General features: G+C 38.3%; 1 protein-coding gene, 1 non-coding gene and 1 pseudogene across 7 annotated transcripts; 2 read left to right on the top strand and 1 right to left on the bottom strand.

Annotated features, from left to right (window-relative positions):
• Positions 1 to 17,266: 17,266 nt before the first annotated feature.
• Positions 17,267 to 135,965, top strand: LOC105732478 (kelch-like protein 2). Of its 6 annotated transcripts, XR_001111000.3 has the most exons (16): positions 17,526 to 17,612; positions 29,505 to 29,630; positions 41,300 to 41,406; positions 51,649 to 51,770; positions 75,251 to 75,413; positions 107,477 to 107,586; positions 110,582 to 110,698; positions 112,464 to 112,613; positions 118,887 to 119,004; positions 123,285 to 123,482; positions 123,896 to 123,997; positions 125,612 to 125,740; positions 126,394 to 126,534; positions 130,418 to 130,561; positions 134,146 to 134,209; positions 134,844 to 135,965. XR_001111000.3 is itself a non-coding variant. In XM_012474564.3 (15 exons), the coding sequence occupies exons 1-15, from the start codon at positions 17,587 to 17,589 to the stop codon at positions 134,870 to 134,872; spliced, it is 1,782 nt and encodes a 593-aa protein (XP_012329987.1). In that variant the 5' UTR covers positions 17,267 to 17,586; the 3' UTR covers positions 134,873 to 135,965. The 6 variants fall into 6 exon arrangements, 5 of the variants coding, with proteins under 5 accessions (XP_012329987.1, XP_064239823.1, XP_064239824.1 ...); XM_012474564.3 differs by lacking the exon at positions 134,146 to 134,209 and having other exon boundaries at positions 17,267 to 17,612; XM_064383753.1 differs by lacking the exon at positions 134,844 to 135,965 and having other exon boundaries at positions 134,146 to 134,790.
• On the top strand, positions 65,067 to 65,197 carry LOC135277903 (U4 spliceosomal RNA; annotated as a pseudogene).
• On the bottom strand, positions 106,574 to 106,755 carry LOC135277883 (U2 spliceosomal RNA). Its single transcript, XR_010345458.1, has one exon. It is a non-coding gene; the product is annotated as a U2 spliceosomal RNA (small nuclear RNA).
• Positions 135,966 to 138,844: the final 2,879 nt, after the last annotated feature.

Genomic DNA, 138,844 nt, shown 5'->3' with positions numbered 1-138,844 from the left:
ACTTGTTTCACATTAATGAACCAGACAGCTCTGTCTAGAGAGCCTATTGCTTTTTTTTTAAAATTAAGTTTCTTGATCTCAAAAGCATATATTTTATTGCTAAAAAGTGATTGCAGAAAACTGTATGGAGTAAAAAGGGCGAGTGTTCCAATCCTTTGCCATCCTGTCATTGAACCCTTTCACTAGAGGTCACCGATGATAACATCCTGACCTTCAGAGATTCAGACAGATTACATCACTGCCAATGTTTGAAAAAAAAAAATCTTAGATTCAAAATAATTCTGTCTGCATGCCTTCCAATAGTTCACTTTACAGTTTTGATGAAACTCTGGTCAGGTACTATAAAGGATATGAAAGTTATTACTCCTAGTACATCCTGTGTGTGGTACAGACTGTCAAACGTACACCTTATATTATTCTTCATACATCCTGGATTCCTGGGGAGAGGGTGTATGATGTGGGCGTGTTTCGTGTGCTTGATATCTATAAATATACTCAGAGGCTGCTCAAAGCTGCTCACTGTTATTTCAGCACATTCACTATTCCCGGTTTTTACATACACCCGCACCCTCACAAAAAAGGAGTAAAACTGAATTTATTTCTGCTATCATGACCATGATTCCAGATAAATTGCTACAAAACTAGTCATCATTTTCTAGGTGTACCTCACCCCAAAGAGGCAAAATTAACTTCTCATTTTTCAGCAGCAATGTGTAGAACACTCTGTTTCTAATCATTTTCTTGACCTCCTTCAGGGCTGACTTCTGAGATACTGACTTCTATTTATGCCACTACCTGCCTTCTGCAGTTTGACTCAGGGATCATCTTCTTTTAGCTCGTGACTCTGACTCCATTTTTCCAATGAAGCTTTTCCCTTTTCTTTCTCCAGGAATTGCAACCCACAAGTCTTCCACCCACTGCTGCCTGTACCTTCCCCTTGCAGTATGCACTTATCTGGATGATGGGACCTTGACAGTGTTCGTGGTCCATCATGATCTGCCCCTATTCACCCAGCTGGTCTCACCTCCCACGGCTTTCTCATATGTAACATAGTAGTTAGGAGCGTAGATTCAGGAGCCAGCGTCTGGGTTCAAATCTTGGCTTTGTTTCTTATGAGTTATGAGTTACTTAACACCGTATGAACTTCATTTCCTTATCTGGAAAATGGGGATCTTTGTTCAGTTACCACATCACAGGGTTTTTATAAAGACAGTAAGTGGACTGTTGAAATAAAATGGCAACCCCAATGAATCATGCCCCCCTGAAACTACACTCTGTGAAGTCCCCTTTGACATTGATTTTGTTTTGGCCATGTAGCCTGCTTTGGCACAAGCAGATATTTGATATGGGTTTGCAAGTTGAGTTTTGTACTCATTGGCTTACTATGTTTTGGAACTCAACCACCACCTGAAAAAGCTTAGAGTAGCCTGTTGGATTCTGAGAGATGCTTGTCTCAACTGACTCCATTCCCCCAAGTCAACTGAGACATGTGAGGGGTGCATCTGGGACTAGCCAGGCCCAGCTAACTTGCCAAGTGATTGCAAATACATGAGTAATTCCAGCTATTATATGGAGCAAAAAGATGGACTTTACCAGCTCAAATTGCCAACTCACAGAATCTTGAGCTAATAAATGGTGATGGAGTCACTAAGTTTTGGAGTGATTTGTTAACCGATAGAAAGACAAGTGAGTTTTTACTTGGCACAGGCAAAGTATTTAGAAAAGTGTCTGACACATGGTATGTCAGTAATTGTTTATCATTTATCATTAGCTTGAGTCATAGGGGTCATCCTGGAAACTCTGGAATAGGCTGAGCCTTCTTATGCTTCCATGCCTTTGCATATGATTGGTTTCAAAAATGCATTCACTGACTGCCTACCTCCTACTTGTCCCTCAAGAAGGGGGGATATTTAAAATATTTAACAATTAGTATGGATGGGTACCATTAATCAGAATCAGGTGTGTACCACCTGAATGTCAGGTCTGCCTTCAAGACTCAGATGAAGCATCACCACCATCTGTCACCTGGGTTATTGTAATACCTCATCAGATTTCTCTGCTTCTCTTCTTATATCTCTCCATCCTCACCCCGTAGTTTGCTCTAAACATGGTTGTCCTTTTTCAGAGGAAATGATCCTTTAAAAATATGTCAGATCATATCACTATGCAGAGAATCAAAGCTGCAATGGTTCTTTGGTTCACTCAGAGTAAAATCTAAGGTCCTTGCAATGGTTCACAAGTCCTGCCACATCTGAGTCTTCTACTTCTGTCCCTTACCTCTCTGATTTTCTTTCCTTCCTTCACTCTGCTCCAGCCACACTGGCCTTCTTGTTCTTTCTCAAAAATCCTACCTTAGAGATTTTGTTCTAGCTGTTATTTCTGCTTGAAATGCTCATCCTAAAAGAACAGACTTGCCTAACTACTTTACCTTTTCCAAGTCTTTGCTTAAATACTTCTCAATGAAACCTAAATCGACTATTAATCTGCAACCTGCTCCCTAATGCTACCCTACACTCTCACTCCTCCTTTTACTCTTGTCACCTTCTGTATTAGTCAGGGACCCCCCAGAGAAGCAGAACCAGAAGGAGATACATATATATATATATATATATATATATATATATATATATATATATATATGAATATATATACACAGAAGGATGTGTGTGTGTGTGTGAGTGTGTGTATACATATAGCCTTGCAAGGAACTGGCTTATGCAACTGTGGGGGCTGGCTAGGCAAACCAAGATCTGCAGGGCAGGCTGTCAGAAAAAAAACAGACTGAACTCCTAAGCGCAAGCGAAGGCTGCAGTCCATAGGCAGAATTATCTGTTCTTTTTTTTTTTTTTAGGGAAACCACAGTTCTACTTGTAAGTTCTTTCACCTGACTGGATCAGGCCTATCTGGATTACCTAGGATAATAGTCACAGCAACACCTACATTGGTGTTTGATTGAATAACTAAGGACTATAGCTTGGCCAATTGGCACATAAAATTGGCCATCATATCTTCTAATATACTACATAATTTTCTAATTTCTTATGTCTATCATCTTTCTCCTTCACTAAAATATAAGTTCCATGAGTACTGGGGATGTTTTTGTTTGCTGGTACATTTCATAGTAAATATTCAATCGACGTTTGTTGAATTAAATAAAACATTACATCCCCAGGAAGTCTTTTCTGACTACCCGCTGTCCCCAAAATAGACACCTGCCTACCCTAAGTTAGGCCACTCTTCTTTCTACCTCCTAGTTAGCTAAATCCATCCACTTTAATTAGACTAATCTAACCTCATTTCAAGAGATTAAGTAAAGCACCAGAAATAACTAAGCATCTTATGGTTTTATTAATTTAACTTACTTATCTCTTTGCTCCCATTAGCCTCCTGTTTTGCCTCTATTCCTTTAGATTTCTTCTACTTCTTTCTTCTATTCTACTTCGAATCATTGGGAAAAATAAAAAGGAGGATGTATTACAATGAAATTTATAAAAAGAAGCTTTACACTAAAGGCAGTGTTGAGTTGTTTGATGTCTCCACCTGCAGAAACAGTCTTTCAATTTAACAGCATGCCTCTATTTTACCAGCACTTATTAAGCACCAAATATGTCAGACATTGTATAAAGTACTGAGACCACAGAAATGAAAATCATGATCACTGCCTTCAACTTCGGTATAATCTTTAGTAATCACTAATTATCATATATTATCAATCATACAATTATTAATCTTATCAATTATTTACTATTCATTAATTAAGCCTTTATTAATTATTAGTTCATTATTAGTATACACAATGTTTGATACTTAAATTGGCTGTCGACATTGAAAAATTAGGCTGGGTGGGGTGGCTCATTCCTGTAATCCCAGCACTTTGGGAGGTCGAGGCTGGTGGATCACCTAAGGTCAGGAGTTCGAGACCAGCCTGGTTTCACATGGTGAAACCCCATCTCTACTAAAAATACAAAAATTAGCTGGGTGTGGTGGTGGGTGCCTGTAAACTACTTGGGAGGTTGAGGCAGGAGAATTGCTTGAACACAGGAGGCGGAGGTTGCAGTGAGCTGAAATTACACCATTGTACTCTAGCCTGGGTGACAAGAGGGAAACTTCATCTCAAAAAAAATTAAAATATTAGAATATTTTAGATAAAAATAAGAACTTCTAGCTTACCTTGAAATATGAAAAGATGTAACAAAATGGCCTGCGTTTTTACATAGCATAAGCAGCTCAGATTTGAGTCATGAGGTCTCCATTTCTAATTCACCATATTCACTACTATTATGTATTGCTTCTCAACAGTAAGGTCAGATATCAGTTGCTATTTATCACCTTATACCTGGACTGGTTAGTTATTTAGCTACTCTCCTGGCCTCCTGCATGCATTTGGTTTGTGGATCCCTGGTCTAGTGTGTTGTATTTGATAATAACTGAACACTTTTTAACTCTGTAAAATAATTCTGTTTCTATGATATAATTTGATGTTCACAATAAATCTAAGACAAATCTAAACCACTCTAATTTTGCATTACCTTGTGTAAAAAAAGTGGCTCCAATTTTTATACAAGGTAATGCAAAATTGGAGTGGTTAATTTACTGATTTGGAGTGTAGTGGTGGTTCTAGAATTTACATGTCCTCATTAGCTACCTTAAGTCTAAAGAGTATTGCAGAGGGATCTCACTCCCTTCCTCACTTCCTCACTACAAGATTTTAGACTGAAATATGTCCAAGATTGGGAGGGGCAGAAAAATAAACACAAAGTTAAATTTGGATTTTTTGTTTGTTTATTTGTTTGAGACAGAGTCTCAGTCTGTCTCCCAGGCTGGAGTGCAATGGCACCATCTCTGCTCACTGCAACCTCCACCTCCCGGGTTCCAGCAGTTCTCCCGTGTTCCAGCGATTCTCCCGTGTTCCAGCAATTTTCCCTCCTCAGCCTCCTGAGTAGCTGGGACTACAGGCGCCCACCACCATACCTGGATAATAGTTTGTATTTTTAGTAGAGACGGGGTTTCACCATGTTAGCCAGGATAGTCTTGATCTCCTGACCCTGTTATCTGCCCGCCTCAGCCTCCCAAAGTGCTGGGATTACAGGTGTGAGCTACCGCTTCAGGCTAAATTTGGAATTTTAACTACTACTTAAGACTGCGTTGTGGCTTTTTAGGATTAAGTGGCTGAAGGACGTTTCATTATCTGAGAGTCATGGGCCGGTTCAATATTTCTTCTTAGGATAGAAAAAGATCACACCAATGAATACATGTGTAAAGGGACAATGGAAGCAAAAATTGAATTTTTCTATGCAATCAAAATGTGTCATATTTATTCAGCTTACCAATTACACACAAGGTGAACACATACCACACACACAGATACTTTTTTTCTTTTACATATATAGGCTCATACTATATACAGTATTTTTTGTTGTTGTTGTTCTTAAGACAGGGTCTCACTCTGCCATCAGGGCTGGTGTGCAGTGACATGATTACGGCTAGTTGCAGCCTGGATCTCCCTGGGCTCATGTGATCTTCCTACGTCAGCCTCCTGAGTAGCTGGGACTACAGGTGCATGGTACCACACCTGGCTAATATTTGTATTTTTTATAGAGACAAGGTTTCATCAAGTTGCCCAGGCTGGTAGTATTTTCTAACTTGCTTTTTCCTTTCAACAATATGTCATCTTTTTATGACATTAAGTATTCTTATACTGTATCAGTTTTAGTGGTCCCATAGTAGTTTACTATACGGTGGTTTTATAAAATTTATCCAGTAACCTGTGGGTCAATTTGGGTTTCCAATGTATTATTATATAAATAAGTTGCACTAAATATTCTTGTAGCTGACTCATGTACATCTCTGAATATTTCTTCTTCTCCTTCTTTTTTTTCTTTGGGATGGAGTCTCACTCTGTTGCCCAGGCTAGCATGCAGTGGGGTCATCTCAGCTCACTGCCACCTCCAACTCCCAGTTTAAAGCGATACTATTGCCTCCACCTCCCAAACAGCTGGGATCACAGGCATGTGCCACCATGCCTGGCTGATTTTTGTATTTTTAATAGAGATAGGGTTTTACCATGTTGGCCGGCTGGTCTTGAACTCCTGGCCTCAAGTGATCCTCCTGCCTTGGCCTCCCAAAGTGCTGGGATTATAGGCATGAGCCACCGTGTCTGGCCATATGATTACTTCTTTAGGATAAATTCCTAGAAGTGGAATTGGTGTGTCACAGGATACATCTATTTTAAAAATTTTGATGTACATGTAATGACTCCTTAATCAATGCCCTTCTTTCCTAAATCTCCTAACTCCTAACTAGGTCTGACTACTTCAGTCAGATAAATCTCACTAAAATCATACTTGAATATTGTACTCCCTTGTTAAAAAGCCTCAGTGGTTTCTAGCTTATTAGATAAATTTAAGAGCTATGGGGAGGCCCTGGGAAAATATCTTGTCTTAACCTCTTCAATCTCACTTACTGCTCTTCAATTCCAGTTAGGGTTGACCTATAATTTCTGCCAGGTCCAACATTTCTATTTTGTTTTTCTTCCCTACATGAGGAAGTTGCTCCCTTTTCTCCTCTGCTAATCTGAATCCTGTATGTTCCCTGAAGTCCAGATCAAAATATGCCTCTTCCAGAAACTGTTTCTGGAATAATCCCACCCCCAAATTATATTTGCAACCATAAATCATATTCCTCTGTAATTTTAGTATGTATATACTAAAATGTCTTCAGGGTGGGCAAGCTGTTTCTGGGCAGGTTATATTTTGAATCTGCCTCCACAGCAAACATACTGCTAAGTTCTGAATCTTGAAAAGTACCGTAAAATTGTACAATGAGGGCTGGGTACAGTGGCTCACGCCTGTAATCCCAGCACTTTGGGAAGCCAACGCGGGTGATTCATGAGGTCAGGAGTTAGAGATCAGCCTGGCCAACATGGTGAAGCCCTGTCTCCACGAAAAACACAAAAAATTAGCCAGGCATGGTGGCGGGTGCCCATAATCCCAGCCACTCTGGAGGCTGAGACAGGAGAATTGTTTGAACCCAGAGGCAGAGGTTGCAGTGAGCCGAGATCACGCCACTGCACTTTAGCCTGGATGACAGCGTGAGTCTCCGTCTCAAAAAAAAAAAAAAATTGTACAATGAGTTACTGAAGAAAGTTTTTGAATATTCTCTGAATGCCTTTAAAATTGGTTATACACCAGTTTGAAATTAGGTAAATGGACTAAATGAGTTTTCAAAGAGACTTCAGCCATATTTTTCTAAGAGTATAAATAATTTTCAGCTGGCCCCATGGAAGATACCTTCACTTCCCAGCCAGGCACGTTGGCTCACGCCTATAATCCCAGAACTTTGGGAGGCTGAGGCGGGCAGATCACCTGAGGGCAGGAGTTTAAGACCAGCCTGATCCAACATGATGAAACTTCATTTATGCTAAAAATTCAAAAATTAGCCAGGTATGGTGGCAGGCACCTGTAATCTCAGCTACTCGGGAGACTGAGGCAGGAGAATTGCTTGAATTTGGGAGTTGGAGGTTGTAGTGAGCTGAGATTGCACAACTGCACTCCAGCCTGGGTAACACAGCAAGACTCTGTCTCAAAAAAAAAAAAAAAAAAGAAAGATATCTCCACTTACTCACAAAAATTATTTGGTATAAATCTCTCAAAGATTATTTAATCACCACAATTACCACAGCAGTTGTTGGTGGTCACATGATGGATGTTGAAAACCACATAAGTGAGGTTCCATTGTATAAAGATATTTTTATTCGTAGCTTATGATATAAAACTGAACCAATGAATTTTAAAATTATCCTAGATACTGAACATTAAGACAAACTGATTCATTTAAAATACATAAATTACTTTCATTTCACCCACCCCAAAGTATGGTACTTCACTGTTCCAAAAATACTACACATTCAAATAAACTGTAATTATGAACACATATAGCTTCCCACAGTTAGAACTTTAAAAATGAATTGTGCCAAATAAAATGCATGTTGTTGCAATATTTAAATATGCTTTAAAGTAAATCATTATTATAAGTAGGTATGTAATTACTACGGCTTTAGGAAGGTTTAACTGGGAACTAAAACACAAAAGAATGCAATTTCTAGAGCATTTGACCAAAATACAATGAATAGATACCCACCATAACTCAGCTCTCTAATCCCTCATTCCAGGTCTTCCTAGACAAGTTAATTGGAATGAAAAATGATAGATAGAAAAAGTAAAAATTGTAACAAAAGATAAGAAAAAATACAAATAGAGAATCTAGAAATATTAAGAACTTCAGGCAATGTAAAATCCATTTTTTTAAAAAAACTAATCTTTACTAAAGGAACAGTGGCTTTGAATCTTTCTCCCTAAGGATTAGATCAAAAATAAGATTTCCAAAAGAGCGAGTGTGTTTTGGTTAGAATGGAGGAGGAAGTCGTCTGTGGCACTAAGATGCAATGCAGTACCCACCTGGCACTGTACTATTTAACCTAATGCATTAGTCAACCTTCTAATGTTCACATTTTTTCCTAAAATTTGTATCCTTTTAACTCCTGGATGTACTGGCAACTGGCAGCTGAGCTCTCCCTGCCTGGGTCTCCCACAGCTACAGCAAATTGGCAGTAAGCCTTCCTTAGCAGCTGCTAATGAGCTGAAGGTACCTACAGCATGATTCCACTTATGTGAAACAAATACAAACCCACCTATTTCTATGTGTACCACATATGTATATGACTACATAGAAAAATGTTTGAAAAGATACACTTAAAACTGTTAACATGTGCTACTTCCGTTGAGGAGATTATGGGAAGGATCAATGAGAACTTTCATTTTATGGTTTGAATTTTTACTATAAGAATGTAATCATTTTCTTCCCAGTGGGGGAAAAAAAAGAATGTAATCATGTATTATTTGCTTTAAATTATTTTAAAAATTAGCAATCAAGAAAGCAGCACTGGGACACCAGCCAATGCCCAGAGCAATGTGAAGAACAATGCAGTTGGCCACAGAAAGCTGCATTACCAGTTTCTTCAGGGGCCAGTAACTTTATGAGAGTGAGTCTATCTTTGTACCAGGTGCCCTTGATCTGGTTAAGCTACAGCTTCCTGCTGGACATTTTACTGGGATATCTCGAGGTTACTGCAAACTCTGTAGGCCTAAAACCACACACATCATCACCATCTAACCCATGTGACTTTCTTATTTTTACCAGCTTTATCATCGTATTTTCAGGCTACTTCGTCTTCCTTGCCCCCCCATATCAAATTAGTCACTGAGTCATGTTTATTCCACCATTGCCATTTGGCTTCTTTTCATTTATGCCAAAGTACACTACACTGCTTCATGCTTTTATCACACCAGGGATAAACTTTTGAGATGAAGTCTCATTCTGTTGCCAAGGCTGGAGTGCAGTGGCACCATATCAGCTCACTGCAACCTCTGCTTCTCAGGCTCAAGCGATTCTTATACTTCAGCCTCCTGAGTAGCTGGGATTACAGGTGTGTGCCACCACACCAGGCAAATTTTTCTATGTTTTAGTAGAGACAGGGTTTTACCATGTTGGCCAGGCTGGTCTTGAAATCTTGGCCTCAAGTGATCCGCCCACCTCAGCCTCCCAAATTGCTGAGATTATAGGCCTGAGCCACTGTACCCGGCCCGCAGATAAACTCTTGTAATAGTTTCCCAACTAATTTTCCTGTTTCCAATCTCTCCCAGCTGTCATTAATTTTGTAAAGCAATGCCAGATTAAAAATCTTACAAGTAGAATTTGTTTATTCTACAACCTGGACACACACACACACATTCCTCCAATAATTGTCTGCTTACTCCACATAAAGCCTGAAAGGATTTATGGAATCTGATCTTAACATGAACAGCTTAGCTTTATTTCTTAATTCCATTCTTGTGATCATTTGCCTGAAAACCTCCTTTACTATCCACTGAACATATTCTCTTTTCCCACTATGTACTTTTCTCTTTCTCAAGTGCTCAAGTCAGAGTTTATCTTACTTGTGAAGACTCTGTTGTCTAGTATTTTTGTTTAATTCATTTAATTTTATTTCATTAAAAAAAATTTTTTTTAGATGGAGTCTCACTCTGTCGCCCAGGCTGGAGTGCAGTGGCATCATCTGGCATCATCTTGGCACACTACCACCTCTACCTCCTGGCTCAAGCTATTCTCCTGCCTCAGCCTCCCAAGTAGCTGGGATTACAGGTGTTCAACATTATGCCTGGCTATATATTTAATAGATACGGAGTTTCACCATGTTGGCCAGGCTGGTCTCGAACTCTTGACTTCAGGTGATCTGTCTGCCTCAACCTCCCAAAGTGCTGGGATTACAGGTGTGAGCCACTGCACCCAGCCTAGTTTATTTAGTTTTTAGAGACAGAGTCTGGCTCTGTCACCCAGGCTAGAGTGCAGTGGCACAATCATAGCTCACTACAGTCTTGAACTCCTGGGTTCAAGCAATCCTCCCACCTCAGACTCACAAAGTGCTGGGATGATTAATTTTATTTAAAATTTGGATTTATTTTTATGACTGAAGTTAATTACAAGAATCTTAAGGGGAGAATCCTTGTCCTAAGTTTCATATTACTCCTAACTACTGCGCCAGACTGACTCATCTATAATAGTGTAATCATCAAAGAGGGCATTCAATAAATTTGTGGGCTGATTGACTGATTGAAATCAAATAAACTTTCTCTGTGTCTTCTTTATTTCTGGGGACCATTGTTTATATGCTTCCAAAAGTAAAAAAGAATAAATTTGATAGATTGATGTAGTATTTATCTATTAAAATACACATTGCCTGAATTTTGAGTTGGAATACGTGTTCCTGGAGGTAAATATTTTAGTTGGTGCCAGTTCATTCATTCAACAGTATTTGTTGAATACGTGCCAGGTGTTTTGCTAGGTCCTGGAGATACAGCAGCTCATGCCTTCACAGAGCTTACGTTCCAAAGGAGAGAACAGACAATACATGAAATAAATAAGTAAAACACAGAGTTGGTCAAATTGTGTTAAGTGCTCGGGGAAAAAACAAATCAGAAAAGAAGTTTAGGGAGTGTTGAGGGTGCAGGGGGAGTGCTAGTTGCAATTTAAAATAGGGTGGTCGGTATTTTCTGTATGTGACATAGAAAAAAAGTTGATATACATATCAACTTTTTTTCTAAATGTAACACCATCAAGATTGGCTTGAATCAGTTTGCCTCAGAAAATATGACTTGGAATATTTTTCTCATGATTTAATTTTAGTTGGCTTTTAACAAAGACTTCAAAATGGCAGCTCAAGTTCATTTTTAGTTCAATGAAGAATAGTTCTCATACATATGCAGCCTGGATTTAATTCTATTTCTTGGGTTGGATTATTACCAAGATCTTAACAAGGAAAACGAAGAAATATGGATGCCTCAGGAATTGACTAACCACTTATATCCTGCATTAAACATGCTTCTCTGCATCCAGAAGCTGACTAGTACCAGATTAAGAACTAGAAAGGATTTCTTGGCAAAGGACCCTTTCTTGCAAAAATAATTCCAAGACTTGGGCTGAGCTCAAATTTTATGATTTATGTGGAAATTCAAGACTTATCTTTTTATATTACCATGTGAACAATTTAAACAAATAACACAAACTCTCTGAGGTATGGTCTCAAAAGGTCTAGAGTTTAAGAATAATATTTTTTTATCTCCTATCCTCTGCATTGTCCCTTATCAAAGTAAAGCATTCATTTCACAGTGTTATTCAGTAATACCTCTATTAATGAAAGACACATTTAAACATCACAACTTGTAAATAATTTTGTGATTAAAATAATATAGATGACATTGGAACGCATTCTAGGACGGAGAATAGGAGTAGGGTATAAAGATATTATTTAGCTCAAATAATACAAGTGTGGGGTTACCCCATGTCTAAAAGCCATTTGTTTTAAAGTGTAGTTCACTAATCATTCTGTTGGCTGATGTCCGATCATTTCTAAGTTTTGATTAGGGATGGAGAGAGGACACTGGAGAGCTGTAGGTGACGTGAAAGGTGAGAGAAGTATTGATGCTAACATGAAAAAAGAGAACAAAATGGGAAAAATGAGAACGCCAAAATAAACTTATTTCACAGTTTTGTTTAGGGTCTGTGGTATTAACAGTCAGCTGTAACGGACAGGCAGAAGCTGTAGGGAGAAGTTTTTGTTTATGTGCTGATGCATAATTTGAGATAGAATGACAACAAGCTAATAATGCTTTGCATAATTTATCAAGAATTTTTACATGCTTTTTCTTCCCCCCAGCATTGCTGACTGTGTAGAAAGATGTTCAGTCCTAGATAATTCTATAATGAGGTATTACATCACCAGACTACATAAATAGATACCATAAAGCTATATACAAGTAAAAATAGATTAAGTAAATTTCCTTTTCTTAAAAAAGCACAGAGAAACTGCTTACCTGATATACATTAGTGTGAAATCTATTTTTGGATACTTCCTGTACCAGTTCCAACAGATTTTCAATTAAACTTTGCAGCAAACAATTTGCATTCATTTCTCCAGGAAGCTCAGATAGGATAATGGGGAGGTGTGCTGTGTTGGAAGTAAAGTTGATATATTAAAGACTACAAAAACAGGGAGGCAAGCATTTGAAGAGTAAATTGGATTCATGGAAACAAAGGACTCCATCAATTAAAGATTTTCTATTCATCTGGAGCACAAGACTCATATCACCCCACTTAACACCACAAAGCTTGTAATAAATATTTTAATGTATTGACAAATCCACTTGCTAAACAGCAAAGTATCACAAGAACATTTTGAAATGCTTCACAATGTATTATGCATAAGTTTCTTCTAAATCAAAATATTAAAAGCAAAACCCCTAATTTAAAATTAGTAAAGCAACTTAAACTAAGTCTTTAGGATAGAAAATGAGACTTTTTAGAAGGCCTTTATCTTCTTTAGTATCTAATTTTGAATGAGTGAATCTTTTTGTACTTGCCATCTTTGCACTGGAAGGAATTACAAATATAGCATCTAACAGTTTTATATTCTTCAGTGAAGTTAAGTCTTTTCTTTACAGGAGTAATTCTCAGCTCCCAGATTCTTGCCATGAGATGTGTTTGTGCCTGCCATGTCATGCCATTAGTTCTATTGCAACATCTGATTTCAGCTCAATCTAAGAGATTTTTGCCACCAGGTACTGTCATGGACTTGTTCATCTGCATGTTTCCATTTTCTTTACAAGTGATACATTTCTATTACTTACATTAGCTTTAGATTAGGATTAATAATATGGTTAAGGAATTGTTCTATTTCAACAGTATAGCAGACAGATGGACTTTTGTAAGATCTCATCCCTCTGCCAAGGGTGTAAAGGGCTCAGCTAAAGAATGATGAAAATGTGGGTGGAGGTAATAACCTAAGCAAGGGGAGGCGAACACCATTGCATGTTCAGTCAGTCCTTACGTCAAGGGAAATGAAAAAGAGAAGACTTTGGTGGCCTAGGATAGCTGCTCCTAATCCTTAGTGTCCTTTACTCGAGAAGATAGTGAAACTGAGAGTCAAAGGAAGAAGTATTAAAAAATTTCTTCCCCACTGTAGCGTTGGATTTGGGCTCAGCCTGTCAAGCATTTTTGTTTACTTTCTCTTGTGAATGGAGAGACAAGGTTAAAGGTGGGGGCTATAACTGGCTGAGGTTACTTGGCCACATAAAGATGAAAATGGAAACGTTGGCCTTGTAAATTGCTGCTGATCTTAGGCAGGTCTGCTTATGTCTGAAAGCCAAGAGTTCTGTCACTGGGTTTTCAGAAAACATCAAAGACTCAATGTGGATTAATATTTTCAAATTGCTTTAAGATCTTTAGTGGAGATAATGGATTAAATGTTAGCCTGATCTAGATTTCAGGGTCTGGGTTCTGCTCTTCCTCTTCTCTGCAGGCAATGGGGTCTGGAGCACAGATATGGATTAAGATTGTCGACTGTCTTCATATCTACTTGATGTGATCACACTGGGAGACTAGAGCTTGTGATGTGACATTTAACTCCAAGTAAGGCTGAATTGTATGTGGGTAATGTACTTTCTCAGTCTACTTGTGAAGCCTACAAATGGGGGTGGTTGTGAAAGAAGAAAGGTTTGGGTTGACATTTAGCATGCTAGATGAGTTGGACCCCTTAAGCAGAGAGTTATGATAGACAAAACCAACCCAGAGGAGGGTGTGAGAGGGGCTATGGTTTGAAGATATGTGCCGATTTGTCAGATGAACACATCTTAATTTTTTAGTATTTATTTGTACACATATTTTGGGTGGGAAGATACAAAAGCAATAGAAAAGTCCACCTCCAACCCCCCCACCCCCTGCCTCAAAAGAGTTCCTGAAATGGCTGATGAGTCAGTCCTACTCACGGAGCTTGCATGCAGAAGGAAGTCAGGTCAAAGGTTTGGTAAAACCTAAGTTAGTATCTCCGCTCTAGGACCTAACCCAGTTCCTAGCTGAGTCAGGTAAGACTGATGGCCACAGAAATTTACAGAAATAATAACAGCAACTAACATTTATTAAGTGCTTCCATTATACATTTATGTGCTATATACTTTACATAAATTATTTCATTTAATTCTTAAAACGACTTTGTAAAGTAGAAAGTTTTATTATGGCTCTGAACAGAACTATCATACAGAGGAGTTAGCTCATGCTAAAGCATACTAAGGTTTTTAAATTTTTTTCCTGGAACCTTTAACTAGGCTACCAAGACACTTTCCTTGGATCTCTTTCTATTTCCCTGGCTGTTCCTTTACCATCTCCCTTGCTGAGTCCTCTTCCTCTTCTTTTTTAATGTTGGAGTGCCCCAGGACTTACTTCTTGTTCTACTTCTTTTCTGTAGCTACATAATCTAGTTGATCTCAATACCATCTGTATGCTAACAACTTCCAAATTTATATCTACCCCAGATACATATATCTAATTGTCGACACCTATCTTCACATGAATGTTTAATAGATATCTCAAACTTACTATATCTAAATCAGAGTTTACAAATAAAATCTTCGTCCCGCACCCCCATATTCCTTTCTTCTCTATCTCCTCAATCCCCGCAAAGGGCAACTCCATTCTCCCCAGAACTCTGAACAAAACCCTTAGGACCATCTTTCTTTTATACCCTAATCTATCAGCTGTTCCTGTGTTCTTTACCTTCTAAATAGAGTCAGAATCTGACCATGTCTCTCAATCACTCGGACTCTAATCCAGGCCATCCTTACTTTTCATTCCAGCTAAGCTCATCTTCTTGCTTGCTCTCTTGCCTCCCTACTCATGTTGCCCACACAGCAAACAGTCACCTTTAGAAAAAAAAAAAAAACAACTTTGTATTATGAACTTTTATTTATTTTGAGATGGAGTCTTGCTCTGTCGCCCAGGCTGCAGTGCAGTGGTGTGATTTCAGCTCACTGCCACCTCCACCTCCTGGGTTCAAGCGATTCTCCTGCCTCGGCCTCCTGAGTAGCTGGGATTACAGGCGCCCACCATCACGCAGGGCTAATTTTTGTATTTTTAGTAGAGACAGGATTTTGCCATGTTGGCCAGGCTGGTCTTGAACTCCTGACCCCAGGTGATCTGCCCGTCTCTGCCTTCCAAAAAGTGCTGGGATTACAGGCGAGAGCCACTGCACCCAGCCTATTATGAACTTTTAAAACATATACATAAACACACATAAATGATGATCACACCCCCATCACAAATTAACATTTTGGCCGGGCGCGGTGGCTCATGCCTATAATCTCAGCACTTTGGGAGGCCGAGGCGGGTGGATCAGGAGGTCAAGAGATCGAGACCATCCTGGTCAACATGGTTAAACCCCGTCTCTACTAAAAATACAAAAATTAGCTGGGCATGACACGCCTGTAGTCCCGGCTACGCGGGAGGCTGAGGCAGGAGCATTGCTTGAACCTAGAAGGCGGAGGTTGCGGTGAGCCGAGATTGCGCCATTGCACTCCAGCCTGGGTTACAAGAGCGAAACTCCGTCTCAAAGAGAAAAAATAATAAAAAAAAATAACATTTTATAAATCTTCATCTATTCACTTCTCTCTACTTTTCCTGGGATATTTTCAAACAAATCACAGAAAAGTCATCCTTTTAATGATCAGATCAACCTACTCACCACTTTCTAATTGCTTCTCATTTAGTAAAAGCCAAGTCCTTTATCATGGCCTACAAGGCCTGGGTGATCAGTGATTATTCCCCGCCACACCCATTCCTGCCGCTGTCTTCCTGACTTCACTCTGCTTCATTAGAGGGTCTTCCACCCTCGCGGCCCCAGCCAGCATCATCTGGAGAGCTTGTTAAAGCACAGGCTGCCGGGCCCCACTCCCAGAGTTTCTGGTTCAGTAGGTCTAAAGTGGAACTGGAGAATTCATAGCTCTAACAAGTTCGCAGGTGCTACTGCTTCCAGCGGGCATACTTGGAGAACCACCAGCTGCATTGTTCTCCCTCCGGTTCCTCAACAAGGCAGGCAGGATCTTGCTTAGCAGCCTCCACGCTGCTCTTCCCTCTGCCCTGGGCATTTTTTGCATTACTCAAAGCCCACGTTATTCCATCTCTGTTTAACTCACACCTTTTGAGAGGCCTTCACTGACCACTCCTTCTAAAATCTCTTCCCCTCTCCTCATTCTCATGTTCCTTGTTGGCAAGCATCGCTTGTTTCTGTCACCCCGTCTAGATGGACAGCTCCACAAACAGAGTCTTGGTTTTACTGTCGCATCCCCAGCACTAAAACCTTGCCTAGCAGGTGCTCACTTCACTTGTCCAAGGAATGGATGGCATACTGGAGGGAGAGCCAGCTTCTTGCTTGGGACACTGGACAGGCAAATCATTTCTTCTCGCCTCAGTTCCACCATCTGTAAGGGCACTGATTGGTCATGCCTACCCTTCTCATCTCCCTGGGTATAGGCTCAAATGAAAAGAATAACGTGTACAGACGCCCGCGAAGCAGAGCACTAAGTGGATACCGAGCGTTATTACGCCGTGCGTTCGGCCGCCCTTTTTCTGGACGGAGAACCCCCTCCGCTCCCATTTTCCAGCGCCCCCGTCCCGGTGATCCACAGACCCGCTGTGGGCGGCCGCCGCCCGCGTCCCGGCCTGCGGGCCCGCGTCTGGGCACGCCCGCCCCGCTCCCGGCTGGCGCCCGCCCGCCTCCAAAAGCAGCAGCGGCAGCAGCGGCAGCAGCAGCAGCAGCAGCAGCAGGAGGAAGAGGAGGCGCCGAAGGAGGGGTCCTCGGCCGCCGCGGGAGGCCGCATAGCCATCCCGTCACGGCGTCAGCGCCGGCCGGGGCCGAACCCGGAAGTGGCCGAGTCCGCGCGCCCGCCCGTCCCGCCGCCGCCGCCGCCGCCCCGCACTCGGGCGAGCGCGGGAGCCGCGCAGTAGACGGAGCGCGCCCGGCCGAGCGGGCCATGGCCGCGGGGGCCGCCGCCGCAGGTGGTGGCGCCCGGTGAGGCGAGCGCGGCGCCCCCTCCGGGGCGGATGGAACGTGGCTTGGCGGGCGGGCAGTGCCGGCGTCCGCGGCTGGAATGGTGCTGGCGGCGGCGGTCGGTGCCTGCGTTCTGAAGCCCGAGAGGAGCCACAATGGAGACGCCGCCGCTGCCTCCCGCGTGAGTGAGCTGGCGGGCGGGCGGGCTGTGCCGCTGCGGATAAGCGCGCCGCTGCGGCGCGTGTCGCCGGTCGCGGGCGCAGCTTGGGGTACGGCCGCCCGGAGCCGCCGGGGCCGGCGGGAGGTGAGAGATGCGGGGCGTGACGAGGCGCGGTGCCCGCAGTCCTGAGCGGACGCGGACGGAAACTCACCTTCGCCAGGCGGTGACTTAAAACGCTGCCCAGGATTTCTAGGGAAGGGTCTTCCCCATGCCAGGCGGATAGAAGATTTGGGGTGGGGCTGCGCATGGGGGACCCTGCTGGTCCTGTGTGTACCTCCCTGAAATGCATGGGCAGCTGGTGCCCAGCTTGCCCACCCCTTTCTAGGGGATCAAGCTAGGATGCACGGAGTCCGTTGAAAAAAGGAAACTGGAAAGTACCAGTCGTCCACTGTCTAAATGAATTGATCTTAGGTTGCTTGATTCCCCGAATTTCTAACAAAATTAATATCTGAGGAGCTTTTACAGCACTCTAAAATGAGCGGCGGCTGTTCAGGGCATGTGACCTCTTTTACCTGGCACGCAGAACGTTTTATCCAGAAATCAGAGCATCTTGTTTCCTTAGTACCTCGGGCAAATTAGTAGCGTATCGACCTGCCAGGCACAGGTGTCTTTTTTCTTTGGTACCCAAGTACATTCAAGATCACTGGCAACAGAATTATTTTCTAGAAATAATAGCTGAAACATGTAGAAGACGTTATTGCATTATTCAGAACAAGTTTTTTTTTTTTCTTTTTTTAATTTTAGTTTTTAGTTTTAAAAACATCTTGGTAAAAGTGGACTGTAAATACCCAGGAGTTTTGAAAATTTCAATTGTGGTTCCCTCTTCTCTTGGGAAGGAATAAGAGTCCTTTGAATCTGACTTTTTAAACTAGATACAAAAACCTAATCCTGAAGAATGGTGTACCTTTTCATGAGAGCTTATTTATGGAGGCTTGTCGTTCTCCGGTTAGATTTGGCAAGCTTCAACTCCATGGCACTTGTACCGCACCAGCCTCTTGTGGTTATTTGGCAGAATTCCAGCCAAAATAATAATGTTTGGCTTGGGTTGAATAATTTTTTGATGTTCAGCCCTTTTGGGAGAGCTAATGGGATTCTGGAACGACAGTTTCTAAAGGTGTGTTTCAGAATGTTTAGCTTGAGTGGAACAGGTCTTGGAAATGTAGGGGTAGATGATAAGACTCGTGGATTGGCCCTCTTGGGCTGACAGAAGCAAGGGCTTAGCCGCCTCTCGATAGCTGTGACTTTGAGGGCTCTGAGATTTAGTCATGTTCTTCAGCAGGCTGGAGGAAGGCACTTGAACCCCTAGGAAATATGATGGTGGATGGTTAACATCAGCAGAATGAACACATGGGGGTCTGCCCAGGCTCAGAAGCACTTGAGGCAGGATATGCTAGCTGTATTTAGACAACACATGGTATATAATATGTAACATGTAGGTATGTTATCTGTAGTAAACCTGCCTTCTATATATCAGTTCTTGCAGTTCCTTTTTACTTTTGGAACAGAAAGAACTAAAGGAAAGAACAAGGGAATCTTAGAACGCAGGTGAAAGGAAGGATGTGGAAAAGCAGGCAGGCTCTGGTGGAAGGGGATAGAGACACAGATTATTTAAATTGAAATAATAAGAAATGAAATTGATGTATGCATGCAAACACTGATAAACTGACTCTAGAGTAGATCAGCTAATCGTAATTTTGATGACCAGCACCATTTTTTTGGTATTGAGATTCCATCAATAGTGCTGGAACAATGAGAGGCTGAGATATAATGGAAAACCTGGAATGCCAGCATGGATGAAAGAATTGTTAAAACTCCTTTCAATCATGGGTGGCTAAAGTTGGTGAGACTTTTCCATTGGTTCTATTTAATTATAAATACAAATGGGTTTTTATTTTCATTTGATTCTATCCAGGATTAACCCTAATTCTAAAACTCATTGTTTGCCTTTCTGTGGATCAGAATTCGTTTTTTTCCTTGCCACCCCTTGGCCTGTTTGCCTCCACTCCCGTTAACATCCCTCCACCATGGATCACATGTGCTAGATTTGAGACATGCAGGCAGTATCTTTAGGAAGGAACTTTACTGGGCCTCACTGCCAGAGCTGGGCGAGGACAGAGGCCAGTGGAAACTATTAGGAAGACTCAGCTTTTCATAAAGTTAGATTTTTAGCCTGAGCTTTAAGGCAAAGAAAGATGTTTGACCTGGACTTAAAGTACCTTAGATGGTGTGGTTGGAAGCAGGGCCCCAGATTATCTTTGGGTTAAGTGTCTGTTTATTAATTCATTCAATCTGCAAATGTTTGAATGCCTGTCTCTGCCTGACACTGTGCATGGTGCTTTTGCTTATGCTTCTCTTTTAACATCAAGATTTACATTGCTCTCAGATCCCACCTCGTACTCCATTGGCCTGTTGGCACATTGTCTTGGAGGGATATCAGGCATCTGTACCCACCTTCCTGCTTCCTTCAGGATGGACTTCTTGGAATTAGCTTTTGATCTCTTGTGCTTTTTCTGTTCCTTGCCTCCAACTTCTCATCTTTTTTAATTCTCATATAATTAAAAAGTGTCATTGGACTATATATTTCTGCATATTGTTTTTTGCAACCTTGAGTCTATGTGGCATTTAGATTCTGTTGCATTTTGGGGTTTGGGTGATATTGAGACTGTGTTACATTTGCTTCTGCTCAAACCTTAAAGATGTGTAACTGAAAAATTAGATGTAGATTAGTAAAGGAATTTCAGATGGTAAACTGAGATGTGCGAAAGGAAATGTAAATTGACCAGCCCTGACCTCAGGAATGTATTTTACAGTCTGACTTTTATAGTTATTTGTGTAAAGATTTTTACAGTAAGTTGAAGGAAGACTGAGGTATAGGCCTGAGTGCATTCCTTCGATCTTCTCTTACTGATCAGTTTTCTTAGCACTTGTTTTCTTTACTGACTCCATTTTCACAAGTTGGCTTACTCTCTATAAGCCTTGATTTTTTTGCTTTTCTTTAACAAAACAAAGCAAACGTCCCTCAGATATAACCATACCCTTTTTTCGGTTGATGATTCCACATCACTTAGAGATTTGTCATCAGAGGTGTTCATGCATAGGCAGACAAACAACTTGTTGACCGTGTTCTAAGGCATTTAGGCAGCAGAAGATTGGTTGGATTAGAGCAGAGGTTCTCACATTTTTGAATTTCACTGACCTGTAAAATTAAAAAAAAAATTGAAGTCTAGCAGAGAATTGCTGAGTTTTTTGTTTTGCCAAGTAAAATAATTATCTATGAAACAACAATGATCAACTATCACCATCTTTTTATGACAGAAAAAAACATTTTAACATCCTTCTTCAAACATAAGGAAGGATGTAATCTGACTAAACTTTTTAAATTAAAAAAATTTAGCTTTATGAAAACTTATTACATTTTCCTCATTTTGTCATAGAGCAGTAAAAAGTTCAATGAAGCCTGACATTTGCAGTCCACTGAACCAGATGATCTTTATTGTTCTTTCTAAGATTCAATTGCTATGAATTTGGAACCTTGCTATGGGTTACCCCAGTATTCATTTGTTTGTCTGTTGTAGTGCATTGGTGTGTATTCTTATTTTTGTTTAATTAAATGTACATTGGACATCTCTCATATCACAGGCGAATCTCCCCAGTGATAAAGATGTTTAAAATATTTAGGAGTAATAATGGCACACAAGTTAATGGTGAAGAAGACGTGGATCAATGTGTGTTGAAGGAAGTGTTGCATATAGGGACAACTTTTGAGGTGCATCTGGGAACTTGAGAATTGAATTCTGGAAATGGGTAGCATTTATGTAGTAGTTTAAAAAATTTCTGATACTGGGAAATCACTCTACCTACTCCCCGCAAAATGCCCCAAACTTTTGTTTCTGATGCACATGGTAGGTATTCAATAAATATTAGTAAATGTGCTTTTCTGAAGATGACTGTAAATTTACTCATCTATGGCTGTTACGGATTTACACTAGGAGTACTTATGAAAACCTCTGAACTTCTTTCTTAAGATCAGGCAGGTTTTTTCAAGATGATCCAGAGAAGGAAATACACTTTCAATTGCATTTCTGTAGTGCTCTACCAAATCCAAATGTATTTACTGTTTATAATGAGGCAGTCTGAGATTTTAATTTATATTTATTGAGTGCCTACTATGGCCAAATTTTGGGGATTTCTCAGAAAACAAAGTTCCTTTTCCTATGATTGAAACTAATAGCAAGCAAATATGTAATATTGTTAGTAGTAAGTTCAATAAATAAAAACGAAGCAGAATAAAAGGGTAGAGAATAATAAGAATAATAGTTCAACTAGGATCAGTGTGTCTTTGACAAGGTGATATTTTAGCACAATCCAGAGGGGGAATGGCATTCCAGGTAGAATAGCAAGCACAAAGGCATTCTTGAATTCTTCTCCTGATGAGATAATTGCTGCAGTGAGTGGGTCAGTATAGTTTTTGTGTGTTATGCACTGTACTTTCTTACATTTCAGATATTGGCATTCGCTAAAATATTCCTTTGATCAGTTCCATTCTCTGATTTTACCTTGAAAAACAATCCCTGCATTTTATGACAGCACCTTTTCTTGTTTTCCTTCTCTGGTTTTTAGGTTGCTAAATGTTATTTGCATACTTTATAACTTTATCTCAATCTTGTCAACAATATTATAGTGGTAGGTGTCTTATTTGTCAGCTGAAAAAGTAGAGTTTAAGTTACTTTCTCAAGCTCATCAAGTATTAGAAAAACTGGGATTCTAATCTCGCTGTTGAATCACTTTTTTCTGTCTTGCATAGCTTCTCTTCTGTCACTGTTTGCGGGCAGTATTTCCTTGCAGAAGTAGGCCTCGGCCAGTTCTTTTCAATCAACTGTTAATCTCTAAGTTATAGCTCCATTTATATCTTAAGTCTGGGCTTTAGGTCTGTGCTTTGGTGTGGAATTTTGAACTTCTCACGTCTCTACTCTTAGCTAATACCTCTAAACTCAACATATCCAAAACTGATGTTTGTTCACAAACTGACTTCTTTTTATAACATTTCCACTTATTCAATGGGATAACCATTCTTCTGGTCCCTGATGACCAAAACGTTGGAATAGTCTTTGATTTCTCTCTCTTTTTTCATCTCCCACATCTTATCAGTCCCTAGGAACTGCAGTCCTGGTTTCAAGTGTCCATTCTGGCTGCTACTTTTCTGATGAATGGATTTCATTACTTGATACCTGAATTTTTTCACTGGTCTCCTGTTGAGCTCTGTGTATTCTCTCCTCACTCTTCAGTCCACATGCTGTTTTAACTGTCCCAACATCTTAGTCATGTGAAGTGACTTATCAAAACCAGAGACTCAGGCAGGCACAGCCTTCCATCATTTTATCTTATCTTATATGTCCAATATCATCATGTGCTTCCTCCAAGGTCCCATTGGAGCTTTGTCTCCTTCACAGAGTCTTTCCTCTTTACTCCAACTCATTCCAGCTCATCGTTAACATTTCTATAGTGTTGGTCACTGCACCTGTGTACTGACTTGTTCCATTCCTTGGTGGTTTCCCATGTATCTTCCCATTTAGATGGTAACTGGAGGAAGATCTCAGTTCAGCCTTTGTAATGTTTCTTACCCTTCTTAGTACAAGGTATGCAGTGGGCATCTAGGGAGCACTTAAAACAAATAATTTATTAGCTTTGGTCATTTTGAGTATTGCTATTAACTGAATTGAATATTATAATTAAAAATGAAGGCCCATAAGAGCCACAAAAATATATCTGCATATTCAGTTTAGCTCCTAAACTCAATTTTCTTCTAAATTTTGTTTATATTCATATAGTGCCTAGTGCCTATACAGCTACCTGAGATAAGATATTATTTTTGGCTTTCATATTACATTTCACATCAGACATATTTGTGAAATAAATTTTATGAGTAGTCTGAAGCCCAGAGAGGCTAAGTGACTAATCCAAGGTTGCTTGGTTAGTACTTGGCACAGACAGAACTACAATTTAGGGCTTCCTTCTGATTCTGGTCCTCACCTAGTACCTCTTCATTCAAGTGCTAGAAAATATATCCCAGTCAACTGAATTGCCGAGTCATATTGCTGCCCCCTTACCAATCAAGTGATGGCAATACTAGGAAGAGGGGCAAAAGAAACGTCAGAAATATAAGTGATAAAAGAAATGGAAATGTTTGAAATGTATCATCAACCTCCTTTTCCCTATTTTAGCACCTCACAAATATCCCACTCTGACAATGCTTTGTTAGTTGTTTACCAAGTTTTCCTTAGGAGATTGATCTTGCATAAGACATGCTTTTACCCTAGTCCTTTTCCTGGTAATAGTTGCTGTCAGGGACAAAAAGTGCCTGATTGTGTTCTGTTTGTCATGTAGGTGGGAGGGAAAGAGGGAGAGAAAGCTGAGTTGAACTGAAGCAGAGCTTTTTACAGCTCTATTGTTCTACTATCAGAGAGCAATTATACTCCAACTTCCATCAACCTCTCCACCTCAGACATCCCAACCTCCTCCTCCTGCCAGTGCTTCCCCACATGCTTAACATAAAGCCGCACAACCGAGTTCTGCAGGGAGAAAAAGGGTGCTGTTTAATACCTCCCTCTGCCTTTCAGTGAGTTCGGGCTCTGGTTTTTAACTGTTAATATATTTTAGTAAAGTTTGACAATTCAGACTTTTCTAGATGTTTCCTTTTCAGCTCTAGAAAATTGGAAAAATAATTTTTAACAATACATCTGTATTTAAAGTATTCAGTGTCATTATTATGATATTGTCTGAAAGGTATTCTATGACTTGATGCAGGATCGGAAGTTTCTTTTTCTTGGATAAACAAGTAATAGAAAAAAATAGAAGTTTTTATCTCACAAGATGCTGCATATTCAGTTCTAAGGGTCTACATACTGAAGAACTAATCCAAGTTCTTACCTGTCAATAGGGCAGATGTTAACATTTTTAAGAAGCTGTATTTATTTGGTAATATGAACATACATTTGTAGATTAGTTAATCTACTGGTTCCATACCTAATAAAACTTTAAATTCCAGACACTTGAAGAAAATTTGCAGTGTGTCTCTTTGCCTTAGCTAACTGAAAAAATTGAAATCACAACCCTCCCATAGACCCAAATGTGTTTCCAGTTGAGAATGTCCTCTACCTTCACAGCCTCTAAGTAATATAGTGGTTATTTGTTTGAAGGATGTGAGAATATTTTGTTGAAAAACTATAGAATGACATAACAAATTTTAGTTAAAATATTAGTTATGGTTGACTCTCTACTTCTGATATCCTGGATTTGTGTATGAGGGCAATGCTAATAAGATGCCTACTTCTGAATGCAAATGTAGCTGGGAATACAGAAGAGAAATAGAAGAAATAATATAAAGTAGTGGAGAAACCTCAAAACAGTACAGCATGGATGTTGACTTTGAAAACAACAGCTGCTGACGCGAACTTGGCAGATAATTGTGAGTAATGGTGGGTGACTCATTGCAAGCAGGGGAGTCTTGCAGCTTTTGAGGTGAACAGTGAGAGGGGAAAACAGTGATGGTGGCCACCCAAGGGCCAAGTATTTATGTCCTAAATGTGAAAATGTCTTTGGTCCCCTGCTAAACTTTGCAGCTGCATCATTCATGTGAATTATTGCTTTTTTTTCCTACCAGAAAACTCTAGAAATATAAACAATCCGTATTTTCTAAAGTATTTAATCTGTGATGATTCTGGGGTGGGAGATAAGTTGGTGGTGGGGCATGTTATATGACTTGTGTTATTATTATTGTTTTTAAAAATCATGCGTTGCTGCCTTTACCCTTTTCTTTTTTACCCCTGGAGATGCCATCATATACATATACCTAATTCTAAAAAGGGCTTGTCTGACTCTTCATATGAGAAGGGGTGATTATTTGTGGCTTGCAAAAACTGCTTGGGTGATTCTGATCTTTCTCTTTCACTCTACTGAAAACCATTATTCCAAAGCCAATAATAAATATCTAATGAAATTATACCTCATTTCTGTGGTGTTCTCAGAATTGTTAGAGTAGGTTTAAACCTTTGCCTGGTTTGGAAATCTTGACTATTTGAGGGAGATGCCATGTTAGAGTCTTTATTTTCTTCCTCTCTGGGAATTCAGCTGTCATCAATAGTGTATTCTTAGGCAGAGTTAGAAAGTCACCTCATCTGAGAAGCCAACCTTTTTCAAAGCTGGGAATTTGCAGAAGTTAGTCACTGAAGGAAGGCTTTAGGATATCTATTACAAAACATAGCAGTACACTGAGATTCAAACCCTGCGAAACCAACTATTTTTAGAGTATGTGTTGATAACAGTAGGCTATTGGATAATTGCAAGACTACTTGAGGACTGTAACAGTTGAGGAAAGACTTAAAGGTGAAAGGAACTTGAAAAAAATACCTTTGTCACATATTTTAAAGAAGACAGTTTTCAGAATTGGAAGTTTTTTCTGGAAAAGGCTGCACTTTGCTTCAGAAGGGAAGCAGGGCAAAGGTGTAATTCTGGATTTAATGTGGTACAACCTGAAGGGCAAAACCTTTACCTGTCACTTAACCTCTCACTTAACTGGTTGTTCCTAGTATATGTACGTTTCTCTCATCTATAGTTTTAGACATTATGCATCGTTTTCTGTTCTGCTTCTGAATGAGAAGCCACCTAACACAAAGCCACATAGAGGGAGTGGAAAATTATGGAAAGGGCATTAGTTTTGAAAATAGACGTGTGCAGAAGGGGTGATGTATTTGTAAGAGGCTCTCAATACAGAGAACACTTAAGAAAATTCAGCATTTTTTCTTATTCCTTTAAGCCTTTGAATAAAGTCTTCTTTGTAGAGTTCCTGTAGTACATCAGAAAAAGCAGGAGCTGAAAATAGGTTTAAGAGAGCACCAATATGGGCATTGATTGTTGTATGGCAGCTGTCTTAAAGTGAATTCTCCAATGCAGGGATTTTTAATTCCTAAGTTCTTAAGCAAATATAAACACTCCTGATTCTTAAACAATGACATTCTTTTTTGGGGCAGAGTTCCTTTTGCTTCTACTTTCAGCATTGAAAAATTCTTTTATGATAGTTTTGCTAATCCTCAGCATACCATTCTTCCTTTGTGTCACCTTCTAAATTATTAAACTGGAAGCAGATATAGAAGAAGTGTTACCTTGCTATAGTATATGGACATTCAGTGTTACATGGTCAGGAAGTTTGCATGGGTTGCATATATCTATGCAGTTTCCCCTTTCCCTGGTTTCCTATGTAAGTAGAATGAGAGTATCTGTCTTAAACTATAAAGTGTTTCCTCAGTCCTCTCCCTCTAGATGTGAATGTTCTTCCTTCTTTTTGGCTTCTAGGCTTACCGATGCTTTTCCTTTCTTCGACTAGGTGTAACTAATTCTTCACACATACACCTTCAAGAGGCCTTAGGGAGTGGAGTGGCACCTCCTTATTTTCCCACTCCAGCTGTCGGCTTTCCCTCTGGAGGCAGAGTCTTGTGCTCCTTCATTTGTTAGGCCCCTTGAAAAGTCTCAAGTGGTGAGGAAGTAAAACTGATGTTCACTTGTAGTAGGCAAGCCCTCAGAGAGTCAGGTGCTTCAACTAGTGCTGATGCTGGGGCTTAGGGTTTGGTTAATTTTAGAGGTTATCTTAATGTTGAGTACCTGTTTTGTGACATCATGTACCATTCATGTAACCAATGATTCCCACATTTCTGCTTCCAGCTAAACTTTTCTCTTCAACTCTAGACTCCAGTATTTATCTGATGATTTGATGCCTTCACTTGGATGTTTGATATTTCAAAACTAGTATGTATAAAAACAGCTCTTGATCTTCCTATCTCAAACAGTTTCCACCTGCAGCCTTCCCCTGCCCAATGAACAGAAACTCAGTCCTTCCTCTTGTTCGGGCCAAAAGACTTGGAATCATTCTGACTTTCCTTGACATGTCATATGGTTGTGTCAACATATCTTGTTGGCTGTGTCTTCAGAATGTCCAGAACCCAGCCAGTTTTCATCACCTCCGCTGCTGCTACCCTCCCTAAGCCACAGTCATCTCTTACTGGGTTACTGTAATATCCTTTTAAATAGCTGCCCCCTCTTAACTTTTGACCTGTGTAGACTGTTCTCAACCAGCAGCCAAAGTGGTCTTTGGAAAACCTATGTTGGATTGTGTCACTCCTTTGCAGTGTCTCCCTATTTCACTCAAAGTAAAAGGCCTTTGGATGTCCTAAAAGGCCCTACATGATCTGCACTCCCTTCCCCTGCTCGGTCCCAGCCTTTTGCTCAAGCTGCATGGGTCACAGTTTCTGGAACATACCAGGCCCATATTGGCCTTTGCTGTAGGTATTACTTCCAACTGGATGTTCCCACACCCTCTAGTCTTTTGTTCAAATCTCAGTTCTCAACTAGGCCTTCCCTGAGCACCCTATTTACTGCAGATTACACCCCTCCACCATCCCCACATTTCTCACTCTCTTACCTTGCCCTGCTTTTTCTATTTCCATAACACCAGTTTCTAACATGCTGGTTGCTTCCCTGACTTGTGTTGTTTTCCCCTTTCCCCCACCAGACTCCAAGCTCTGTGAGGAGAGGGGTCTTTGTTTTATTCACTGATGTATTGCAGGTGCCTTAAGAATAGTGCTTGGTACATGGTTGGCACTAAAAAAAAAATTGCTGAATGAATTAATGAACGATAATGTTTAAAAATGAATCATCCTTTTAGAAACGGATCAGGAAAGGAAGAGAAGTGCAGCAATTAATAATGATGTTTGCTTGTTCTTTGATATATATACAAGTATGATATTTTTAGATTTCATTTTTTAAGCCTGATTAAAAAATTGGTGCCCTGATTTTTTGTAATAGCTTCATTGAGGTATAATTTACATACCATAAATCCACCTATTATAATTGTGCAATCCAATGATTTTTATTAAATTTATAAAGTTTTATAACCATTACTTCAAAAATTTCTCTTGTGTCTATTAATTTGCAGTTAATTCTCTGCCCCCCTCGTTGTGGGACCCTGATTTTTTTGGTTGATTTTTTGGTCCTAAGTCTTGAAAGAATAATTCATGTATCAATGCTAGTATAGCCTTGTGTGCTTAAAAATGTAACTAAATATTCATTGTTCAATGTAGGAAATGGTACTGAAACATTAGTGAAAAGAACAAGATGGAGAATCAGACTGGCTGTACTCTTACCCAGCCCTACTATTTACCAAGTTACTCAGACTATTCTCTTCATCTGTTAAATGGGGATAATAATAGTAATTTGCTCAGAGAGTTGTTGTGAGGATTAGCCAAATAATGAAAGTAAACTACTCAGCACAGTGGCTGCCATATGGTAAATACTCAATAACTTTTAACTAACATGACTAATCTCTTGTGAGTGTAGGTCCAAAATCTATGGAGTAAATATATCCTGGCAGGTGGAGAGCAAAATTTAAGTCAGATTCTCAGTTTCTGAAGTTTGTGTAAAATGTGATCCTGTTCTGTCTTGGTTTGTTAATAACGTGACTATAAAAGGTTGTAAAAGCAAGTTAATTTCCAATGGAGATGATCGTTTCTCAACAGTTTTATTTGGAGATATCTGCTAAACCACTTTTACTGAATATTCTGTGTTCATCTTTGACAGAACTTTGACACCGGGGTGGTAATTATGAACTTTTTAATCGAAACCATAGCATCCATCAGAAAGTGTTCTGCATTGTCTTAACCTTACATTGGGATATTCTGTCCTAAGACTTCCTCTACATAAGTAAGGGAAGGAGACATTCATTGTATCTCTTGTAGCTTGATAAGCTGAACTAAATGATCTTTAATAAGATCTTTTTCTGTTTTTGTTCTTTTATTTTATGTACAGATGCACAAAGCAGGGTCATCAGAAGCCTCTCGATTCAAAAGATGATAATACCGAAAAACACTGCCCAGTGACAGTGAATCCTTGGCATATGAAGAAAGCTTTTAAAGTCATGAACGAATTAAGAAGGTATCATGATACTAATGTACATGCAACCATTGGTTTCTTTATTTTTCAGTCATTTGTAGTGAATATATAATCCACTTTCCATTGTTGCTTTGCCTGGTATAGGGAACATTAAAAGTTTTTTCTGCAAGTTTTTTAAAGGAAGAGAGCAAATAATTTATCAGAAGTATGGATGGTGTGGGGCTCCTCTATCACTGTGGTAGCCACTTAGCCACATACAGCTAGTCTGATGAGATAGTTTGGAGGTAAAAAATACACAGGTGATTTCTAAATACAAAAAAGAGAAATGTAAAATATTTTGTTAATATTTTTAAATATATTGATTCCATGTAGAAATGGTAATATACTAGATATTTTATATTAAAAAGAATATAGTAGGCCAGGCACAGTGGCTCATGCCTATAATCCCAGCACTTTGAGAGACTGAGGCAGGAGGATCACTTGAGCTCAGGAGTTTGAGAGCAGCCTGGGCAACACAGTGAGACCCTGTCCCTATTTTCTTTTTTTAAAGTTAAAAAAAAGAGAATGTATTATTGAAATTAGTTTCTTTTGTTTCTTTTTACTTTTTTAATGTGATTACTACAAAATTGTGACTTATATTTCTATCGGATAGTGCTGGTCTAGGGCTTCTAATTTACCATTGCAAAGAATGTGCAAAGAAACTTTTAGACAGAGAAAAATGTAACCATTTTTTGGTGGGAATGGTTGTAGTTTTGGGGGGTAGTGACCTGCCTATTGCTGAGGTAATCCTCAAGTGTACCTAGAATCACTGCAACTTTTAAGTAGTATTAAAAGTTGATTGAAAAATGAGTAGCTTTTTCTTTTTAAATTAAAAGCCTAACGTATGTATTAATCATCTTGGTTTTATTTTCTTAGCACTTTATTAAAGATCCGCTTTTCTCCACCATTCCCTTTGTGAAAGTGCTCTACGTGTATCTATCTGAAATGCTGAAAGCCTGGCTAAGAAGGGATTAAACCTTCCCTTAATCTTTCTGTGCTTCCTAACAGCTCTCCCTTTTAGGCCCATCATTTGTTTGTTTCTTCTTTAATTAAATTAGTGATTCAATAAATATTTATCTGCTAGGTACTGTAGGTACAATGGTGAGGAAGAACAAATATGGTTGCCACCTTCGTGGGCCTTATGACTCACTGCAGGATGCAGGCATTCATCAAAGAGTCACAAAAATAATATATTCTAATGACAGTAAGTGCTGCAGAGGAGGGCTGCTCGTGCCAGGAAGGTGGGTAACAGTGGTCAGGAAAGGCTTTCTTGAGAAGACGGGAATAATTATGCTGATATCTAGAAGGAAAAGAAGATGAGGGGATAAAATCAGGATCAGAGTAGGGAGAGAGAGAACAGTGTTCCAGGAATGGGGAAAGCTGTGCCACATCTTAGGGTAGGAAGGAGCTGGCCTCACTGGAGGAACTGACACTGTTGCTGCAGTGCATGTGGCTGTGGAATCACACAGGAGAGGCAGCTGAGTTGGCGGGAGGGGCCATTGGACTGAGGTCCAGAAATTTTGGTCTTGATCAAAAGTTGCCTTGAGAGGAAGCTATTGGAGAGTTTTAAGCAGGAATGTGACCTGATCAGATGTATATTTTGAACACATTGGCTGCTGGGTGGAGAATGGATTGGAGAGCGATAAGAGACAGTTAAACTGAATATTGGATCATTTGATTTGCTTTCTGGTACCGCTTTGACAACATTTTCAAAATGTGGGTTTTCATTTATTCTTTGGGAGAATATATAGCTGGGATAATCCAGCAAGTCTGAGGGTGCTGTTACAGGTTTTTAATCCTGTTTTGACAGTAGTTATTAGAATGTAAAATGCATTGGTTACTAAGTGGAACTGCAAGAAAAGTAAGAAAAATAGTCTGGTTATTTTAAGACTGGGATCTTTAATGGCTCTATTTTCTCTTTGAGAAGGCTAAAAAGACTGACTTTTAATAGGACTGTTCAGATGTTCTTTTTCCCCACTCCTGTGGGTGGGGCAGGGGTAGCCTTGGCTTTCTGCTTGTGTTAATGTGAGTGGGTCTCTGTTGACCTGGGCATGACTCACTAAACTGCAGGGAAAGTAATACTTAGGTGCTCCTTCCCTTGAGGTGAACGACCTGAGTTTTGGGACAGACTCTCTGGTCTCAGGCCAAATGTTTTACTTCTTTGAGCCTTACCATAAAATGAGAGGAATGGACAGGATGGTGTCTAAGGTTCAGTGCTGCTCTGACATTCTCTCAGCCTATGAGACTTTTTTTCCTGCTTACCTGCAAGCCCTGTGGTGTCCTCGCCTGGTCCCAGGATTATTTAGCTCCAGTCTTCATTCAGCTGTTTGCCCCTTTTTGGATGTGAACTCTATTAACTGTGAAATAGTACCTTCTTGTTCTTTGTGTGGCACCCTTTCAGAAGCTAGTATGTCACTGGGCTGGTAGTTGAGGTTGATTTTCAGAACAAAGAATGACCTTTGAGTGGCCAGAGTGTTGGCTGCTGGGTGTTGGCTGCTGGGTCTATAATCTGTTTTTCTTTAAACCTGATTGTTTTAAGGAAAGCGCCAACCAACGGTATTTTTAAAAGTGGACTGTCTTTGAGGTTCATCAGACCTTTTTAAAAATATCATTCTCTTCCACTGTTAAATCTTAGAGCCATTTTGGGTAATTCTTAAAAACAAAAATCTCTGAAGAGGCCTATTCCTTATACAGCTGAAAATCATTAATTATTTCCTGTCATTTCGTCAACTTCCTGTTGCCAGAAAGGGTAGCTGAGAGTGGTTTCCTGACTTCTGGGAAAGGAGAACTTCCTTGTTCTCACCACTTTGCCCTTGGGCTCTAGCCTCAAAGTGGTAGAACAACGGCTGTGCACTGGAGAACGTTAATGTGAACCTTTGACTGATGGAAGCAAAATTTTAGGAGTAAAAGTCACTTTCAATTGTGGTTGATGTAAGATGTGGTTGTGGGAATGGGGGTAGGAAGACAGTTCTGTAAAGTTGAAGTTACAGAATTAAAATTGTTTGATAGAAAAATAAATAAATAAATAAATACTTTGTCACTGTAATGTTTATAGTATCCTAATAAACTTAATTTCTTCTGTGAATGGCTTACATATTGTTAATGACTGAGAACATTCTTATTCAATGTTAGCTTAATAAAGATCATGATAAGTAACAAAGTTAAAAAAAAAAAAAGAAAAAGTGCATGACATTTTATTGTTTTCTTAAACTAATTGTTTTTAGATAGGAGGCCCAGAGACCTAGCTTTATATCCCAGCCTGGTAAAAGCTTGAATATCTTAAAACTATCTGGTTTAAAAACCCTGCAGTCACATGTAAACAATGTATTCAACGAGTATTTGTGAGCACCTAATCAGCTAATATGCCTGAAAGGCTACGTGGGAGAAAAATCAGTATCAGACTTGGCCCATGCCCTTTGAGTGTCTAGAATGACATACAGAGAAGAAGATGAGGCAGTGAAAAAGTGTGCAAATCGTGGGTGCCCAAAAAGATTCTCATGGGAAAATTGACACAGCTCACAGAGGTGGGCTTCAGTTAGGCCCTGATGGGAATGCAGCAGGATTCACTGAGGGGATGGAGTGGGAAGGTCTTTCCTGCGATGATTAATTACACAAGCCATGGAGGGAATAAACATCATCTGCTGGATAAAGTGAATCAAGGGTTCATCCTGGGGAGTCTTTGCAGAAAAGGTTAGGAAGCAAGAGAAGGGCAGAATTGTGGCAGGCTTAAACAGTATGATGAATTTGGACTTAATCCTCTGGGCAGTGGGATTCACAGAAGCCTTTTGAGAAACAGAGTATTATGCTAAGATTAATGATGTTAGAGTTGTAAAAAGATGGCTTTTAGGTCAGCAATGCATCACTGGTGGGAAATTCAGCTCTTAACTCTAAATTTCCCAAGCGTGGATGGGTGAAATTTTTCAAAACACCAACATTTTTGAAATCAACTCAATAGATCTTCACAGAGTGCTTATAATGTACAACACACCGTATTAGATCTATGGACGGGACAGAGAAGCAGACTGTACCCCAGATAAGTTTTTTTTTTTTTTTTGAGACAGTCTCATTCTGCCACCCAGGCTGGAATGCAGTGGTGCATTATCAGCTCACTGCAACCTCCACCTCCTGGGTTCAAGTGATTTTTCTGCCTCAGCCTCCCAAGTAGCTGGGATTACAGGTGAGAGCCACCACACCCAGCTAATTTTCTGTATTGTTAGTAGAGACAGGGTTTTGCCATGTTGGCCAGGCTGGCCCAGGTAAGTTTTATTGACAAAATTAGATTGCTAGCTTTTGGAGATGACCAAAGAGTATCGAAAGGTAGCATTTTGTCTTTAAAATAAATTAAAAAAAAAAAAGAAAACTACTGTTTCTTAGGATATAGGATAAGACTGTACTTGAGCTTTAACTATTTCAATGAGTATTAGTGGTGGAGGCACAACGTATTAGCTTTATTTACAAGAAACAAGTCTGATTCTTAATATTTAGGAGTTGAAAGTGTTCAGTGAGGATGAATCATACGAAGCAATTCAAATGTTCACCTTTATATCCTGCATAATCCATAAATATTGAGTTGTTCATTCATAACAGCAGTTCTTAACATTCCACAAGCTGTCCAAGCAAAATAACCTGACATGCCCTCTTAAAGGAGTGATTATTGTGTTTTCCCTCCAGCATTTTAGACATCATGGACCTATATCACTACTAGGATTAGATTATCTGTTGTGTATCCATGAAAAATTTGATTTGTGGCTGTTGAGTTGTGGCTGAATTGTTACATGTGACTGCAGGGTTTTAAAACCAGGTAATTTTAAGATATTCAAGCTTTTACCAGGCTGTGGCTATTGTATGAATTCATACTTTGTTACTTAGATGGCAAGTGAATTAAACTGAACTTTTCTTCATAGCTTGCTTTATGTATGTATGTATATATGTATGTATTTTTATTTTGAGACTGAGTGTCACTCTGTCACCCAGGGTGGAGTGCAGTGTCTTGATATTGGCTCATTGTAACCTCTGCCTCCCAGGTTCAAGTGGTTCTCATGCCTCAGCTTCCCAAGTAGCTGGGATTACAGGCACATGCCACCATGCCTGGATATTTTTTTTTGTATTTTTAGTAGAGACGGGGTTTCACCATATTGGCCAAGTTGATCTCAAACTCCTGACTTGAAGTGATCCACCCGTCTTGGCCACTCAAAGTGCTGGGACTACAGGCGTGAGCCACTGTGCCCAGCCTCTTCATAGTTTTATAGAACCATTTTAAAAAAGGATTTTAAGAAATTACATGGGGTGTGAATGTTTTTTATTGCTCTAACGTTATGTATTTTTCTGAAAACATCATCAGGTTCTTTTGTTTTTGTGTTGCACTAAGTAGAATATAAGACATTCCTTGAAGGACAGAGTAGTTGGGAAGAACCCTCACATCCAAAGCAGACTTGCTTATTTGAGAAAGTTTGATACATTTTGAAACCTACAGCCTCAATTTAACTGGTAATATTCTACAGTACTTTGGAAGCATTCTTGATTGATTTCTTTTTAAGTGGTGTTTATTGAACATGGATAGAATCATTAAACATTGCACACAATGTGAAGAATGGATAGTAGTGAATGAATTTACTAAACCGATCTCCTTTTCTTCTTCCCTTTCTCTGTGGTGCCGAATACCCACCGCATGTGAGATACTGTGCTGCTGCAGAGATGCTTTCAGCATCACCTCTTAGCTTAAAAAAATCAGAGTTTACTTTGGCTATTTTCTTTTAGATTATTATAGTTAAGACTATCTACTCATGATTTATTTCACCAAGTTAAAAAAAAACTTAATAAGGAAGTTTGTACATATTTTATATTTTCTTTTCTTTTCTTTTTTTTTTTTTTGAGACGGAGTCTCGCTCTATCACCCAGGCTGGAGTGCAGTGGCACGACCTCAGGTCGCCGCCACCTCCACCTCCCAGGTTCAAGTGATTCTCCTGCCTCAGCCTCTTGAGTAGCTGGAATTACAGGCACCTGCCACTATGCCCAGCTAATTTTTTTTTTTTTTTTGTATTTTTAATAGAGACAGGGTTTCACCATGTTGGCCAGGCTGATTTTGAACTCTTGACCTCAAGTGATCCCCCTGCCTCGGCCTCCCAAAGTGTTAGGATTACAGGCGTGAGCTACCGCGCCTAGCCCATATTTTATATTTTCTACTAATATGATCAAGCTTTTCTCCCACACGTTCAGAAACTCACCTCTGCATACTGTTTTCCCTCTGAAATCCTTTTACATTCTCATCTCTCTACTCTGCCTTCTCCCCACTCTTCTTTCCCTGTCCCAAATATCTTCTTTCACCTTACTTCTAATTATTTTTATCTTTTCCTTCTCTCAAATGTGACCCACTCGCTGTTCTTGCAAGTCCTCAAGTCTGAAGGCTTCCCTTCCCTGCCGACGTTCACTGATGTGCTTTCCCCAGTGTCATTTGTGGCTCTGTTTTACCGTTTTTTACTCTTATTTTGCTCTCTTGATCCTATCTGAAAACAGATAGATTTCTCTATTCTGGGACCCTTGACTAGTTTAAAGCGTTACCTAAATCATTGACTAAAGTAGGTTTTCCTATGATTTTCCAAGCTGACTGTCAGCCTCTTCCTGCTTTGTGTTTGAACATCTCAGCAGGTATAAATCTGTTGAGGGGTTGTGCTTCTTTTCAGGACTCTTACAGTGGTGGTGCATCTTAAACTCACTGTCTAGATTTTCCCTCTGCTTAACTGCTGCAAAATTCAAAGATGCTACCTACCACCATGGGTTTAAGAAGAAAAAGACAGCAGTGACCCTTGCTATGTGTTCTCTGTTTTTTTTTTGTTTTTTTTTTTTTAAATAGAGGTGGGGTCTCACTGTGTTGTCCATGCTGGTCTCAAACTCCTGGCCCCAGACTCTCTGCCTGCCTTGGCCTCCCAAAGTGCTGGGATTACAGACATGAGCCACCACACCTGGCTGACCCTTCTTAGGAGTTCTGTTGCTCTTTGAGGTTAGTGACATTTTAGCTAGTATGCCTTGTCTATTAAATAACTATGTCAATTAAATGTCAGTTATGGGAGGTTTGGTTAAATATGACTAGTTTAAATCTGTAGTCAGGAAACCTTTTACCTCAAACAACTTGCCTCCCTGTCCCACCTCCCTAAGCACCGAGTAGTAACTCTTGGGGTGATACAGCCGTGTCCTGAGCAGCAGTGCCACATCTGGCTCACCTTCCGCTTCCTGACCAGTTTTCATTTCCTTGGCTTCTCACCTCCTCTCTCCTTTCTTTTTATGTCTTGCTCTTACATCTTTGTTCCAGTGCCTGATGCTGGTCATCTGGTACTCACTTTGGATACCTTCCTAGGCTCTGGTTTATATTTGCCCTGGGGACTCAGGCTCACAACTCATCTCACTAGCCCAGCTGCTCAGGTGTTATTCTAGTTCTGCGCCATGTGCCAGGAAGTGCTTCTAGGTTTTCCTAGGCACCTGAAGAAGAAAGGTAGATAGATGCCAAGTGTCTCCTCACTGTCCCCACTTTTACTAGAAAGTAATTCTTGTTTCATATGACTACTAATTATTTTTGATGTCTCAAAGCCTGATGGCACATTTTACTTTAAAAAAATTTTAAATTTCTGTGAGTACATAGTAGATATATATTTATGGGGTACCTGAGATATTTTGATACAGGTATACAATGTATAATAATCTTGTGAGAGTAAATGGGGTATCCATCACTTCAAGCATTTATCCTTGGTGTTATTAACAATCCATTTATACTCTTTTAGTTATTTTTAAATGTATCATTAAATTATTATTGACTACAGTCCCTGTTGTGAGGCATATTTTACTTTTAAGAAGATAGGCACTGTGCATTTTAAAAGCAGTGACAGGTTTTTAATTCATTCATTTTATATCGGAAAACCCAAGGATGTCTTAATATGTTCAGGAATGTTTCATGTTTTTTCAAAGCAGTTTTTTTTCTGTCCTGAGAAGGACCAATTTTCATGATATAATTTTTTTTTAGGAAATGGAGTGCCTTTCTTTATTCTGTGCTATTTGAATTTTACATTAAGCCTATCTAACTCCTGTTCTTTTCCCTTTAGGTTTGAGCTTAGAAGCCACTTCATTCTGAAGCTTTCCCATAAGGTTGGGCCTAGCCTTTCCTGTGCATTTCCAAATACCCCATACTTGCCCCATCTTAATAATTGTGGGTTCATTTTATAATCACTTATTTCCTTGGCTCTCTCACATGGCTGTAGACTTCATACTGTCATGGCTTTTATCTTGTTTATTGTGGTAAGCTCACATAGTGCTTGATGAATGAATGAATAAATGCAAATTTTGCTAAATAACAACTTTATTTATTCCATTATTTTGAAGGCTTTCTTTTCCTACAGTTTATTCCCTCACTAGATTTCAAGTAATAAGAACATAAACTCAGAAATTCACTATGGAAGACTTTGCATATGGGCTGCTAAAACAAGTTTTTCTTATTTTTAGTGCCAGACTTTTCATTCATAGCTCTCTCACTCAAAAGTCATTCAACTTCTTGTAAGCATGCAAATTTGGAAAGAGGTAAGGGCCAGACTCAATGTACACGTACTGATACACACTCATTGTATACTCAGTGACACAAACTAGTAGGAGTTGGTCGGATCTCTCATCTCTGAATGCTGTTTTAAAATAATGTTATTACTGAAGACAGATAAAAAATTGAATGCTAAAACTAGGCATGTCCTTAATTTGTAAAGTGGCTCTGAGACCTAACCCAGGATGTGGCTGCATAATATTTTAGCAGTGTTTTAACCTTATTAGTTATCTAACATCAATTAATAAGCCAGTAAGGCCAAGTTAATTATGTAAGTGACAGCCAGCAGGTATTATGTTAGAAATTTGGATTAATGAATAATTGTAATTGAAGCCAAATGTAATTAATGGTGTGATTTTTTAAGGTGTTCAAGTGTAATTCCACTTCGGTTCCATATAAAGCACTAGGAGGGATTACTGACAAAAGGAAAACAGGCATAAAGATGCACTTGACTCGTGTTTGAGTTGTGTTCAAATCCCCAGGTCACAAAGGAGACACCTGCATTGCTTCATTCTAGAGAGACCATGCATGCTCTGCTGACCCTGCTCACCTCCCTCCAGAGTTTCTTTGCTCCTGTCTTTCTCTCTCGCCACTCTCTTGGCCCACAGTTGCACATTCTGCTTTACTGCTTCAGGTCTCCATGTAATAGTACATACTGTTATCTTTGGGATTCTTTTGCTCCTTCTTGATCCAACTAACTCTTACTTGTTTTTAGAACTCAGCTTAAGGTCAATAGCTGCAGGAAGCCCTTTCTGACCCCCAGTCTGATTTGAATGCGTTCCCCGCCCGCCCCACTTTCCATAACATCTTTATTATGGTGCTTTCCACTTTATTCTATAATTTTTCTGTTGCCAGTCTTTTTCTGCTGGTCTTCTTAACAGCAGAGATGGTCTTGCAGTACTTTGTTGAATGAATGAACAAACGTTTTAAAAAAGTATTGTGTAGATGTAGTGCTAAAAACCCACTAAAATTGGGCCTTTTATTAGCTATATATAGAACTTAAAATTATTTTTTAGTATACAGGATGTCAAAAAATAAATTGTTGTTATTTATAATTTATTACTTCTCTTTCCTGTTTTATTCAAACTTTAACAGATCTTAAAACCGTATAGCTTTAGGTTTTGTGTAGTGGAGGCTCTGGAGTCAGCCTGTGGATTTGAAACCTGGCATTGCCATTAGTTGGAGAACTTTAACCTTGGTTTCCCCAGCTATAAATTTGGGGATAAAAATAATACCTTGTAACATTGTGGTGGGCACTAAATGAAATAATACATGCAGGTAAAATTCTTGCATAGTACCTTCCTGAAAACACTACTGACACCACTGACTTTTCCCACCCTAGTTATGTGTGAACCCATAGAATGCATAGAATTGCAGAACGGTTTTATATTCTCAGAGCAGATGGTAGACTTTGTCAGGGCTCCACAATAATCTGGAGGAATTATAAATTAGTGACACAGTGCCACCTTTTATGACTCGATATGAGACCTGCCTTATGTCTCATACAGCATCATGTGCCATTAAACTGGTAACGCACGAGCCATGCTATAATCTAAATGGCATAGCAAACTCATTGGCAATGAGGCCCTGGGATGCAGTCATCACTAATGCTGAGGTACTCTTTTTTTTTTTCCTTCCATTTCTCCTAAACTGGAAGGAGAATATTTACCAGTAGTCTCCAGAAAGTTTGGGCATGAACTTTATGGGAATAAGTTTGTAAGCAGTATGGACAGGTAGAAAACTTCATGGACTTGGTCAAGCTCATGGAAAATGTTGTTTATAAGCTACTAGAAAATTACGGAAGCAGGCAGGCCACCCTTGTAGGAAATATAGAACAGTGGAGGAGGGTGCCAAGTGTGACCTGCATGCGCCATGCACATAGACATAAATTCAGTGCTTGGTTATGTGAGGTGTAGAAGGGACGTTTGCTTTCACCACACCCATTTCAATCATTCATGATATGACTACTGGCAAGGCAGGTTTTAGGCTTTGGAGCCTTCTTGCTTGTTGTGGAATAAGCATCAGCACTGTTTTCTGTTAAAAATATTCTGTGACATTCTTACTTACCTGGAGAGTATGATCTGGCACCACATATTAAATGTCAAAAATGCTTATCACATGTTTTTGGGTGAATTACAATGGATGTTTTAAAATTAGAAATATAATAATTATGGTTGCTAAATAATGGTTTGTTTTGAGGTAACAAAATGCTTTTTTTGGAAACAGAGTCTTACTTTGTCACCCAGGCTGGAGTGCGGTGGTGCAATATTGGCTGACTGCAACCCCCGCCTCCCAGGTTCAAGTGATTCTTCTGCCTCAGCCTCCTGAGTAGCTGGGATTACAGGTGTGGGCTACCATGCCTGGCTAATTTTTATATTTTTAATAGAGCCTGGCTTTTGCCATATTGGCCAGGTTGGTGTCGAACTTCTGGCTTCAAATGATCTACCTACCTTGGCCTCACAAAGTATTGGGATTACAGGCATGAGCCACTGCACTTGGCCAAAATGCTTTTTAACTTTAGATATAGTATTTTCTGGCCTTGAAGTATGAGATATTTTGCACTGGTAAAATGTTATGACTAAGTTAAGCTTCAAATTCCCAAAGCCTTTTAAGCAGCAGGTATCATTGGATATAATTTTACCATTGCTTGATGAACTAGGGTCTTTTAGAATATTTTTATTTTTTTTGTTGGGGCAGTATTTGACCCAATTGAGTTTTCAGCATGTGTTTATTTCTTCATCTTCATGTCAGACTGCCACCTGCCGCTTCTGCTGCTACTTCTTATTCAGACAACTTCTTTCGCAGTCCACTGATGGTTTGCTGTCAGTAATTGCCTTTAGGTTGAGAAATCAGTAATCAAATTTAGGAAGATTTTTGTGTTAAACAAAGGCAAGATTCTGAACGAGGGCATGTTGGGCCTTTATCACAGCTATTTTCTGTGTACTTCATGTTTAGGGATCGTGTCCCAAAGGATGGCTGCCTTTTAAGTTAGTCTCAACTTGATGAGAGTGGGCTTTACTGTAGTATTTTTGCATAGGATGTTCAATACATTCATTGTTGATATTATTTAAATTTTTTCTCTCTGCTTTTTACACAGTCAAAATTTGCTATGCGATGTCACAATTGTGGCAGAAGACATGGAAATCTCTGCTCATAGAGTGGTGCTGGCCGCCTGTAGTCCTTATTTTCATGCCATGTTTACAGGTATGAAATACTTTAGTTATGGGCATTTTAAAAAATGTATTCAGATCTGAGCTTTTCTTACCACGTTTTCTTTTGTTATTAACATTTTACTTTTACGAAATGAAGAATTATAATGGAAGAAAATGTTCTTGCTTTGTTCCAAATTCCTCCTTGTCTTTGTTTTTCATTGTTGGGGATCAATAAGCCTATACATATGTACACTCACAATTTTACGCTTAGCTTTCTCCCTGTAAGTTAAACTTATGTATATTAGTTCTTGCCATTTATAATAGCTTTTTGGCACTTTGTTATTTTGACAAAAGAAAATTTTACATTTTAAAAAGTGATTTTCACATTTGTTTCATCTAGTCTTACATTGAACAAAAAGATATTTATTTAATATCCTTCATTTGGAAATATAAGACAATAGAGTGGTTTATTTACAAGGTTAGATTTTACTTTGGCAACTGTGAAAATATATGGAATGATTTTAGTACTTCTGGAAAAGAAGTAATTTATGTCTGTCACACTTGAACCCTTTACCCTCATTCTTTTTAAAAATATACTGTACAAAGAAATTGAAGTTTTTATGTGTTACATCAGTGAGCTTATAATCTTAGGGTATTGGTATGCCGAATAAAAAATACAAATAAAAATGTAGTTATACCAAAAAGCAAACATACAAAGCTCTTCTTACTTTAAAAACTCTTAAGTATTTCTGGTGCTACCATTTTACTAGATACTTCAAGGAATGCAAAAACAATGTGAACATGCTTCCTTCCCCAAAAGCTTCCTGTATAACTGGAGAGATGGGTGTGTACCCTTTAATAGGTAACAGTGTATGGAAGATCTGAGTATCCACAGTAGTGATGAGACGTTGAGGACCATGATGGGCAGCACTGAGAGAAGGGTCTCTGACATATCCCCAGACCTGATGGATTAAGGGGTTTACACAGATGAAGATGAGTATAGAAGGTCAGATAGAGAAAATGGACTGAGTGAAAACTTTCTGTGTGTCTTGGGAGTAGCTGGGCGACCAGAGGCCCCTTCAGTTTACAGTGTTTTATGATCTTGCTGTTCCAGAACAGAGTTAAATCATAAGGAATGAAGAAGGATAGCAGGTGTTCTGTGAGCCAAGTTGAGGAGGTAGTTTTGGAGGGTAGCCTTTCAGTTGAGGTCGATCTGCAGTCAATACCCATTAAGTGAATAGTCAGATTTTTATGTCTTCGGGTTCACTTTAGTCTTCTTGATTTACATCTTATTTATTACTCCTGGACACTTTTTTCTTTTTTTTTTTTTCTTGAGATGGAGTTTCACTCTCTTGGCAGGCTGGAGTGCAGTGGTGTGTTCTCGGCTCACTGCAACCTCTGCCTCCTGAGTAGCTGGGACTACAGGCACACCACCATGCCCAGCTAATTTTTGTATTTTTAGTAGAGATGGGGTTTTACCATGTTGGCCAGGATGGTCTCAATCTCTTGACCTCATAATCCTCCCATCTCGGCCTCCCAAAGTGCTGGGATTATAGGCGTGAGCCCCGGGGCCCAGCTCCTGGACACTTTTCTAGAGAGAGAGTCTCTAAGGCTTGTAAGAGAAGGATTCGATCTGGAATGTGTTGGCCTTCTTTAGGATTTCTTTTGTAAAGTGCTGTTCCCCCCTTGGGGGCCCTCCTTCAGGTGACACTGCTGTTGCCACTTACTTGTTGGAACTACTGGGTCTTTGGAAAACTTGATCAATCTGTGCTTCAGTTTCCCCATTTGGAAATGGAAATCATGATATTACCCACATCCTAGAGTTTGTGTAAAGATTAAATGAAATCATATGTGTGAATTTCTTAGCACTTGATACATAGAAAATGCTGTTAATTTTGGCAGCAATTACTATGGTCATCATCACTACTCTTTTTTATTCTACATTCCTGAATTTCTTAATATTCTATACAAGACTGGAAGGCTTTAAGCTAGGCTCTTTTTTGGATAAATGTTTTATTCTCTACAAAGTGACAACAGTAGAGTGATTAACTTATACCTGTAAGATCAATGTTAGTTTCCTTTCCCCTCAAAAGGCTTTGGAGACTTAGTGTCTTCACGTTCCTTGGGCCTTAGACATTCAGAGGAACGGATGCTAGGTAGAGACAGGAGAGCTTATTATGTCTTTAGCTCTCTTTTTTGTTTGCTTTATCATCTAAACTGCATTTTGGTTTCCCTCTTTTGTTTTGGTCTAATGGGTCTCTATGCTTCATGATTTAGCTGACATATGATTTATGAATATGTGAGCTTTGCCTAATGAAGGGAATGAGGCCCTGCAGACGTTCTGATTCTACAAGTATTTCTAGTGTATCGCAGCTAACTGGTAGGTAGGTGCTTTTGTAGTTCAACTGGTTTCTGCCTGAGAATACATTACCTTCTGTGCTTGGTCAAATTTTAGATGGCTGTGTGCTAGCTAATACAGCCATCTAAAATAGGATGAAAATAGGAATACTATTTTAATATCTGGCACATATACAAAATGTGAATTGAGTACCTAACTTGTATTTTCTTTACTAGTTTATTGAGGCATATTTTATGTATCATGAAATTTACCCATTTCAGGGCTGGATGCAGTGGCTTACATCTATAATCCCAGCATTTTGGGAGGCTGAGGCAGGTGGATTGCTTGAGCTCAGGAGTTCAAGACCAGCTTGGGCAACATGATGAAACTGCATCTCTATCAAAGTATAAAAAATTAGCTTAGTGTGGTGGCACTAGCCTGTAATCTCAGCTACTTAGGAGGCTGAAGTGGGAGGATCATTTGAGTTTGGGAGGTAGAGATTGCAGTGAGCCAAGATAGCACCACTGCACTTCAGCCTGGATCACAGAATGAGAAAAAAAATTACCCATATTAAGTGCACAACTCACTAATTTTTAGTAAGTTTACTGACTTATGCTGCCATCACCGTAAATCAGTGTTCTCACACAATGTTTTTGAGGTTCATCCATATCATAGATATTTCAAAGGAAGGTTTGCTTCTTCTTATTGCTAAATAGTATTCCTTGTGGACAGACCGCTTTTGACTTTCCATTTACCAGTTGATGGATGTTTTTGTGTTGTTTCAATTTTTGGCTATTATGAATAATACTGCTATGAACATTCATGTGCAGTTCTTTGTGTGGACATGTATTTTTATTTCTCTTGGGAGTAGATATCTAGGAGTGTAATTGCCGGCTCACATGGTAAATTTATACTTTAAAAATTCTGCTAAGCTGTTTTTCCAAAGTTACTGCACCGTTTTACATTTCTGCTGGCAATGAATGAAACTTCCTGTTTTTCTACATTTTTGCCAACACTTGCTACTGCTTTTTAAAAAGTTATAGCCCTTCCAGTGGGTGTTGAAGTAGCATATTATTGTAGTTTTAATTTGCATTTTCCTAATGACCAATGATGTTGAGCATCTTTCTATGGGCTTATTATTTAGGCTAAACTTTTAGGGTTTTTCACCAGTAGATGCTATTTTACTTTCTGGCAATCTTTGTACTTTGTATTTTTTCTACTTTTGAATCTACTGTTTAGCCAACAAGTTGGCAGAGATTAGATAAAAAAGATAAAGGCAGGGTGCAGTGGCTCATGCCTGTAATCCTAGCACTTTGGGAGGGAGAGGTGGCAGAATTGCCTGAGCCCATGAGTTCTAAACCAGTCTGGGAAAAACAGGGAGACCTCATCTCTAAAAAGATTTTTTTAAAAACTTACTGATCATGGTTGCATGTGCCTGTATTGTCAGTCCCAGCTACTTGAGAGGCTGAGGCAGGAGGATTGCTTGAGCCCAGGAAGCAGAGGTTGCATTGAGCTGAGATCGTGCCACTGCCCTCCACCTGGGCAAGAGAGTGAGAATGAGACCCTATCTCCAAAAAGGAAAAAAAAAGACATGGAGATTGGGTCTAGGTAGTTTAGTGTATGTATACCCATTTAAGTATTTGCCAGAGTATGGTATTTTATTTCTTTGTTTTCATGGTCTGAAGCCCTGTTAAGCCTTTTTTTTTGGTAAAAACTGTAGTGAGGCTAACAAGTAGACCTTTGGATGCTTTCATTCCACCAAACATCATGTACATTTTCATTCTCTTGCTCAGGGACAGGGAGTTGCCCTACTCTTTTGTTTTCCTGTGACTATCTAGGAAATGGGTAATATGCAGAGGTTTTTTTTGGCTCTATTAATCTCATAAACTGTAGATGAAGTTTTCATTTAAATGATATCACTTAAGAAATAATTATGTTACTCATCATAGTTCCAAGTATTTGAGTAAAGAAGGGAAGTGAAAAGTAATTTGTGATGTAGTCACAGGGTTTTACTTTGTGAAGTATGGGCCTATTTAGAGCAAGGCCAGGTTGTTTATTACTTAGAAAGAACATACCAAATTGGGTTCTTGTGTTTTTAGATTACTTGTTGGTTACAAATGTGACATTTAGAAAGCTGTTTGCTTAACAAATACTTGTGAGATTTATTTGTGCTGCAGGCTAACATTTCTGAAATCTGGTGGGAAGTACTGAATACTGAATTTTTATTCTTAGCCTTTTTTTGGTGTACTTTTTGATTTCTTTTGTCGTATTGAACATGATTCAGTAAAATAAATTAGAATAGGAAAAGACAGATTATTGTTTGAGTGATTAAGAAGTGAGATTTTAAATAGCTGTATACATGGTTATGTTTGTCTAAGATTCATGCTTTTATTCATCAAGGAATATTTATTGAGCATCTTCTCTGCTAGGCATTGTCCTAGGCTTTGGGGCTTATAGTGATGAATAAAACAAGTAAGTTTCTGTTCTCATGATTCTAGTTAGGAAGAAGAAGAAAGCTTAGACAGTAAGTAAACACACAAAGAAAAGATAATTTCTGGTATTGATGATGGCTCTGAAAATAATTAAATAGAATGGTACACAAAGAACTTAAGTTGGAATATTTTAGGCTGCTTATAACAGAAAACTTCACTCATACTGGTTTAAATAGTAAGAAAGTAGGCTGGGCACCAGACATGATTGGATCTATAGCTTGAGAATTTCATCAAGAATCTTCTTCCTTCTGTCTCTCTACTCTGCTATCTTCAATAAAAATATCCTATGGTTTGTTCCCCTCCTAAATGAAAGATACCTACAAGAGTGGACCCAACATCTCAAGGAAGGAGGACTCTCTTTTAGGAGCTAAGAATCCTTTCTCAGAAGTTACCCAAACCAGACCAAAACTGGCAGGGCAATACATTTACCATGATGGCATTAGATTAGCTGTAGAACTGGAGAGTTACATACTCTGACCACCGTAGAGAGTGGCTGTTGGGGCACCCAGGTCAGCTTGCCAAAAAATGCCTGTATGTCAGTAACTGCTCTGTAACCCACGAACAAAAGGGTGGTACTGATTAGAGTAGATGACAAGTGAAACTTGCAAAGTAGGAATAAAAGTTATTAAATGTAGCTATAACTTTGTTATTTATTTTTTAGGATTTCAGCATAGTCAGAGTTTCTGTATTACACTTTTATGGTTTTTTTTCCAGATTTTTCATGTGCTAAATAACTGAAATTAGAATCCTAGAATTTTTTAAATGAAATGAATTTTAGTGTTTGTCTTTTTAAACCTATTCACTTTTTATGTATTCATTGGATAAATTCATTTCACATCATCCATTGATGAGTGAAGTTACCAATTTATGTAGGACTTCAGGAGTCCTGATTAAAGGTCCTTGAGTTGGAATATTTTTTTCTTTTGAGATGGAGATTCACTCTTTCGCCAGGCTGGAGTGCAATCTCACCTCACTGCAACCTCCGCCTCCTGGGTTCCAGTGGTTCTTCTGCCTCAGTCTCCTAAGTAGCTGGGACTACAGGCATGTAAGATGGAAATGTTTTTAGCCATTTATATGTTTTTACACTTTTGAGATTTGGAGGACTTCCTTTCTTTTCTCAATAAAAGTAGATATGAGACTGGGTGCAGTGGCTCATGCCTATAATCCCAGCACTTTGGGAGGCCAAGGCGGAAGAATCATTTGAGACCATGAGTTTGAGACCATGATGTTCAGTAAATGTTTGTTGAGTGAAATCCTTTATAACTAGAATATCCATGTTTAAGACTAATTTTAAAGTGCCATTAATTATGTTAAGTAAAAATGCTGTATTTTATTTTTATTTATTTATTTTTTTGAGACAGAGTCTTGTTCTGTCACCCAGGCTAGAGTGCAGTGGCACGATCTTGGCTCTCTGTAACCTCCACCTCCTGGGTTCATGCAATTCTCCTGCCTCAGCATCCCAAGTAGCTGAGATTACAGGCACATACCAGCATGCCTGGCTAATTTTTGTATTTTTAGTAGAGACAGGGTTTTGCCGCATTGGCCAGGCTGGTTTCAAACTCCTAACATCAAATGATCTGCCCATCTCAGCCTCCCAGAGTGCTGGAATTACAGGAGTGAGCCATTGCGTCCAGCCAAAATGCTACATTTTAAATTGGCACTTGCTTTACATTTTATTCATCTAGTCATTTACTTATCCAACCAGTATTTATTGGGTATCTACTATATGTCAGGCATATTATGCAGAGATAAGAAACATTTCATCCCAGTTCTTAGGGAGCTTAAGAATTCAAAGGACGACTAGGTAAAGAGTTGATTATGACAGAGTGGATTTGCTTGAGGTACCCCACTGTACCTAGAGTGAGACCATTAATCCAGCCTTCGGTCACCAACAGATAAGGCCACCTAGAGAGGTTCCAGTGTAGATTAGCCTGGGAAATGAGAGGTGGGGCGACAGAGAGGACGATGCTCAACAGCAGCATCAGGGTAAGACATTGCTTGGTGTCTATAGAAAACAATGAACAGCTTCTTATTAATGTATTTCAAGTTTGGAAATGGCGGTGGGAGAGAGAGAGAGAGAGAAGGCTAGACAGTGAATCAAGGGCTAGACATATGTGCTTGGACTGGGAGAAACCAAAGGATTTTTGAGCTTCATGGTCAGATTTGTGGAGTCAATACTGGAGGCAGGAAAATAATTAGGAGGTTGCTACGTTGGTGTTAGCAAGAGATTATAGGACCCCCAATGGCAAGAACGTGAGACGATTTATTTGAGATCTATCCAAGGTTAACTCTGCAAGTTTTGGTGAACTGTGGGATTGGTGGGTAAGGAAGAGGAGAGAGTCAAGGATGACTCTCACTTAGGTTTTTAACAAAGGCTTTGTGTGGATAGCGTAATGCAGTTTCAGAGTTCTTTTATAGCTTCAGAGTTACGTGATCAAAACATAGACAAGAAACTCTACTCTCTAGAGAGACTATGGGAAGTTACAAATGGTAAGGATAAACTATGTACAGTATCATTGGATAGACTAGCTTTTTTTCTGTTTGTTTTAAATGGGACAGAGTCTTGCTATATTTCCTAGGTTAGTCTTGAACTCCTGGGCTCAGGCGATCCTCCTGCTTCAGTCTCCCTAGGAGCTGGGATTACAGGAGTGAGCCACAGCACCAGACTCTCATTGGATAGTTTTTAAAATGCATTATCAAACATAAATCTCACAAAGCCATACTGTTCAAAGATTTCCTCTAAAAACACAGCAAAGGGCAATAACTAAGGTAATATGTAACAACTGGAGTTAGATATAAATAACTTTTACAGTTCTCTTTAGTATGTGCTTTGATTCATAGTAATCAGAATTTTTTTTTTTTTTGAGACGGAGTTTCGCTCTTGTTACCCAGGCTGGAGCGCAATGGCGCGACCTCGGCTCACCGCAACCTCCGCCTCCTGGGTTCAGGCAATTCTCCTGCCTCAGCCTCCTGAGTAGCTGGGATTACAGGCACGCGCCACCATGCCCAGCTAATTTTTTGTATTAGTAGAGACAGGGTTTCACCATGTTGACCAGGATGGTCTCGATCTCTTGACCTCGTGATCCACCCGCCTCGGCCTCCCAAAGTGCTGGGATTACAGGCTTGAGCCACCGCGCCCAGCCAGTAATTAGAATTTTTAAACCATTAATGCAGTCATGGCAAGTTTTTTTCCTTACTGTTTTTGTAAAATAAAACAGATTAAAACGTTTTCAAAACAGTATAATTGAGATTGAATTTATTGGAAGCAAATACAGTTTTCTGGGGAGAAAAATCTTAAAAATGACACATAAATATTTGAACTAACAAAATGCATCTTATTGGCATAGGACTAATTATTTTTCAGTGATACATGTAAATTAAAGTCCCACTTTGTTTTGTATAAGCTAAGTCACGCCTGACTGAGTACCGGCTGCATGACTTTGTGCTCATGTTACCCCAGGCCCTGAAGGGCTTTGCATGTTATTGGGGCCCTCTAGATGAATTGGTTATGGCCTTTGTCTAAAGTCCAAGTGGGAATCACCAGAATGTCTTAACTTTTGGCACAAAAGAGTCTTCAGATTATACAAACCCCAGCTAGCCACAGGATCCAGCAGGAATAGGATAGGGGAAGGCTCCTTATATGCGGATGAAGACTTATTTTTCTGTATTCCTTGACCTTCCTTTTTCCCGCTTTCTGCAAGCAGAGGAAAAAATTTGCTGTAGCAACAGACGTATAACTCAGTCCTCTTTTTTTCCTGCTATGTAGGTGTAGGTACATCTTTCTCGTTAACTCTCCTAATACAAAGAGGTATTTTTCTTCCTGGGAAGTAGCAGGGTAGTTTTTGATCTATTTTAGCCCTGAGGTGAACAGCTTCTTTCTGAGATCTTGTCAGAGAGAATCTCCAGGGAAGCACAGAGTTAAATGTACACCACCATTGTTATTTCTCTCCTCCCAGGGTTTGTGTTTACAAAGGGATTTTGTGTAATTATGATTTTCCATAGACTCTTCTGATAGTTTGTGGTCGCTGACAGTGCATTGTATCTGAAAAAGAAGTGAGCTTTCAAGAAATCTTGAGGCCATGTTATTTTTTAACAGTAGATGCTAGGTTAAAGTGAAGGTGATAAATGGTGGCATGTTCTCATGCTTCTTTTATTTTTAAAACCTAGTGAATTCTAGAGCCGAATCTTTTTTTCCCATGGCCTTCAGCATTACTCTTGGACTGCCCTTTTTTTTTTCTTTTTTTATTTTAAGAAGGAGTTTTGCTCATATTGCCCAGGCTGGAGTACACTGGCAAGATCTCAGTTCACTGCAACTTCCACTTCCTGGGTTCAAGCAATTCTTTTGCCTCAGCCTCCCGAGTAGCTGGGATTACAGGCATGTGCCACCACGCCTGGCTAATTTTTGTATTTTTGGTAGAGATGGGGTCTCTCCGTGTTGGTCAGGCTGATCTCGAACTCCTGACCGCAGGTGATCGGCCCACCTTGGCCTCCTGAAGTGCTGGGATTACAGGTGTGAGCCACCACCTGGGCGGACTGCCTTTTTAATTGAATTCCTCCCTACCCCCATTCAGTTGCTTGTGTCTCCTTGCATCATAGTATGTGATCCACACCTAGGTGCTTAAACCTACCTCCTATTCTCCCAAGTCTCTTTGGCTTAGGGACCATCTCTTCTCTTTTCTCCTTCCCTATTTCTTTCCACAAGTGGGTATTAGGAAGGAAGTCTTGTACTGTTTTTTTTAGCTGGCAGTTTTGTAGAAGGATACCTGGTTTTATTAATAAAGCTGGTATGGAAATCACTTCAGCGTGCAGTTGCTGCAGATGACAAACAGGAACTGAACCTGAGCTAGAAGATATCTGTAACAAGCTTTGTTACTGACTAACTCACATGTGATTCCTCTTTTGCCTTGCATTCCCTCCACATCATAAGTGATTTGTTTTCTCATTGTCTCCTACATGAGGGTTGTGACCTCTCACTGAGGGTGGAGCCTCTGTGTCTGTGCAGTCCATGCATGCCCCAACAGGCATCTGTGTGTTTGTTGAAGGAGTAATGCTAACCAGGTGGGTCCTTTTCAGCAGACATTCATTGCCATTAGCCAAAGGCAGTAATGTGGTTACTCTTCTAGTTGTGGCTAGAAATCCGTAAAGACAACAAATGCCCAAAAGCAGGAACAGCCTCAGTTACTGATCCTACAGCCGCAAGAATAGTTTATGCAGCTGGACATACGGCACATTCCTTGTTGTGATAACGATTTTCAGGTACAAGTAGGTAACAAAAGTACATTTTATGATTTGCTCAGATAAGCTTTTGGAAGAGAAAGGGGAGTGTTTTCAGCCTGCAAAAAGTGGCTGATTATGCTGCCTGTTGAGTACAGTGAGGGGCAAGAAGATGTATCTATCTGTATTGGCACTAGAACTTCCACAGCAGTGTCTCGTGTAACATCCCTCTTGTTCTTTTGTGTTTTAGGTGAGATGAGTGAAAGCCGAGCAAAGAGAGTTAGAATAAAAGAGGTAGATGGCTGGACCCTGAGGATGCTAATTGATTATGTTTACACTGCAGAAATTCAGGTTACAGAAGAAAATGTACAGGTAAGAGTAAATACTTTACACCATTTAGCTCTTTATGCGTACAGTTTTTTAAATAAAAAAAAAGCGTACCCACACAGTATACATTTTGCACCAAAATAATAGGATTCATTGTTAAAATTGTATCTCTAAAAAATATTTGGAATGATTACATCTTTTTAGTAATGTTTTTGAGTTCAGTATCTTTTATATTCTTTAAATTCTAAGATACACATCCTTTAGTCCTCTGAAAGATGCTTGTTCTTTCATGGAAACAGTGTCATATTCTTTTATAACTGTTGATTGATGCTGCCCACAATTTTTCTTTATTCTTTTGAAGGGTATAGTCTACAAAGAATGTTTTTGACTGCCAATATTCTTTATTTCTCTCTCTCTCTCTCTCTCTTTTTTTTTTTTTTTAAGATACGTGATCTTGCTCTGTCACTTAGGGTGGAGTGCAGTGGCATGATTATGGATCATGCAACCTTGACCTCCCAGGCGCAAGTAATCCTCCAGCCACAGCCTCCCAAGTAGCTGGGACTACAAGCGTGTGCCACTACGCCCAGCCAATTTTCTTAATTTTTGTAGAGAGGTCTCACTATGTTGCCCAGGCTGATCTCACACTCCTAGGCTCAAGTGATCCACCCTCCTTAGTCTCCCAGAGTGTTGGGATTATAGGTTTGAACCACCATATGCCCAGTCTATTCTTTCTTTTACTATTTGAGCATCCTCTTTAAGTGATTCTGGAGTTTAGCTAAAAGTTGACATTGCGTCTTATTTTCTATAAAGAACAAATGTTTTATGTGTGTTACATAAATGTTTAAATAATACAGGTGGATGTGAGTAAAAGGTGAAAATCCCTCTTTAAAAAAACTGCCCTTCTCTTTGAACCTACCCCAGTCCACATACATTGATTTGCTCTTCTTCCCTAGAGGGTCACTCTTCTTCCCTAGAGGGTAGCTTCCGTTATCTACCGTAAATCCCTTCAGACCATTTTCCATGCATTGATTCACACAAACATGTACACACAATTTTTTTACATAAGAAATACTATACTTGTTCTGAAACTTGCTTTTTGAACTGAACAGTGTCTTAGAGGTCTTCACACATTAATATTTATGGATCTAACTCATGGTAATCAGCTATATGTATGTATGATTTTTCACCTTTATAAAAACAGTGCAATCTGTGGACATTTTTATATTTGCATCCCAAAATTTTATAAGCTGGATTCCTCTAAATGGAATTGGTGAATCAAAGAGTGAGTATATATTAATTTTTTGATAGCAATGCCAAAGTGCCATATGAAAATGTGTGTTTATTTATATTCCTTCCAACAGGGACACTGTGTTTTGAGGACAACAAAAATAACTAGGACTAAATTCTTAGGAAGTAATCTTTACATTCTACTTGTACAAATAGGAAATTGTGGGCCCAATCTTTATCTCTTCTAACTAGTTGAAATATGCTACAAAATGAATTCAGAGACTGAAATCTTTGTACTTTAACTTGTTAAGACGTGCTATCGATTGTTCCATGTGAAATATGGGCAGTAGTAAGGCTTCCTGGTCATCTTTCCCAGATGGCCTCATTAGCCTTTGCTTGGAAGTTCCAGTTATGAGGTAAGGCATTTGAAAAACCTTGGTCAGTATTGGGGTTGTTTCTCAATGTGTGTATCAGATGCTAGAAGAACATTATTTTAACGTGGGAGAAAGTATTTGGTATATGTCATGAGGTCACTGTACTAATACGTCATCTTATTCTGGTCTTTTAGGTATGTTTAGACTATTTGTTAATTCTGGGGCATTATTTTCAACAGGAGTTTATCTTGGTTTCTTTTGTTCATTCTCTTTATTCATTTTAGAGCGTGGACCTCATTATGCCCTTATAGTTGACTTTCAACAAATGAATTACAGATTTCTTTGATTCACATAAGGGGCACATGGGAGAAAATTGAGAAAAAATCATTTAGGTCTTAGAGACTAAACTGTGTGAATTCAGCCCTGAATGCTGTTTGTAGTAGTTGTGGTGGTGGGGACATTGGCCTATTAGGAACTAGGAGAATGCCTCTCACGTTTCTTTTAATAACTATCATATTCTAGTCCTGAAATATTAGTCATCACAGACAGCCTTTCAGAAAACTTCTGCCATGCTAATTTGCCTCTTGGGTATATTACTTAGCTTTTAGAATATGCAGGAACACATTCTAAGAGATACATTTGGCAGACTTATTAAATGCTTAACATTTGTATAGTTTTTGTTTGTTTGTTTTCAAGAGTGGGAGGGATGTCTCTTTAGCATAGGGGTATCCTGGTATGTAAAGCTTTCTTTTATTTTCCATTGAAAAATATTTGTTTTGGAAAAGGCAGTTTAGAAATAAATTTGATTAAAATTAGCTACTTTTTCGATAACAGGTGTTTTTCAATGAAATATAAAATAAGACTATATATATCAAGATACACCAAACTCTTCTATTTTTTTTTTGGTCTATCTATACTTTGTTGAATCTTTCTTGTAAAGTACTGTCCACCTTAAAGAAGCAGTATGGTGGAGGTGTCTAGTGTTATTCATGTTAAGCTGAAGTTTTAAGTGGCCCTAACTGCAAACCATGCTCTGAGTTTATATGCCCTGAAGCTGCTGACAGTGGGAACAGAACTTTGAATTCATGTTTCTTGTTGGTGGTATATTTTTCTCACTAGACCTAGACTCAAATCTTTCCAGGTGACCTCTCTTTTGTAAGTTTCTGTTTTAGCAATAAAGTACAATCTTGGGCTAGAAAGTATCTTTGGGATTGCACGATTTGATGTAGAATCATTGTGCCATAGAACGCTGAGGTACAGCCTTTTGTTGGCAGTCAGTTGGTGACAGAACAGGGCTATAATCCTGGTTTCCCAGATTCCTAAGGTAGGGTCTCTTCCGTGATACCATATGGTATCCTTATTACACTAATTTTAAGCAATATAATAGATATTTGAGGTGAAGGTTGTTAACCTGGAGTCAGAATGAGGGCATGAGTAATTTAAAAAATTAACTCCAAAGAAGAGACTACTGTTATTATAGTCCCTTCTGATTTATACAAGCAGTAGGGCTTTAATTCTTGTCCATTCCAGATTTCCCAGTTTTTTGTGTGTTTGCCTGTGCTGCTGCTGTTGTTTCTTTGTTTGTTTAGGTTTTCAAACTTTGGTTTCAAGTTTGGATACTTGGTTTTATTTATGGCAAAGTTGGGGGATAATTTGAGCTAAATGAATTTACAGGGTTTTTTTTAAAGGGAGATAAAAGGAGAACCAGTATTTTACCTATGACTACACTTGTAATTCAGCTTTTTTTGTTGTTGTTGCTGTTGGGTGAATTAAAATTTAACTTGTGTCCAGAGCTTCAAAGTAAACTTTATGAACTGTGTAAATCTAGGAAATAGAGAAAATACAGCCCAAGGCTATTGAAAAGTACGCTCTTAGACATTTGGTGGTTATGGGCACCTTTGAGAATCTGATGAGAAACTGTGGACCCTTTCCTCAGGAAAGGGCACATTAGCTTATCTACACAAAGTTTTGCATACATTTTCAATACACTTTCAGATAATTTGTGTACCTTACTGCTTGCCCCACCTCCTACTTTTAAGAATACTTGGCTTTATTTTTAAATTTTTAAATCTTTTTATTTTATTGAGACAGAGTCTTGCTCTGTTGCCCCAGGCTATCGTACAGTGGCATGATCTTGGCTAACTGCAACCTCCGCTTCCTAGGTTCAAACAGTTCTCCCACCTCAGCCTCCCAAGTAGCTGGGACTACAGTCACGCACCACCATGCCCAGCTAATTTTTGTATTTTTAGTAGAGATGGGGTTTCCCCATGTTGGCCAGACTAGTCTTGAACTCCTGACCTCAAGCAATCTGCCCACCTTGGCCTCCCCAAGTGCTGGGATTATAGGTATGAGCCACTGCTCTCAGCCAAGAATACTTGGCTTTAGATATAAAAAATGTAAATATGTAAGTGTGTGTGTGTTTTTGTCTGTGTGTGTGTATGTGTGTGTGTATAAAGGATTTTCACATGGGTATATCTCCAGCTATATGCTAGGCATTTTACATGTACCTCATTTGATATTTTTGCCTCCATATAAGGTAGATATTACCCTAATCTTGTGATTGAAGACATAGGCTTAAGAAGTTTAACTAATTTGTTCAACATCACATGGCAGCTATTAAATTGTCATTAACTAGTATTGCTTATAAAGAATTTATAAATTCAAAAATGTAAATGTCTTTATAACTGAAATTTTTTTTCATGATCCAAAAATTATTCAAAATATATGTGACATCATTAGATATATCAGTTAATACTTTTGGAGAATCCTAAAGGATCTTGAATTTCTTAAAGCATTTACTTCATTGCTAAATTTGTAGTTTTGTTATATGAGTTTGACTGCTCAGCTTTTGGGTATTTGGTTGGGTTGCTAAAAGAAGGTAAGGGTTTTTCACTTGACGTAAGTGTTGAAACAAAGGTGATGATGTTAATAAACAGTGCCCATGAAAGTAACTGCTCTCATTCCTAAACTGATATTGTGAGTATTCATTTACAGATTCTATGTTATAACTTTGTCATCTAGAAGAAATTGAGAAACATCTGATCATTTTGATTGGATGGGTTTTTAAAAGTTCATGAAACATGTGTTGGATGAATTGGAATTATTTGAGACAGTAAAATAAAACAATTTAAATGAGAGTTTTTCAAGGGATATCTAAAATCAATTATTACTAATAGACTAAATGTTTAACACAATTTCAGTATAGTAGAAAATTCAACATAGTGTGTCCATTTTATTGGTGGCGTAGGGCAGGTTGTTTTTATTTTGCTTCACACCAGAGCTACTAGGAGTATGCTGTATAGACAGTGTTTTACTCTGCATGTTCCCAAAAGAGGGACATCACACGGGGGGCTGACATGGTACCAGGCCTGTTGACATAGTTGAAAAGGTTTTAAGTTGGCTTAATCATTAAAATGCCTGTCAAAGTAGAGAAATCACCAAAACAGAATACATGTGTACCCTAAATATTTTAACCTGAAACATGTAGTTTTAGAATTGTATGCCAATCTTTGTTTGTAAAACTACGTATGATCAGTTGTTTTGAGAGCCTCATGTCCTTTTTTGCAAAAACTACACCGTAATCATGCACCAACTATAATTTTCAGGCTTTTTTTTTTATTTTAGTGCAGCAAGAAATGAGATACTTGAAAAGAAATCTCAGTGCAAAATCTTCTTTGAATTATACAGTTTCTCTTTCATTCCTCCCATGTCTAATTGGATTGAAAACATTTAATTTTTTTTCCAGTAACACATTGATCAAGCCACTCCAAAGCAGCCAACTTAGTTTTCGTAGAAAGAGCTCTTTTTACATTCATATTTCATTGAATTCATTTACCTAAATTATGTAGTTTCAATAAGTGCAAGTGTCATAAACAGATGTGGGAGCAAATCCAACATGTATGAGTTGGTAAAATGCATCCCAGCTGGAGGAACAGACATGTGCAAGCACAGTAGAGTGTTCTTACTGATGGCATGGAGAGAGTTGGTTCATCAGCTGAGTAGGTAAAGTGGAGGTTGGTGAAGAGTGCTTTTGCTGTGTGTATGTCTATATTGTGTGGAAAAACATTTAAATGAAATTCCCATTAGGTGGAGATTTGGTTCTAAAAATGGATGTTTAAGACAACCTATCAGTTAAACAGACATTGATGGAGTATCTGATAAGTACTCAGTCCTGGTGCTACAAAAAAAAATGAACAGGGAAAAATGCCTAATAAATGAGTATATACTTAGACTGGGTTTGGATCTTGGCTTTGCTATTTAAATGCCATGTGATCTTGTCCAAGTTGCTTAACCTCTCTGACCCTTATTTCGTTGTGTATAAAAGGTGGATAATGCAATTCTTTCTTATCTAAGAGCTGTGGAACATCAGTCATTAGATAACTTGTTTTCGTAGAAGTGAAATGTGCTGGGATGTCACTAAAAGCCCGATTGACATTGGGACTTGAGCCAGAGATGAATGGGGCTAGGAGTAGGAGTACTGACCTGAGGGAACAAGCACTCAACGAGTATTTTTTTGTGTGTGTGGTTTTTTTTTTGTTATTGTTGTTTTTGTTTTGTTTATGGCATTTTTAAAAAGTAAATTTTAAACTGAGGGTAGGCTAGGCATCAGTGGCTCATGCCTGTAATCCCAGCACTTTGGGAGGGAGGCCAAAGGGGGCAGATCACCTGAGCTCAGGAGTTCAAGACCAGCCTGCCCAACATAGTGAAACTCATCTCTACCAAAAATACAAAAATTAGCCAGGTGAGGTGGTACGCACTTGTGGTCTCAGCTACTTGGGAGGCTGAGGCAGGAGAATCACTTGAACCAGGTGAGTAGACATTGCAGTGAACCAAGATTGTGCCACTGCACTCCAGCCTGGTCAGCAGAGTGAGATTCCATCTCAAAATAGCAACAACAAAAAACTGAGGGTAGCTTGCAATCCAAACTGAAATGTTTAGATGTGAGTTACAAATTCAGATCTGAATGCAGTGCTGCAGAGATCCTGGCAACAGGACTTTCGTGGTATTGGTAGTGGTGATGGCATCTACTATCAGGCTGACAGCAGTGCCTTTATCCAGGAAGAGCTGCCCTGGGTGAACACTCAATCCTGCAGCTCTTAAGTTTCTGGCTTGTCTAGAAAGAGACTTGGTAAGGGCTGAGCAATTGTAACGACCGCAACCAAGTAAGTTTGAGATTGTGGAGGGTCTGTATTCCCATAGGAAACTGGGTAGCAAACCCAGGATCTGGGGCTTGTTATGTGGGGCATTAGGACTCACACTGTGGTTTGGCAAGTATGAGGGTACTTGGGGAGCACACCACATTTAGGGCAGCAAGATTAACGCCAGTTTGTAAACACTGATTAGGTGCCCAGTAAGCTTTGTGCTATCGGTCAGGATTAGTTTAGGATTGAATTGAACTATACTTGGAAGATGTAAGAATTTTAAGATCTGTAGCTGGATCAGGCCAGATCAGGTAAGGATGAAGAGCCACTTTACTGCTTTGTATACATGGCTTGCCCTTTCCCTTCCTTATATCTAAGCTGTTGAGCTTGCCTCTTTTTTTCACTGCTTGCCTCTTTTTTTCACCAATACCAAAAGGTGTGGTATTGATCCTGATGAATTCCATCTTTCAGTCAATAGTTTATTAAATATTTATGGGGTATCTGTTCTGTGCCAGACACTGTTCCAGCCATTGGCATTACAATGTCCAGCAGGACAGATGAGGTCCTTATCTTGAAAGGCTTTACATTGTAGAGGAGGGATAGGGACGAGACAAATAATATACCCACAGATGGAGAAACAGGTGAATTTTACATTATCATTCTCTGGGGAGGAGTCATTTGAGCAGAGACATGAGCGAAGAGAAGGGAGTGATATAAAAGTAACATTCCTAGCAGAAAGAGCAAAGGACATGAGATGCAAATAAACTTGGCATGTTTTATAGGCCAGAAAGAAAAGGATGATTATTATTTGAGCAGAGTAAAATGAGAGAGTGGAGAAGATGAGATTAGAAAGGTCGATAGGGCCAGATAAAGCAGGGTTTGTAGACTATGATAAGGAGTTTTGATTTTGTTCCAGTTGTAGTTTGGGCAGAGAATTTATTTTTTAGATAGATTGTTCCCCTTTCCCATCTGCTGTGTGGAGGTTGAACTGTGGGGGCAGTAGAAGAAGTTGGAGGCCCTTTAGATACATGTTGGGATAGGCTAAGTGAGAGACTGGTTGCTTGGACCTGGGTTGTTGGCCTGAGATAGTGAACAATAGATTTGGGAGATATTTGGAGGTAGGGCCAATGCAATTTACTAATGGATTTGCATGATGGGATGGAGGAAGAATGATCAAGAATGGCTCCTGAGTTTTTGGCCCGAGCAACTGGGTAGATTATGGTGCTGTTGTCTGAGATGGTGAAGACATGGAATGGGGACACATTTTTGGGGTGTTAGGAATTGTTGGTTCTATTTTGGTTAACTTTTACCAGTTGGACTTATAAGTGGAGATGCTGAGTAGGTTGGTTCTGTGATGGGAGGGGTCAGGTTGGAGAGGTAGATTTGGCATATTGGTGGCATATTGAAGTGGATTAGGTTGCTTTGAGAGGTAGTGTAGATAGAGAAAGCAAGCAAGCCAAAGACATACTCTGGGGCATTCCAGATTTTAGATGAGCAGATGAGGGAGATGGAGTAGCTGGTGACATAAGAGGAAAACCAAGTGTGTGTGGTGTGACAGAATGCTAGTTCTAGAGAAGAAAGTGCTTCAAGGAGAAGGTGTTTGGTTGTGTCAGATGTTCCTGATAGGTCAGGAAAGTGAATTGAGCCTTATCAGTGTAGGTGCCTGAGACAGTCTCATTTTATGCCTATTAATCTGGTGTCTGATTAGTGTTTATTTTACTCAGAAATGTTCCAATGTGGATGATAAATTATATGGTCACACTGGTCATTAGTGACCTTGGAAAAAGCTGTTTAGATGTGATGATAAGAATGAAAACTGGTTTGGAGTTGACTGAGAATAAGTGGACTCAGTACAGACAGTTCCTTCAATACTTTTTGCTATGAATGGGGAGAGAATGTGCTGGCTGAAGGGGATGATGAATTTAAGGGTGTTGTTTTGTTTCATTTTGTTTTTTGATGGGTAATATTTTAAGGCATGTTTATATGTTAATTAGAATAACCTAGTAGAAAAGTGAAAGTTGATGTGACAAAGGGGAGAAAGAAAGAAGGGGTATAATTGCAAAAGTGAGTGAGATTGGCATCTGAAACAAAATGAAGGGGTTTATCTTAGATGGGAGCAGGAAAACTTCTCCGATTGTTAACCAGGGGGAAGGCAGACTGTGTTGTCAGATACAAGTTAGTGGCTTGGATGGTGGAAAGGTAGGTATTTTATCAGCTTGTATATAATTATAAAGGCTGTGGCAGGTAATCAGACAAAAGGAAAATGACGAAAAGGGATGCTGGAGATTAGAGCTAAAGATGTTAAATCCTTGTCTTGTAAAGGATGAAGGTGAATTTACTAGTGAAGTGTAGTCGAATCGTCAGGCCATGTTGGGTGATTTGCAGTCATAAATATCAGGTAGAATGGTTGTATGTTTTTCTTCAGCCACGTTAAACCACTTATACTTAGGTATAAAGATGATGAATGTGTTAGTTAGCTATTGCCACAAAAATGCCACAGAACAAAGTAGCCAAAGCTCAGTGGCTTAATAAAAAATCATTTATAGATTTGCAGATTGGCTGAGGATCAGCTAATCCAGGCTGAGGTTGACTGGGAGATTGGCTTTACTCCATGTTTTAAAAATTATTCTGGAGTAAGAAAGTCTAGAACAAGACTACATGAGTGGGTAGTTGAGAAAGAGTGGAGGAGGAAGAGGTAGTTGGAACTCAGGAAACTGAGATGTTCTATTTGGATATTTATGTTATCAAAAATTGTCAGAAATTGTGGTGGAGAGAATGGTGATTTAGGTTTTAAAAATTCTCTCTCTCTTGTGTGTTTGAATTGTGAGCATGGAGACAGCACTCTGGGGTGATTATAGTACCATACTAAATCTTTGATTTAGAACCACCTGTACCATCTTGGTATATTAGAGGAAGTTGGCCAGGAAAAAAAAAGTCATCTGTAAATGAGTAGGAGTGACTGAGGTGTTGTTAGATAGTCCCAACAAGGAAGGTGAGAGGATATGTGCTTCCAAGGATCGGAGGTTTTTGGAGAAAGGAGAAAGGAAGTAGCACTGTGGAGCTGCATCTCCAGGCCTTATAGCAGCATTTTTGGTTTTCACGTGTGGATGGTGATCAACTAATGAGTCAAGAAATAAACTTAGTAGGTCATTAATAGCATTTAAGAGAAAAATTAGAGGCAAGAGTAGGAAATGCTATTCAAGCCTAAAGTCTATTTCAGAAAATAGCAGATGCTAGCAAGTCTGCATGTTTTGTGAAACTTTGAGTTCTAGATTGTGAGGTAAAAAGTCTTACTATGTAGTGTGGTCAAAAGAATTGGAAAATTTAGCTGTAAGTTACTGGAGTGTGAGAATGAAAAGTTTCATAAATAACAGAGATGTGACTGAATATATGTTATTATGCATAAATACAGTGATTTCTATGTTATTTGTGTATATATTTTATTTTTCTAGACTTTATTTTTAGCATGCCTTTCTAACATGGAAATACCCAATAGATGATTGATAGATGTTGACTGCTTGGATACCAGGAAGACATAGGTACTCAGTGGTAATCCAGAAAGCGTGCTTTGTTTTCTACGCTGGCTCATGGTGCAGCTCCTGGAACAGGGTACAGAGATTCAGATGGACCTGCTTGAGATGGTGAGCAACGAAGGTGATGTCACAACGGGGGTTAGACATTGCTTGTCCAGTCTATTTCTTGGCTTTGCAGGTCTAGAAACTATTTTGTTAGCTCCTTCAGAATTGACCAGACTTTTGGTAAATAACTCAGACTAGCCAAAATCACAACACTAATACATGTACCATAATGATCTTAAACTGATTTTCAGTGAGGTAACAGGTACTATGTTTATCCATGTGTGTCATTCCCAGGATCTAGGTACCTAAATGATAGAATTAGTAATCAGAGTGTCATTTGATGAGCAGGGAATCACAAGGAAAGGCAATTTACTTCAAAGGGATAACAGAGCATCCTATTAAACTGGCATTCCACTGCAAAACATACCTTTCTAGTGATTTGAGTATTGATTACATACTGTGAAATCCAGTATCTCCTTACCTTTCATGGTACTGGGAAAACTCTGACAAATAATTGCTCTTGGGAGAACCCATTTCTGAATTTTTTGTAATCTAGTAGTTGTAGTTTTCTGTCTCTAAGCACTTGAGAATGTGCTAAACTCCACTATACGTAGTGGTTCATTGACTCAGAGATTCTCAACTAGAGGGCAGAGGGCCCTGATATTTTTATTCTTTTTTTTCTTTTATTGCATTTTAGGTTTTGGGGTACATGTGAAAAACATGCAAGGTTGTTGCATAGGTGCATACTTGGCAGTGTGATTTGCTGCCTTCTTCCCCTTCGCCTATATGTGGCATTTCTCCCCATGCTATCTCTCCCCGACTCCCCACCCCCTGCTGTCCCCCGATATTTTTATTCTTATTTATCTCCTTATGGAGTTTGAATAATGTGGACCATTTTAAACCTCATGTTAAAAATAATTTCTTCTGACAGGGATTATAACTACATATTCGATTATGTTTTGAGCTTAGTTGCAATCATGTTTCAGACCCACTTCCTCAACACTGCCCTCCATCCATTTTGAGTGGATGAGGATGACCATGTTTCATTTGCAGCCACACATTTAGATGTTGCGAAGTAGCAAGGAGTTCTGTAGAAAGTTCATCTTCAAGATGAACAGAAACATCTACTGAGCAGATTTTCAAAATGTTGTTAATGACTTCGCAAGATAAAATCATTTAAATTACACATATAACGCTGGATATTTACATTAATGTGAAACAACTCAGAACATAAGAAGAAGCCCTTAGGCTGACTCTCTGCTGGTAAACTTCATGGGCCAGTGGATTTTGGCTAATTATTGTATTGAAATTCAGAGCTCAAATCTTGAATTTATTACTGATTTCAAGAATGGCCTTGAGTAAGATATTAACCTTTCTGTTTCTCAGCTATTAAATGAGGCCAATAATGCTTTGCCACTGCATTGAGATGGTGTAAAAATATACCAGTTAAAGCTTGCAAAAATATCTAAATGCTCTATAAGTGTTGAGCAGAAATAAGAGATGGGCAGCAATAAAAGACTTGAGACCAAGAAAAAGAATAACTCATTAAAATTATTTGGGATCATTGGGTAGAAAACGGCTCATATGACTTTTCCTTCCCTCTTTATATTTGTGAATCGGGACAGACTAAAAATGTCCCTAATTTGCTATAGAGTTCTTTCTCTGTTTTGCATTTGAGTTGGCGTGGAGACAACACTCAGGTGATTGTAGTACCATGCTAAATCTTTGATTTAGAATCACCTGTTCCATTGGTTTAACATGTAGTGACTGGAGAAAACGTTATGTATCTCCCAGCAGTATCTGTGGAAGGCTTATTGCTTTTCCATTCGGTTTTCTTTCTCTTATGAGATAGAAGTCCTTTGTGAGTAATAGGGTTTGGCAGATGATGTACTTGGAAAACACAAGTTAAAACTTAAAAAAAAAAAAAAATACATAAATTCCTGAATCAAACCTTCAGGATTAATGATTGTTTATGATATAACCATGGGAACTTATTTAATTTCTAGTACCTAGAAGTCTGTTACATTGGTATTTTATCACTTTACCTGGTTAGTACTAATTTTTTATTATCCAGAGACAAAAGTTTTAATTTACCATTTCAGTTTTGATGTGAATTGTATTTTATTATATTTTAAGTCTGAATTTGGTAATCCTCATAATTTTAAACAAAATATTAGACCAAGTAGAACATCCATTCTCTAGTCTAGTTATTTTTATTCAATAAAAATATAGAATAAACAAAAGTGTATTATTTAAAATTTAATATGGAAACGCCATTAAGGTCAGCTAGTTTAAGAAAACCTATAAACCTTATTATAAGAGCATCTTATAAAACTAAATGGATATGAAACTCAAAGTGCTTTTTTAAAAATTTATTATTTAGAGCAAGGCTAGGTACTCTAGAAGCGTTAGTAATTGAGTTACTTGTGGCTTTGTATTATTAAAATATATAGTCCTTGAAGATGTCTCCACGGTTGAATCATTTTGAGATTCATGGTTTAAGTAGTTTCATGTGGTATATAAAAGGCATTTATCTTGATGAACAAAAAATGACTCCATCCTGATTATGACTGAGCATCTTATAATAGTGTCTTAGTAATTTGAACTAGAATGAGAAAAACAGAAATAAATTAAAGCCCTTGTTAGAAATAAATCCAGTTCAAAGTGAATTTTTTTTTCTTGATTTGTGATGTTTGGAGGTATGGAGGCTGTGTGTGGGATAGCACAGTTGTGTCAGGCTGGTTGTCAGAGTTCAGGGTACATCTCTCCAATCCAGTCCAGCTGGTCACAGTCTAGTGTTGTTAAATTCTGTGTGGTTCTGGCATGTTTGGTTAGAGACCAGCCAAAGGTTTTATAAACCCTAGCATTATTGACATACAGTTTTTAAAAATATTATTACCTCTTGGACCTTAATATTTTAATCTCATTATTAGGTTAGTAAAATTAATGTGCTTCTGGTATTATGGTTTAAGTGTATTGTGCCTTTTCTTAGGATATATAATTTATGAAAACTTTATTTCTAGCTTTGTGCAGTGGCAGTATCATAGCGAATGAGGTTTATCCGAGGCACGATTATTGCTAATTGAAAGCTTTATTTCTTGTGAAAATAGAATATAGCTATATCACTAACACTTATGCACAAGCTACTGTTTTAAAATAAGTTTATCAATGCTAGTGTAGAAATTTGGTCACGTAAGTGCATTTTTGGGGGGTTGCTTCTTCTTTTGGATTCTATCAGGTAGGATTATTATTTTCCATTTGAAAATTTATTTGATGGCTTATAAATCCTGTCCATTGACCTCTGGTTAATCTGTTAGTATGGATTTAAAGTACAGTTATCTATCCCTCAGTATCCATGGGAGGTTGGTTTCATGACTTCCCTTGGGTACCAAAATCCAAGCATGCTCTAGTCCCTGACATAAAGTGGCATAGTATTAATATTTACATATAACCCCTGCACATCTTCTTGTATACTTTTTTGTTTTTTGAGATGAAATCTCGCTCTGTCACCCAGGCTGCAATGCAGTGGTACAATCTCAGCTCACTGCAACCTCTGCCTCCTGGGTTCAGACAATTCTCTTGTCCCAGCCTTCCGAGTGCCTGGGATTACAGGTGCCCATCACCATGCCCAGCTGCTTTTTGTATTTTTAGTAGAGTCAGGGTTTCACTGTATTGGCCAGGCTGGTCTTGAACTCCTGACCTCAGGTCATCCACCACCCTTGGCTTCCCAAGGTGTGGGATACAGATGTGAGCCACTAAACTCAGCCCTCCTGTATACTTTAAATCATCTCTAGTTTATGTACTATACCTAATACAGTGTAAATGCTGTGTAAATAATCGTTAATATGGCATCGTTTAGAACATGACGAGAAAAAAATTGTACATACTCAATACAGACGCTCTATTTTTCCTGAATATTTTTGATCTGAGGTTGGTTGAATCCACAGATGACGGAACCCACAGATATGGAGGGTTGACTGTACTTGATTTGTTTTTCCCCTAGTGGGATATAATTTACATACCATAGATCTTAACTGTATAGTTTGCTAAGTTTTAACAAATGTACACACCTATTAACCCACACCCAAATCAAAGTATTGAGCATTTACAGCCTCAAGTCTCTTCCCAATAAATCTTCCACTCCCTTGCCAGGCAACCCCTGATGCGATTTCTGTTATAATAGATTAGTTTTGCCTGTTCTTGAACGTTATGTAAATAGAATCATACAGAATCTATTTTTTTAAGGCTGACTTCTTCCTCATAACATATCTGTGAGAGTCATCTATGCTGTTGTGTACCTCAGGAGTCATCCCTGTTTATTGATGAGTATTGCATTGTAAGCGTTTACTACAGTTTAGCATGTTAATGGATATGTGTCTCTGACTAGAGACAGGATGGGATCCACATCCAGTGCTGCCAACTGTAGGGGTGAAGGATGCAAGGGCAGGAGCCAAGCTGTCATTAAAAAGACCAGTAGAATACTTTCTATACTGTGTCCACTCTGTGTTAAAAATACTTGGTGTAGAAATGTTTAGTAGTTTGTTCTGTTTGTGTCATGTTAACATTGTTTTATTTTCTAAGTTTTCTCAGATCAGAGGAGCTTGTTGTCTATTAAGTTTTTCTAATATGATGATAAGTTAAAGCTGTGTGCCAAGTCCGTGTAATTTTATAATAGGATTGTTTGTTATAGCAAATACTTTAGAAATAGTAGTTATTTTTAAAGCCATTATTGGTCTTTATTATTACTGATTATAACATTTCATCATATGGATTTACCATAATTTACCTTAATTGTTGCCATCTTGTTAGATCTTTAGTTCTGTTTTTCTTTTTTTTTTTTTCCTACTCTTATAAGTAATGCTAAAGTAAAAGTCACATACATATTTTGTTCCATTTTTTTGAACTTTTTCTTGGGGTAGATTTTTGGAAACATAATTCTAGGGTCAAATGTTCTAAATGTTTATTTTTTTTTGGTATCTATTGATCAATGCTGCTTGTTTGTTTTCTAAGAGCTGATTAGTTTACAGTAACAGCAAAAATATGCTAAGGGCCAAGGCTTACTATACTTTAGTTTGAAATATATATTGCCTGAAAACATTTTGTTGTTTGAATTGGGAGGTGCTAGAAAGAAAAGTAAAAACATTTAGTATCATAGTTATAAAATGCTCTCTGATTGTTTTATATTGATTTGATAACTAATGAGGCATCAAATACATTTCTCATTGTTGTATGCTATGTTCCTTCTTTTGCAAATTTTCCCGGATTACATCTTTTATATTGAGAATATTTGATCCAAAAAGGAATCTACCTATATTGTGAATGATCTGGGATAAAACATCATCTTATGAGGGAGAGAGTAAATCTTGCTATTCCACCATCATGGGGTTGAATGTTAAATCCAAGAAAAAAAGCCTTGAGTCAGAGCTGATGTGCTGCATTGTCATTGCCATGCATTGTGTTAAATGGTTAACCGACATTTAATTTTTCAACAACCCTGAAAGGTAGGTGGTGTCTTCATTATTCATTTGGGCCACTGTCAAATAAATTGGACTTTTAAGAGAAACCTTGGGTTAAAAGCAGTGGAAGTAGCAACTGAAAAAAGGATAGTGTAGAGAGAGATGGCTTTCAGTCTGCCTGAGACCGCACTGCCCCCAAATTTCTTCTCTCCAAACTACCTTTGCTTTTCAACTTCATTAATTATAACATTGGAAATTCCACCAATTGCAGTTGTATTCTGCTTAAGAGTCTACCTCTCTTAAAATCATAAAAGCCCCTAGAAGGGATTTATTCTGGAAGATCTTGTGTTATTAGCCATTAATATGAGCTAATAGCAAGACAGGTTTTTGTTTTTGTTTTTTAAACTGCCAGGCATGGGAAGTGTGGGGAGGAGGCAGGCGAAGTTGCATATGGGGTGCAGGAAAGAAGGAGGAAGAAAGTTTCCTTCCTCTTTCTGAGATGTAGGGGGCTGGTCCAGTGCGGAGTTTTGACATAGGAAATGTTTGTCCTTGGCATCCTGCCATCTCTTTATTCACACTTCTACATCTCAAAACCCCACGCCTTGGCCGCAAGACCCAGTGCTCTGCTATGTGCACCCAACCGTGGCTCTCCACTCAGATCTGCTTTTCTTCATCACTAAGTGTTTCATCTTCTAAACACATCAACCTTGCCTGCCTCCTCCCCCGACTTCTCCCTAAGCTCCACCTCGTGGGATAGCTGCAGCCAGCAGAGTCAAAAACAACAGCAACAACAAAAGCTGTCTTTTCATGCTTGCATGTTTTCTTAGATATCTAGAAGTTTTATATATGAAGCAACGGGACCCCTTGCTAGTCTCTTCCTAATAAACAAACTGCTAATGGCTCAGGATTTAAAAGACATACCACATAAATTATTTCCCCCTGTGGAATAAATGCCCAAGCTGAAAATAAACTAAAGATCCTAATAACCAAGCAGAAGGAGTATACTTGTCTAAGCGAAACATCTTATATGTAATTTGGCTTGTCAAACAATGTGAGGTAGGATGAAAGCATCTTACTTTAAAATGTGCAGCTGGTGTGAGAGTGTCACACGGATGCTCATTGTTTGGCTAGGGTGTCTTCCGTTTCTCTTGCTCTATGTGTCTTGACTAATCAGTAGTGGATTATCCCCCCCAATTCTTTGTTCATTGCAGAAGGCATCTCCACAGTATAAAATGTACAGCCTTTTATTTGTCTCCATTTGTTGGAAATCAGCATATCCAAATAAAAAAGTTTTTTTTTTCCTATTTTACAAAATGACAGCATTTTAAGTTACATTTATTTAATCAGAGGGCTCATGTCCTTCTACTTCATGTTTGTCCAAACACTTAAAGCTGTTGTTGTTCACACAAACAGGAAGAGTAATGTGTAGAGCCTGTTTACTGTTCTACAAAACACTGGCTTGATAATCAAAGGCCTTTCAGACTTAGAACGTGCCAAAGTGAGGCAATCTCAACTGACTGGTGGGTAATAGTTCCTAGAGAATCCACAGTCCATATATAGCTCCCCTTAATTCTTGCTGTATTTGCTAGCATTGTAGAGATCCAGAAAGACATTCCTTTACTTGCTTTTCCCTTTCTTTTAAATAATATTTGACCATTTAAATGGTGCATAGAAAACACACATTTAACAAATACATAAAAATAAATAGAAAACATTCATACCACACCTAATCAGAGAAACCCTATTAACAATTGAGGTATAGCCCTCTAGTGCTGTCTGTTGTTATGTACACATGTGTTTACCCAAAAAAGGGGTCATACTGCATATTCTTTTGGAAACTAGCTTTTTATACTAAATGTATTAGAAACATTTTTCTAAGTCATTAAATATTTGTCTACTATATCTCTTTTAAGAGCTGCAAAATATTCAGTTTTATTGATATTATAGAATTGACTTCATTTTTCTCTTGTTATTGGACATTCTTTTCATTTTTTTATATTTTAAATAGCACTATAATTAATAGTCCTATAGCTAAAACTATACACATTCACAGTTTGTTCCATTGTGTAATATAACAGCTTGGGGTTCTTCTGGAAGTGATCCCAAGGAGCCACGGTCGGTAGATGGAGAACTTGAACTGGAAATGAAGGAAAACCAGTTCATAGGTGCAGTACAGATCTGGCCATTGCTACATGTGACAGGACCTTTAAAAGCCTTATTAAATGTGTCTCAGAACTGTCTTCTAGGAGAGTACAAGGGGGAAGCATTTCTGTTCCTTTGATCTATTCTCTGCTAGTCGAGAGTGGTCCCACAGCATTATTTCCCACATGCTTCCAGATTGTGTGGGTATGATCCCAGTGCATCACTGAAGTCCTAGGATGAGAAGCCAGAGAGAGGTATGGCTGGGGGCTGCGGTGAGGCCTGATTACATTATATCTTCAGAAAGGTGATCAAAGCCTGCTTGGGCCTGGTTGCTGCGGTGGTGGCCTAAGCAGGTAAGGCAGAGAGGATTTGTAGTAGGCTACAAGAAGTGTCTGGTACACATAGATTCCTGGAAACAGAGTCTGTAATTTTGTCTCAAAGAACATGTAGAATTATATCTCTTAAAATACAGATACACATGAGTTTCATAAAATTATCTTCTGGTTGATTCATTTATGAGGTACATATTCTTCTAAGACCTGAGGATATGACAGAGAGTAAAACAGACACGATCCTACTGTCACAGAGCTTTTTGCAGGGAAAGAGACAATAAACATGGGAACAAATACATAAGATCAGTGCTGACAGCAGTAGGTGCTGTGAAGCAAATGAAATGAAGCAGTACTGTTAGTAGTGACTTGAAAGGGACTGAGCCCTTGGTAAGAGCACCAGCGTTCTCATGATTTAGATGGCACACAGATGAATTCAGAATGAAGAGACTCTGGGTTGATGGAATAGAACTAAAGGAGAAAGATGTAGGAAGGAGGGGTGAGGGCCTCTTTACATTCACTGTCTGCTTTACATTTTTCCTAGAGGCAGATGTACCCAAGAGAGATATTTTGGCTTTTGGAGTGTGGCCTTCCTTCAGTATATACTATATTGAATTTAATCACTCTTAGATTCTTAGAAAATATCATTAACATTCAAAATATATAGCAAATTATAATTGCTTCATCTTTGATGTTTTGGAATATACTTCAGGATCATAGAGTACCTTAGGGTTATTTTTAATCAGTCTCAGGGTTAATACTATGCATCACAAATAGATGGAGATTTTCCATTAGAGGGTGGCTGGGGGTTTATTGTATCAATGAAATTCTACTTCATATAAGAAGCTGCACTGTTCATCTGCTCCTTTGCTTTAGAGAGCTCAGAAAATACAGTTTCAAAGACATAAATTTATTCATTGGTCCTTTTAGTTACAATGCCCAAGATATTTTTGTGACCTAAATAGCAAATTAAGAATTCACCTCTTTACATTGCTAGGTGTTTCTTACATTTGTTACCAGTAGTACAATTTATCCACTTCAGTAGAAAATAAGCCATGGGATTATGATAGCTCCAGATTAAAAGCACATTCTTCTTTTTCAGTGATATGTTAAACCACAGAATCAGAATTATATTAGATATTGAAAGATTAGAATATTGGGCCGGGTGTGGTGGCTCAAGCCTGTAACCCCAGCACTTTGGGAGGCCGAGGCGGGTGGATCACGAGGTCAAGAGATCGAGACCATCCTGGCCACCAAGCCCGGCCTGAACCTATATTCTTTTTTTTTTTTTTTTTTTTTTTTTTTTTGAGGCGGAGTTTCGCTCTTGATACCCAGGCTGGAGTGCAATGGCGCGATCTCGGCTCACCACAACCTCCGCCTCCTGGGTTCAGGCAATTCTCCTGCCTCAGCCTCCTGAGTAGCTGGGATTACAGGCACGCGCCACCGGGCCCAGCTAATTTTTTGTATTAGTAGAGACGGGGTTTCACCACGTTGACCAGGATGGTCTCGATCTCTTGACCTCGTGATCCACCCGCCTTGGCCTCCCAAAGTGCTGGGATTACAGGCTTGAGCCACCGCGCCCGGCCTGAACCTATATTCTTAACTATTAATCGAAGAAGTTAATCTGTATGTCATCTAAAATCATTATGCACATTTGGTTAGTACTGCTTTCATAGCAGGTGTGTGACCTTGAGCAAGTTACCCAACTTCTCCTACCCTCCGTATTCACTTGTGTAGAATAGATATATTATTGCCTGACAAGTGTTTAGCACAGTGCCTGCTGTAGTAATTACTCAGTAAATGGAAGCAACTGCAAGAATGCATTGTTGAACTGATTGTTTTCTTTATTATTCTTGATGAAAAGGACAGTATTGGAGGTTTAGAAATTATACAAATACTTTCATTCTGCACCTAAACTTGGGTTTGAAGGTATTAGAACAGTAGACCAAAGAGTTGACCAATGTGATTATATCCCTAGTTTTCCATGACTGACTGTATGACTTGGTCAAGCCATTTAACCCTTTTAGGGTGTGGTTTCTTCATCACACAAATTAGGAAGTTTGATTTGATTTGATCTCAAGACATTCAGCTTGCAGGGTGCCAACTGTCTTGAGTGGTTCTGATCATGGGATGTGGTTCATCTAAAGTCATAGCATTTTTAATTTTGTTTTGTTTTAAGTGGCTATTTGACACACAAATAAGCTAGGAGTTGATGTGGCTCCAGCTGTTCTCCTGTTTTCATTATGAGTGACTGATGGTCACCAGGCGTCTTGTTAGCAAGCTGGGTCAATTAGTAATTGCTTTTGAAGCTGTATATAATTAATTACATAATTATGAGCTATTGAAGTTTAGTCCTAGTAAAACTGCATCATAAAACCAAGGCAATTTCAAAAGATTTACTGACAAAGAAAAATATGGATAAACTTTTTATACATTTGACTCACATTTATTTTATATAATATATATTTGTCAAGCATGGAACCACTTATCACTGCCATCAGTAAAAATTATATGTGCATATAATCCAGCCACATGGACCATTGTTGAAATAACTTTTATATTTTTAATTAGATGACTTGTTATACCCCTTCCAGATAGGAGAATCTATAATTTTATGAATTTCGGTCTTCTAATAAGGTAGAGCTGGCTTTGTAATGATTAAGTTGAACTCAGTAAAGCAAAATAAAATTTAAGAAGCCTGTTACAAATATATATATAAGTGTGGGTGTATATGTTAACATAATATACTGATGACTGATTTTCTTTTTACTCAAGAATATATTTTAGAAATTCTCTCATTTATATAGTTTCTTCTTTCTTTTGAATGACTGCAATAGAATAGATGATTACCATTATTTAACCAATCTCCTTCTGATGGACATTGAGGCTTTTTTCTAACTTCTGTTACCCACGATAATGCTGTAATGATTATCTTGCACATGTGAGATTTTGTGCGTAAGTTAGCATATCTGTAGGTTAAATTTCTGGGTCAGAGTATATATGCATTTGTAATTTTGAATTTGAAATAAACAAATTGTTTTCATGGAGGTTGAACCAATATGTACTCCTGCCAACAGTGTGTAAGTGAGCCTGTTTTCTGCCCAACCACTTTTTCCTCATCTTTCTGTGTGACCAAACAATTTAAATAGTACACTGTTTCCTCTAGGAATATGCTAATTAGAGGGGTGATCATACTGTGGTGCAGATTTCATAGAGATTGAATATTACACTGAAGACCACCTTCTAAACTATATGTATTTGCTGAATTAAATGACTGTACTGTTAAGCATCTTGGAATGCACTTTATGTTGCTTCAAAGAGCAATTACACTGACTTAGAAAAACCTACAATTTGAATATTATCAACAAATTAAAGCCTTCTGTGGATATTCATTCTCATAATAAAACCTACTATACATATCATGCAAAAGTTTGGCTATAATGTTATTTATACTTTCTTTTCTTTTTTTATTTTTTTTGAGACGGAGTCTCGCGCTGTCACCCAGGCCAGAGTGCAGTGGCGTGATCTCGGCTCACTGTGACCTCTGCCTCCTGGGTTCAAGTGATTATCCTTCCTCAGCCTCGTGAGTAACTGAGACTACAGGTGTGCACCACCATGCCCGGCTAATTTCTGTATTTTTAGTAGAGACGGATTTCACCATGTTGGCCGGGCTGGTCTCAAACTCCTGACCTCAAGTGATCTGCCTGCCTTGGCTTTCCCAAAGTGCTGGGATTAACATGAGCCACCATGCTTGACCTGTTTTTTTTAATCTTCCTTTCAGAAGGAAAAGGCCTTATGTCTAGATAATGTTTCTATTTTTTCTTGAGCCTTAAGGTTCAGGAGTTAAAGCTTCTTTGCTTCCTTTAAGAAAATGAGAAGTTTGTTACGGAGAGATATGAATGATGTCTTTCTTTTCTATGTTTAGGACTTACCACATAGATTTAGGAAAGTCATAACATATAGTCGTAAACCACTGCTATTTGGGCTGCAGTGTGGCATATATGAAAGTCAGTTTCTGAAGAACTTAGGTCTTTTTTATGCTAATATGATCATTTCTAAAATTTACCATTGTTCTAATAGTTGAAGGTGTTTTGTGGAGTTTGTTTGGCTTTCATAAAGGATCACCAGATATTCAATAACTTTTTTTTTGAAGTTTTTCCTCCTTAATTTGACTTTCAAATATGGTCCTTTATATAGCACTGTAATAATTCACTTACAAGGAAAAATGTTTCTATTATTGACTTTCTTGAAAAGCACTTGTAGTGTTGGATGTAGTATTTATATTGAGGATAGTGGCTCAATCCCACAGAATAACCTATAATTAATATAAAATTGCTTGGCATTATTCAAATGAAAATACAAATTAAAAAGTTATTAGATAATCACCTATTACATTTTCCTTGTTAGCACATATATTGCATTCTAGAGAAACTGTCTGCTTATAGGTAGAGACTGTTGTTGAATTTTAAATTGTTTTACCCCCTAAGGAAAGCAGTTGTATGTTACTGAAACAGTGGAAAAACAGGCCTTCAGCAAAATGAGGCTTTGATGTGGTATGGATTACTCTGTGGCCACCCCTTTCCCCCAAATCACTGAAACTCATGATTGCTTGAGCTAAGAGAACAAAACCATTTTTATTGAATTATAGCACCCCCTAGCATCCTAATTTATGTTTTTATGTTTTGTTTTGTTTTGTTTTTTTGAGATAGGGTCTCACTCTTTCACCCAGGATGGAATGCTGTAGGGTGATCACAGCTTACTGCAGAGTCGACCTCCCTGGGCTCAAGTAACTGGCACTACAGGTGCATGCCACCACATCAGGCTAATTTTTGTATTTTTTGTAGAGATGAGGTCTCGCTATGTTGCCCAGGCATGTCTCAAACTCCTGAACCCAAGCAATCTTCCTGTCTTGGCCTCCCAAAGTGCTGGGATTACAGGTGTGAGTTACCATGCCCAACCAATAATTTGTGTTTTAAGAAGTCAAAGCAACAATTTGTTTATGCTTATAAAACAAACCATTAATCTAACAAGATCTGATATCTCGTATTCTTCGGACCAAGGAGAAGAGACCTTTGAAAGATTCCATGGAAATTATGAAGAATGTGAAGAGTCATCATTGTTTTTGAAAATAATTGTTACTTTTGGTTTATGTGGAATATGGGGGTATCGACGCAGATTATAAACTATGACTGAACCTCTTGTGCCCTCTTGTAGAAGTGGTCAAATAGACAGTGTTTTTCCAGCCAATTTTCTAAGAGTATTGATGTGTGTGTTGCAGGTACTTCTTCCAGCAGCTGGTCTCTTACAGTTACAGGATGTGAAGAAGACCTGCTGTGAATTTTTGGAATCCCAGCTTCACCCTGTCAACTGCTTAGGAATCCGGGCTTTTGCTGATATGCATGCATGTACCGACCTTCTAAACAAGGCCAACACCTATGCAGGCAAGTGGAGTAGACCTCAACTGAATTGGGGAGGAAACTGGAACTCTTGATTTTTGATATGATTCCACAGTGGTCTCTGGAAAGTCATGTCATATATCTGGATCTGGGCTTTATAAAAATACACTTAAAATCTTATAATGGTAACACTGTATAATTGAAGCATACTCATAAAATTCTGAACTTAAAAAACAAGCAACTATACATTGGGATTGGGCCTGAATAATAGAAGAGCTAGATTTTTTTGTTTTTGTTTTTTTGTATTTTTTTTTAGGCAGAATCTTGCTCTGTCACCCAGGCTGGAGTGTGGTGGTGCAGTCTTGGTTCATTGTAACTCTGCCTTTAGGGTTCAAGAAGAATAGCTGTGTGTATTTTTCTCTCAAATTGTTAAATGAATAGACATATGAGAAAGTGTATGCATGTGAAATTGTTATTTTAGCTCTGACTTTTACATTCTTTTTTTTTGCATCTATGAATACAATTTTGTGGCTTAAAAAATCTTCAAAGCAGTGAAATATAGATATGTTTGGTGGAGTAGAAAAGTAGACCACCAATAGAAGCAGCCCACTCCTTGCATGCTGGTTCCATGGCCTACTGCTGGCATCTCCCTGTGGTGGAGGGAGGGCCTGTTGCTGTTTTCAAGGAGCCCTCACTTTAGCTGCTTTCGGGCCCTTCAGGACCCTCATCTCTGCAGTTGGGGAGGGAAGATTGTTATAGCTTTGGATGTACATAAAGGTCACAAATGTAATCTGTATTTTGTTGAGTTTATAAGCACTTAAAGATATGTATTAAGAGTGATTATTAGGATATTTATTTTCTTTTTTTAGTTTCTTTGTGCTTTTATTTAATTGTTAAATTCTTTTTTTTATTTCAATAGCTTTAGGAGTACAAATGGTTTTTGGTTACATAGATGAATTGTATAGTCACGAAGTCTGGGATTTTAGTGTACTTGTCACCTGAGTAGTAGACATTGTTCCCTAATTGGTAGTTTTTCATCCTTCACCGTCCTCCCAACCTCCTCACTTCTGAGACTTCCATGTCCATTATACCACTCTGTCTGCCTTTGCATACTGATAACTTAGCTCCCACTTATAAGTGTGAACATATAGTATTTGGTTTTCCATTCCTGAGTTACTTCACTTAGAATAATGCCCTCCTTTTCCCTCCAAGTTGCTGCAAAAGAAATTATTTCTCTCTTTTTATGGCAGAATAGTATTCTATCTCATATATACACACACACACACATGTGTATACACATATGTATATATGTATATCTAAATATACATGTATGTATGTGTGCATATATACATATGTGTGTATATATGTGTGTGTATATATATAACATTTTCTTTATCCACTCATTGGCTGTTGGGCACTTAGGTTGGTTCTGTGTCTTTGTAATTGTGAATTGCACTGTGATAAACATACACATTCAGGTGTCTTTTTGATATAATGGTTTCTTTTCCTTTGGGTAGATACTGGTAGAAGTTACAATCCACCAACTGCCTGCAAGATTCTGCTTTGCATCTATGAGACTCAATAGGAATAGTTCCTATGGAAGCTTCTATGTTCACTGCTCCTTTAATAGGCTCTAGAACTGCAACCTCCCCCAGCCTTCAAATGCAAGAGCCCTTTGTCTAAACTCTGTTTCAGTGTGCTTACTTTGAGGAGTAAGGAAGCTTTTGGTACATAGATCTAGGTAAGGGTATATACATGTGCATATGTATGTGTGTCTCTGCAGAGAGCATTGGAGAGTAGTAGTCCTAGAATCCCTATTTCATTTACCAAATAAATAATGGTTCAAAGTGGTTAGTTGAAAAAACAAAAACACAGTTCTTCACTAAAGCACATTAGTTTCAATAAATTTAGACTTTATTGATTTCTGTGGGGTGGCCTGATGGCCTAACTGCCCTTTAGAAAATTATTTCGTGAAAATATGTGATCTGAGTTCTAGGAAGCTGATTTACAGATGAGCTTTTAGAACACAACCCTTCTGTAAGTTGGGGAATGCCTGTAATGTGTAACAATGTTCATGCAGCCTTTTTGAGTAGAATGAAGCATGTTATGAAAAACCAAAGATGAGTATCAATTTATTAATGTATTCCAATGCAACCAATTCTGTTCAATTAAGTAGAAAATATTACTTCTAAATTCAGACTCCATTAACTGCTAGACTTAATGCACCTGCTATAAGTGACTTCTATTAGGAAAACCAAGAAGGCTTTTGTATTTTTAGGTATTTTTTGCTGCATGAAACAATCACTGTTCAACATTATATCTTATATCTTATATCTGGGCTGCAGTTGTCTCTATAGTGCTTGGTAAATGTTACTGGCTGCTAATGATAGGAGGAGGGTCAGTGCCTGGGGAGAGAATGAAGAAAGTTGGATTAATACACAGGATATCCAGACATAGTTCATATGCTGTACTGGAGCTCTTAGTTTTGCTTGTATCAGAAGCAACTCATTTACTGTGTTTTTAGGGGATCATTAAATTTTTTAAATCTTTCTCTTATTTAAAATCTTAAATTTATTTAGTATACTACAAAATATAAAAAATTTTCCACCAGAATTAGAACACCTCTATATCTTAGTTTATAGTGTTCTCCTTTGTAATTATGCCAAGAATTTTTCATGAAAAATTAGTCACTTTCAACAAAATTATAAAGAAACTTCGATTCTTCATTTTTAATGCACTATATTTTGCATCCGAATCTATCTTTAAAGGATGTTCTGCTTTTATACCATGCTTCTGAATCTTGTATTTGCTTGAGTTTCTTAGGTTTTAGGTAACATTTTAAAACATCTTTCATTATGAAAAATTGCAAGCACATACAAGAATAGAATAGTTCTTTTCATCCAACTTCAATAGTTGTCAACTCAGGGACAATTTGGTTTTAATTATAATGCTCATTACTCCCCTTCCCTTTTTTTATATGCAAACATTTTACTGAAGTCTAATGTACATATAGAAAAGTGCACAAATCCACAAATCATGTCTACAGCTTGAGGAATTTTATACATCCTCTTGTATTATCTTGAAGCAATTGTCATGCTTTACCTATGTATTTCATCCTTATATTTTAAACAAATGCCATTACAAAGACCTTGCTTGTATAATGAAGCAATTTCCCTATCTTTGATGTATTGATAACTAGTTGCAACAAACTTTCCAAAATAATCCAGAATAATACTACAAAACAATTTGATATGGTTTGGCTGTGTCCCCACCAGATCTCGTCTTGAATTCCTTTGTGTGGTGGGAAGGACCTGGTAGGAGGTAGTTGAATCATGGGGGCAGGTCTTTCTTGTGCCGTTCTTGTGATAGTAAGTCTCATAAGATCTGATGGTTTTAAAAATGGGAGTTTCCCTGCACAAGCTCTCTCTCTTTGCCTGCTGCCATCCATGTAAGACGTGACTTGTTCCTCCTTGCCTTCCACCGTCATTGTGAGGCTTTCCCAGCCACGTGGAATTGTAAGTCCATTAAACCTCTTTCTTTTATAAATTGTCTAGTTTTGGGTATGTCTTTATAAGCAGCATGAAAACAGACTAATACACAGTTGTTCTTCATAGTGAAACTATCTGATTGCTGTGGATGTTTTAAGCAAATAGGAGGTGGGGAGATAAGGAGTCCATGTAGTAAGATGTCTACAGCTCCTTTTCTATCATAAACAAATAATTGTTTTTTAGATGATTTGTCTTTAAGTACTCTATTTGTCCAGAAAATTTACCCAAACCTTCAAATTACTTTCAAGTCAAATCATATAGCATGTGAAAAACTCCAAGAAGGTTATGGGACACAGTGGCAGTAAAGTTAATATTTTTCTTTTTCTTTTCCCTATCATAGGCAGTACGACCTGTACAGGCTTTTCTAGGTAGGAAAGAAAAGGAGGAAGAGAAGAAATAAATAGCAATAGAAGACTCAATACATACATACATACATACATATATACATGGAAAGCAGAAGGGAGGAGAAAGAGAGGCTGAGGAAGAAAAGGATGGGTAAGGAGAGAAAGCCTGCAGGACCTCAGGGTACTGTCTGGTCCATGGTGTGACTGCATATAAGGGCACTCTCTATCCTTTGAAAACTCTCCAGAGATTTTGGACTTAAGAACTGCTTCATTTCTTTCTCTTGCCCATTGGAAACAAGCTTTCTAGAATTCATTATAATTAAATTGTGCAGGTATATTGAGAGAATTACAGTGTTCCATGGCGATCTCTTCTGTGAACTCATGCTTATTTTTAATAACATCAGCATCTTTAGGGAAAGTAAAAATGTGAATAACCAAATGGGTAGGTTAGAGAATGAGAGTAGGGGAGGACGTAGAATCCACGCTGCTCACCCTGAGATGATCTCGTGGCTTCAACAGCGTGATGCTGGCAGTTACAGCCTGTCACACTGACCGCACTGCTTCTCCAAGGCACAGAGTGACAGCTTAGTGTGAGCAGACCACCCAGGTTAAATGGCCTGCCTGCTGAGGCATGGTGTTCTGGACTATGGTCATCCTTATGTTCTTGAAGGATTTTTTTTTTTTTTTTTAGCTTAAAAAGCTGTATGAAATTATTTTTTGTATCGTATCTTAAAATGAAGTTTTTCTCAGTTAACCCCAAGTATACTGACTTATTCAGAGAGTGCTAGTTTCTGGACTCTTCTCATGTTTTTTGGGTGGTATCTATATTTTAACCATTTCTCAAATCATTAGCACCTTCTTTTTTAAGCATTTTTTGGCAGGCCAAAAATATAGAGAAGAAAAAAATTGAACTCATCAGTTTAGATGCATATTAATAGTTCTAGCAAAAGACTCTTTGGAAATTGGGTTTTAATTATAACTTGAAATATGAATTTTATTCAGTATTCTTTGTTGATAGCCAAGCACATTTAAGGGAAAAAAAATGTTTCAGATTTTTAGTCATTCCTATACCTCACCACTTCCCATACTGAAAATTTGAGAAACTACTTAATTCTAGTTCTAACTGATCTTTGGGGAAGTTTGTGGTATCATTTCCTTTTTCTTTTTTAAAATAGAGATGGGCTTTTGCTGTGTTGCCCAGACTATTCTCAAACTCCTGGCCTTAAAGCAGTCCTCTTGCCTTGGCCTCCCAGAATCAGGATTACAGACGTGAGTTACCACACCCAGCCTAACAGTATCATTTTTAAGCTAGGACTGTAGCTGAAATTCTGGGCTTGGTAAGCACTCAGCATTCCTCAGTAACAGGACTACCTGTGGAGAAGTCCTCCAGAGTCAGGCATAGTGGCCCACGCCTGTAATCCTAGCACTTGGGAGGCTGAGATGGGCAAATTGCTTGAGGCTAGTAGTTCAAGACCAGCCTGGCCAACATGGTGAAACCCTGTCTCCACTAAAAATACAAAAAATAAATAAATTAGCCAGGCATGGTGGTGTATGCCTGTAGTCCTAGCCACTCGAGAGGCTGAGGCATGAGAATTGCTTAAACCCAGGAGGCAGGGGTTGCAGTGAGCTGAGATCGCACCACTGCACTCCAGCCTGGGTGATGGAGTGACTCCATCTCAAAAAAAAAAAAAAAGTCCTTCAGTCACTGATGTGCTTTCATTTTATTTTCCATTCCCTTGCTACTTTACCCTGGCTGTTCAGGCACCCCTCACTGTCCTGTCCAGTAGACACATAAAATGATCAAACTTTTTTATATGCCCAAATATTTTCATGTGTGTCCCCTCTGTCTTTGTCATAAATGAAACTTTGCCTTTCCCCCAAAACTGTATGTCATGGGCAGACTTCTCAAAGGGATTGCTCCCCACAGCTCACTGGGTACCCGGGTAGAAGGGTACCACTTCCAGACCATTGCTCTCTTGCTGCCACCAGTCTCACTTCTTTACCGGCTGGCTGGCAGGCTACTGCATTCTCTCTGCAGCTCATTTTTCTCTTTTGGCCTCTAGGCATACTGCTGTCTTTTACACTGAGATTATCTTTCCCTGTGTATTTTATTTCTCCTGCCATCAACGCCTTCAGAATCTATACTGTTGGCTCACGTGAGACTCCTTCTTCATAGTTCCTTGTGATCATGATCTTCCCTCCACAAACCCATTCTTCACCTTAGACTACAGTTCCAGGATCTGTTGGACCTTTCTGGTATTTAGAACTCTGAGGCCTCCACCTTTATGTGCACTATATGTGTGCCTTCTCATTCTCTTGTATTTCTTCATAAATCTGTGCTCTCTGGTCCTTATTCTTCTAGCTAACTCGGCTGTTCAGCCTAGATCCAGTAGTCAGTCATTTCAAAGCTACTCTCTTTGTGTATCTGGCATTGTCCACACTGTTGTGGGTGATAGATAACAGGCTCAATACAATTTAACCCTTGTTTATAATCTAACTTTATAGTCCAGTAACTATAAACTTACACCCCGACTGTATTCGGAATATGCCTTATTCTCTGTAAAACCAGTGTTTGTAACATTTTCTTCTACAGAAAATTTACTTCAGTCATTTGCCCACCTTTCTACAATTTAGGCTAGGAATCACTGCTTGGAATAAACATCAGAATAAGCTCATGATTTGAATGCTGCCCTCTTGAAAGAAATTTGTGTTGAGTGAGTGATTTTAATAATGGTATTACTAGCCTTAGCAATGGGATATGCATACCAAAGAATAGATTCTGATTATTCAAGGCTCTACTCCAATGCTAATTTACTGATACAGAAGATTCTTCCTTTGGAGAACTGTGAAAGCACTTGATATGCAGCACTTTTTAGCTAAAGTCATGCCAACTCAAATGACACTTCTTAAAAGAGTTAATCATTTGTATATTCATGCATTCATTATGATCCTCTTTATTCCTTAGTAAATTATATGCAGTCTCTGCTGTGCTTTGCTGACAGTTTTTTTTTTTTTTTTTTTAGCTCACACGAGTTAACTGTATTCAGGTTCATGAAAACTGCCTTATGTTAATAGAACAGATGGAGATGTATATGATTTTTATCTCCTAAAGATTAATAGTGTTGAAAGTCAAAGAATCATGGAGTATTAATGTTGTAGCAAATCTTAGCTATCTAGTCTAACACTTCAATTTTATTAATTAAGAAAATGAAGACCAGAGATATTTCTATTTTCCCAAAACACTTTTATCTATTAGGGATGAGCTGCTTGTGGATCTAGGATACTATTGTTATTCCTACTCTTACCCTCATTTCTCAAATGAGATTCTGCATTGAGTATAGAGGAATTATGGAGACCCGTCACAGCATTTAATTTTGTTCAAAAAGGTGCTTAGTGTTTCGAAAGCAAATACAAAGGGAACTTTGTGTCTTATTACAGGTTACAAAAGAGAAAAAGTAACACTTGGGACTTATATTGTTGATTTTATTACACTTATTTGGGATGAGAATCCTAGCCTGATGATCTCTCTTGACCTGGTATGGCAAATTCTATGGACTGTCTTTCATTTCATGATTAGCTTATTTTATTTGCTGGAGGGAAACAAACAGAAAAGTTTAGTTACTCTAGAGAGTGAGGGAGAATCATTACATATATATGGAAGGATGAATATGTATATTGTACATTATATGTGTATAGTTTATGTGTTTAATGTATATAGCATACTGATTCTTTACTACTCGAAATTGTGCCCTATTGCAGTTATGGTATTTGTTCAGAGAGAAGAAACTGATAATTAAATGTTAATATAACTATGTTGGGCTTTATTCAGTGGCCAGTGGTGACCTACTGAAGGCAAATCACTGTCACGAACTATGATCCATAAACAGAATGACCTGTCAATATATGGGTGAAAGGTTTGGAGGCAGTAATTGAGGTTGGTAATAGGGTTAGAACTAGGGTAATTAAGATAGGTGAATGAAGCAAGATCATAGATACGGGAACTAACTCTGAGTATAAGTAGAGGAAACAGATTAAACTCTGATATGAGTTGGTCTTTTAGCATTACATTTTAGGTAAATTCTTTGTGGGTACATTTTAGTGTGTGCATATTTATTGCCAGTGTGCAGTAGCTGCTGATTTTTACTATACCTTACTGAGATACGGTAGGCTGAAAAAGAATTTGTTCACTGAAAAGGAAGAATTTTTCACTTTGGCTGTGTTGTGTTAGGCTTATATTAACCAAAGTAATGCAAAGATATTAGGGTTTTAGTTGATGGTATATTCAATGGAAATCAATTATGTAATCGTGTCCAGAAAGGTGTAAGGTGATTAACCCATTCTATTCTGTCCAGATCCAACCATAGCTATGAAATTTAGTTTATTTTTAGGTTGAGTGTTTTTAGAGAGATTGATGCAGTAGAGCCCTGAATTTATAGCCAGGGTGATGCTGAAGACTCCAAATCATGTTGTGCAAGGAGTGGTTGAAGGACTTAGGACTATACAGACCATAGAAGGATAATTTGGGAAAATATAATGCTCTTTGTAAGATTTTGAGGAATTTCATAAGAGACAGATTAATCTTGTTCTGTTTATTGTGGTAGGCAGAATTATCAGTGTTACAAAATAAGAGTGAAAAAGATTTTAGAGTAACTCACAGAAGAACTTCTAATAGTGTTTGTGTTAGTCCGTTTCCATGCTGCCAATAAAGACATACCCGAGACTGGGCAATTTACAAAAGAAAGAACTTTATTGAATTTACAGTTCCACATGGCTGGGGAGGCCTCATAATCATGGTGGAAGGCAAGGAAGAGAAAAGTCACATCTTATGTGGATGGCAACAGGCAAAGAGAGCTTGTGCATGGAAGCTCTTGTTTTTAAAACCATCAGGTCTCGTGAGAGCCGTTCACTGTCATGAGAACAGCATGGGAAAGACCCATCCCCATAATTCATTCATCTTCCACTGGGTCGCTCTCACAACACATGGGAGTTATGGGAGCTACAAGATGAGATTTGGGTGGAGACACAGAACCAAACCATGTCATTCCACCTCTGGCGCCTCCCAAATCTCATATGTTCACATTTCAAAACCAGTTATGCCTTCCCAACAGTCCCCCAACGTCTTAACTCATTTCAGCATTAACTCAAAAGTCTACATTCCAAAGTCTCATCCGAGACAAGTCAAGTCCCTTTCGCCTATGAGTCTGTAAAATCAAAAGCAAGTTAGTTACTTCCTAGGTACAATGGGGATACAAGCTTGGGTAAATATAATCATTCCAAATGGGAGAAATTGGCCAAAACAAAGGGGCTACAGGTGCCATGCAAGTCTGAAATCCAGTGGGGCAGTCAAACCTTAAAGCTCCACAGTGATCTCCTTTGACTCCATGTCTCACATCCAGGTCACACTGATGCAAGAGCTAGGTTCCCATAGTCTTGGGAAGCTCCGCCCCTGTGGCTTTACAGGGTACAACCTCCCTCTTGGCTGCCTTCATGGGCTGGCATTGAGTGTCTGTGGCTCTTCCAGGTACACAGTGCAAGCTGTCAGTGGATCTACCGTGCTGAGATCTGGAGGATGGTGGCTGTTTTCTCACAGCTCTCCTAGGCAGTACCCCAGTAGGGAATTTGTGTAGGAGCTCTGACCCCACATTTCCCTTCTACACTGCCATAGCAGAGGTTCTCCATGAGGACCCTGCCCCTGCAGCAAACTTCTGCCTGGTCACCCAGGCATTTTCATACATCTTCTGAAATCCAGATGGAGGTTCCCAAACCTCAATTCTTGACTTCTGTGTACTGGCAGGCTCAACACCATGTGGAAACTGCCAAGGCTTGAGACTTGCACCCTGAGAAGCCACGGCCTGAGCTCTGTGTTGGCCTCTTTCAGCCACAGCTGGAGTGGCTGGGATGCAGGCCCTAAGTCCCTAGGCTGCACACAGCATGGGGATCCTGGGCCTAGCCCACAAAACCACTTTTTCTTAGTAGGCCTCTGGGCCTGTGATGGAAGGGGCTGCTGCAAAGATCTCTGACATGCCCTGGAGACATTTTCCCCATTGTCTTGGTGATTAACATTCTGCTCCTTGTTAATTATGCAAATTTCTGCAGCCAGCTTAAATTTCTCCTCAGAAAATGGGATTTCCTTTTCTATGGCATTGTCAGGCTGCAAATTTTTCAAACTTTAATGCTCTGTTTCCCTTTTGAAACTGAATGCCTTTAACAGCACCCAAGTCACTTCTTGAATGCTTTGCTGCTTAGAAATTTCTTTCACCAGATTCCCTAAATCATCTTTCTCAAGTTCAAAGTTCCACAAATCTCTAGGGCAGGGGCAAAATGCTGCGAGGCTCTTTGCTACTACATAACAAGAGTCACCTTTGCTCCAGTTCCCAACAAGTTCTTCATCTCCATATGACACCACTTCAGCCTGGATTTCATTGTCCATATCATTATCAGCATTTTTGTCAAAGCCATTTAACAAGTCTCTAGGGAGTTCCAAACTTTCCCACATTTTTCTGTCTTCTTCTGAGTCTTCTAAACTGGTCCAACCTCTGCCTGTTACCCAGTTCCAAAGTGGCTTGCATGTTTCTGGGTATTTTTTCAGAAGCACCCCACTCTGCTGCTACCAATGAATTTATTAGTTCATTTTCATGCTGCTGATAAAGACATACCCAAGACTGGGTAATTTACAAAAGAAAGAGGTTTATTGGACTTACAGTTCCACATGGCTGGGGAGGCCTCACAATCATGGTGGAAGACAAGGAAAAGGAAGTCACATCTTACATGGATGGCAGCAGGCAAAGAGAGCTTGTGCAAGGAAACTCCCATTTTTAGAACCATCAGATCTTGTGAGATTCATTCACTATCATGAGAACAGCATGGGAAAGACCCGCCCCATAATTCAGTCATCTTCCACTGGACCCCTCCCACAACACATGGGAATTATGGGAGCTACAAGATGAGAGTAGGCTGGGGACACAGAGCCAAACCTTATCAGTGTTCAAAGATGATATGCTGTCTTGCTATTTCTGGATGTGTGCAAAATGTAGCCAGATAACCATTTATTGTGAAAAAAAATTTTTTTTTTTTTTTGAGATGGAGTTTCGCTCTTGTTACCCAGGCTGGAGTGCAATGGTGCGATCTCGGCTCACCACAACCTCTGCCTCCTGGGTTCAGGCAATTCTCCTGCCTCAGCCTCCTGAGTAGCTGGGATTACAGGCACGCACCACCATGCCCAGCTAATTTTTTGTATTTTTAGTAGAGACGGGGTTTCACCATGTTAACCAGGATGGTCTCGATCTCTTGACCTCGTGATCCACCCGCCTTGGCCTCCCAAAGTGCTGGGATTACAGGCGTGAGCCACCACGCCCGGCCTTATTGTGAAAATTTTTGAGGTTACGCATACATATTATAAAAGCTGTGTCAGGTGACCTTTCAGATCCTTTATACCATTAAATCTTATGATTTTTATGGCATTACAGAAAAAGAACTAACAGGGTTTATGAAACAATTCACATTAGGGATTAAAAAAGAGTGGGATGACAAGGGAATGGGGTAGTTATTTAATGGATATAGAATTTCATATTTGCAAGATGAAAATGTTAGATCTTTTTCATAAGTGTGAATATACCTTTTTTTTTTTTTGAGACAGAGTTTCACTCTTGTTGCCCAGGCTGGAGTGCAGTGGTGCAATCTTGGCTCACTGCACCCTCCGCCTCTCAGGTTCAAGTGATCCTCCTGCCTCAGCCTCCCGAGTAGCTGGAATTACAGGCATGCACCACCACGCCTGGCTAATTTGTTGTATTTTTAATAGAGATGGGGTTTCATCATGTTGGCCAGGCTGATCTCAAACTCCCAAACTCAGGTGATCCACCCACCTCAGCCTCCCAAAGTGCTGGGATTACAGGTGTGAGCCACCCACCCCCCAGTGTAAATATACTTAACACTATTAAACTGTATGCTTAAAAATGGTTAAGGTGGTAAATTTTATTAGTTTTACCACGAAATAAAAGAGAGGGAGGGAGGCAAAAATGACTGTGGCTAAGACTTCAGTCAGCTTTGGGATCAGAGTAGAGCCGTTAAGACACAAAGGGAACATGGGAGGTTCAGCAGGTGTCTGGAGGAAGGCACTGAAACTGTTTGAAATGTAGGTATAGCTTCATCTTGTTTGCTTGAGGAAGAGCCAGAAGTGACATGCAGTATCAGTTTAAATGTTCTCAGATTGGGCAAGATATTTAACAGTAGCCACAGTCAACTAGGCCAGAGGAAGAACTTGATTTATTTTGAGAGGAATATCAACAGACATAGTCAGAGAATCCTTATCAAGTATCAGGCCAAAGAGTGAAGCAAACCATCAGTGGAAAAATGCACAATGATGAAAAGTCAGACCATAGAGCTCAAAACAGGCCAAGGTAAGTGGCCCAAGGTAGTAATTAATGTGAGGGTTTTTAGAGGACTGCTAGTGTGTGATACTGGTTTCATGGTGTGTGGGTGACTCTGACTTGTTTAAAAGAGCCATGACGATTAGATCATATTCGTGTAGAGACTAACAGAGATTCAAACATTGGGGTTTCAGGGAGAGATTGGATCTGGGAGCAACAATATTAGGGTAATAAAGATAACTGGGGATTGTAATGTAGATGAGATAGTTAAAACAGAACTAGTGGAGAATCAAAAGGGGCTTAAGGCAGGCAGGACTGTAGGTAATACCTAGTTTTAGGGAGATGAAGCAGGCAGATTGAATGATCAGAAAGGTAGAAAAATATGTAGAATCCTAACCAGTAGAGAGGGTCATTAAGGTTAAAATCAGCAGAGAGATTGAGAAGGACTGATACCAAGAAAAAGACTTCCAAAGAACTACTTCAAGGTGAAATTGAGCCAGAGGCTATGTCATAATATAAAGATGTGAGCATGCATCAGCATGCAGAGGCTTCAGTATTAAGATCTGTTCTTGAGAAGTCTGGTGTGAGGCTGACAAGGTAGGGCAGTGGCAGAGGTAGCGATGGTAAACCAGTGATCTTTCTTTTTTAGGATAGCAGTTATTTGTCCACTGAAGTCAAGACAATGACATGCATTGACTGTCTATAGCAACACTTTCTTTCTCAATAGGGAAGGAAAATAGTTGGGTCTAGTTGCTTGTTTTGTTTTTGTTTTTTAATTTACATCACCAGTGTTTTCACATGATTATAAACTTTTAATAAAATTTGTGATTAAAAAAACATATAACATGAAATTTATCAACTTAACCATTTTAAGTGTTCCATTCAGTAATGTAATGTGTAAGTATTTGTTTTGTTGTGAAACAGATCTCCAGAACATCTTCATTTTGCAAAACTGAAACCCTGTACCTTTTAAGCAACTCTTTTCCATTTTCTACTAGTCCCTGGCAAGTTATTATGCTTCCTGTTTCTATAAATTTGGCTCCTCTAGATACCTCATATTAGTAGAATCATACAGTGTTTTTTAGTTTTGTGACTGACTCGCTACACTTGGCATAATGCTGTCAAGCTTCATCCATGTTGTATCATGTGACAGGATTTCCTTCCTTTTTAAGGAATGGTATGTATATATGTATGTATATTGTATGTATATACCAATTGCATTTATCCATTCATTCGTCAGTGGATACCTGCTTCTGCCTTTTGGCTATTGTGAGTCATGCTTCTGTGAACATGGGTGTGCAAATATGTCTTCAAGACCCTGCTTTTCATTCTTTTGGATGTATACCCAGAAGTGGGATTGCTGAATCATGCGGTAGTTCTACTTTTAATTTTTTGAGTAACCTCCATGCTGTTTTTCATAATAGTTGCATTATTTTATAATCATACCAACAGTGCCTGAGATTTCTAGTTTCTTCACATCTTTGCCAGCAATTGTTGTTTTCTGGTTTATTTGTTTGTTTTGTAGTAGCCACCCTAATGGGTGTGAGGTAATATCTCATTGTGGTTTTGTATTTTCTCTGATGATTAATGTTGAACATTTATTCATATGCTTATTGGCAATTTGTATATCATCTTTGGAGAAATGTCTATTCCAGTCCTTTGCTCATTTTAAATTGGGTTATTTGATTTTTGTTGTTGAGTTGAAGATATTTTTATATTCTGGATATTCACTCTTTGTCAGATACCCAACTTGCAAGTATTTTCTTTTCTTCCATAGGCTGCCTTTTCATTTTGTTTACTGTGTCCTTTGATGCACTAAACTTTTAACTTTGATGTAGTTGCATTTGTCTGTTTTTACTTTTGTTGCATGAGCTTTTGGTGTCATTTCCAAGAAGTCATTGACAAATCCAGTGTCATGAAGTTTTCCTCTGTGTTTACTTCTAGGAATTTTATAGTTTTGAGTCTTATATTTAGATCCTTAGTTCATTTTGAATTAATTTTTGTGAATGGTGTATATGATCCACCTTCATTCTTTTCCATGTGGATATCTAGTTTTCCCAGCACCATTTGTTGAAGAGACTGTTCTTTTCCCATTGAGTGGTCTTGGCACTCTTGTCGAAGATCATTTTTCCATATACATGAGGACTTAAAAGTATTTGAAAGGAATACATTGAAAGAATCTTTCACCGTTGTTCCTCATTTGTCTCCTCCATAAAGATAATCACTGTTATTAGTGTCGCAGTTTTGTTTTGTTTTCTTGCATGGAGAGGTTAAGTAATCCATTCACATGGTTCATATAACAGACTATCCACTGAAAAAATGTGTTCCCACATCTGTCCTACTTCCTTTTTAAGCTGAGACTATTTCCTAAAGCTTTTTTCATATTATGAGCTTCCTTGTTCATTTTTACAAATGCAGAATATTCCATTGTGTGGAATAATTTTTGTATGTCTACTGATTAACTCTTTTCTGTAATTATTAAAAGCAGTGCTACAGTGAATAACTCAGAGTGTGTCATTTCATGAGTGGTCAAGTATATTTGTAGGATGAGATTTCAAAATTGCTCTCTGTAGAGCATGTGCTAATTTATACTCCCACCAACAGTATGAAATAGCATACTGTTTCATAATAGAGTTGTTGCTTTTTTTTTTTTTAACTTTGATCTTAGTGGTTTTGTGGTTTGAGGCCAGGGAAGAAATGTTCATATTATATTATTTTTCTTAGTACTAGTGGTAATACAAGAGCATTTAATGTCATGAACTAAGCACCAGAGAGACTAATAGTGATTTGCATCAAGAAGATGTAAAATAACAGGTGAGCTGCGCTAGCCTTTTTGCCTTTCTTCCTATAGAATTTTTTCATGCATGCCTTAGAGTGACTTTGTCAGTCACCTAGTCCTTCCTGACTGCGTGAAGTATTGGGTCCTTAGGAAGTGTGTTATAGATTGCCTATCCGTTAATGCTGTAGAACACTTGAAGAAATATACAGTTAATATAAATAGAAGAAAGGCAGGCCTTAAAGTAAACTAATTTACTCCACATGTTGCCAAATAGTGCCCTTCATATTTAGTAATGCTCCGTATCTATTAACCACATCCTTTCCAAAGAAAGCTCATAAGAGTGTAAACATTAGATAACAATACTGAAAGATTTTTTTAAGGAAGAGGGATTGTTCCAATAGAAAATAGAAAGTATTTGAGAATTGGAAATATTTAAAAACATGTATATGTTCACAATGAAAGTTAGTTTTAATTTGAACATTTCCTCTTTACTTTTCCTTAAGACTATTTTTTTTCTTTCTTTCTTCCTTTTTTCTTTTTCTTTTTTCTTTTTTTTTTTGGTAATTGGTGAGGGGGTGGTGTTGGTTTGAGTGACAGCTGTGTTATGGTTTTGCCAATACCGTTGTAATAGTTGACTATTTTCCTTGCCCTCTTAACCTTCTTTGATACACTTGGAATGATTACACAATGAATTTAGATCCCAGACTTGGTTTTGGATAGAGCTTACTAATGCTCTTCTACATTTATGTAATTGCTGACTTTTAAAAAATCACCAAGTTGGTTGTTTAGCAAGTTCATTTTTTCTGATCAGTGAAGCAGAGACTATGAGAATATGTAGTCACAGTATGGGAAAAGTTACATTCTCTCAGTTATGTTTGTTACCACTGGAGAGTTCTTTCCCCTCATGAAAAGAATAAGGAAGCCAGCAATCTCTTGCTTTGATTCAGATTTAAAATGTACAGAAGAAGCTTCACTCAAAATCACTGTAGACATAAATTTGGAGGTGAAAATATTTTTATAATGGGTGGAAAGAGGTTTATGTTAGCTTCTTTTTTGTTCAGTGGCTACTGTGTTTTCTGTTTGAATTTCCAAGTTGGTATACATAAATGTTTTTAAATTTATATGCTGTTTGCCAGATTGTCATTAAAATGAATTTATTTCTCAATATTTTTGAACTCTTTTGTATTTTGTTTTTTTTGAGACAGGGTCTCACTCTGTTGCTGAGGCAGGAGTGTAGTGACACAGCCGTGGTTCACTGCAGACTTAACCTCCTGGGCACAGGTGATCCTCCTACCTCAGTCACCCAAGTAGCTGGGACTACAGACACGCACCACCATGCTCAGCTAATTTTTTGTAGAGACGGTGTTTTGCTATGTTGCCCAGGCTGGTCTTGAACTCTTGGACTCAAGTGATCCACACCCCTCAGCCTCCCAAGCTGCTGGGTTTATAGATGTGAGCCATTGCACCCAGCCTACTTTGGAACTCTTAATATAAAGAATCTTTTTTTTTTTTTTTTAAATATGTTCAGTCTTTACAAAGCAAATTCAATTATTGAAAAAGTTTTTCCTTTTTTCCTAGTGTATAAAGAAAACTTTCTTAGCGTATATATTTTTTTATATATAAACTTCCGGTAAAGTCAGGATTTAGCAGGATTATATTTTAGATATAGAAAGTACTTTTGCAATTAATCATGATGGCTTTTTAATATCTATAATCCGACTGGGAGCAGTGGCTCATGCCTGTAATCCCAGCACTTTGGGAGGCTGAGCCTGGCAGTTAACCTGAGGTCAAGAGTTCAAGACCAGCCTGGCCAATATAGTGAAACCTCCTCTCTATTAAAAATACAAAAATTAGCCAGGTGAGGTGGCAGGCACCTGTAATGCCAGCTACTTGGAAGGATGAGTCAGGAGAATTGCTTGAACCCAGAGGGTGGAGTTTGTTGTGAGCCTAGATTGCACCACTCACTCCAACTTGGGTGATGGAGTGAGACCATGTCTCAAAAAAAAAAAAAAATCTGTAATCCTAAATTCTATAAATCATTCTTTCATACTAGGTTTTGAAGTACCATTGTGCTATAAGGGTATCTCTTCAAAGTGGATATTTAAGTTTAATGTTTAGTTTGCATTTTTAAAAAATATCAACATGGCTATTTTTTCTAGTTTGACTTTTGATCAATTACAAATTCAATCACAAGTTTGTCATTCATATTACTCTTTGTTAGTGCATTCTTTTTTAACTACTAGACTTTATTTTTAAAGGAGTTTTAGATTACAGAAGTATAGTTCTGTGTACCCCCTTACTCCCATCTGCCTCACCCACAGTTTCCCTTGTTGGCATCTTACCTTAGTATGGCATGTTTGTTACAATTAATGAGCTAATATTGATACATTACTATTAACTAGAATCTGTCCTTTATAGTAAGGTTCACTCTTTGTGTTGTATATACTATAGGTTTTGACAAATATATGATGATATTTATCCACCATTATAGAATAGTTTCATTGCCCCAAAACACGCCTGTTCATCTCTCCCTTTCTTTCTGCAGCAGACCGCTGATAACACTGGTCTTTTTACTGTTTACATAATTTTGCCTTTTCCAGATGTCATGTAGTTGGAATCGTATAGATGTGGTCTTTTCAGATTGACTTCCTTCACTTAGCAATGTGCATTTAAGGTTTTTCCACATATTTTCACGATTTAACAATTCATTTCTTTTAATCACAGAATACTATTTGATTGTATGATTGTACCACAGTTTATCAGTTCACCAATTGAAGGACATCTTGGTTGCCTCAAGGTTTTAGCAATTATAAATAAAGCTGCTTGAGCTTAAAACCTAGGTGACAGGTTGATAGGTGCAGCAAACCACCTTGGCACACGTTTACCTGTCCAACAAACCTGCACATGTATCCTGGAACTTAAAAAGTTGGAAAAATACAAAAATGGAAATAAAAAATAAAGCTGCTATAAATATTTGTGTGCAGGTTTTTGTGTGGCCATAGGTTTTCAGTTTATTTGAGTAAATACCAAGGATGCTGAATTTTATAGTAAGACTATATTTGATTTTGGAAGGAACTGCCAAACTGATTTCCCACCAACAGTGAATGAGAGTTCCTGCCATTCCACATTCTTGTCAGCATTGGTGTTGTCAGTGTTTTGGAATTTAACTTTTCCAATAGGTATGTAAATGGTGTCTCATTGATGTTTTAGTATGCAGTTCTCTAATGACATATTATATTGAGCATCTTTCCGTGTATTTATTTGCCATCTATATATGTCTTCTTTGGTGAAGTGTCCATTGAGATCTTTTTGCTCATTGTTTAGTTGAGTTGTTTATTTTCTTCTTGTTGAACTTTAAGTGTTCTTTTTATATTTTACATAACAGTCCTTTATCAGATATGTGTTTTGCAAAGATATTCCCCCAGTCTGTGGCTTTTCTTTTAATTTTTTAAGAGTGTCCTTTGCAGAGCAGAAATTATTAATTCTAATGAAATCCAACTTATCCATTTTATTTTTCATGGATAATACTTTTGATGTTGTATCTAAAAAGTTATCACCATACCCAAGGTTAGTTAAATTTTCTTCTGTGTTATCTTCTAGACGCTAAGTTTTGTGTTTTACATTTAAGTCTCTGATCCACTTTGAGTTAATTTTTGTGAGTGGTGTGGTCTATGTAGATTTTTTTGCATATGGATGTTCAGTTGTTACAACATCATTTGTTGAAAAGACTGTTCTTTCTCTATTGAATTGCCTTGGCTTCTTTGTCAGAGATCAGTTGAGTGTGTTTTTTTGGGGTCTATTGCTGGGCTGTCTATTCTGTTGCATTGATCTACAGTCATCCCTTGGTATGTACATCTGTGGGGTATTGGTTCTAGGACCTCCAACAGGTACCAAAATCCACAGGTTCTCCAGTCCCTTATATAAAATGATATAGAATTTGCATACAACCTACACATATCCTCCCATATACTTTATTATATTTTATTTTTATTGTACTTTAAGTTCTGGGATACATGTGCAGAGCATACAGGATTGTTGCATAGGTACCTACATGGCAAGATGGTTTGCTGCCTTCCTCCCCCATCACCTATATCTGGTATTTCTCCCCATGTTGTCCCTCCCCACCCTCCCTATCCCCCGCTATCCCTCCCCTAGTCCCCCCACAACTGACCGCAGTGTGTGATGCTCCCTTCCCTGTGTCCACATGTTGTAATTGTTCAACACCCGCCTGTGAGTGATGTGGTGTTTGATTTTCTATTCCTGTCAGTTTGCTGAGAATGATGGTTTCCAGATTCATCCATGTCCTTATGAAGGACATGAACTCATTGTTTTTTATGGCTACATAGTATTCCATGGTGTGTATGTGCCACATTTTCTTTATCCAGTCTATTGTCGATGGACATTTGGGTTGGTTCCAGGTCTTTGCTATTGTAAACAGTGCTGCAGTGAATATAACGTGTGCATGTGTCTTTATAATAGAACAATTTATGATTCATTGGATATATACCCAGTAATGGGATTGCTGGGTCAAATGGTATTTCTATTTCTAGGTCCTTGAGGAATCGCCACACTGTCTTCCACAATGGTTGCACTAATTTGCATTCCTTCCAACAGTGTAAAAGTGTTCCTGTTTCTCCACATCCTCTCCAGCATCTGTTGTCTCTAGATTTTTTAATGATTGCCATTCTTACTGGTGTGAGATGGTATCTCAATGTGGTTTTGATTTGCATTTCTCTAATGACCAGTGATGATGAGCATTTTTTCATATGTTTGTTGGCCTCATAGATGTCTTCTTTTGTAAAGTGTCTGTTCATATCCTTCGCCCACTTTTGAATAGACTTGTTTGGTTTTTTCATGTAAATCTGTTTTAGTTCTTTTTAGATTCTGGATATTAGCCCTTTGTCAGATGGGTAGACTGCAAAAATTTTTTCCCATTCTGTTGGTTGCTGGTTCACTTTAATGATTGTTTCCTTTGCTGTACAGAAGCTCTGGAGTTTAATTAGATCCCATTTGTCTGTTTTGGCTTTTGTTGCCATTGGTTTTGGTGTTTTAGCCACAAAGTCCTTGCCTATGCCTATATCCTGAATGGTTTTGCCTAGGTTTTCTTATAGGGTTTTTATGGTGTTAGGTCTTATTTAGATCTTTAATCCATCTGGAGTTAATTTTAGTGTAAGGTGTCAGGAAGGGGTCCAGTTTCTGCTTTCTGCACATGGCTAGCCAGTTTTCCAATACCGTTTATTAAACAGGGAATCCTTTCCCCATTGCTTGTTTTTGTCAGGTTTGTCAAAGATCAGATGATTGTAGATGTGTGCTGTTGCTTCTGAGACCTCTGTTCTGTTCCATTGGTCTATGTCTCTGTTTTGGTACCAGTACCATGCTGTTTTGATTACTGTGGCCTTATAGTATAGTTTGAAGTCAGGCAGTGTGATGCCTCCAGCTTTTTGCTTAGGATTGTTTTGGCTATGCGGGCTCTCTTTTAGTTCTATATGAAGTTTGAAGTGGTTTATTCCAGTTCTGTGAAGAAGTCATTGGTAGCTTGATGGAGATAGTGTTGAATCTATAAATTACTTTGGGCAATATGGCCATTTTCACGATGTCGAGTCTTCTCAACCGTGAGCGTGGAATGTTTTTCCATCTGTATCCTCTCTTATTTCACTGAGCAGTGGTTTGTAGTTCTCCTTGAAGAGGTCCTTTACGTGCTTTGTTAGTTGTATTCCTAGGTATTGTATTCTCTTTGTAGCAATTATGAATGGGAGTTCACTTTTGATTTGGCTCTCTGTCTGTTACTGGTGTATAGAAATGCTTTGATTTCTGCACATTAATTTTGTATCCTGAGACTTTGCTGAATTTGCTTATCAGTTTCAGGAGATTTTGGGCTGAGACGATGGGGTCTTCTAAATAGACAATCATGTCATCTGCAAATAGAGACAATTTGGCTTCCTCTTTTCCTAATTGAATATCCTTTATTTCTTTTTCTTGCCTGATTGCTGTGACCAGAACTTCCAATACTATATTGAATAGGAGTGGTGAGAGAGGACATCCTTGTCTTGTGCCAGGTTTCAAAGGGAATGCTTCCAGTTTTTGCCCATTCAGTATGATATTGGCTGTGGGTTTGTCATAAATAGCTTTTATTATTTTGTGTTATGTTCCATCGATACCTAGTTTATTAAGGGTTTTTAGCATAAAGGGCTGTTGAATTTTGTCAAAGACCTTCTCTGTATCTATTGAGATAATCATATGGTTTTTGTTTTTGGTTCTGTTTATGTGATGGATTATGTGTATACACCTGCATATGTTGAACCAGCCTTGCATCTCCAGGATGAAGCCTACTTGGTCATGATGAATAAGCTTTTTGATTTGCTGTTGCATTCTGTTTGCCAGTATTTTATTGAAGATTTTTGTGTCGATGTTCATCACGGATATTGGCCTAAAGTTTTCTTTTTCAGTTGTCTCTCTCCCCGGTTTTGGTATTAGGATGATGTTGGTCTCATAAAATGATATGGGAAGGATTCCCTCTTTTTGTATTGTTTGGAATAGTTTCAGAAGGAATGGTACCAGCTCCTCTTTGTACATCTGGTAGAATTCGGCTGTAAACGCGTCTGGACCTGGGCTTTTTTTAGTTGGTAGGCTATTAATTGCTGCCTCCACTTCAGCCCTTGTTATTGGTCTATTCTGGGTTTCACCTTCTTCCTGGTTTAGTCTTGGGAGAGTGCAAGTGTCCAGGAATTTATCCATTTCTTCCAGATTTACTGGTTTGTGTGCATACAGTTGTTTGTAGTAATCTCTGATGGTAGTTTATATTTCTGTGGAATTGGTGGTGATGTCCCCTTTATCGTTTTGTATTGCATCTATTTGATTCTGTTCTCTTTTCTTTTTTATTAGTCTGGCTAGCAGTCTATCTATATTGTTGATCTTTTCAAAAAACCAGCTCCTGGATTTGTTGATTTTTTTTTGAAGGTTTTTTTTGTGTCTCTATCTCCTTCAGTTCTGCTCTGATCTTAGTTATTTCCTGTATTCTGCTAGCTTTTGAATTTTTTTGATCTTGCTCCTCTAGCTCCTTCAATTTTGATGATAGGGTGTTGATTTTAGACCTTTCCTTGCTCCTCATGTGGGCATTTATTGCTATGAATTTCCCTCTAGACACTGCTTTAAATGTGTCCCAGAGGTTCTGGTATGTTGTGTCTTTGTTCTCATTGGTTTCGAAGAACATCTTTATTTTTGCCTTCATTTCATTGTTTATTCAGTTGAGATTCAGGAGCCAGTTGTTCATTTTCCATGAGGTTGTATGGTTTTGAGTTTGTTTCTTAATCCTGAGTTCTAATTTGATTGCACTGTGGTCTGAGAGACTGTTATGATTTCCGTTCTTTTGCATTTGCTGAGGAATGATTTACTTCCAATTATGTGGTCGATTTTAGAGTAAGTGTGATGTGGTACTGAGAAGAATGTATATTCTATGGATTTGGGGTTAAGAGTTCTGTAAATGTCTATTAAGTTCGCTTGGTCCAGCTCTGCATTCAAGTCGTGGATTTCCTTGTTGACTTTCTGTCTCATTGATCTGTCCAATATTGACAGAGGAGTGTTAAAGTCTCCCATTGTTATTGTGTGGGAATCTAAGTCTCTTGGTGTAGGTCATTAAGGACTTGCTTTATGTATCTGGGTGCTCCTGCATTGGGTGCATATATATTTAGGATAGTTAGTTCTTGTTGCATTGATCCTTTTATGATTATGTAATACCCTTCTTTATCTCTTTTGATCTTTGTTGGCTTAAAGTCCATTTTATCAGAAACTAGGATTGCCACCCCTGCTTTTTTCTGCTCTTCATTTACTTGGTAAATCTTCTTCCATCCCTTTATTTTGAGTCTATATGTGTCTTTGCACGTGAGATGGGTCTCCTGAATACAGCACACTGATGGTTCTTGGCTTTTTATCCAATTGACCTATCTGTGTCTTTTGATTGGGGCATTTACCCCATTTACATTTAATATTTATATTGTTATGTGTCAATTTGATTCTGCCATTTTATTACTGGTTGGTTGTTTTGCCCTTTGGTTGGCGTAATATCTTCATTACGTCTTTGGTCTTTACCATTTGGTTCTTTTTTTGCAGTGGCTGATACTGGTTTTTCCTTTCTGTGTTTAGTGCTTTCCTCAGAAGCTCTTGTAGGGCAGGTCTGATAATGACAAAATCTCTCAGCAATTGCTTGTCCATAAAGGATTTTATTTCTCCATCACTTATGAAGCTTAGTTTGGCTGGATGTGAAATTCTGGGTAAGAGATAAGCCATTACCCAGTTGCCCAGTTGCCCAGGCTGGAGTGCAGCGGTGTGATCCTAGCTCACTGCAGCCTCAAACTCCTCTGCTCAGGCAATCCTCCTGCTTCAGCCTCCCAAGTAGCTGGGACTACAGGTGTGCACTACTGTGCCTGGCTAATTTTTAAATTTTTTGTAGAGACAGGGTCTCTTTTTGTTGCCCAGGCTAGTTTTGAACTCTTGGCTTCAAGTAATTCTCCTGCCCCAGCCTCTCAACATGCTGGGATTACAGGTGTGATCCACTATGCTCGGCTTCCCCTATACTTTAAATAGATTATTTATAATACCTAATATAGTATATGTGCTATGTAAATAGTTGTTTCGTTACTGTATTTTTTTTCGAATCTTTTTTATTTGAGATTAGTTGAACCTGCAGATGTAGAACTTGTGGATATGGAGGTCCAACTGTATTTGTCATTTTCATCTTCAATTTCATATTTATTTCAGTGAAATACCTTGCTTGGTCAAGTCTGAGTTTCAAACAATTGTGTGTCAAAAATTTTTGAGTTTCAAAAACTTTTGTAAATACAAACATTTTAGAGCTGCTTATTATTTTTATGGTTATCTTGTGGTGAACTTCTTTTTTTTTTTTTGAGACAGAATCTTACTCTGTTGCCCATACTGGGATGCAGTGGCATGATCTCAGCTCACTGCAATGTCTGCCTCCCAGGTTCAAGCAGTCCTCCTGCCTCAGCGTCCCAAGTAGCTGGGAGTACAGGTGTGCACCACCATGCCAAGCTACCTTTGTATTTTTTTTTTTTTTAATTGCATTTTAGGTTTTGGGGTACATGTGAAAAACATGCAAGGTTGTTGCATAGGTGCATACGTGGCAGTATGATTTGCTGCCTCCCTCCCCTTCACCTATATCTGGCATTTCTCCCCATGCTGTCCCTCCCCAACTCCCCATCCCCCCGCTATCCCCCCTCCCCCCCAACAGACCCCCGTGTATAGTGCTCCCCTCCCTGTGTCCATGTGTTCTCCTTGTTCAACACCCGCCTATGAGTGAGAACATGTGGTGTTTGATTTTGTGTTCTTGTGTCAGTTTGCTGAGAATGATGTTTTCCAGGTTCATCCATGTCCCTATGAAGGATGAGAACTCCTCGTTTTTAATGGCTGCATAATATTCCATGGTGTATATGTGCCACATTTTTCCTGTCCAGTCTATCATCGATGGGCATTTGGGCTGGTTCCAGGTCTTTGCTATTGTAAACTGTGCTGCAATGAACATTCGTGTGCATGTGTCCTTATAGTAGAACGATTTATAATCCTTTGGATATATGCCCAGTAATGGGATTGCTGGGTCAAATGGAATTTCTATTTCTAGGTCCTTGAGGAATCGCCACACTGTTTTCCACAGTGGTTGAACTAATTTACACTCCCACCAACAGTGTAAAAGTGTTCCTATTTCTCCACATCCTCTCCAGCATCTGTTGTCTCCAGATTTTTTAATGATCGCCATTCTAACTGGCGTGAGATGGTATCTCAATGTAGTTTTGATTTGCATTTCTCTAATGACCAGTGATGATGAGCATTTTTTCATATGTTTGTTGGCCTCATGTATGTCTTCTTTTGTAAAGTATCTGTTCATATCCTTCGCCCATTTTTGAATGGGCTTGTTTGTTTTTTTCTTGTAAATCTTTTTTAGTTCATTGTAAATTCTGGATATCAGCCCTTTGTCAAGACGGGTAGGCTGCAAAAATTTTTTCCCATTCTGTTGGTTGCCGATTCACTCTATTGACTGTTTCTTTTGCCGTGCAAAAGCTGTGGAGTTTGATAAGGTCCCATTTGTCTATTTTGGCTTTTGTTGCCAATGCTTTTGGTGTTTTGGTCATAAAGTCCTTGCCTACGCCTATGTCCTGAATGGTTTTGCCTAGGTTTCCTTCTAGTGTTTTTATGGTGTTACGTCTTATGTTTAAGTCTTTAATCCATCTGGAGTCAATTTTAGTGTAAGGTGTCAGGAAGGGGTTGAGTTTCTGCTTTCTGCATATGGCTAGCCAGTTTTCCCAACACCACTTATTGAACAGGGAATCCTTTCCCCATTGCTTGTTTTTTTCAGGTTTGTCAAAGATCAGGTGGTTGTAGATATGTTGTGTCGCCTCTGATGCCTCTGTTCTGTTCCATTGGTCTATATCTCTGTTTTGGTACCAGTACCATGCTGTTTTGATTACTGTAGCCTTGTAGTAGAGTTTGATGTCCGGTAGTGTGATGCCTCCCGCTTTTTTCTTTTCGCTTAGAATTGACTTGGCTATGCGGGCTCTCTTTTGGTTCCATATGAAGTTTAAGGTGGTTTTTTCCAGTTCTGTGAGGAAGGTCATTGGTAGCTTGATGGGGATAGCATTGAATCTGTAAATTACTTTGGGCAGTATGGCCATTTTCACGATATTAATTCTTCCTAACCATGAACATGGAATGTTTCTCCATCTGTTTGTATCCTCTCTTATTTCGTTGAGCAGTGATTTGTAGTTCTCCTTGAAGAGGTCCTTTACGTTCCTTGTTAGTTGTATTCCTAGGTATTTTATTCTCTTTGTAGCAATTGTGAATGGCAGTTTGTTCTTGATTTGGCTCTCTTTAAGTCTGTTATTGGTGTATAGAAATCCTTGTGATTTTTGCACGTTGATTTTGTATCCTGAGACTTTGCTGAAGTTGCTTATCAGTTTCAGGAGATTTTGGGCTGAGGTGATAGGGTCTTCTAGATATACAATCATGTCATCTGCAAATAGAGACAATTTGACTTCCTCCTTTCCTAATCGAATACCCTTTATTTCTTTTTCTTGCCTGATTGCTCTGGCTAGAATTTCCAGTACTATATTGAATAGGAGTGGTAGGAGAGGGCATCCTTGTCTAGTGCCAGATTTCAAAGGGAATGCTTCCAGTTTTTGCCCATTCAGTATGATATTGGCTGTCGGTTTGTCATAAATAGCTTTTATTATTTTGAGATACTTTCCGTCAATACCTAGTTTATTGAGAGTTTTTAGCATAAAGGGCTGTTGAATTTTGTCGAAGGCCTTCTCTGCATCAATTGAGATAATTATGTGGTTTTTGTTTTTGGTTCTGTTTATGTGGTGAATTACATTTATGGACTTGCGTATATTGAACCAACCTTGCATCCCCGGGATGAATCCTACTTGATCATGGTGGATAAGCTTTTTGATGTGTTGTTGTAATTGGCTTGCCAGTATTTTATTGAAGATTTTTGCATCTATGTTCATCATGGATATTGGCCTGTAGTTTTCTTTTCTTGTTGAGTCTCTGCCGGGTTTTGGTATTAGGATGATGTTGGTCTCATAAAATGATTTGGGAAAGATTCCCTCTTTTTGGATTATTTGGAATAGTTTCAGTAGGAATGGTACCAGTTCCTCTTTGTATGTCTGGTAGAATTCGGCTGTGAACCCATCTGGGCCTGGGCTTTTTTTGTGTGGTAGGCTCTTAATTGCTGCCTCGACTTCAGACCTTGTTATTGGTCTATTCAGGGTTTCTACTTCTTCCTGGTTTAGGCTTGGGAGGAGGCAACTGTCCAGGAATTTATCCATTTCTTCCAGGTTTTCTAATTTATGTGCATAGAGTTGTTTGTAATAATCTCTGATGATGGTTTGAATTTCTGTGGCATCTGTGGTGATATCCCCTTTATCATTTTTTATTGCATCTATTTGGTTATTCTCTCTTTTCTTTTTTATTAGTCTGGCTCGTGGTCTGTCTATTTTGTTGATCTTTTCAAAAAACCAGCTCCTGGATTTATTGATTTTTTGTAGGGTTTTTCGTGTCTCTATCTCCTTCAATTCTGCTTTGATCTTAGTTATTTCTTGTCTTCTGCTATGTTTTGAGTTTTTTTGATCTTGCTCCTCTAGCTCTTTCAATTTTGATGATAGGGTGTCAATTTTAGTTCTCTCCTTTCTTCTCATGTGGGCACTTATTGCTATATATTTTCCTCTAGAGACTGCTTTAAATGTGTCCCAGAGATTCTGGTATGTGGTGTCTTCGTTCTCGTTGGTTTCGAAGAACATCTTTATTTCTGCCTTCATTTCAGTGTTTATCCAGTCAACATTCAGGAGAAAGTTGTTCAATTTCCATGAGGCTGTGCGGTTCTGGGTTGGCTTCTGAATTCTGAGTTCTAAGTTGATTGCACTGTGGTCTGAGAGACTGTTTGTTATGGTTTCCGTTCTTTTGCATTTGCTGAGGAGTGATTTACTTCCAATTATGTGGTCAATTTTAGAGTAGGTGTGATGTGGTGCTGAGAAGAATGTATATTCTGTGGATTTGGGCTGGAGAGTTCTGTAAATGTCTATTAGGTTTGTTTGTTCCAGGTCTGAGTTCAAGTCCTGGATATCCTTATTAATTTTCTGTCTCGTTGATCTGTCTAATATTGACAATGGTGTGTTGAAGTCTCCCACTATTAATGTGTGGGAGTCTAAGTCTCTTTTCAAGTCTTTAAGAACTTGCCTTATGTATCTGGGTGCTCCTGTATTAGGTGCATATATATTTAGGATCGTTAGCTCTTCTTGTTGCATTGATCCTTTTACCATTATGTAATGTCCTTCTTTGTCTCTTTTGATCTTTGTTGCTTTAAAGTCTATTTTATCAGAGATGAGAATTGCAACTCCTGCTTTTTTTTGCTCTCCGTTTGCTTGGTAAATCTTCCTCCATCCCTTTATTTTGAGCCTTTGTGTATCCTTGCATGTCAGGTGGGTTTCCTGGATACAGCACACTGATGAGTTTTGGCTTTTTATCCAATTTGCCAGTCTGTGTCTTTTGATTGGGGCATTTAGTCCATTTACATTTAGGGTTAATATTGTTATGTGTGAGTTTGCTCCTGTCATTTTGATGCTAGGTGGCTGTTTTGCCCATTGGTTGATGCAGATTCTTCATTGTGTTGCTGCTCTTTACCATTTCGTGCGTTTTTGGAGTGGCTGGTGCTGGTTGTTTTTTTCTATGTGTAGTGTCTCCTTCAGGAGCTCTTGTAAAGCGGGTCTGGTGGTGATGAAATCTGTGAGTACTTGCTTGTTCACAAAGGATTTTATTTTTCCTTCACTTATGAAGCTTAGTTTGGCTGGATATGAAATTCTGGGTTGAAAGTTCTTTTCTTTAAGGATGTTGAATATCAGCCCCCACTCTCTTCTGGCCTGTAGGGTTTCTGCTGAGAGATCTGCTGTGAGTCTGATGGGTTTCCCTTTGTGGGTAACCCGACCTTTCTCTCTGGCTGCCCTTAGTATTTTCTCCTTCATTTCAACCCTGGTGAATCTGATGATTATGTGCCTTGGGGTTGCTCTTCTAGAGGGATATCTTTGTGGTGTTCTCTGTATTTCCTGGACTTGAATATTGGCCTGCCTTGCTAGGTTGGGGAAGTTTTCCTGGATAATATCCTGAAGAGTATTTTCCAGCTTGGATGCATTCTCTTCGTCACATTCAGGTACACCTATCAAACGTAGATTAGGTCTTTTCACGTAGTCCCATATTTCTTGTTGACTCTGTTCATTCCTTTTTACCTTGTTTTCTCTAATCTTCCCTTCTCTTTTTATTTCATGAGTTGATCTTTGACTTCTGATATCCTTTCTTCTGCTTGGTCAATTCGGCTGTTGAAACTTGTGCATGCTTCACGAAGTTCTCGTGTTGTGTTTTTCAGCTCCATCAATTCACTCATATTCCTCTCTAAGTTGTCCATTCTTGTTAGCATTTCATCAAGTCTTTTTTCAAGGTTCTTAGTTTCTTTGCATTGGGTTAGAACATGTTCTTTTAGCTCACAGAAGTCTCTTATTATCCATTTTCTGAAAGCTGATTCTGTCATTTCATCAAACTCACTCTCCGTCCAATCTCGTTCCCGAGCTGGTGAGGAGTTATGCTGCCTTGTAGGGGGAGAGGTGTTCTGGTTTTGGGTGTTTTCATCCTTTTTGCGCTGGTTTCTTCCCATCTTTGTGGATTTATCCGCCTATTGACTTTGTAGTTGCTGTCTTTCTGATTTTGGTAATTTTAAGTCTGCAGCAGCTGAACTCATAAACCCCCTTTTCTTCTCCCCAGGTGTTCTGGCCGAGGGGGTTAGCGCTTTATGCTTTTCAGCTGTGTTGCTACCGTTTTCCCTGCCCACAAGGTGGCAGTCTAGTCACACTCAGTCTGCAGAGGCTTCGCCGAGCTGTTTTGGGCTCCGCCCAGCTTCCGTGTGAGCTTCCCTGCAGTCCTGTGGGTGTAGTTAGAACTGCTTCCGCTATGCTGGCCCGCCCCTGTAGTGACGGAGTCTCTGTAGTGGCGGGTTGTCTTGGTTACGGAAAATTGCCCCGGGAACTGCAGGGTGTTTCCCGATGGAGGACGCCCCTCCCCCACAGAGCTGGACCGTCCCGGGTTCAGCCGTGTTTCCAGAGGGGCCCTCTTTGCCCGGTAATCTCTTGGCTTGCCTCCTTGCCACAGCTCCCCTTGCTGGCCCAGAGGGGACACAGTCTTGTTCACTTTGCTCAAGGAGCCGCTGCTCCCCGCCCCCGGTGCAGGCCGAGCGGCTGCTCTGGTCCAGTCAGCGGCGCTGGGAACCCGTGGAGCTTCTCCGCCTGTGAATCTCCTGGTCTGTGGGCAGTTAAAATCCGCTGCCCTGTGTGCCACTGCGTCAGCTGAAGCAGCGGCTCTGAGATTCGTGGCGCTCCCTTGCCCGGGGTCTCCTGGCTTGGCTCCCTGCTTCAGCTCCCCTTGCTGGCTCAGAGGGAACTCTGTCTCTCTCGCTCTGCATAAGAAGCCACTGCCCCTCACCCCAGGGCGTAGGCTGAGCGGCCACGCCACTCAAACCAGCGGTGCTGGCGACCCGTGGGGCTTGTCCTCCTGTGAGTCTCCTGGTCTGTGGGCAGTAAAAATCCGTCTGGAAATGCGGCGTCCACTCACCCTCTGTGCCTTTTCTCGGAGCTGCAATCCCGACTTCCTCCTAAGCGGCCATCTTGGATCCTCCATACCTTTGTATTTTTAGTAGAGACAGGGTTTCGCCATGTTGGCCAGGTCTCAGACTCCTGACCTCAGGTGATCCACCCAACTTGGCCTCCCAAAGTGCTGGGATTACAGGCCTGAGCCCCCATGCCTGGCCAACCTTTTATAAATGGAATAGTTTTTCATGACATTTATGAAAACGCAGATTTTATTTTTCAAATTTTGTTGAAGGGGAAGCCAATCATTCCTTTTTGTGGTATGTTGAAATACATATTTGAAATGGATCTTTTATTTCACCTTATAAAATCCCTTTATAAACCCTTTTTTAAGTTAAATTTAATTTTTTTATTATACTTTAAGTTTTGGGGTACATGTGCAGAACATGCAGATTTGTTACATAGGTATACACATACCGTGGTGGTTTGCTGCATTCATCACCCTGTTATCTACATTAGGTATTTCTCCTAATGCTATTCATCCTCTAGTCCCCCACCCACTGCTATCCCTCCCCTAGCCCCCCACCCCCTGACAGGCCCCAGTGTGTGATGTTCCCCTCCCTGTGTCCATGTGTTCTCATTGTTCAACACCCACTTATGAGTGAGAACATGCATAAACCCTTTTTTAAATAAGGGTTTTATAAGGTGAAACAAATATGGTTCATTGTGACAACCTAGAAATTAACCTAGATTTTCTAGCAAAATATTACTTTAGAATTTAGAATATTAACCTACAGCTAAATTATTGAATTCTTACTCTCTACAGACACAGTTCTAGGTGCTTTGTAAACCACTAGCTTATTTAATCCTCATAGGAGTCTTACTATTTTTATTATTCTCATTTCATAGATGAGGAAACCAAGGCTTAGGGATATTACATAACTGCCCAAGGTTGTGCACGCTAGCACATGGCAGAGCTGGGATTCAACCCTGGTATGTCTGACTCTGCAGCCCAAACCACCACATTCCCTTGTGAGCTCATACTCTATGAGAGATGGATTTGCAAGAAAGATTATTTTATAAAAGATTCGTTCTTTGTAAGTTTTTCAATCATTACACTGATAGTCTTTCCACCCTTGGTTAGAGGACATATCAGATATTAAACTGATAAGAACAGATACTACACTTGATCTTAGCCAAAAGGCCAAGAAGTGATCTATATTCCCGCCCCCACTTGGGAAGAGTGGCCATATTTGTGAAATCAAGGAAAAAATTTTTTAAGTATTTAAGAATTACGAATTTTACAAGTTTCTGGATATGGATTGAGACATAAAATCATATCATTTGATCCTAAAATAAACTATTTATTTAGAATTCAGAGCTGTCTATATCATAAAGCAATTCTGTCTCTTTTTAAAAAAATATTGGTCATATATTCAGATTGACCAGCATTTAAGATTTCTTTAGTTTCCGAGTAAAGCAGGGCTTTCTTCCTTACTCCTTAAGAAACAACCCTCTAATGTTTTACATGATAGGTTGTAGGATATGACAATATAATGTCATGTTCTTTATCTAACTTCTGTAATCAAAAGGCTTTACAAATTTAAGTACTCAGAGTGTCGTACCACATAAGGAATAGATATTTTAAGCCTAAAATACCACCATGTAAAACAAGAGTGATTCAGCTAAGTGCATGTATTTTAAGGCAACTTCCCTACTTATGCTGCTACTGTGCTGTAGTATAAACAAATCACTGAAGGTACTTCCCCAGGTATCTCTGAGTTTGTTTGGGTTTATCTTGTTAATTCTTGCCTAGAGGTGTGCAATTCGTTTTCTCCTTAAGTTAGATTAAATTAAGAAAACCCTTTTTAAAGCAGCTTGAAACTATTATAATGGAGTGTTGATGTTAATGGATTTTCTTCTTAATTTCCAAACAGAGCATCATTTTGCAGATGTCGTACTTAGTGAAGAATTTCTCAATCTTGGCATTGAACAAGTGTGCAGCTTAATCTCAAGTGACAAACTTACCATTTCCTCAGAAGAGAAGGTAAGGATATTTTTCTTTTCCCAGCGTGCAGTGATGTTTCCTTTTTTTTTTTTAATTTCACTTTGTTTTGTAGCTTTGTGATCCTGTATGTGTAGTGGCAGCCAGTGATGCCTAACTCTGAAAGTTAAGAAACTTAGCTAGTTACTTCAGGAAAGGATTCTGGAGGAAAAAAAGAAACTCAGGACTTGTTGATTGTCTATGTAAATTACTCTGTGTCTTCACTTCATGAGAGGTTCCCTACATTTTTAGACATTAGAGTTTTGTACTTGACCTCCACAGCAAGAGCTTGTGCACATTAAACTATCTGAAACAAATGCTCTTTTGGAAACCAGTTTCTTCCTACAACTTGATGTATATAGGAATTATGATATGTACACAGTATTTGTTACTAAAGTAGTTTGCCTTCTTCTGAGTTGAAAGAGGTTACCTAGGATGGCAAAGTTTTGGTAGTTCTAGACTGAACATTCTTGATTGTCACCTTCCTTTAGGTTGGTTGATGGTCACCTTCCTTTAAGTTGGTTCCCTATGACATAATATCTCACTTTGCCAGTCGGTCCATCCTTCCTGCCTCCCTCCCTTTCTCCCTCTCTGTGCAGCTACTGCTTCTGATTGTAGTCTTTTGTCTCTCCACATTTTGGGTTGCCTTTGTCAGCCACCTGCACTTTTCATATAGCTGGAGATAGAAGCTCCTCTTAGTGGGCTGTTTTTCTTTGGGTGAGTTTTGTAGCACATGGAAATCAGAGCACAAAAGCTGTGAAAACATTGTGCTTAGAGAAAATGAAACTTGAGTTTCTCCTTTATGTGCTTTGCATTTAAAGTTTTGTAAACTCTGATTCTCTTTCTCAAGGATATTAATTTCATCTGGGGGTAAAAGACACATTTACTCTAATATTTACAGTATTAAAAAATGTGAAAGTGTTTGTGAGCTATATAATATTAACATACTAGAAATACAGAGGATGATGACATTACTATTCACATTTAATAGACATGTATTGGGTGCCTGTTATGTACCAGACACTGGCATGGGCTCCTAGAGAAGGGAAGATTAGTAAAATAGAATTTGGTAACCATAGACTAGTGGAACAGCCAGTAGGGTAAATAATTGATTACAGAATGCTGTAAAGGGTACCATGGGAGTATTTGTTTTTTCCAGGGATGGGGATAGGGATGGGGATGATAGTTCAGCTTGGTACAGATATATATTTCAAGTCTTTTAAAAATGAATCTCAGTTTGTCAGAGAAATAGGGATGGGTGGGAATGCAGAGGGCATTCCAGGTAGAAGAAGCAGAATATACAAATGTAAAGAGGTGTGAAAGAATAATTGTATTCAATGTGTTCAGTATGATGGGAATTTAGAATATGACAGAGTGGTGGAAGATAAAATGGGAAGATGATATAATAAAATATCTTCTCAGTTATGTTAGAGAAAACTAACTTTATTGTAGTGATGAAGAGCCTTAGAAGAGTTTTAAACAAGGGGAGAAAATCATGCTAAAACCTGCATTATAGAAATATCATGAGGGCTGCTGTGGTTTTCTGCTGCTACCTAAGTCATTACAAAATGTAAAAACATAAACAATAACCATTATATTATGCTGACAATTCTATGGTCAAAATTCATGCAGAACAATAGGAACAGCTTGTCTCTGCCCCACAGTGTCTGAGGCCTCAGCTAAGGTGACCCAGATGGCTGGGGATAATCTGGCATCGTTCTATTGGAGCCATCTGGAGCTTCAGTTCTTCTGCACGTGGCATCTTATGGATCTGTAATGTCCAGTCTGGCTCCTCCACTCACTTTTGTCTGGCTTCTGGGCTCAGGGTTGATTGGTCTCTCCCTAGGTCTCCCTCTCTCTCCCCTCCCTTTCTTCTCTGTAACTTGCTTGGGTTTCTTATGGCGTGGTGGTTTCAAGTAGCCAGACTTCTTACGTGACATTTGGCTTCCTTCAAATGAGCATTTCAGGAGACCAAAGTAAAAGTAACAAGGCTGCTTAAGACCTACCTTCAGAAATCACAGCGTCACTTCCTCCACACTCTACTGGTTACACAGGGCCAGCTTAGATTCAGTGTGGAAGGTTACTATATAAGGATATGGATCTGGGAGATATGGTTTATTAGGAGACTGTCTTTGGAGACTAGCTGTCGTGGTGGTGGGCAGAATGGACCAAAAATGAGATGAGGGCCAGATAAGAGGATGTTGAACTCATACCAGTGAGCAGCAGGTTTTGATGTGGGATAGTAGAAGCAGCAGGGGGTAGAGAAGACAGAACTGAGAAATATTAAATAGAATTGCCAGAAAGCAAACTCTCTTGTTCGCTTAATCTCTAGCACCTGACACATAAGAGACACTTGATAAATACTTGTTAACAGAATGAATTAAAAAGGGGTGTTAATTTTAATGTGCATTATTTTTAGTTTATTGCTTTATTCCTGGATCAAAATAACCTATATTTGGTCTCAGCCATTTGCATATTGTCAAACATTTCTTGCAAACCTTTAAAGAGTATTAAGTGATATATTCATCAGTTGAAAAGGAAATATGTAGACAGTTTCTTCATATTAGCTTATTAGCTTTCTCACAGTTATGTATCGTAAATAATGCCCTTATTTTTTAATTTGTAAAAAAAAATTTCAAAGTACCACATTTTAATATATTCTACTCTTACAGTCTATTCCTCAAGCCCTCGATTTATGTGTGTAGTCTAACATTTGTTTGTAAACCTGAAAAAAAAGCCAAACCTGACTTATTTATAAGTGTACATGATTTTCATTCCACAATATCACTTTGCTTTATTATTTTGGGTAAATAGAAAAGAAATAGGGTGAATGGCTTTGTAAGTACATTGCAAGTCAGGATTTTGAAAACATTTGAGCTGTGAATTAAACTTGGATGTCTTAGCGAGAGTTGTATATAAAATGTTGTTTCATAGTTTATCCAGATGCCTTGGTACACAATTCATTTCTTATTTTTTCTTATCCTGTATTTTCTGCAAGGTATTTGAAGCAGTAATTGCATGGGTGAACCATGACAAGGATGTGAGGCAAGAGTTTATGGCCCGACTGATGGAACATGTGCGGTTACCTTTGCTTCCTCGGGAATATTTAGTTCAGGTAAATGTGTATGCAAAACATAAAAATCCACATAGCACCATGTCACTGGCCTGACAGCATGTAGATCCCTATCAAGCAGTAATAAGAGCTGTAGAATGCAGTTCTGTGGAGTACAGGACAGAAGACAGTCAAGGACCTTGCAGGCTGGAGTGCAGTGGCACTATCTCGGTTCACCACAGCCTCCACCTCCCCGGCTTAAGCAATTCTCATACTTCCGCCTATGGAGTAGCTGAGACTACAGGTGCGCACTACAGCATTGCCTAATTTTTGCATTTTTAGTAGAGATGTGGTTTTGCCCTGTTGGCCAGACTGGTCTCAAACTCTTGACCTCAAGTGATCTGCCCACCTCGGCTTCCCAAAGTACTGGGATTATAGCCATGAGCCTCCACATCCAGCCGCCATTCCCCGCTCTTAGAAGTTTGCTTCTGCCCCTGTTTTTGATTTGGGTAAGTAAGCTCTTGAACTTATCAAGGTAGTATTTGTGGTCATTTAAATACATGCAAATAAATGTCCCTGTGGCAGTCACTGCTTTGCATCTTCTTTACTGTTTTTTCTTTTTATAGCCTCTTCTGATTCCCCTGCAGACCTGGAATTTTGAGGTCTGACCCAAATACTGTTTAATTTTACTTCATAATTTAATAGTGGCATGCATTTGATTTCTGTCTTTATTTCTAAGCTGAGGGAAAATGTTATTTGAAATAAATATGAATAAATGATTCTTTAGTGGTCTCCAAATAATTTTAAATTTGCTCTTTTATTATTGGAATCCTAGTAGGAACATTTCAGCATTATTTTAATAGTTGAGACCATTGGAAGAATCATTTATTAAGAGATTAGGTTTGAACATTTTAGGATTTCTTGAAACCTCATTACTTTTTGTGATCTGTGTATTCATGGGTCTTCTGGTATTAAGAAAATGATCCAAAAGGCTGGATGCAGTCAATGGCTCACATCTGTAATCCTAGCACTTTGGGAGACTGAGGCAGGCAGATCACATGAGGCCAGGAGTTCGACACCAGCCCGGCCAACATGGCAAAACCCCATCTCTATTAAAAATAAAAAATTAGCCAGACATGGTGGCAGGCATCTGTAGTCCCAGCTACTCAAAAAGGTGAGGGAAGAGAATTGCTTAAACCCGGCAGGTGGGGTTTGCCAAGATTGTGCCACTGCACTCCAGCTTGAGCCACAGAGTGAGACTCTATCTCCAAAAAAAAGAAAAGAAAACGAACCCAAAAGCTTGTCCTGCATTTGATGTCAGGCTAGGCAGTACAAGGCTTATTTGTGGTATAGGCACATTGCTTTAAGATATTTTTAATTTCTTTTCTGGATATTTTACTGGCTCACTTGTGTTTCAAAAAGGTATCATTAACTTATTAGTATTGCCTTCTCCACCTGAAGGATGCATTATCTAAATTTTGTTTCTTGTTTTTCTTACTTTTTGGCTTGATGGTTAAAGTTAAAAAACAGGAGATTATAATATCTAAAGAGTTCATCATATTCTATAGCTAACATTCAAGTTTATCATTTTTCATTGCAGTTCTTCTCTTTATTACCTAAATATATTATTCTCTTCAGACCAGATACTTAAGCATGTTTGGTTTTATTTTTCTTGTAGTTGTATTTATAAACTTTTTCCTCATTTACACTTAGACTAAAATAAAGGGCATAGTTACTGCTTTTATCCTCTCCTTTACTTCTTTTTCTTCGGCAATTTAATTATGAAATAGCTCTACCTTCAGGGGGTGTGTATGATTTCTTGTTACAGAGGGTTGAAGAGGAAGCATTGGTCAAGAATAGCAGTGCTTGCAAAGATTACCTCATTGAAGCAATGAAGTATCATCTGCTGCCGACAGAGCAGCGTATATTAATGAAGAGTGTCCGGACCCGGCTGAGGACACCCATGAACCTTCCCAAAGTAGGATTGTTGCTCATGCATGTTATTACCTCATGCAAAAGGCTTGTAGTGAATCTGTTAGTACTTTGCTCATCTGAATTTCCATGATTCATTCTTTGTTTTAGTTTCCCTTCAAGAGAAAACGTGACTAAGAATGCACTGTAGTGTATGTAATTCAACCTCTATTGATTTTATATGTTAAGGGTGGAGATTGTTTGGTTCATTTAATTTTTTCAAACTGCATGATGTCACTCTTCTGGAACAGAAGACAACTGGTTTTTGTCCGCTGAGTTTTATTAGCTCTAATTATAGTAGAAAGCTCTAATGATAGTCTAAAGAAAAAAACCAGACCAGGTAGAAAGATTTCTCTGTAAGCCGGGGGTGCTGTGGTTCTGTAATCCCAGCACTTTGGGAGGCTGAGGCTGGTGGATCACCTGATCAGGAGTTCAAGACCAGCCTAGCCAACATCATGGAACCCTGTCTTTACTAAAAATACAAAAATTAGCCGCGTGTGGTGGCAGACACCTGTAATCCCAGCCACTTGGGAAGCTGAGGCAGAGGCTGAGGCAGAGGGACCCAGGAGGTGGAGGTTGTAGTGAGCCGAGATCGTGCTACTGCACTCCAGCCTAGGCAACAGTGCATGAGGCTCCATCTCAAAAAAAGGAAAAAACAAAAAAGAAAAATTTCTTTGTAAGCTAGGTGTTTATTTAATAACTGAAAACCCAGTAGTTGCACAATTACACATTAGAACTACGGATGATGAAATAGCTTGTTCAGTTCATCTCATTGCTGTTCCCTGTTGTATACCATTTGATGGTTTCCTGCACATCATAAGTAGCCATTTCAGCGTAGATTCTCACGTCTTCCCATGTCTCTTGTGTTCATATTTTCCTATGTAAATGTTTATATTCTACTTTTGTCTTTTTAGCTGTGGCCATTGATGTTTTACTGATTCAATTTTTCTTACAAAATAACCCCTCATTTCTGTCTCTATTGGCAATTCCTTCTGCTGTGTTTACATCTTTATAGTACGACCAATACTTTAAGCACCATTTTGTGCGTGATCTGATCAGACTGATTCATAATATAAAGCCTTTATTTATGTATTTATTTTTAACACTTGTGTATGTTTTGGGCAATGCTGAATGAAGAAATAAGAATGTTATCTCCTGTTTTCTTATATCATATTTAGTTATTACTCTATCCTTTCCATTGAATTATGTTTTTAAAATTCTTTCACTTTAATACTTTTACTTAATATTTTTCTAAGTTTTACTTTAGAGTCTACATGTTTAATTGCTGCAAATCTGTATTGGTATTGTTTTTCTGTTTTGCCTATTACCAACAACAGTTCTCAGTTTAAAACTAACTGCAGATTTGCCAGGGTGCTACTGACTTATTTTTCTAGATCGGTAATAAATATTTTAACTTAGAATTGATCTCAAAACTCTCTTGGTGACATTTTGTTAGAAGTATCCAGCCACTGACGCAGTCTTTTTATAGAAAGTTTTATTCTATATGATTATGTTTATTATCTAAGCCAAAATAAGTAATTTAGCGTACAACGTCTGATGAGGTTGAGGATCAAATGGATTCAAATTTGGCATGACTTTTTAAAATATCCTTCTGTGTGTTATTTTATCGGCCCCTAGAAGTTCAAATTCTTTTCTCAAAATCTTCTAAATTTTTACTCAGAATTATTATTAGTTAAAAAAGTGTATTTACAAGCCATTCACTTCCTATCCTGGTTTGAAAATTGGTGTTTGCTTTCTTTAAGTTTTCTGATCTCTCCTCAGTTCTCCCAAGATTTTTCAAAAATAATTATAAGTGGCTCAGTAAGTACATTAGCTAGTTCCCCTAATACATCAGTATTGATGCCATCTGAGTCTGCTGATTTTATACATGTTTACATTTTTTAAATATCCTTACACCTGATTTTATAAGTACCCATCTTTTAAGTCTTCATTAATTCATATTTGTTCATCTTATTTGGTGTCAGGTTTTGTTCTTAAAAAAAATCCATTCATAAAAATTGCTCAGTCTTGGCAGTAAATTTAAGGTTGCCATTTATTTTATGCTAGTCTTTTCCAATTCCTTCTAAATAATGTTATATCTTTAATACTTATTAAATACTTCATATTTGTGAAAAAGAATTTCTTCTTGCATATTCCTTCTTCTGGCATCTTTAAACTTTCCTATCTTTAGCTATGCTGCAGAGATCTTTAGAGTGAAAATGAATTCACTTTTGATTCCTGGACTAAGCATGTCATTTTTGAAACCTTCTAGAGTGTTTGGTGAAATCCTATCAAGTACTTTACTTTCTGTTTTGTGGTGTTATGGTCATCTATTCAGTTTGCATTTTTTCTGGGCTTCTCTGGTTGTGGTTTTGGAGTAGGGCTCCTATCGCTGTGTTATACTTTTAGATTTCTCAGTTCTCTAGCTGTTATTTGTGGTGGGCATCTGGGGCCCTGTAGGTTCTCTTTCATTCAGCTCTATCAGTGTGGCAGGAGGGGCACGCAGGCCTGCTGGATAGCAGTGAGCAGCCCTGTTGCTTTGACTTTGCATGTTCACTTGCATAATCCCTTCTCAATGTGTTTGTTATCCACACATATTTTCAAAACGGTGCTGGTGATTAACGATTTTCCAACACAACTTATTTATCATTTTAGAGTTGTTATGTTCAGATTAATTCTAAGGATTTGGGTAAGAATGAAGCAAAGATTAATTTCTTATGCTTGTTATTTCATAGTAATGATGCCTTTTATCATAATAATGAGTCAAATTGAACAAAATGTGGTAGTCATGCTGAAGAAATTATTGTAAGGTTTTGATAATGTTTTAACATGAGAGTGAATTAGTACTTTTTATATTAGGCTCTGATTTTGTAAATTCATACTACTTTGCATGAATGATTCTTTTTATATATCAGACATTAGTTTTGGCTTCTCAGTAAACAGATCGTATAAGGCATCCTTGGATTTGTACAACATAATGAAAGTTATGTATGTTTTGCTGCTTTTGTATTTTGTTACCTGTTCTCTTTGGAATCTATATTTTTATACGTGCTGTCATACTTCTGGGTATATGTTATATTTTAAAAATATTTTTACTCAGCATACTTATTGAAATTTTCTTTTTTTTTTTTTTGAGACGGAGTTTTGCTGTTTGCTGTTGTTACCCAGACTGGAGTGCAATGGCGCGATCTCGGCTCACCGCAACCTCCGCCTCCTGGGTTCAAGCAATTCTCCTGCCTCAGCCTCCCGAGTAGCTGGGACTACAGGCACGTGCCACCATGCCCAGCTAATTTTTGTGTTTTTAGTAGAGACGGGGTTTCACCTTGTTGACCAGGATGGTCTCGATCTTTTGACCTCGTGATCCACCCACCTTGGCCTCCCAAAGTGCTGGGATTATAGGGGTGAGGCACTGCGCCCGGCCTCCTATTGAAATTTTCAATTAGAAACTTGACTTTTCAGGAGTTAATTTTCAACTAATATTTAATAGACAAATAAAAAGAACAAAGTTTAATTGACCTACATTTTAGGATGATTACTTGAATTTGTTTAACTTCCTACCCCTTGACCTCTTCAAATATGTTACATTTAACTTTTCCCTACAAAAGGTCTTCTTTTCTTGTTCCTTCATAGCATGGTGTTCCTCAAATATCTGTGTCTTTTACGGATAACTGGGTGTCAGCATTATGAGCACACTCTTTTAGTAGCCATACAATGACTTGTGGCACAGTCTCTTGGTTTTATATAGATATTCCTGCCTTCTTGTCCCCTCATTGCACATTCTTCTTGTCTCCTTAATCTCTGATTCCTGGAGACCCAAATCCTCACTCCATTTTACCTCTCTTGGGTGAGTAAAGGACAGATATTACTACTGTTCTGTGTAGATAATAGCACATTTTCCTTTGCATCTTTATTTTAATGTGTAAAAGTGAACTATTGCATGGAAATGGAAATCTTATATTCAGAGTTTGAGGATTATAAAATCTATAACTCAGTATTGTTTCTCAAAAAGTTTAAAAAGTGTTCCCTTCTGAAATTTTAGAAAAATTAGTCTTCATCAGATATATCATCTAAGACTCTTTTAACTATTGTCTGTTGGGTAGTTTTGAAATTTTGACCAGAACCTGAAATACAAGGTTTACCTTAACATGCATCCCAACTCTGTGATTTTTACAACCTTGCTTCCCTACCTTTTTTCGGTGGTCAGAGGGGAGGGTATTGCATATTTTTATTATTAATTATATTTATTTTATTTTATTTATTTTTTGAGACAGAGTCTCACTCTGTCACCCAGGCTGGAGTGCATTGGCATGATCCTTCTGCCTTAGCCTCTCAATTAGTTGGGATTACAGGTATGGGCTACTACACCTGGCTAATTTTTGTATTTTTGGTAGAGATGAGGTTTCCCCATGTGGGCCAGGCTTGTCCTGAACTCCTGACCTCAAGCGATCCACCCTCCTTGGCTTCCCAAAGTGCTGGGATTACAGGAGTGAGGAGCCACCGCGTCCGGCCAACCAAAATGTTGATTGGTTGTTTGTGAGACAGAGTCTCACTGTGTTGTCCACGCTGGAGTGCAGTGGTGCAATCTCAGCTCATGGCAACCTACAGCAACTGCTGCCTCTCGAGTTCAAGTGATTCCTGTGCCTCAGCCTCCCAAGTAGCTGAGATTACAAGCACACACCACCATGCCCAGCTAATTTTTATTTTTTGTTATTTTGTTTGTAGAGACGGGGCCTTGCTGTTAATCAGGCTGGTCTTGAACTCCTGAGCTCCTGATCTGCCCAGTTCAGCCTCCCAAAGTGCTGGGATTATAGACGTTAGCCACCACACCCAGCAAATTTTGTTTATGTATTTATTTGAATTCAACAGTAGAAGAATAACAGACCTGAAAAAAAAACATGTAGTTGGTTTATGTTAAGTCTTCTTTTAAGATTTTTAAGATTTGTTCTGCTCTCCAGTTACCAAATAAATAAAATAGGCTTCTTTTTGGAAACAGGGTTTGCTGTCTGATTCAGGAATCGTTTTATACTATGTACCCACCTTTCTTTAGTTCTAAGTACAGGTAGGTCATTGCCTAGTCAAGGTTGCAAACCTCCTGCTTTTATATATATGAGTTACTCCATATTCTGTTTGTTTTTATATTTTGTTTCTTTCTAACACCTGTTTTTCCAATCATCTCATCTTTTCCTGAAGGTCCTTGCCATTCTTTATAGTTTTCCATTTGAGACATATTAATGTTTATGTTATTCTGATTTGACGGCTATATTTTCACTGTTGCCAGAAAGTGTCTGTGTATACTCGGTAAAAGACAGACACATTGATTTCTAAATTCTATCTATTTATCAAGACCATAGATCAGGTTATAGGAAGCTTTCACTAAATTATGGCAGCTTTTTATTTTCTGATCAGCAGTAGCAATTATGTCTATACTAATCATGTAATTTTTCTATCATATGTAATTGTATATTGTTCTTGAGTTACTTCATAAGTCTTGTCTCCTTAGTGAGATCTGTAAAGTCTTGAAGGGTAGAGACTATGTCTTATATTTCTTATGTATAACACCTAACATAATCTGGACACATATAGATGGTAGGCATTTAGTAAATAGTTGTTGGTTGAGTTGAGGGAATTTATAGACCTCATTTATTCTCAGAAGTAGACTATTAGGTATTTGTTTTTTAAGATATCTAGCATCTCCATTACCTGTCCTGTTGGGTTGTTTTATTTGTGGGGCTTCAGGAAAGGTCTCTTTACTGGAGGTTTGGTAATCTGTGCTCTTGTGAGTTCCAATTCAGTTACCCCTCCTTTTTCAATATCTTTTTCCTTCTTCCATCTTTCATTTAATATCTACTATCCCTTTCACCTCATCTACCCAGTAACATATGTTTCAGTTGTATCTTCTCTCCTGGATTGTGGAGATCTAATGCCTGGTCATTGCAAAACCAGGATCTAGTTTATAGCAAGCCCTGTGACATACTGCAGCCTTGCCAGTGATGACTGGCTGCTCTTTTTTCACTTAAATAACTGCTTTTTCTTAAAGGATCAGAAACTTATTTTAGTGTCTGAAGTCCTTATTTTTGACTAAATGTGCTGGTTGATAGAATTGCAGTTCTAACATGTGCCCTCTTTGTTGATGTTTATTAAATGGTTAGATGGTTGTATTCTCCAGTTCACCCTACCATCTTCATCCTAACACTTTCCACACCATTGTCTTTGTAGGACATTTTAAATCCTGAGTATGTAATAGACATTTGTTCAAGTGCTTACATTTCTGCCCTTGCAGTTGATGGTGGTGGTTGGGGGCCAAGCACCAAAGGCTATCCGGAGTGTGGAATGCTATGACTTTAAAGAAGAAAGGTGGCACCAAGTAGCAGAGTTGCCTTCCAGGAGGTGCAGGGCAGGTAAGCATGATGTATCATGGTCAATTCTCTACTCCTGGGTCATTCGGAGCTTTTTTTTGAGGTCTTATTTTATTAATTAGAAAAATTTCTATTAGAAAAGCTTTGAATAAAATAGCTATATAGTTAATAATTCAGAGGCCTCATACATCTCTCTTAAGACATTGATGGGAATAGCTACTCTCTCCATCTTTACATATCTTTCTGATTGTTTAGTGTCAGGTGGAAGAGCTAGTAATTTGCTGGATATTTCCTAATTACCTTTGCCTGAAGTGTTGAGAGGGAAATTCTTTAGGTTGGGACCCTTAGTTCTAGGAGATTCGCTCAACTATAAGGTAGAGTTAAGCTCCTCAGTTATAAGGCACAATTGCCTTCTTCAAGGCATCTGTTTTACGAACATTTGTTGAAATATGCTTTCATATAGCCAAAACTGTGATCAAAAGAAGCAGTTATTATACAAACTCAGGACTTTTCTTGGGACTTAAGCATGGGTCCATAATTTCTGTCTCCTATAGCAAAATGAATTCTGAATGTAATGAAACATTTCTATGATGTTAGCACTTTAACAATACATCTTGGAGATTGTTACATATCAGCATATCTGGAGTTACCACATTCAGTAAGAGCTGTCTAGTATTTTATTTTGGTCTAGACATAGTTTTTAATCGAGCATTAAAAATGTTTTTAATCTTAATGTTATTATAAACAGTGCTACAGCAAATCTCTTATACATACATCATTGTGTACATGTGCTAATATATTTTGGCAGGATAAAACTCTAAAGCTAGAATTACTGATTCAAAGGATGTCCTAGGAAGATAAACCAATTATTACTCCTGCTAACAGTAAAATATGAAGATGCCAGTTTCCCTAAACTCCTGACAGTACTTTGTAATTAAATGTTTTGAGCTTTCCCAATCTGGTGGGTGAAAAATACCTTAATTTGGACTTATGTAATTGTGAGGAAAGTTAAATATCTTTTTCTTTGAGTTGTCTGCTTATGATTTTTGCCATCTTAATTGTTTTACTGATGTCACAGCTACAGTTGTATGTTAAGGAAAGTATGCTATATAGCACATTCAAATGAATGGAGACACATAAGTCAATAAAGAGTATTGGGATAACTAAGTAACCATTAAACCATATATTCCTCCATTCATTTTTGTCTGTGCTATATAGCGTGAATATTTATTTGTATTAATCTTTTATCTTTTGACTTTGTGCTATTTTTTCCATGTAAAAACTTTATCTTTTAACATAGTCCTGTATACCAAAGTTTTATGTCTTTATACTTAAAAATTTGTTTCTTGCATAGAAAAGTCATATGCCAAAATTATCTATATGTGTGTGTGTGTGTGTGTGTTTGTATACACACACAAACATCTTTTAGAAAAACTTTATGTGGAAATAATTTTACTTACAGAAGAGTTGCGAAGATAGAACAAAGACTTCTGGTATATTCTTTCCCCAGTATTAATATCTTACTGTGATACAATTATCAAAACTAGAAATTAGCCTTGGCATATTAACTGAAATACAGACTACATTTATATTTACCAGTTTTCCATTAATTCCCTTATGCTGTTCCAGGATCCTACTTTGCATTTAGTAGTTGTATCTTCTCATCTGAGTTAGTCCCATCATCTTTCTTATCTTTTATGCCCTTGATTCTTTGAAGAGGACTGGTCAGATATTTCGAAGAATGTCTCTCTAGTTGGATTTATCTGATATTTTCCCATGGTTAAATTGACTTATTATTTCTTGTGAGAGTAACCTTGTTCACTTGGTTAAGGTGATATCTGCCAGGTTTCTACCCTGTAACAAAATTATATTTTAAAAACATTTGTTGTTCTAGTACCTTTACAGTTTTATTTATCAATATATATTTAAGACATCTGGGCTTTATTTTAGTATAAGATGTAAGGTATAGATTTTGTTTTTTAATGGTTACTTAGTTATCTCAATACTCTTTATTGACTTATGTGTCTCCATTCATTTGATGAAATGCTGCCTTTATTATAAACTAAATCTCTACATTTACTTGGCTTTGTTCTAAATTTTCTGTTCTTTTCCATTGATTGATTTGTCTTGCCTATTCATGCATTAAGACAAAGCAAATTTTAGTTACTGTTCTTTATATATAATATGTTTTACTGTGTTATGAAACTAGTGATAGGACTCCTATCTTCTTTTATATCCTTCAGTAAATTTTTAATGTCTCCTTCCATTGGTCCTCTGTATTTCTTGGCAAGTTTATTTTTAGGTATTTTATCTTTATTGTTACTATTGAAAATAGAGTCTTGTATTCTATTTACTAACTGGTTTCTTAATTCATATCTGATTCCTAGTATAGTTCCCTTTTCATTGGGGTCATAAGTCATTTGACTCAATTTATTGCAAAATGTATTGTTTACTTATTCGGTAACTATGAATACATTTTATCTTTATCATGCCCTCTTCCCTCTCCTTTCTTCGGATTAGAGCCAATATCCTTAACTGTGTCATCTTGGCCAAATTTTCATAAACTGTGTAATTAAACTTCTAGGTACTTCAGTTTCCTAATAACTTTTGGAGGTTATTATACTTCTTTTAGTTCATTCCCTTCTCCAGACCAGAACTTTTGTAGGGGGCACTTTATAGAGTAATTCATTTATTTTCTTCTTCTCTATGACCTAAAATTCCCTAAATCTTGGTAAGCATACTATATTACCACTAGGAGATGGCATATTTGTTGTGTTATTTTGTGTATAGAGAAAGAAAAATGAAAATTGCAATGGGTAAAATTCCTACAATGAACATTCCATGGAGTTAGTTATGATTTTGGGATACAGGATTGTTTTATGCTGAAATATGCTGCCGATTCTGTTGCTGCTCACTGGTCTCCAGGCCCTCTTAGGAGGTCTGTTACATTCTGTGCTAGCAGGGCCCAAAACAGGCAATTTCATTTGAACTGGAAAGGTCTTGCTGCCATATGGAGGTGTGCATTTCCATGTATTTTTATGGGGCTGGGGGAGTAAAGCACCAGAGGGTAAGACAATAAGGGGTAGAGGTGCATCTCTTGCCTGATGCCGTCTGTAAAACATTGAGCTAGTCAGACATACCTGGTGATTCCAGTTCTCCCTACAGGAATTCAGAGAACTGTGAGCCACATTACGTGCCCTCAGGCTGGCACAGGGACATAAACATTACAGAACTAAAAACAATAAAAATTTGAACAATTTAAAGTAATTATATTATAGACTGTAAATTTATTAAATCTCAAGTGCACTCTATAGATGTTATTTGCTATAGGGGTTCAGGAGCTGGACATAATCCATTTTGGGCCGAAGTGGACTGGGAAGGCATCCTAGAGAATGTGGAATTTTAACTGGGGATTCAAAGTTAAAGAGAGCAGAGTGGATGGTGATAGGAGCCTCTCCAATTAAGAAAGCACCATCAACAAAAGTTGGGAAAAGGGAAAAGAAGGTTGAATGCTTTAGTCTAGCAGTCCAGTTTCTCCATTCACTGATTCTGTAATATCTCTTTAGCCCAGGGGTCAGCAGACTTTGTCTTGAAGGACCCGAGAGTAAGTATTTTAGGCTTTGTGGTTATATGGTCTCCGTCACACCTTCTTATCTACCGCTATAGTGCAAAACCAGCCATATGTAAGTGAATGGGTGGGGCAGTGTTCCAATAAAACTATATTTATGGATGGTGAAATTTGAATTTCATATAGCTTTTTATATGTCATGAAATATTATTCCTCTTTTGGTTGTTTTTCAGCCATTTAAAAATATAAAAACCATGCTTAGCTTATGGGTTCTACAGAAATAGTTAGTCGGCCAGATTTAGCCTGTAGGCTGTAAATTTGCCGACCCCTGATTTAGCCCACTAACATGATAAACTAGGAGCACATTATGCAAATAAAACATATAGAGTTTCATTCTAAGACTATCCACTAGAAAATCCAAAATTGAAAGCTATGGGAGATGTGTACAGGTTCAAGTAGTTGGAAGATAATAGCTTATTATTTAAGCTTGTAAATTGATATTTGAAAAAAATCAAGAATCAAAATAGCACTTTAGCCTATGCCATTGCATTTTTTAATAACCTCAGAAAGAAAGACAATTTAGCGATTATATGTTCACAAATGATTAGCATTTTCAAGGATTTATTTAATTAGGCTCCTCCTAAGAGTAGCATGTTCTGACAACAGCTATAGACTTAGTAGAAAGCAATCTTTGGACATTGGTGGTAATTGAGTTGCATGTTGATTTTTTTTTAATCTTGAACTCCTTTTGCAGGGATGGTCTACATGGCTGGACTTGTTTTTGCCGTTGGTGGCTTTAATGGCTCATTAAGAGTTCGCACTGTAGATTCCTACGACCCTGTGAAGGACCAGTGGACCAGTGTTGCTAACATGAGAGACCGGAGAAGCACTTTGGGAGCTGCTGTGTTAAATGGGTTGTTATACGCTGTGGGAGGCTTTGATGGGAGTACAGGTAATTTCCTTTGCATTCTTTTACATTGCTGCTAAAATTAATGTAGTAACCATGTTTATGGAATAAGTTGTGGCAACATTATGGCACATGTGAGGTTTTAACTGACAATAAAGATAAGTTTAAAAATTTTATCAAAAATTTCTTTAAATGATGAGTGCTGAGCATACAAATTTTCTTTCTTTTGCATAGGTATCAGTCATCAAGTTTTAAAAGTTTGTAAATGTCAGTAGCTTAGGTAGGAGCCTTCTGGAAAACAAGCTGTTCCTGTTTCTCATGTAATTGACATGTCTACATTCCACCATTTTCTTCTCTTAATTTTAGCCCAGTGTAACATACCTGAAGTATTTTTCCATATATATGAACTACTGACTTTTTTTAGAGGAGGAAATGAAGACTATTGTGCTTTATTATAGGTTTATCATCTGTGGAAGCATACAACATAAAGTCTAATGAGTGGTTTCATGTAGCTCCCATGAACACAAGGAGGAGCAGTGTTGGTGTGGGTGTTGTTGGAGGTAGGTACTGACAGTTCTTTCAGGTACACAGGGCTTTTTGATTTTTGAGAGTGGTTCTTCCAATAATCTCAACACTAGTTTTCTGAATGGGCAAGCTAATTAGCATTTTAAAAAGAAAAGCCATAATTACTGTAAAATTTTAATTATCCTTTTTAAAATTAGCTTGTGTATATAAATCAACCTCTACAAGGCCTTTCTCTCCCTCTCTGTCCCCCTCCCTTTATCTCTCCTCCTTTCTGTTTCTCTCGCTCTGTGTTTGTGTGTGTGTGATTTATAGAACAGCAGTCCCCAACCTTTTTGGCACTAGGGACCGGTTTTGTGGAAGAGAATTTTTCCATGGACAGGGGTGGGTTGAAGGGATGGTTTTAGGATGAAACTGTTCCACCTCAGATCATCAGGCATTAGAGTCTCATAAAGAGCGCACAACCTAGGTCCCTCCTGTGTGCAGTTCAAGATAGGGTTCGCACTCCTATGAGAATCTAATGCTGCTGCTGATCTGACAGGAGGCAGAGCTCGGGCAGTAACACTTGCTCATCTGCCACTCATCTCCTGTTGTGCAGCCTGTTTCCTGATAGGTTCCAGACAGGTAGTGGTCCACGACCTGGGGTTTGGGGACCACTGCTATATAAGACTGTCAACTGATTTTAATACAGTTGTTTAGGGGAACAAATCAGGTGACATAAACGTGTAATTTCGTATATGGAGAACAGCTGTTTAACATTTAGGGGATAGATTGCCACAGTTATTTATTTATATCCTACTTTGTCTCCCAACAAAAGTTAAGGAAGGCTCTAAGTATTATTTTTTGGTTTTTTTTTTAATTGACTTGGGCAAATTTGCAGGTTTCCACCCTCTCCTTATCATAGGTGTAATTCTCTGCACTTAGAAAAAAACAGCTTTATTGAGATATAATTCACATACCATACAATTTACCCATTTCATGTATACAGTTCATTGTGGATCCATCACTACAATTCATTTTAGAACATTTTTATTATCCTCTAAAAGCAATCCTGCTTCCCTTAGCTCTTACTCCTGTCCTCTCCAGCTCTCAGTAACTACTAGTCTGCTTCCTATCACTTATAGATTTGCCTCTTCTGAACATGTTGCTCATACAGTATGTGATCCTTGGTGACTGACTTCTTTTGCTTAGGGTGATGTTTTCAAGGTTTATTTATACTGAGGCATTTATTAGTACTTCATGCCTTTTTATTGCCAAGTAATATTGCATTGCATTCTGTGATATTAATTTCTGATTTAACCTTTTTTCCAGTTTCCTGAGATAATTTGGTATTTAATTCTATCTTACAAGATGTTGTTCACTTATCAGATAGTGTTATCTAAAGACGTAATGAGTGTGCTTTCTATTTTATCAGTCAGATTATTGATGAAAGTATAAAATTAACATCATCATCTATACCCTGCAGATCTTCAGAATATGATTTGATGACTCCATCTGTCACCATTAGGCAAGACCCTAATATAGTTCGTAAAAATCAGTAGCACTTTAAGGGGAAACTCTGTTGCCGTGGAGGAAAATATACTAATATTTTCTGGCTTGACAAAAACAGTGTTTTTTAATAAATTTGGCTTTCTTTGTGATTTTATGTGTAGGTTTGCTCTATGCTGTAGGAGGTTATGACGGAGCATCACGTCAGTGTCTTAGCACAGTAGAATGCTATAATGCCACAACAAATGAGTGGACCTATATAGCAGAAATGAGCACCAGACGGAGTGGAGCAGGTACATGCGAACCTATTTTAGCAACTGAAGCACAAAAGTGATGGAAAATAGTTAAAGTAAAATGATTCATTGGCATCACTTTACATTATCTGAAAATATATGATATGCTGATTTTAATGGTTCTGCTAAATGTCTTTTGAATTGTGCAGGTAATGGGAGGTAGCTGCACTTTTACTTTGTAAAATATAATGTCTGAGTGCTGTAGGCATTTCTGTTTCATCTATATATTCACATTGTTTAGCACTCCTTTTAGTGTTTTGTTTTAGTGCTTACTGGGGAACTTGCTTAATAATCAAGTCTTTTCATGTATATTTCTTAAATTTTTGTGCTTTAATATGGGGTTATTTTATTATGGATATTGATTTCAAAAGCATTACATTAAAGGACTTTTTCACTCCTTGTGTTTCACCTACATATTATTGATATTTTTATTTTGTTTGACATGCCTCTTTTTTCAGAATAATAGTTTGTTGAGATGCTTGTTTAATCATCAATTCTATTCATTTTCATTTCTTAAACTGTAGGCTATAATATCAGCTTGCTTTTATTACAAGTTATAACTTTAAAAGTTTTGGTTACAGGTCATTGAAATCTAATATGATATAAATCTCTTGTTCTTTTTGCCCCTCTATTTGGCTGGTTGTTTTTTATAGGTGTTGGTGTGTTAAACAATTTATTGTATGCTGTAGGAGGTCATGATGGCCCTTTAGTACGAAAAAGTGTTGAAGTATATGATCCCACGACTAATGCATGGAGACAGGTTGCAGATATGAACATGTGCAGAAGAAATGCAGGTATCTGTCAGTTTAAGGTTATGAAACTTATGTTGAATTTTATTTTAAGTTTCACTAGTATCACTGTGTTATTTCCATTGTTCTTTTACTGATCTGGGTTCCCTGATAGACTTTAAACTCTTTAAAGGCAGAAACTTATATAATAACCTATAAAGTGAATGCCTACTGTAATCTCTGGAACATAACAGGTTGTTATGACACTTCAGTAAACTTATTTCTACTAGCTGCTACTTTTTGGTGATAATTGTGGAGACTAATTAATTAGGAATAGACCCTTTATTAGATATTTGAATTCATTCATTCTAACCACAGATAATTTTGTGTGCCTGCCATGTATCTATCACATACCGAAGATCCTACTTCTCAGGGAATTTAGTCTAGTTGAGTAAATATTTATAATAGGTTAAAAAGCTAGTTGATTATCTAAATCTAGAGGGGAAGTCTGAAGATGTAACCCTAAGTTAATACAGTTCAGGATTTCCAGAAAATGGAAAAACTAAAGCAACAACAACAACGAATACTTTTAAGAAAGTAGAGAACTTCAAGATTAGGGAACTAACTACTTAAAAAGAAGAATCAAGGAAAGGAAATCCAAATGGAAAATAGACTCAGGATAGCTACATAGCCTTTCAGGAAATGCTAGGCTTCTTCAAAATGCCATTATCTCCATGTCATTCCTCATAGTGTAAAATAAGTTCCTGTTGAGTCTCAAACTTACTGTATACCATTAGACACCCCCGCTCCATCAGTGCTCATCTTAGTTTCTCTTTAAATGTGGTTACTAAGAGAGACCAAGTATGTGGGACTGCAAATACTGTCAGCAGCAGACCAGAATTTATCATTAATTCTGTTTGGCCTTGCATATCATCTAGTCAGTTGTATTTGGTATTCAGAATGATGATAAGGCCCTCAGATCTGGCTCCTTACTAGAATAAGTGACTCTAGTACACATTAAGTTAGAAAGCCACAGTGATTTGTGTGTGTGTCTACCTGGATTAGGAAACTTAGTTGCAATTTGAGCTTTTTATGAATATTTTCTTAAAGGTTAAAATAATCTACTCCCATAATCCCAGCACTTTGGGAGGCCGAGGCGGGTGGATCACGAGGTCAAGAGATCGAGACCATCCTGGTCAACATGGTGAAACCCCGTCTCTAAAAAATTAGCTGGGCATGGTGCTGCACGCCTGTAGTCCCAGCTACTCGGGAGGCTGAGGCAGGAGAATTGCTTGAACCCAGGAGGTGGAGGTTGCGGTGAGCCGAGATCAAGCCATTGCACTCCAGCCTGGGTAACAAGAGCAAAACTCTGTCTCAAAAAAAAAGGTTAAAATAATCTTATTTTTTCTCTGTATGTGTTTCTTGTTTTCCTATCAAAATTAACTCATTTATTTTAGGTAGAAGAATAAAGAGATAATTTGTATATGTAGAGCTATCATTATCCTGTTGTTCAAAAAATTGTGGTAGAAAGGGTGGGATTTAGGAAAAATCTTTAAGTCTCTGTTGAAAAGTTGTTTCATACTTTGATTTGGACATTACTTGAGTTTATTTGATAATGAAGAAGAGAGAACTCTGAAAACTTAGTTTTCAGTTTGTTTTTCCTTCTCAGTCAATTATGTTTATTTTCTGTGCAAGTAACAGAACTTGAATTATTTACTTCTGTAATTTATAAGATACAACATAATCCAATTGAGCATATATTTTAAATTATTTATAAAAGTTCATAAGAGTATTTTAAAATCTCACCCTCATTCCATATTCCTGATAATCTGAAACAAACTTCTGATAAGATCTGTTCAGCTCTTCCTTTTTAATAACCTAGGCTAAGGACCTCATTTAAGCATCTAAATTGGGAAGAAAGAACTAACCTGGCAAAGAGTGGAAGACATGTATTCAGTTTTAAATGGGGAGAGGTGAAAGCATCCATGTAAACTTGAAACAGCAAGCAACTTCTAAGTCAGATTTCAAAACTTTTCATAAGCGTGGTAAATTATGACACCAAGAGTAGAGTAAAAATGAAATCAATTTGAATTAGATGATTATATAAAGACTTTTAGTACCTAGCACATCTGTAATAGGGTCTCAGTTTGAATTTGATTATGTTGAAGTAAACTGAATAAACTGGAACCATCAAACACTGCAGGAAACTGCATTCTTTTGACAGTGATTTGGCTCTGATTGCCTAAAAGGAATCTGGTGTTCTGAGTTAGTGGATTAATAAAATTGATGTCTTTTGAATGTATACTAATATATTGAAATGGGTGTATGGACCAACCTCCCTTTCTGCAGTAGGATGCTCTTTAATCTGTGAGCCCCTTGTAGATATGATTGAGAAAGCTCTTTAGGACAATATAGCCTCCTTATTAATGTCTTCTATCATAGCAGGGCCATTTTTTAGATCATTTTGTCTCCCACAGTCCTGTGTTGCAAACACATATAACTACTGTGAGAGCTTGTGTGGCAGTAGCATTTCGCTCTTGCTTTTAAGTATTTGAACAACTTTAAAATGGTATGAGCTTTTTTCCTGCAAAGTTTTGTAGATTTGGGCAGCATTTTTCTGGATTCTTTGATGCCCTCTAGTGCAAGTTCATAGTAGCACTAAACTTTTTATAAGATATTAAATATACTTTAAAAAATTGAAATAAAGAGCTTTTTAAAAGCATTTACCATTTGACTCAGCAGTTTTCTTTCTAATCATTTATATTAAGAGAAATTGCTCTAGTATTCAACACACTATTCAGGGGATCTTTGTTCATTGCAACATCATTGGTAACAGCAAAAAAATCAAAATTACTTAAATATTAGTAAAAAATTATTAAATAAACTGTGGTATTATCATACATAAAAATTACATTTATATTTATTAACTTGAGGAAATGTCCAGGGTATGTTGGTTGGCCAGGGAGGGTAAGTAATAAAGTAGCATGTGTCAGGTGAGCTACTTTGGGGTTAAAAAAGGCAGTATCTGAGTATATATGCATCGAGAAAAGTTAGCCAGAGTAGAGATCAAAATTTTAATGGTCATTATTCTAAATGACATAAGATTCGAGGTCATCTTTTTTTCTTTATACCTGTCTAAATGTTTTGAATTTTTGCAAAGAAAAGATTTATTCTAATAGATAAATAATATTATTTTCCCTTTTAAAGAGAGATAAAATAGCTAACCATTCAGTATAATAATTAAAATTAAGACAATTTTTACCTTTTACTAACATATATTTTCTTCCTTGGGATTCCCTAAGTAGTTGACTTTGGGAGTGTTACTAAACTTCTTTGATATATTTTTTTTTAATAAAATGAGGGTCAAAATAGTTTCTAACCTATAACGTTGTGAAAATTGAATAGAATAATGCATATATAATGCACCTACTGCATAAATGACACTCAGTAGAAGCTTAGAAGCGGTATTAGAGTTTCCTAGTATAAAAGGAATTCTTTCTTTTTTTTGAGATGGAGTCTCGCTCTGTTACCCAGACTGGAGAGCAGTGGCGTGGTCTTGGCTCACTGCAGTCTCTGCTTCCTGGGTTTAAACGATTCTGCCTCAGCCTCTGGAGTAGCTGGGACTACAGTCACACTCCACCGTGCCCAGCTAATTTTTGTTTTTTTAGTAGAGATGGGATTTCACCATGTTGGCAAGGCTGGTCTGGAACTCCTGACCTCAAGTGATCTGCCCACATCATCCTCCCAAAGTGCCAGGATTATAGACGTGCGCTACAGTGCCTGGCTATCCTAATATAAAAAGGATTCTTTACATGTTCCCTATTTTCTCTTCTTGCCTCCTTTCAAAGAAATTAATGTCTCTGGATTATCTCACAAAACATGTACAGTGATACTCATATTCATCCAGATTTTTTAAATAATCATTTTCTCTCTGTATAATTTTTTAAAGGAGTTTGTGCAGTTAATGGTCTATTATATGTTGTTGGAGGGGACGATGGTTCCTGTAACTTGGCGTCGGTAGAGTATTATAACCCAACAACTGATAAATGGACAGTTGTGTCATCGTGTATGAGCACAGGGAGAAGTTATGCAGGTAACAATTGTCTCTAAAGTCCATTATAATATAAAAAGATGACATCATTATAATTTTTGTATTAATAAAATTTTTCTGTTATAAGAATAATGTCTTTTCTCAAGGTATAGTTTATATCTTATTCTTAAGATGATTAACATTGGCTGTGTATATTCTGAAATAAAGCACCAGTACACTTTTGTCATTCTATAGTCATTTGTATTCAAAATCCCAAATCTTTGATATACAAAATCATATAATAAAATTTAATGTTGCTAAAGTCAGTATGCCAAGGAGAGGAATTCACTATGTGGCAAGGCTTTAATTCCTGAGATATCCAAGAAATAGGATAGGATTCCTACATCTCCCCATGGTGAGGCTTCATCAGATAGTATTATAGTGAGGCTGTGGAATAATTTTTCTTTCTTAAGCATAGTACTGGTTGAATTATAAAATGTTATTTTTTCGTCCATTATATTATTATGGTGCATCTTTAAACTATGTTATATATTATTTATTTCAGTGATATTTATCTTGCTTTTAATATTGTAATATTTCTTTAACAAAATTGATCTACTAGTGGAGGAAAAAAATGTTTATCACTGTTGCTTATGTATCATTCAAAACAGCACTTAGTAGAAGAACTATGTACAGTAGAATCCCAGTATAACATGGCTGAATATTAGATGAATTTTAAAACAACTTAATTGAGGTATAAACTGGCAGAATACATAGCATACAGTTGACCCTTGGACAACACAGGTTTGAACTGTGTATGTCCACTTATATGCAAATGTTTTTCAATAATTATGTTGGAAAATTTTTATAAAACTCAGATGAACTGCATAACCTAGAAATATTGAAAAAATTAAGTAAAAGATATGAACACATAAAATATATGTAGATATTAGTCTGTTTTATCATTTACTACTACAAAATATCCACAAATCTATTACAAAAAATTAAAATTTATCAAAATGTATGCACATTTTGATGTTCCTGAAACTCTTACAGGAACAAGCACATACAGACCATATATGGTGTCATTCACAGTCCAGAGAATTGTGAACAAACCACAAAGATACAATATTAAATCATAACTGCATGAAATTAGCTGTTATATGTTACTGTACTACTATAATAATTGTATAGCCATTTCCTGTTGCTGTATTGGTGAGCTCAGCTGTTGTGAGTAGCCACTTAAAAAGCTGTGGGGCACTAATCATCTTTGAAAGAGCAATTTGTCTCTTCAGCGATGTGTATCAGTAGAAAGTGATCTCTCATGGTTCTGCCTTATTTTTCATCATGTTTATTGCAATATCTTAAACCTTGAATAACACCACGGGACCCGTACAGAGTGCCACTGATGATGCTGGGAAGTGCTTCAATGAAGCAGAAAAGAGTCATGACATTATAAGAAAAAGCTGGCCGGGCGCGGTGGCTCAAGCCTGTAATCCCAGCACTTTGGGAGGCCGAGGCGGGGGGATCACGAGGTCAAGAGATCGAGACCATCCTGGTCAATGTGGTGAAACCCCGTCTCTACTAAAACTACAAAAAATTAGCTGAGCATGGTGGCGTGTGCCTGTAATCCCAGCTACTCAGGAGGCTGAGGCAGGAGAATTGCCTGAACCCAGGAGGCGGAGGTTGCAGTGAGCCGAGATCACGCCATTGCACTCCAGCCTGGGTAACAAGAGCGGAACTCCGTCTCAAAAAAAAAAAAAAAGAAAGAAAGAAAAAGAAAAAGCTGAATTGCTTGAGATATACCATGGATTGAGGTCTGCTGCTACACTTGCCCACCATTTTAAAATAAATGAATCCAGGGTAGGGATCATTGTAAAAAAGAAAAGGAAACCTCAAGAAGCCGTTGCTGCAGCCATCCCAGCAATTTCGAAAACTTCACACTTTTTGTGAAGTCCCTTTTTATCTTGTGTTGAACATGCAGCTTTTATGTGAGTGCAGGACTTTCTTTTTGAGTTAGAATCTGTCACACAGGCTGGAGTGCAATGTTGTGATCTTAGATCACTGCAACCTCCACCTCCTGGGTTCAAACGATTCTCGTGCCTCAGCCTCCCCAATAGCTGGGATTACAGGGGTGCGCCACCACACCCAGCTAATTTTTAAGTTTTTATTATTTTCTATGTTTTTGTTTTGTTTTTTCGCGGGTGCAGGATTGCTATAAGAAAGGTATACCTGTCAACTCTAATAGGATTTGAGAAAAAGCAGTCATTTTATGACAAAGCAAAAGGAAGGTAAAGGATCTAATCTGAAGAATGTATTGCCAGCAAAGGATGACTTGATAATTTTGGAAAGGGGTTTGGCTCAAAAAATGTCAAGATAACAGGAGAAGCAGCTTCTGTTGACCAAGAGGCAGCACATGAGTTCCCAGATGCCATTAAGAAAGTTGTTGAGGAGAATGGATATCTGCCTGAACAAGTTTTTAATGCAGACAGGTGTGCCTCCAAGGACACTTATTAGGAAGAAAAGTGGGCACCAGAATTTAAGGCAGAAAGGGATAGGCCAGCTCTGCTATTTTGTGCAAATGCAGTTGGGTTTATGATTTGGACTGCTCTTATATCAAAAGCTGCTGACCCCTAATACTTGAAGGGAAAATATAAATACCAGCTGCCAGTTTTTTAACTGTATAACAAGAAGTCCTAGACAAGAACTCTTTTCCTGGATTGGTTCCATCTCTGCTTTCTTCCTGAAGTCAGGAAGTACCTTGCCAGAAAGGGACTGCTTTTTAAAGTTATTTTGATATCGGACAGTGCCTTTGGCCATCCAGAACACTGTGAGTTCAACACCAAAGGCATAGAAGTGGTCTACTTGCCCCTAAACACAACGTGTCTAATTCAGCCTCTAGATCAGGGCCCATAACCTTAAAGGTTCATTACAGATGGCACTCTATGGAAAAAATTGCTAATGCTATGGAAGAGAATCTCAACAGAAAACATGAAAGTCTGGATGGATTACACCATTGAATATATTATTATTGTTATAGAAAAAGCTATGAAAGTCATCAAGCCTAAAACAATAAATTCCTGCTGGAAAAACAAAAAACTGTGTTCGGGTGTTGTGTATGACTTCACAGGAGTTATGATAGAGCCATCAAAGAAATCATGAAAGAGATCGTGGATGTGGCTAAAAAGGTTGATGGCAAAGGGTTTCAAGATACAGATCTTGGAGAAATTCAAGAGCTAATAGATACCAAATCAGAGAAGTTAACAGAAGATGACTTGATGGAGATGACTCCTTCTGAACCGCTGCCAGACGATGAAGAAGACATAGAAGCAATGCCAGAAAACAAATTGACATTAGACACTCTGGCAAAGGGTTCTGGTTATTCAAGACTGATTATGACTTATTTTATGAAATGGGCACTTCTATAATATATGCACTGTAACTGAAGCAAGTGGTGGAAGGAGGATTGGGATTGTATGGAAACGTTTTTAGAGAAATGAAAAAAAAAAGACAGAAATTACAAGGTATTTCCTTAAAGTTGCACGAAGTTTGTCTGCCTCTCCTATTTCCCCTGCCTTCCCTTCCACCTTCTCCACCTCTGCACCCTTGAAACAACAAGACCAACCTCTCCTCTTTCTCCTCCTCAGCCTACTCAATGTGAAGAGACAAGGATGAAGACCTTGATGATGATCCACTTCCCCTTAATACATAGTAAATATAGTTCCTCTTCCTTATGACTTTTTAAATAACATTTTCTTTTCTGTAGATTACTTTAAGAATAAAATATATAATATAACATGTATAACATATTACATGTAAAATATGTGTTAATTGACTATCAGTAAGGCTTTTGGTCAACTATAAGCTATTAGTAGTTACATTGTGTGAGAGTAAAAAATTATACATGGGTTTTTGACTGCGCAGAGGGTCAGCACCCCTGACCCCCATGTTGTTCAAGGGTCAACTGTATATTTAAAGTATATAATTTTATTACTTTTGACATAGTATATATTCACGAAACCATCACCACAATCAAGATAATGAACATATCCACCACGCTTAAAAGTTTCTGTGTTCCATTTTCAGTATTTTTTCAAAATTGTAATCACAAAGAGGAAAAGACTAGTTCTGGATTAAATAGTCTTAAATTAGTCCATAACTAAACAGAGAATTCACTGTCCTTTAGATTAAAATGATACTACTACTAAAGTTTAAGAAAGAGATTCTGAAACATGATTTGTATGGCCCCACTTGCCTTTGTATTATAATAAAGAATTGAGTTATTTCTCAGAGATACAGAATGCTGCCTATGACTTCTTTTTGATCTCTTCATTTCTTTGCTCAGGGGTCACAGTTATTGATAAACCATTATGAGCCTGAAAGACATTTTCAGCATATTTATACATGAGAAACAGTCTTCAACAAGTATTTCTGAAGTGACTGAGAATCTAGCACTTCTCCACTTGGTAGCTGCACTTTAAGTCTCAGCAGAAGATAAGATCGTCTGCCTTTATAGGCCTCGGATACTGAAGATTATTTTTGGTAGAAGCACCGTGTAGGCTTTTTCTGCAATGAGCAGCAGCTGACTGAATTTTCATAAGAAACTTGGACTGCAGGACTTAATCTGTAGTCTTTAGACAACAGTTGTTTTCATAAAGACTAGTTCTTATCAACCTTGAATGACTACGGATTATTTTGTGAAGGAGGATGAAGTCACGTGTGTTCTTATAAAATTAATTTTATCTTTATTTCTCTAAAAATCTGTATACCCAGGAACTGAAAATCTTTGAACAGATATTAAAATCTACGTAAGTATACAAACTAGTTGAGGGATAAACTGTTTGCTTTTATAAAATAACTTTGATTACATGAATATAATAAATTATGTGCATATAAATGTGTGTCTATATGCTTTCCTTTAAATATGTTTGAAAAGATGTTTGAAACTTGATTATACTATTTATAATTGGCACAGTACTTTGAATTATGCCAGTACTACATTGTAAAACAGAGTTGTATTTTTTGATATTTAACAATGCTTAACACTTTAAATGCCACTTCTGAGGAATGGACCTGGTGCAACACACTTGAATATGTGTGATGCCAAACTTTTTAAAATAAAATATAAATTATGCTTATTTATTATTTTCTTTAGTTTAATCTTGGTCATGTTTTGGTGTGTATTTTTAATTTTTTTCTTAAAGTAACACTTTGGCATGAACATTACTGCAGGTTTTTGATGAATATAATGAATGTATGGAATTCAACTGAATTTGCATGGTCTTAAGAATTTTTTCTGTGTGTATAAATTTAGCTGCTATTAACAGAAGAGAGAACTTTCTGTGAGTAGCCATGTGTGTTGATCAGATACAGTTTTTCTGAGATCTTCAATTAATCTCACTTTAAAAATGACCAAAACATGTCTTTCTTGAATTATCTTTGAATAAAAGTTTGTATATTATTTGTTTCACAGTGTCCTTGATTTTTATCTATTTAGTTTTGTGTTAAGAAAGTTTTGTGTTACTTTTTGCTCCTTTATAAAGTTTGTATTTTTTGACTTCACAAATCTGTATTTTTAATTTGTTGTCAAAGTGACCTGACCTATGAGACAAGACTATTAAGTGAATAACTGAAGTCAATAAAAATGGTTCTCTTTCCAAGAAAAGTAACCTCAACTATCAAGGAAAGGTCTGTCAAGGATTGGTAAGATTTACACGTTTTATGTTTCTGCGTTCCTGATATGGGGAAGGACATAAGAATAAAACAAGTAGCATTAGACCAAAAAGTCAAAGAAAAAAATACCTACTCCAAAGTAACTGAGAAATAAACTGTGGTTTTGATACCAAATAAAAGGAATTGAGGAAACAGGAATAGAGGAGTCGGGTAGGCAGCTGAGGTGGTGGACAGCAGAAGAAGGGAAGAGGGGGAAGGAGGAGGTGTGGGATATTGTGACCATTTCTCGGGAATTTAAAAAGTTGGCATGAGCTGTTGCTGGAACAGTTGATAATCAAGAGGAAAGATCGTTACGATAACATTTCAATTCAAATTTCAACATGGAACCATATTTAATACTTAGTTGAACTTTCCATTATAAATGAATTTAATCAGAAAAAGCCTATGCTCAGTTGATGAAAACATGAATTTCTGCCTTAGTGTGGCCTTAGAGACATCATCGTCAACAAACATGTTGATGGTCTAATGAACTTGGAGTACTGTTGGCTGTTTCTGAGAGAGGCATGAAGAAAAATGTGTGAGGTCTCTGTCCTTACTGATCACTTCCAAACACTAATGTTCCATGAAACTATAAATCTATCAAAGATTTATCCGAAACATTTTAAAGCTTTTCTTAAAATATAATCTCTATTAAAGTAACAAAGTCTTAACTACTTAGTTTGTTAAGTACCTCTGTCTTTACTTTCTTAATCTTTGAAGCTTTAATAGCTATGCTGTAGTTTGCCAAGGTTTGTCAGTAGTTGGATTCATATCTATGATTTCAGAGGCTTTAGACATACCTCCTTCCCCTATGCCAATGTTTGTATTTCCAGTTTGAATTTTTTTTTTTAAGGCATATGGAAGTGTTCTCAGCCTGTTCCATTGCTGTATGAAAAATAAGTTAAGGCTGAGAAGTGTCTTAGAAATCCTGACAAGAAAGCAGCCCCAGGTTTGAGCAGAGTTCAAGGCTGGTTCCACATACTTCCGTTGTGAAGCAACTCTTCTGCCTGCTCTGTTTGGATCTATGTCTCCTTGGCTGAAAGCAGTGATGGCTAGGGTTAAGGTGAATGGTGTATGTACTGTCAGAAGACTATCAGTTCTCTCCCTGTTTCTGATGAAGTTAGTCCTGGTATTTATTGTCTCTTTATTGTTCCTTATAGCATGAAGACCCAAGTATTTATAATCCTAACTGCTGGTGAGCTATGAGACTCATTTTATCAGGTGTAAAAGGTCACATGATATTATAGAGCAGTGTGCTGACACCGTGTTGTTTCAGTTTTGTCTTAAGCAAATTGCCTCCTACTGACTTACATGGCTGCCAGTGCCTCATTTTGGAGAGAAGTCTATATTGGAGAATAGAACCACACTTTGAGTCAAGATTCTGGGGTTCTAATCATGGCTTTAAGGAAAAAAGCAGTGTGGTGTATTGGAAAGCCCATGGGCATAGAAACAAAAGGGCTCTGAGTTTGCAGCCCCCTCTATCAATTTCTAGCTGTGACTTTTAACACATTACTTATCTTATGACCCTTATTTTGTTTTTAAAATGGCAATAATAGTGTCTGTGTCACAAGGTTATTATTGTGTTTGAAAGAAACAATGCATGTTAATATGCTAGAAATTCAGAGGGCCCTCAATAAATTACAGCTATGGTTTCCTGAGCCTCCTGTTAAATCTTCATTGTAGGAAAATAAGTGAGGTGGGGTGCTGCATCAGCATTTCTTTCCAGCTCTAAGTCTTTAAGGTTTAAAATAATCTGACCCCTCCATATACCTATACGTGCTCTGATTGAGAAATGTAATACTATGGTAGAATTCTAAAACAGAAATAATTACTGACATTTACTGATCACATCTTGTATGCCAGATACTGTGCAAAGGGCTTTACATACATTATCTCATGTAATCATAAATAACTCTTTGAGGTGTAGGTATTATTACAATACTCATTTTACAGAAGTACCAGATAAGACAGAGAAGTAACTTGTCCACTGCTAATAAAATGCCAAACCTAGTAAGTATGGCCCAATAGTGTGTGCTGTTGATGCTTACCTGATAGAGGATGGCAGGTTTGGGCAGAAGGAAAAGTTGGGCGGCAGTGCAGTCATCACACAACCAATAGGACGGGGAGCTCTGGAGCTGTGATGGCCAAGAAAAGTAGCTCTACACTGGGGTAAGGGGTTGGGCTTTTATACCCCTCTATCAACCATACTTGACTTGAGCTGTTCCCCGGAAAGCAGGTATACCCGTGGGGAGAGGTGTTTCTCTTTGGCAGTACTCAGCAGCGGGAGGAATGCCTGCTTACATCTTGAAGAGGGGAATCTGGGTGGTGTGCCACAGCATCCACTACAGGACAGACAGATTCATATACCCACTGCACAGTATACACTGAGACAGCAGGGTTTGTAGCAGAGAGTTTAGTGATGGCAGAGTGCCAAGAGGAGATGGGAGGAGACCCTCAAATCCATCTCCCTGAGGAGTTCTGGGCTGGAGTTTTTAAGGGGGTCTTGGAGGGCAAGGGGCTGGAAAATTGGGATCGTTGATTGGCTGGGGGAAGGGGGATGAAATCATCAGAATGTGGGAACTGCATTCAGCTCCTTGTGGTCCTTCAGACCAGCTGAGTTTCATCTGTGTGAAA

Source organism: Aotus nancymaae, unplaced genomic scaffold (genome assembly GCF_030222135.1).
Source record: "Aotus nancymaae isolate 86718 unplaced genomic scaffold, 86718_ANA_hifiasm-v0.15.2.pri h1tg000033l, whole genome shotgun sequence".
NCBI lineage: Eukaryota > Metazoa > Chordata > Mammalia > Primates > Aotidae > Aotus > Aotus nancymaae.
The sequence above is the reverse complement of the archived record's forward strand: the minus strand, read 5'-3'. Positions and strand labels throughout refer to the sequence as shown.

What these genes read in the sequence shown, in the direction of transcription:
- LOC105732478 (XM_012474564.3), top strand. Translation starts at nt 17,587, where the DNA reads ATGGAGACGCCGCCGCTGCCTCCCGC. An exon ending in CAAGGCCAACACCTATGCAG is followed by an intron (nt 75,414 to 107,476) that starts GCAAGTGGAGTA and finishes ATTTCCAAACAG; the next exon opens with AGCATCATTTTGCAGATGTC. An exon ending in CATGTGCAGAAGAAATGCAG is followed by an intron (nt 126,535 to 130,417) that starts GTATCTGTCAGT and finishes AATTTTTTAAAG; the next exon opens with GAGTTTGTGCAGTTAATGGT.